At 39.8% G+C, this 122,293-nt stretch overlaps 2 protein-coding genes across 3 annotated transcripts; both read right to left on the minus strand.

Moving 5' to 3' along the window:
- Positions 1 to 22,440: 22,440 nt before the first annotated feature.
- LOC101719021 (cytochrome P450 2J2-like) lies at positions 22,441 to 79,292 on the minus strand. Of its 2 annotated transcripts, none has more exons than XM_004869600.4 (9): positions 78,836 to 79,292; positions 66,214 to 66,376; positions 63,496 to 63,645; positions 62,966 to 63,126; positions 60,306 to 60,482; positions 45,163 to 45,304; positions 41,953 to 42,140; positions 38,514 to 38,652; positions 22,441 to 22,937 (listed from the first exon to the last, which is right to left on the minus strand). In XM_004869600.4, exons 1-9 carry the CDS (start codon positions 79,232 to 79,234, stop codon positions 22,759 to 22,761), a joined length of 1,698 nt encoding a protein of 565 aa, XP_004869657.2. In that variant the 5' UTR covers positions 79,235 to 79,292; the 3' UTR covers positions 22,441 to 22,758. The 2 variants fall into 2 exon arrangements, with proteins under 2 accessions (XP_004869657.2, XP_087070784.1); XM_087214658.1 differs by lacking the exon at positions 22,441 to 22,937 and adding an exon at positions 31,363 to 35,045 and having other exon boundaries at positions 78,836 to 79,159.
- Positions 79,293 to 81,902: 2,610 nt separating this feature from the next.
- Positions 81,903 to 121,374, minus strand: LOC101719368 (cytochrome P450 2J2). Its single transcript, XM_004869601.4, has 9 exons — positions 121,079 to 121,374; positions 111,576 to 111,738; positions 108,881 to 109,030; positions 108,348 to 108,508; positions 107,171 to 107,347; positions 98,444 to 98,585; positions 94,997 to 95,184; positions 91,720 to 91,858; positions 81,903 to 82,553 (listed from the first exon to the last, which is right to left on the minus strand). The coding sequence occupies exons 1-9, from the start codon at positions 121,286 to 121,288 to the stop codon at positions 82,375 to 82,377; spliced, it is 1,509 nt and encodes a 502-aa protein (XP_004869658.2). The 5' UTR covers positions 121,289 to 121,374; the 3' UTR covers positions 81,903 to 82,374.
- Positions 121,375 to 122,293: the final 919 nt, after the last annotated feature.

A 122,293-nucleotide genomic window follows, 5' to 3' on the forward strand; every position in this document is an offset into this window, starting at 1 on the left:
CATTTTTCCTTTCCCCACTTTCCTTTCCCCTGCCCCTCCCACTACCCCTACCCCTTTGGACCTTTTCTTCTTTTTTTGCATTATCAATTATTCATTCTAATCATTGGTACATTTTAGGTAGACAATATAATGACATTCATCATTGGAAATTTGCACCTTTACATAATCTCTCTTGGTTCTTATTTTTCACCCTTGCCCAGCCCTCCCTTCAACCTCTCCAGTCCTCCCTATTTACAAAGATTATGTTCCTACTTTTCCATTTTCTCATATTAATCCCATTCCCTTCTATCCTTTTCCCTAGCCCACCCACTTCCTTCCCCTTTGCCCCTTCTCTTCCAATTTCACATTACCTATTGTACGTTTTAGTCCTTATTTACACTTTCAGCTTCTCACACCAGAGAAACTATTCAGTATTTACACATGTGTGTCCTATTTATTTCACTTAAGAGTATCGCCTCAATGTGCATCCACCTAGCTATAAATGTCTCTTAATTTCTCATTTTTTATGGCTGAGTAGTACTCCATTTTATAAAAAACCCACATTTTCTTTATCCAGTCTCCAGTTGATGGGCATTTGGGCTGTTTCCAAGTTTTAGCTATCACAAACTGTGCTGCTATGAACACGGGGCCACATATATCACTGTGGTATGATTCTTTTAATTCTTTGGGGAAGATCCCCAGCAGTGGAATAGCGGGGTCAAATGGGACTTCCAGTCCTAGTTCTTTGAGGTATCTCCATACTGATTTCCACAGTGGTTGCACCAGTCTACACTCCCAGCAGCAGTGGAGCAGGGTTCCTCTTTCCCCACAGCCCCGCCAGCATTTGTTATTGGTTGATTTCATGATAGCAGCCATTCTTTCTGGAGTGAGGTGGAATCTCAGCATTGTTTTCATTTGCATCTCTCAAATGACCAGTGATGTTGAACATTTTTTCATGTATTTATTTGCTATTTCTACTTCTTTGTCTGAGAAATGTCTGTTCATTTCAGATGCCCATTTTTGGATGGGGTCTTTAAATTTGGGAAGTCTGATCTTTTTAAGTTCTTTTTTTTTTTAATTAAATTCTTTCATTGGTACATTGTAGGTATACAACACAATTACATTTCTCATTGGGAATTGTACTTTTACATAATGCATCTTGGTTCTTATTTTTTCCCGATTCCTAGCCCTCCCTTCACCCCCTCCACCCTTCCCTATTTACAAAGACTTTATTTCCATTTTTTCCATTTCTCATCATTTTTCCTTTCCCTTCTTTCCTTTCCCCTGCCCCTCCCACTACCCCTACCCCTTTGAACCTTTTCTTCCTATTTTGCATTATCAATTATTCATTCTAATCAATGATAGATTTTAGGTATACAATATAATGACACTCATCATTGGAAATTTGCACCTTTACAAAGTCTCTCTTGGTTCTTATTTTTCACCCTTGCCCAGCCCTCCCTTCAACCCCTCCTTTCCAACCCTATTTACAAAGGTTTTGTTCCTATTTTTCCATTTTCTCGTATTAATTCCATTCCCTTCTATCCTTTCCCCTAGCCCTCCCACTTCCTTCCCCTTTGCCCATTTTCTTCCTATTTCACATTACCCATTATACATTTAGTCCTTATTTACACTTTCAGTTTCTCACACTAGAGAAACTATTCGGTATTTATTCATGTGTGTCCTATTTATTTCACTTAAGAGTATCGCCTCAATGTGCATCCACTTAGCTATAAATGTCTCTAATTTCTCATTTTTTATGGCTGAGTAGTACTCCATTTTATAAAAAAACCCACATTTTCTTTATCCAGTCTCCAGTTGATGGGCATTTGGGCTGTTTCCAAGTTTTAGCTATCACAAACTGTGCTGCTATGAACACGGGCACACATATATCACTGTGGTATGATTCTTTTAATTCTTTGGGGAAGATCCCCAGCAGTGGAATAGTGGGGTCAAGTGGGACTTCCAGTCCTAGTTCTTTGAGCTTTCTCCATGCTGATTTCCACAGTGGTTGCACCAGTCTACACTCCAACCAGCAGTGGAGCAGGGTTCCTCTTTCCGCACAGCCCCGCCAGCATTTGTTATTGGTGGATTTCATGATAGCAGCCATTCTTTCTGGAGTGAAGTGGAATCTCAGCCTTGTTTTCATTTGCATCTCTCGAATGACCAGTGATGTTGAACATTTTTTCATGTATTTATTTGCTATTTCTACTTCTTTGTCTGAGAAATGTCTGTTCCTTTCAGATGCCCATTTTTGGATTGGGTCTTTAAATTTGGGAAGTCTGATCTTTTTAAGTTCTGCAGTTGAAGTTTTTTCCCACATTGTGGGTTGTCTCTTCACACTGCTGGTGGTTTCACTTGCTGTGCAGAAGCTTTTTAATAAGAAGAGATCCCACTTGTTGATTGTTTGTGCTAGTTCATGGGCAACTGAGGTTTTGTTCATAAAATCTTTTCCTACACCAATGTCTTCAAGAGTTCTACCTAACCTCTGTTCCAACTGGTTCAGAGTTTCTATTTTAATATTTAGATCTTTAATCCATTTTGATTTTAGTTTAGTGCATGGTGAGAGACATAGGTCTAGTTTTAACCTTTGGCAAGTTGAAGCCCAATTTTTCCAGCACCATTTATTAAAGAGGCTATCTTTCCTCCAGTGAGGGTGTGTGGCTCCTTTGTCAAAGACAAGTTGGCTGAGTGTGTCTGGTGTTGTTTCTGCATCTTCTAATCTGTTCTACTGGTCCTCAGGTCTGTTTCTTTGCCAGTACCACACTGTTTTTATCACAGTAGCTTTGTAGTAGAGTTGCAGGTTGGGGATTGTAATACTCCCTCCCATGTCTCTGTTACCTAGAATTACTTTTGATATTCTGGGTCTCTTCTTGTTCCAAATGAATTTTTGGATTGTTTTCTCAAGGTCCATGAAGTATGCTGCTGCTATCTCAATTGGAATTACACTAAATCTATATAGCAGCTTTGGAAATATGGCCATTTTCACTATATTACTCCTTCCTACCCAGGAGCAGGGGATGTCTGTCCATTTTCTGGAATCACCTTCAATCTCTCTTTTCAGAGTGCCATAGTTTTCAGAGAAGAGGTCTTTGATTTCTTTCATTAGGTTGATTCCAGGTATTTCAGTTTTTTTGGATGCTATTGTGAAAGGAATTATTTGCCCTATTTCTCTCTCAGTGAGTCTGTCATTCGTATAGAGGAAAGCTATTGATTTTTGTGTGTTGACCTTGTAACCAGCTACTTGACTGAATTTGGTTATTAAGTCTAGAAGACTTTTGGTGGAGTTGTTGGGGTCTTCTATATAGAGTATCATGTCATCTGCAAATAATGACAATTTGACTTTTTCATTTCCTATCTTTATTCTTTTTTTTCTTTCTCTTGTCTAATTGCCATGGCTAATGTTTCTAGAACTATATTGAACAAGAGTGGTGATAGTGGACATCCTTGTCTTGTTCCTGATTTTAGTGTGAAGGATTTCAATTTTTGACCATTTAGTATGATATTGGCTGTTGGTTTTTCATAGATGGCTTTTATCAGTTTGAGGTAGAGACCATGTATTCCAATTTTTGTACAGTTTTATCATAAATGCATGTTGGATTTTGTCAAATGCTTTTTCTGCATCTATGGAGATAATCATATGGTTTTTGTTTTTGGCTCTATTGATATAGTGTATTACATTGATTGATTTGCGTATATTGAATCATCCCTGCATTCCTGGGATGAATCGCAATTGATCAGGGTGTATGATCTTCTTGATGATCTTCTGCATTCTATTTGCCAGTATCTTATTAAGGATTTTTGCATCTATGTTCATTAGTGAGATTGGCCTATAGTTCTCCTTTTCAGTTGGGTCTTTCTCTGCTTTGGGGATCAAGGTGATATTTGCTTCCAGGAATGAATTTGGGAGTATTGCTTCCCTTTCAATTTCATTGAAGAGTTTAAACAGTAGTGGCAGCAGTTCCTCTCTAAATGTCTTGTAGAATTCAGCAGTGAAGCCATCAGGGCCCGGGCTTTTCTTAGTTGATAAGTTTTTAATTACGTTTTCAATTTCATTGGTTGATATTGGGTTGTTCAGAATTTTTATGTCTTCATCGTTCAACTTTGTTAATTCATATGTATCTAGGAATCTGTCCATTTCTGCTGTGTTGTCCATCTTATTGGTGTATAGGTTCTGGAAGTAGGTATTGATGATCCTCTGGATTTCTGCTGGGTCTGTTGTCATTTCACCCTTTTCATTCTTAATTGCATGGATTTGGGCCTTTTCTTTCCTTTTTCTGATAAGGTTGGCTAAGGGTTTGTTAATTTTGTTGATTCTTTGGAAGAACCAACTCTTGGCTTCATTGATATTTTGTATCATTCTCTTAGTCTCCATTGCATTGATTTCTCCTCTGATCTTTATAATTTCCTCCCTTGTATGAACTCTGGGGTTGTCCTGCTCTTCTTTCTCTATAAGCTTGAGGTGCAGCATCAGGTTGTTTAATTGGGATCATTCTGTTTTCCTACTATGCGTATTCACTGCTATGAATTTCCCTTCTAAGACTGCTTTCATTGTGTCCCATAGATTCAGATATGTTGTATTGTCATTGTCATTTAATTGAAGGAACTGTCTGATTTCTTCTTGAATTTCCTCTGTGACCCATTGGTTATTCAGAAGTGTGTTGTTCAATTTCCATGTGTTTATGAAATTTTTCAAGTTTCTTTTGCTATGGATCTCCAATTTCATCGCACTATGGTCTGATAATATACAGGGGATAACTTCAATTCCTTTGCACTTACTTAAACATGTTCTGTGTGTGAGTATGTGGTCTATTTTGGAGAATGACCCATGTGCAGCTGAGAAGAATGTGTATTCTGATTTTGTGGGGTGGAAGACTCTGTAAACATCTGTTAAGTTCATTTGTTCAAGAGTTTGATTGAGTTCTAGTATTTCATTACTTATTTTTAGTCTAGTTGATCTATCTATTTGTGACAGTGGGGTGTTGAGGTCCCCCACTACAATTGTATTAGTGCATATATGACTTTTCATGTCCGTTAGTATTTGTTTTATATATTTGGGTGCACTAGTGTTTGGTGCATAGATATTTATGATTGTCATCTCTTCCTCTTGGATTGTTCCCTTTACGTGGATGTAGTGTCCTTCTTCATCTCTCTTAATCAGTGTTGGTTTGAAATCTACTTGATCTGCAAAGAGGATAGCTATTCCTCCTTTTTTTCAGGTTCCCGTCACATGGAGTATTGTTTTCCACCCTTTAACTTTCAGTCTGTGAGTTTCCTTTTGAAATAAGTGTGTTTCTTGTATGCAGCATATTGTTGGATTTTGCTTCTTGACCCATTCTGCCAGTCTATTTCTTTTGATTGGTGAATTGAGACCATTAACATTGATAGTTATAGCTGAAACATATTGACTTGTCATTGCCATGACTTTTTCTTTTTGTTGGGTTCTCCCCCTTTACATTTAATTTCTGGTCATGCCAGATGGGTTCATTCTGCTTTGCTTCCTGGGGTTGTGATCCTCAATGTCAGTTCCTCGTATATTGTGTAAAATTCTATGGAGTTCTGGTTTGGTATTCACAAAGTTCCTAAGGTGCTCTTTGTCATGAAAGTATCTTATTTCTCCATCAATTTTGAAAGATAGTTTTGTAGAGTACCTCAATCTGAGTTGGATGGTGTTTTCTTTTAAGGCTTGGAATATGTCACTCCAAGCTCTTCTTGCCTTGATGGTTTGTGTTGAGAAATCTGCTGTGATTCTGATGGGCTTACCTTTGTATGTGATTTGTTTCTTTTCTCTAACTGCTTGTAGAACTGTATTCTTCTGTTGAGTTTCTGGAATCTTAACAATTATATGCCTATGTGTAGAATTTTTTGATCAAGGCTATTTGGAGTCCTATATGCCTCACTTATCTGTATGTCAAGTTCTTTTCCCCTGCTTGGGAAGTTTTCTGCCATTATTTCTGTGAAGAGTTTTTTTTTTTATGTCATCTGCACTCTCTCCTGTTTCTTCCTTGACTCCAGTCGGTCTTATGTTATTCTTCTTTGCATCATCTATCAACTGCTGGATTGATTTCTCATGTTCCCTTATAATTTTGAAGAAATTTTTCTTTTCCTGTTCATTAATTGGAATCTTATCATCTATATCTGAAATTCTGTCCTCACATTGGCTCATTCTGCTGTGTAGACTTTCAGTGGAGTTTTTCATCTCCTGGAAATCTACTTGCATCTGTTTTATGGATTCCATTTGTTTCCTATGTTGAGATTCCATCATGTTCCTCAGCTCCTCTCTAGATTTATTAATCATATCTTACACTAGGCGCACAGTTTCTCCTGTTATCTGAGAAATTATTTCTGATTTCATTTTTTCCAGATCCCCTTTTGTTTCCAGTTCAGTGGGTCCAGATGGTTGAGTATCAGAGTGTTCCATCTCATTTCCCTTTGGGGTTGCTGTAGGTGATGTGGAAGTCTGGTTTTGAGACTTATTTATGTGTTTTCTCATTTTGACTGGGGGGGTGGTGGGCGGGGGCGTGCTGTGGCTCACCTCCTCTGAGCTGGGAGAGGTGGGCCAAGGGCTGGGACTGGCGGTAGGGATAGTGTCTCAGAAGCCCCTTCCTCTGGGCCAGGAGTCATGCGATGTTTGACGGCCCAGAAGCCCCTTCCTCTGGACCAGAAGCCGTGGTACGGTGGCTCAGAAGCCCCTTCCTCGGGGTCGGGCCGAGAAGCATTTATTTACAATATCATCATTTCTCCAATATATGTCCTCAAAGCCTTTGTTAATCATTATCTTGCTGTAAATGTGCTGTTAAATGAATATTTTGAAGTCAAATATTGTGGTGTCTCCACCCTCATGTTTTTTGCTTAGGATTGGTTCAGGAATTTGGGCTCTTTTGTGGTTCTATATTATAATGATTAATCTTGACTGTCAACCTGATTGACTTGAGAACCCCCTAAGGGACTAATAAAGTGCATTTCTGGATGTCTCTGGATGGGTCAAGCTGCTGCAACCTTGGGGACTTTATCTCTTCTTGGGTCCCTTCCTCTCTGGCACTCTTCTCCTGTGCTTTTCTTCCCAGCTGCTATGAAATGAGTGGTTTTGCTCCACCAGATCCTTCTACCATGATTTATCTGCTCTGAGACCCACCAGCCCTGGACAGAAACTTCTGAAAATCCAATCCAAAGTAAACTTCTCCTCTATAAGTTGCAGGTATCAGGCATTTTGTCTCAGCAAAGGAAAAGTTGACCAATACACATATGTATTGCTTTCCATATTTTTGTGAGGAATGTCATTGATATTTTGATAATAATTGTATTTAACCTGCAAATCACTTTGTGTTATATGGATATTTTAATACTTCGAGTCAATGAACATGGAAGGTCTTTTTTATGTGTCATTTTAAAATTCTTTCATCAATATTTTATAGTTTTCATCATATAATTTTCATCTCCTTTGTTAAATTTAGTGCTAGATACTTTGTGTTGCTATTATAAATGTGATTGTTTTCTTGATTTCCTTTTTAGCTACTCCACTGTTGGTGTACTGTTCATTTCTCTATGTTCACTCCTATTGCAGCTTTACTAAATTTCATTTTATGTGTCCAAACAGTTTAATAGGACTTTGAACCATTTTATATAATTTTATCTATGTTGGATAATAGATAAAAAATACTTTGATGGAGAGAAAAGATCTGAATGTCCTGTAGCACATTAGGTTGACTGTAGTGTCCAAAAATGTGCTATACATTCTATAAAGTAGAAGAGGACTTTGTAGTTTCCACCCACAAAGAAATAATAAGTGCTTCAGGATACAGAAATGCCAATGAACTTGATTTTATCATCAAACATTCCCTTGTACCCCATAAATATTTAAAATTATATGTTGATTTAAAATGTATGTCATCTGCAAATATGTCAATTTGCTTCTTCCCTCCCAATTTATATATATATATATATATATATTTTTTTTTTATTGGTACATTTTAGGTATAAAATACATTTACATTTATCATTGGGTGTTTGTACCAGAACATGATTTATCTTAGTTTTTATTTTGTCTCCCATTACCTGTGCACCCTTTACTCCCTCCACCCTTCCCTATTTACACAGAGTTTGATTCCATTTTTTTTTTCTTTCTCATAATGTTTCCTTTCCCTTCTTCCCTTTTCCCTTCCCCTCACACCGTCCCCTAACCCTTGGACCTTTTCTTATTTCAAATAATTAATTATTCATTTTAATCCTTTTCATCCTTATTTACACTTTCAATTTCTCAAACTAGAGAAACTATTTGGTATTTACACATGTGTGTCCAGTTTATTTCACTTAAGAGTATGGCCTCAATATGCATCCATTTAGCTATAAATGTCTCTAGATTCTCATTCTTTATTGCTGAGTAGTACTCCATTTGATAGAAAAACCACATCTTCTTTATCCATTTTCCAGTCAATGGGCACTTGGGCTGTTTCCAAGCTTTAGCTATTACAAACTGTGCTGCTATAAACATAGGTGCACATATATTGCTGTGCTATGATTCTTTTAATTCTTTGGGGAAGATTCCCAGTAGGGGAATAGCTGGGTCAAGTGGAACCTGTAGTCCTAGTTCTTTGAGTTATCTCCATACTGATTTCCACAGTGGTTGTACCAATCTACATTCCCACCAACAATGGAGAAGGGTTCCTTTCTCTCCACACCCCCACCAGCATTTGTTATTTGTTGATTTCTTGATAGCAGCCAATCTTTGTGGGGTGAGGTTGAATCTCAGTGTTGTTTTCATCTGCATCTCTCGAATGACCAGTGATGTTGAACATTTTTTCATGCATTTAATTGGTGTTTTTACTTCTTTGTCTGAGAAATGTCTGTTCATTTCAGATGCCCATTTTTGAATTGGGTCTTTGAATTTGGAGGTCTGGTATTTCTTTAGTTCTTTGTATATTCTCGATAGTAGACCTTTGTCTGAGGTACAGCTGCTAAATATTTCTTCCCACATTATAGGTTGTCTCTTAGCTCTGTTGGTAGTTTCTCTTGCAGTGCATAAGCTTTTCAATATGATGAGATCCCAGTTGTTGATTCTTTGCGCTAGCTCCTGTGCTACTGAAGATTTGTTCATAAAGTCTTTTCCTATGCCAGTGTCATCAAGAGTTCTACCTAACTTATCTTCCAGCAAGTTTAGTGTTTCTGGCTTAATATTTAGATCTTTATTCTGCTTCAATATTAGTTTAGTGAGTGGTGATAGGTATGGGCCTAATTTTAATCTTTGGCAGGTTGAAATCCAGTTTTTGCAACACCATTTATTAAATAGGCTATCTTTCCTCCAATGATGGTGGTTGGCTCCTTTGTCAAACATGAGGTGGCTGAGTATGTCTGGAGTTGTTTCTGCATCTTCTAATCTATTTCACTGATCTTCAGGTCTGTTTCTTTGCCAGTACCATGCTGTTTTTATCACAGCTTTGTAGTATAGTTTCAAGTTGGGGATTGTGATACCCCCAGCCATGTCTCTGTTGCCTAGAATTCCTTTTGCTATTCTAGGTTTCTTCTGGTTCCAAATGAATTTTTGGATTGTTTTCTCTAGTTCTGTGAAGTATATTATTGGAATTTCAACTGGCATTGCATTGAATCTATATAGTAGTTTTGGAAGTATGGCCATTTTCACTATATTGGTTCTTCCTACCCAGGAACAAGGGATATCTTTCCATTTTCTTATATCTTCTTTGATCCCCTTTTTCAGAGAGCTGTAGTTTTCAGTATAGAGGTCTTTTGCTTCCTTTGTTAGATTGATTCCTAGATATTTCATTTTTTTAGATGCTATTGTAAAAGGAATTATTTCCCAAATTTCTCTCTCAATGGGTCTGCTACTTGCATATAAGAAGGCTATTGTTTTTTAAGTGTAGACCTTGTATCCAGCTACTATACTGAATCTGCCAATTAGGTCTAGAAGACTTTTGACTGAGTTTTTTTGATCTTCTATGTAAAGTATCATATCAGCAAATAATGACAGTTTTACTTCTTCCTTTCCTATCTTTATTCCTTTTATTTCTTTCTCTTTTCTAATTGCTATGGCTAATGTTTCCAGAACAATATTGAACAGGAGTGGTGATATTGGGCATCCTTGTCTTGTTCCTGATTTTAGCGTGAAAGCTTTCGGTTTTTGACCATTTAGTATGATGTTGGCTGTTGGTTTTTCATAGATGGCCTTAATCAGGTTGAGATAAAGCCCTTCTATTCTAATTTTCAGTAGCACTTTTATCAAGAATGTGTGTTGGATTTTGTCAGATGCTTTTTCTGCATCTATTGAGATGATCATATGGTTTTTGTCCTTGACTCTGTTAATATAATGTATTACATTTATTGATTTACGGATGTTGAACCATCCTTGCATCTCTGGGATAAATCCGACTTGGTCAGGGTGTATGATCTTCTTGATGACCCCCTGTATTCTGTTTGCCAGTATCTTGTTGAGGAATTTTCCATCTACGTTCATTAGGGAGATTAGTCTGTAGTACTCTTTTTGAGTTGGGTCTTTCCCTAGTTTTGGGATCAAAGTAACACTTGTTTCCAGGAATGAATTTGGAAGCCTTGTTTCCCTTTCCATTTCCTTGATGAGTTTAAAGAGTAATGGCGATAGTTCATCTGTAAATGTCTTGTAGAATTCAGCAGTGAAGCCATCAGGACCTGGGCTTTTCTTTCTTGGTAAGTTTTTTATTACATTTTCAATTTCACTCATTGTTATTGGGGTGTTTAGAATTTCTATATCTTCTTCATTTAATTTTGCCAAATCATACGTATCTAGGAATCTGTCCATTTCTTCTGTGTTTTCCATTTTATTAGAGTATAGGTTCTCAAAGTAGGTATTGATGATTCTCTGAATTTCTGCTGGATTTGTTATGGCTTCACCTTTTTCATTCTTAATTGCATGGATTTGAGCCTTTTTCCCCTTTTTTTGATAAGGTTGGCTAAAGCTTTATCAATTTTATTTATTCTTTCAAAAAACCAACTCTTTGATTCATTGATTTTTTTTTGTATTGTTCTCTTAGTCTCCATTGCATTGATTTCTGCTTCAATCTTTATAATTTCCTTTCTTGTATGAGCTTTGTGTTTGTTATGCTCTTCTTTTTCTAGGAGCTTGAGGTTCTGCACTAGGTTATTTAACTGAGTTCTCTCTCTTTTTCTAATATGGGCATTCACTGCTATGAATTTCCTGCGTAGAACTGCTTTCATTGTGTCCCACAGATTCCTGTATGTTGTACTGGCATTTTCATTTACTTGTAGAAACTGTCTAATTTCTTCTTTAATTTCTTCTGTCACCCATTGGTTGTTCAGGAGGGTGTTGTTCAATTTCCATGTATTTGTGGTAGTTTTGCAGTTTCTTTTGTTATTGATCTCCAATTGTATTGCACTATGGTCTTATAATATCCAGGGGATAACTTCAGTTCTTTTACATTTACTTAGATATGCCCTATGAGCTAGCATGTGATCTGTTTTGGAGAATGACCTGTGTGCAGCTGAAAAGAATGTGTATTCTGATTTTGTGTGGTGTAACACTCTGTAAACATCTATTAAGTCAATTTGTTCAATAGCTTGGTTCAGTTCTAGAATTTCATTGCTAATTTTTTTTTCTAGTTGATCTGTCTATTTGTGATAGAGGGGTGTTGATGTCGCCCACTACAATTGTATTAGTGCTTATTTAGTTTTTCATGTCCATTAATATTTGTTTTGTATAGTTGGGGGCATTCGTATTTGTTGCATATATATTTAGGATTGTCATCTCTTCCTCTTGGATTGTTCCTTTCATGCAGATGTAGTGACCATCTTTGTCTCTCTTAATTAGTTTTGGTTTAAAATCTACTTTGTGCGCAAATAAGATTGCTGTGCCTGCTTTTTTCTGGGTTCCTGTGGTGTGGAGAACTGTTTTCCATCCTTTTACTTTCAGTCTATGGATTTCCTTTTGCGTTAGGTGTATTTCTTGTATACCGCATATTGCTGGGTTTTGCTTTTTAATCCATTCTGTCTGTTTCTTTTGATTGGTGAATTGAGGCCATTAACATTGATAGTTATAATTGAGAGATATTGACTCATCCTTGTCATGATGCTTTACTTTTGTTGGCTCTTTTATTTCTTATTTTCCCCCCTTTTGCTTTAGTGTCTTACCTTGTGTGGTGCCTTCTCTCTGCTGGGCCTCACGGAGTTGTGACTTTCATTGTCTTTTTGTAGGCTATTGCTTAAAATTGTTTGGAGTGCTGGTTTGGTGCTCATGAAGTTTCTCACGTGTTCTTTGTTGTGAAAGTATCTAATTTCTCCACTGAGTTTGAAAGATAATTATGCCAGATACAACAGTCTAGGTTGGAAGTTATTTTCTTTTAGTGCTTGAAATACTTGACTCCAGGCTCTCCTTAATTTGAGGGTTTGTGTTGAGAAATCTGCCATGATTCTGATGGGCTTTCCTTTGTAGGTGATATGTTTCTTTTCTCTAACTGCCTGTAGAATTTTGTTCTTCTGTTGGGTTTCTGGAATCTTGACTATTATATGTCTATGTGTAGATTTTTTTTGGTCATGGCTGGTTGGAGTTCTATATGCCTCACTTATCTGTACGTCCAATTCTCTACCTCTCTCTGGGAAGTTTTCTACTATTACTTCTGTGAACAGTTTTTTTGTCAATTGTACTTTCTCCTGTTTTTTCGTGGACTCCTATGAGTCTTATGTTATTCTTCTTTGCATCATCCAGCAGCTGTTGGATTGATTTCTCATGATCCCTTACTATCTTTAAGAAATATCTGTTTTCATGGTCCTTAACTGCAATCCTGTCTTCTATATCTGATATTCTGTCTTCAGATTCTCTTAGTCTGCTCTGCATGCTTTCAGTGGAGTTTTTAATCTCTTGAATATCTGTTTGGATCTGTTTCACGGATTCCATTTCTTTCTTATGTTGGGTGATCATGTTTTCCATTTCTTTCTTATACTGGGCATTCATGGCTTCCAGCATGTTTCTGAGCTCATCTGTTTTCTTATCTGTTTCTGGTCTAGAGCTTCTAATCATGTCTTTCATTCTGCTCACCATGTCTGTATTTATCTGGGAGATTATTTCTGCTTTGAATTTTTCTAGAGCCTCATGCATCTGCTTTGTTACTTCCTGTGCTATCAGTTCAGGGTGTCCAAGTGGTTGCTTGTCAGACTTTTCCACCTTATTTCCCCCAGAATTTCCTTTTTGTAGCATGGAAGCCTGCGTTTGTGACTTGCTTAAGTGTCTTCTCATTTTTGTCTTTGGTACTGTCCTTGGTTTAATTCCTGGGTTGATATTTCAAAATTGCTTAATGTAGGTATCTTTATAGCTTGTGTTTAGAGCCCGTGTGGAATGATTGCTTTTCGGAGGTGTCTTCTAGATATAGCTTGTGTTTGGCTATTTTATTTTCCTTATACCAGGAAGGAAAACTAATTAGATCAATCACAACATGTTAGCCCAAAAGACATAGTCAGCAATACCACAGCATCAAGCACAGCTTAGAAAATGACAATTTGTGGTAGTTATTCATCTATCAATTTTAACTATATGAGTTAAATTAAAACCGAGGACCAACCTAACATAAGTTTATAATGAATAAGCTCTTCAATATAGCATCTTTCCCCTTCAGGTGGGGAGTTTAAAGGATTTGGGGAGGGAGGGACTGGTAGAAAGAACAGGTAAGATTAGCGGTGAGGCCCAAAGACACAGAAAGATCACACAAACTCTAAGAAGTTGTTAAAGGCAAGAAAAAATGGCAGAATGAAAGAACAAAGATGTGAATAGAATCACCTAACAGCAACAGGGTGGCTAGATATCAAATTTACTTTCCTTTAAACCTAATGATAATCAAGAGAAGGAAAAAGAGAAGAAAAAAAACAATAAGGGAGAAATCTGAATTCAGTGCAGAAAGGAACAAATGGGGAGATGAGAAGCAATGTGGGACAGCGAGAGAATGAGTGAGAGAGAGGGAAAAAAGATAAAAGAAAGAAAAGTAAGAAAAGTAAACTTTGAAGAGTAGATAGAAAGTAAAAATTAAGAATTGAAAATAGTAGAAAATAAAATTTTTTTTTTCTTTTTTGCAAATAGCACTAGAAATTATGGGCCTCCTTCAGGGTATGTCTCTGCTGTCACAGTAGGCAACGTAGGAATCCATGTGCCTGTACGAGTGAGTGAGTCTCAGCAAGCCAGCAGCAGACCAAGTACAGTGGTCTGATGTGCCATTATTGTAGAGATTCTCTTTACTTTTCCACTGAGCTTCAGTTTTCGTAGAGGAGCCTGAGAAGCCCTCTGTTACTAACTTCTGCTCTATCTTGTGGCACTCAGGACAAGGGTCTTTATAATCTCCTGTGCCTCTGTAGTGTGGTACCAGGTAGCAGAAAAGCCAGAAGGCCAGAGGTGCACGTCGCGGGGAGGGGGGAATTGGGCCTTGAAAGGCACCCATGCGGCTAAGCAGACCTCACTGCGGCGTGGGCGGGGCCCGGGATAGCTTCAAACTGCTTCCTCTCACCTATCAGGTCCAGCTTAGAGAGCCTCCCTCCCAATTTAGATGTCCGGATTATTCTCTTTTCTACTTGGTTTGGATAGAATTTCCAGTACTGTAAAGAATAGGAGGGATTAGCACAGCATCCTCATCTTCTTCCAGATCTTAAACACTTTCAAATTTCCCTGTTCTTTATAGTGTTAGCAATGTTATGGCATTACAACTTAAGTCCATGGTACATTTACTTTTTTTTTTGGTGGTGAAAATAATGCGTATTTAGAATTAGCCAGCTGGACTCAGTTTAGATGATCCCAGTTTTGTTGGCAACATCCAAAGCATCATAATCAGGAGCCAGTTGAACATACACCTTCTCTCCATCAGGCCCGATTGACCTTGGCCACATCAATGTCCTAGAGCTTCTCCACAGCTTGTTTGGTCTGGTGCTTGTTGGCCTTGACATCCACAATCAATAGGAGTGTGTTGTTGTCCTCTATCTTCTTCATGGCTCACTCTTTTGTCAGGGGGAACTTGATGATGGCATAGTGGTCAAGCTTGTTTCTCCTGGGGGTGCTTTTCTGGAGGTATTTTGGCTGCTGCCAGAGCCACAGTGTCTTGGGATGGCGGAAGGTGGGTGACGTGCGGCTTTTCTTCTTTTTGTGGCTGTGGATGCCTTTCAGCACTGCTTTCTTGGCTTTCAAAGCTGTTGCTTTTGCTTCAGCTTTGGGAGGGGCAGGAGCTTCCTTCTTTGCCTTCGGTGCCATCTTGGTAAAAAGGGCCATGGTGCATTTAAAAATCTAAATAAATTTTTTAAAACCACTAAATATTCCATAAATGACAATTCTTAACTTCTGTTTCAATCACAAACCCACTAAGACCTTTGTATAAAAACATCATGAAGCCAAGGGTTGTAGTAACTGCCCGTTGTCTTATAACAACTGAACACAGTTGTATCCCTTGAAGAGAGAGAAGCAATTTTCTAAAGATACGAGGGCATCTATGTGTCCTGTCAAAGTCAATGCTTTGGAGTTCCAAGGATTCTAGCAAAATCAGACACTTCAGACTTTGGAAAAAATTGTAACTCAAGATTGGGCAAAAGTGCTTAGGGAGTTAAAATTCTAGAAACCAAGAGATCTCATGAAGAAGTAGTAAAGAGTCAATTCAGTTGATTTCTCATATGTTCTCTTGGGAATATATTGTGAGTAGCAAATTTTATTCTTACTGCCCAGATCAGTGTTCCATAGGGAAATCAGTTGCTCAGCAGTTGAAGTAACAATTGGAGATGTACCAAATTAGCAGACATAGGGGCTATAAATACATCCCCTGTACCTTCAGAGGATACAGTCTTAGGTTGTATAGGGAAGATTTGTTAATTTTGGAGCCCTAATCCTGGATAGGGGACTGATGTTTCACTTTCTCCTTCCACCTTCTCTAGGGCAGAGCTTCAGTCTAAACCATCCAAAGAGAAACTCATACTTTTATACATGGGCCTTCTTCCCACACACTTTACAAGGTGAACTTGAGACCCTGGGAGGGACTGCAGAAAAGCTTAAGAAGAGAAAGTGACAAAATTTAACTGTGGTTACCTGAGAACCAAACTAACTAGCCTGACCCAAAGCAGACAGATCTGTTTGCTTACTTGATTAATTTACAACTTATCTTAAAGAGAAGTATCTCTTACACTCTGCAATGCATAGATCATTAGAGACTACTATGTAAGGGAATGAAGTCCAACTTGGATAAGACTAAATGAAGTAATGGTATAGAATATTTCCCATCAAATCAGAAAATGTCCAAGGAGTTTTGTAAGAAAGTAAGAAAATCCAGTATTAGATGTTGAGGGATGTGAAATGAAATAAAGTTATTTTTTCCTTTAATGTTTAACATGGAGTATTTTTGACCCTGTTCCTGAGTTCATTATGGAAATTGGAAATCAAACTATAATTCATACAAATATTACCTTGTAAGAACAGTTCCTGAGACAAATATTTCACTGCGTCTTCTCACATGCTTACCATTCACATGAATAAAATGTTTTATTTAATAGCTAAAGAGAAAACTAACAATCTTTATGTTGCAATTCCTTCATTGTGGCTGAGTCAGAATATTTTAGGGGTTATTAGACTTTTTCTCTTTGCAATTCAAAATTTTATTTTTTCTGTTTAAGAGAACTTAGAATTCCACATGGCTGACTACAGGAGGAGTCACATCGAAGAAGCATGGAAAGGATCCACTGTCAAAGAAGGTATTAAGAAGGTGGGAGAGGGCCAAGGATTTAGCTCAGTGGTGCTGCTGCCTGCCTAGCAAGCTGAAGGTCCTGAGTTTGATCCCTGGTACAAAAAAAAAAAAAAGAAGGTACAAAAAAAAGAAGGTGGGAGAGCCTCTAACACTGAAATGGAAAATTATTGAGAAAGATGAATTGATTAAGTGAAAAACAGACAATTGATAAAGGGAAGCAGCATGGCTAGGGCTGGTCTGCCTGCCACCACTACTCCTCCAGAGACCAGCTATTCTCAACACTGACACAAAAAATTGGAGGGACCAAACAAGTGCTGCAAAGGCCAGATTCCTGAGAAAGACTGTATTTCCCACCCCCAGAAATTCCCCCACCTCCAGGCAGTGGGAAACAGTAATCCTGTGTTGCTTATTCCAGCACATATTGCAGGCAGCTGAGCCCCTCCTCCATAGACTCAGGCCAGAGATAGGATGCACTGGCAGGTACCCTAGTTGACTCTGCATAGCTCACGATCCTGCCTGCCTGGTCCATTGGTTGATTTGCCAGCTTGCACAAGCACAGCCACTAGCACTTGCCTGGGTGTTTGCCTTGCTCTGAGTGCCCACAGAGTCATGGGCAGGTGCACACAGACCAGCTAGGGCCCTCTCTGCAGGTCTGAAGGTTGGCTGAGTTGTGGCCAGTGTGTTACTGAGGAGTCTGTAGAGTAAGGTGCTGATCAGTTTCACACCAGGCACAGCCATCTTCTGCGGAACCCCCAACCAGTGCATGAAAGTAATTGAAGTCTCCTGAGGACACCCACTGGAGAGTATGCATAGGTGGAGCCCTAAGTTGACTTTTACTTGTCAGTAAATCTGCCAGCTGATTCCACAATCACACCCAGGGAGAGGAACAGGAAGTTTCTAATGGCAAAACTGGGTCAATGTCAGACTTACCTGGGCCAATGTCAGACAGTGCCTGCAACCTGGTGGAATGAAGTCCTGAAACTGGGTTAGTTTCAGTTTTGCAGTAGCAAACTCAGAGGTGATATTAGGGTATGAACACACAGGCTTTCTGGAATAGAGGTTACTGTGTCATGTTAGAGTATTGAAATTAAGCTCCCATTGGATATCTTCTAGGGGTGTGTGTGTGTGTGTGTGTGTGTGTGTGTGTGTGTGTGTGTGTGGTTATGGTTTTTTGTGTTTATTTGGTTTTTATTTTTGTTTTTTTCTATTTCTTTTGATTTATTTGATGTCAAGTTCACTTCCCTCTTCTAATCTCCCTATCTAGTTACTTCACCTCAAGCCCACATATCAATACAATTAACATTGCTTAATTCTTTTTCTCAGCATATAATCTCTTCTGATTTTTTTAATTTGCCATATTATGCTCTCCCACAGTCACTATTATCTTCTGCAATATTAATCTGCAATGCTTCCCATCCTAATCCTTTTGTTCTTCTGTATGTTACTTAGCCCACTGTCCTCTCATATCTCTTTTCCACATTAGAGTTATTGCAACCTATCAACAGATTCCAGTAGTTACATAGCTTTCCTTCATCACAAAGTAAACCTTCCTCCTCCTGTATCTCACTTCTGCCCCACAAATATATTCTTAAAACCCTCAACACCAACTCTTCAACTCAAATAAAAGTACTCTAACAGAATCTGACCTTACATTAAATTTTCTTTTTTAGAACATCATTATCACCTCTACTAACCTCCTATTTTACTGTCTTATACTCTCCTTTCATCCATCTTTCAATGTCTTCCCTCCACTTCTACCTCATGGGAGAACAAATGCTAACAATAAATGAACGTAATCTACATAGAGGATAGATAAAGGATGAAAGTGTAAATGCAAGTTATATTATATATAAGTGATATATGATTGGATCTGTTGATGCCATTACAACTAGAAGTAACTTTTTCTGGAAAACCTAGGGACAGAGTCACAATCACTTAAATTAAATATCTAAAGGGGTAAATACTATCTTTGGACATATAAAGCTGACAATACATCATGGGGAGGCAGTACATTCCTAAAAATCATTATATAAAGTACAAGCTCTTCTGATCCTACTAGACCTTTGGTAGACCAGCACTACCAAATAAAAAGGAAAAAGTGGGGGTGGGGAATAAGAAACAGATCTGCATACACACAGGATTATGCAGGAGACAGCCTTGTTGATTATACCCAAAGCAGGCTATAAGCAGTGCAGTCTGTAAAGAGTTAACTCCACAATTGGCTTAAGTGAGTCCTACTGAAGAAGTGAGTCTTACTGAAGCCTCCATAACTCATAAGAGCATTACATGTGAGTCCTACTGAAGTGAGTCACTGAAGCCTACATGACTCATAAGAGCATCACATGTGCTTAAAGCATTTCTTTCTTTCTTTTTTAAAGGGAATGGGTTTATTTGACTTACAGTTCATAGATGTTTTAGTCCATAATCATCTGGATCCAAGATAGGGATGGCACACAAGCATCATAGATGAGAATATGGCATGCACAAGTCAGTAAAGATAACGAGAGAGATTAACAGCATCTTTCTGCCTCTTTTATCTTATTCAGACTACAAGGGTATTGCCAAACTAATCATTCATGTGTAGCGGCTTAGTAATCACATGCCCTTAACCCCAGCATCACACATTCTAGATTCAACTACCTCTGAAATAGAAAGTCCCACCTCATCTGCATGAGGCTTTGGGGGGACATCTAAACACAAACCATAACATTCCACCCCTGGCCCCCCAAAGAGTCATCCATATTCCTTGATGCAAAAAAGCATTTAGTCCCTCTCTAAGAGTTGCCAAAGTCCTAATAGTTTCAGCATTGCTGAAAAAGTCCAAGTCCAAAATCTCTCGAGATTCAAAGCAAAGTTTTTGCTGCAAGCTCCTGTACAAATGAAAAGAAAGCTAAACATTTCCAACATTCAATGGCACAAGATAAACATTACCAATCCAAATGGTTCAAACAGGAGGATATAAAGGAATGAGACCAAAGTACATCCAAAATCCAGCAGGCCAAACATTACATTCTGCAGTTCCACTTCCAGCATCAGAGGCAATCTGGCAAGTTGTAAATGCCAGAGGGCTTGGTGGCTCTGCCCCTATGGCATTTCTGGTGGTTGTAGCTCCCATAGCTTCTCTTGGGCTGGCTCTGCTCCCTCTTTGCAGTTTCCCTCAGACTACCCACATTCATGGCTTCTCCAAACCACTGGGATCTCCACTGCACCTTCAGTTTCATACTCAGCTTCACACACTTCTCTCTGAGGAGCACCCTGCCTGGCCTCCCGGGCCTTCTGAAATCTGGGTGGAAGCCTTCCTGACTGCACAACTCTTGCATTCGGCATGCATCTAAAACCAAAGCTGTGTGGATGATGCTAAGGTTTGCTGCCAGCTGGAGTAGTAGTAGCAGTGGTAGCCAGTCTTTCCTCTCTCTTGGCTGTAGGAGTCCAAAGCCTATGAACCAAATCCTGAGGGATATCCCAGTAAAATGATTTAAAATGTTTTGAGTTTGGTCCAAAGAGAAGCTCCATTAAAGCAGTGGATTGCAAAAATAGAGTGGAGGAGACATTGATTGGTGAGAAGGAACAGGAGAATACAAAAAAAATGGCCTGAGGACATCACAAGAAGCAGAAAAACTTCACCCTTTGCAGCCTCAAAATTGCAAAAGTGAAGAACTTTGCTTTGAGAAGAGATCCCCAGGGTGCCATATTCCAGAATGGCAGTGGCCTAGGGAAGTTGTTGGTTCATAGGTACTGGACCACTACAGCCAAGAGAGAAGGAACCCTGGAAACTGCTCCAGCTGTCAGCAGACCTTAACACCAGACGTGGTGCTGGTTTTAGGCACATGCAGAATGTAAGAGTTGTGGGATCAGGAAGGCTTCCACACAGATTTTAGAAGAAGGCCTGGGAGGCCAGGCAGTGTGCCTCTGAGAAGGCAGTGTGTGAAGCTCTGAGTGTGCAGCAGAATGTGCAGTGGAGACCTCAGACATTTGAAGAAGCCACGAACGTGGATCATCTGAGAAAAACTGCAAGGATGAAGAAGAGCTGGCCTCAGAGAGCAGCCATGGGAGCTTCAACAAACAGTGGACATGTGGAGCCACCCAAGCCTTTTGAAATTCACAACTTGCCACAGATTGCCAGGGATGCTGGAATGGAATTGTAAGATGTAGTGTTTGCCTTGCTGGATTTTGGATTTTGGTCCCAATCCTTTGCATTCCCTTATTTGTACCTTTTGGAATGGTAATCTCTATCTTGTGCCATTGAATGTTGTAAGTGTTTAACCTCCTTTTCATTTGTACAAGGGCTTGCAGCTAAGACTTTGGACTTAGACTTTTCAGCAGTGCTGAAACTTAGAATTTTGGCTACTCTTGGAGATGGACTAAATGCCTTTTGCATAAAGGGAAGTCCATGTGACTTTGGGGGTTCAGAGGCAGAATGTTATTACTTGTGTTTAGATGTCCCCCAAAACCTCATGTAGTCTTATGTAGAGCTTTTTCAGAGGTGGCTGAATCTAGAGCATGTGATCGATTCATGGTGAAATGCTAGACCCAAGGGCACTAGGATTGAGGGTGTGAGTGCTGCCCACCCTAAGTATTCTGAATAAGCTAAAAGAGGCAGAAGGATGCTGTTAAGGTTACTAGTTGATTTTGCTGTCTTCTGCTGCCATGAACTGTTGCCCCTCTGCCATGTGCAACTCTGCCTTGGAGCCAGCTGATTATGGCCTGAAACTGCTACAACCTGTGAGCTAAAAAAACCTGTCCCTCTTTAAATTTGGGTGTTGGGCATTTTGTCTTAGCAAGGAGAAAATTAACTAAGACACTCCCCATCTACCAGCCCCAGTCTCCCACATCTGTTTTTCCGTCATACACCCTGGGAACTTGGCCGTGTGAAGCACCCAAGGGACTACTCTGGGACCCAAGTTCAAATGTCCAGTACCTCCCACCAGTGTTATCCCTGCCAGCTCTTGCTGCACGATTGTGGCTGGGGGGCTTGTACCGAGGTCACTCACCAACTGTTGGTTCTATAAGGCCACTCAGGAAGTACCGCCCCATGCTTTCCTTGCTGGTTCCAACTGCTGATGATTCTCTCAGTCCCAATGCAGTTCTCTGGTGCTCTATGACCAAAAAGTTGGCCTCCCAGATGAAGGCTAGCCAGTCACTGTCAGTGGTACTGCATGGTCCCTCCTCAGCAGTGTGATCTGTTTCTTCTGTATCTTGTAATCCTCTTTCCTTCTCCTTGTTCAGTTCTTTTGTGGTTCCCTGGCAACCTCTACTCACTTTTATTCTCTCCAAGCTATTTTCCAGACCTAGACACTTTGTCCTGGAGAAGCTGAGTTCCTGGCACTCACTGCTCTGCCATTTTGGGACTGAAAATATATTCTAAGGACCAAAAAAGTTTCCACATGTGCTCTGTAAATTTGCTTCCCTGGCTTGGTCAGCTGTGCTCACAACCTGTGTGGCCCAGGGTCCCAGGTCAAGGTGGTGTTTCTTTACATACAACGTAGAAACTGTGTCTGCACCAGGTATTTTCACTGCTGGTAAAAAGGGAAATATACCATCCCTGATGACCTCCCAGAAGTTCATTCTGAGGCAGAAACAAGATCAAGCACTGGGCAGCATTGTCAAAGGGGAGAGCATTTTTGCCATGCTCTGTGGCTGTATCCCAGTCCCACTTCTAACTCTTGTTGGCTATTTTGTAACACTTGAACCTGAGAAACTGCCACAGCTCATATGCAAGTACATATCTGCAAAAGAAGGCAAATAGCAGGAGGCACAGTGTAACTATAATTTTGTCATGTGCTTTATTGTTCACAAATCACTTAAAATCCATTATATTCTTTGATTCTTACAAAAAACTGTATTTAGAGAAGGAATACCCATTTTCTTCCTATCTCCAGGATGAAAGTACACAAAGGATTTGCCTAGGACCAATTCTGAGGAAATTAGCAGAGCTAGGATTGTGATCCAATTTCCTCTTAGTCTAATTCCTTGCATCTTTTCTCCCTCACCTTCATTCTGTCCCTTCCCACCTGTATGGGCACCAGAGGCTTCAGAGACATGCCATATCTTCTTTCTTTACTTTCACTTTCCTTCTCCACCATCATGCCCTCGGGATAGCACAGATGCGGTAGCTCTCTGGGGAAAGCGTAGCACCCGTCCTAACCTTCAGAGTCAGCTTTTCATTCTTTGGGTGCTTGAAAGTAAATTTTTTCAGAAGAGAAGTGAAGAAAATAAAAAGCTCAGACCTAGCCAGCTGTTCTCCAAGGCATCCACGTTTTCCTGTGGGACAAAACCAAACAATTTATCTTTTCAGGTGGCACTGTTGCCTCTAGAAATTGGTATTCTCAACTCCCTCCAGCAAAATCTGACCCTGTGCTTTATATCTACCATTTTAATTTTGTCTGACAACCACTTGAATTCACCAAAGGACAGAAATTGGAAATCCAGGATCACAAAGCCAAATGCTTTGACAGGTTAGCTGTGGGATAAAGAAACAGAGTACAGAATAATGGAAGTGGGAGGCCTGGGCTGACTCAGAGAGTGGGTATCTAGATTGAAACCTTTCAAAACTCATGTAATAAACAATCACAGGAGCAGTCAATGAAATAACAACAACAATTTAATCTGTCTCAATTCTTAAAAGGAAACAGCAAAGTATAAAAGACTAAATGACAGAGCAGGGCTCCTAACATCTAAGTCACTTCCCTATGCCTGTTACCCTCCTCCATCATGGGGACCCCCTAACATGCACAGCCCTCCAGATGGAACTGCCTCTTCCTTCCTCCTTGAGTTGTGTGTGTCTTGGCCAGGGCCTTTGCTTCCAATATGAGGGTTGAGCAGGGTCCTCTCCTCCATAGCTCACACTGGACACCACCCTGGCCACATCCCAATGCCTGCCATGTGAAGAACTGAAGGCAAAGGGATAGAAACTCAATTCTGAGGATATTAGAGGCCACCATGGTGAGGCAGTGATGGAAAGAAGGCTTGAATGGCAAATAAATCTTGTGTACAGCATTAGTAACCTTTGTAGCACCATATGTTTCGAAATACCCAACATGGGACTCTGATAAAACCACAGAAGCAGAGTAATTTGCGTGATATGAGATACTGTAACCAAGAAAAATATCTAAGTAAGCCTTCTCACCTCATTCATGCTTAGTCAACTCAAAAATCACTGATTTTGGAGGTCACACGGATGCACAATACCTTAGTAAATTTTCCCTAGCTTTGCTGTAGATTATACTCCTGCTATGTAGGTTATAACAGTAGCCTAGGTTACTACCTAGAGACCTGAACATCCCATTTTCTGAAAACACCCTTCATTGAGCTCACAGATGTCTGATAGGTGACTAAAATGGGATAAAAGGATTCGTGTTTTCATATTGTATCTGTCGCTTTTGCTGTCTGAGCCCTTGTGTCCAATGCTACTTACCTCTGCACATAGACATGTTGATAATTTAAAAGTGTTTAGTCCATGGGGGAAGAGTTGAGAAGTGGAGGTGATAGGGAGGTGATTAATGTATATCACGTGCATGTGCAAATCTGCTAAAATGAAACACATTAATATGTGATAATAAAAAATAGGAAAATGGTTAGTCCAATGTTTTCATGCAGTGTTAACTTGTCCTATTGCACATGAGAGCTGGTATGCATTTCCCCTCTTTATATTTTTCATCTTATTTGCTACTACCTTGTGTTTCTTGAATAACTTGAATACCTCAAGTGCCTAATGTTCTTCAGCACCATCCTAGGGATATTTGGTGTGGGATGATGGTGTCACACAGAAATTTCACAGCCTCTGGGATGAGCTGACTATGACCATTTTGTGATCTAAGTCCATCAGAAAAGAATTGCCATTTGGAACTGTGCTCCTAGCCAAGTGAATCAGGGGACTTTAGCCCACCTGAGAACATCGATACAGTCCTGCTGTCCTCTGTTCTGTGAGAGTTGGTCACTCTCTTGACCAACTGATGATTCTCTTCAGCCAAAGCCCCACGTCAGCTGAGACCCCAAACTGCCTCCAATAAAGAAATGTCCATGCAGGAGTGTGTGTGTGCTTGCAGTGTTTGGCCCAGCCTCTTTCACCATGTCTGGTTCAAAAGCTCACATCATCTAGCACCATCTCTGGTCAGTTTGTCAGGATGATGTGTGAACACTGGACAGGAACTACTGCACCTGGACTTGCAGAAGCTGTCCCAGTGTGAACAATTGTGTGGCTGCCAGGATTCTCCTTTTCACAGAGTGGCTTCAGAGGGTTAGCATAACATAAAGGTTTTCTCTGTCAGTATTTTCCCTCTCTTCTGCTTCTTCTTGTATTAAACTAATTTGCTATTCAAGGTTACTTGGAAACCTGGTATCCACTCAGCTATAGCTAAAATGTAAACATCTGTGAATTAATTCGTAGACCAAAGAAAAAAAACATACAAGAAGCATATTAAAATCCAAATGGCCAAAAATCTTTTAACAGAGAGGAAACTTAGCATCTGACCATATGAATAAGTCTCAGTTGGCTTTATTTTATCATAAATACAATTTGAAGTCAACTTTAAAAAAATAGGTAAATTCCTTTTGTTATATCATCTAAGGTGGAATTTTAATGTCAGACTGGTTTGTGCCTCTATTTTAAGTAAAACAATTTGACTTTTAAGATTTTTCTTTGACACAGCAACATCTTGAAATGATCCTGTGCTTTTCTGATCTGTTTTCACAGTAATCTAGAAATATCTATTAAAACAAATATGTAAAGTAAATACAAATTGACAAATGTATATAAGCGATATCTTCATGTAAAGTCTAAAGGTTTATATGATGAAAATTAATCATTAAGTAAATTAGATTCTGAAACATTTGTTAAATATAAATTCAGGTAGTACTGACATCTAATAATTCTATAGGAATGATAATGTATTTGGGCCTATGAAATGTGTTTTCATAAATTCTTGGTATAATTAAAAACAGCATGTGAAGATTGCTTTCTTCTGACTATTTTGTAAAAAGTAAGGTCAATACTGTTAAAATTCTAATTAATATGTACAACTCTATATACAAAATAATCCAATGAAATTAGCCTGTTTTGATAAAACTATAAAAACATAAAGTACTTACTGTATTCTGTTTCTCTAAGTTTGAAACAATGATAGATTCTTAAAAGTATTGATCTGCTTTTAGTAAAGCTTGCAAGAACTGACTGAGACAGCAAAGATTCTTGGTTTTATCAAGTAAATCTTGTGATTACTGCCTCTTTCATTAGTTTTTGACTAACGTCAGAAAACCAAGCCTTAAAAATTGAGTTTTGCTTAAATTCTATTTTTTAAAAAGTCTTTTAAATGATTACTTTATAACTCTGGTTAAATCTAGTTACTATTATGTAACTATGCCACTGATATATGCTATTGGTATTAATACTAATATTGTAAAGATCTCATAAAATTTACAAAAACTGCTTGTCCTAGTGCAAAGCTATCAGTCATGATTGTGATCATAAAAATGGCATCAAGTGATGGTGAACTTTTTAGAGAGGAGTTCCCAAACTGCAACCCAAAACCCACTTATTCATCAGAAAGTGTCAACATAGCAATTAAACCTGAATATTGATGTTTTAGTTTAGAAAACACAACTCTTACATTAACACTTTTGGTCGTACAAGAAAACAAACAACACGCATGCTCCAGTTTCACAACTGCCATACACCATAAAAATAATTTAATTGTCCTGTCAGTTGCTAAACTCACCTCAGTAATTTAAGCATGGTTATTCTTTTGTTATCTATAGTTTTACTTTGTCTCTAAAGCATTTGCAATCAGATTCAAAGAAAAGATTCTAACAAGTACTACAGACAAATTGTTTTTCCTTTAATTACTGCATGAATTTATCTTGTTCTTGTTGATTTTGTACTATGTGTTCCTTTTAAAATTTTGTAACTGTCACCTCTCAAAATTCTGGCTAAGTACCATTCATAGCAAAATGATCTTGCCCATTTTTCGAAGATACTAGCCATTAACTATACAACAGATGAGATTAAATTTAAGAATGGACTCCAGGTAAGCTTGGCCTAACTGCTGCTCCTTCCTCCTTATTGCTCCAATGTGGCTAAAAGGGTTATGACCCTGGCTTCCAACTGTCAATCACTTGCACTCCAACGGGGGACCACATCTCATCAATGATTGGAAGATCTATCCCCAAGGTGAGAGACATTGAAACAACTACAGGATGGTGGGTGAATGTCATCTTGGGTGAGATCTCACAGGCATGGTGGGAATAGCAGGAAAAGATAGAAGTTGTCAGAAACAAGATGGAATCACTTGCACTGGCCCTAACAAAATATAAATAGAGCCAAATAGTTATAAAGAAAGGGTTCTTATGCACAATTGCCTACAGATAACTATTCAAAAAGGCTCAGCAAAAATCATGGGTTTGTCCTCAGTCAATGTGAGTCTCATCTAACAGATTTGTCATTCAAATAATCTAGATCCTGGCTGGGGATTTAGCTCAGTGGTTCCACAGCCTGCCTGGCAAGTGCAAGGTCCTGAGTTCAATCCCTGGTACCAAAAACAAAAACAAAAAATCTAGATCCTAATCCAAAAATATTCATAGATAAAAGCAATTTTATGAGCAGGGATAATAAAAGAAACTACTGGTACACAATTGTCACTATGGAAAAAATAATCAAGGCTGGGACTTTTACTTCCTCTACCCTCAATTACATTTCTCATGTTTCTGCTTCTTATCTTTGGCCTATGCTTGTTTAATCTCCTTGCTAAGTTTGTGTCTTTGAGGTTCCAATGACTTCAAGCTAATGGTCACCCAGGGAATCCAAGCACTGTCACACCAAGAGCCAATGCCACTACCACTGTCCTCTTTAGATCAGGGAGTAAGAGTCCTTCCTAACCTCCAAGAACATGGTAGCAGTGTCCCTATGTCCTCTCACAACAGTTATAGGAGAAGAGACCTTTGGCTTTGATTCCTGGAGAATGAGAAGCATAAATTTCTCGGGTAAGAATAAGACAATTAGGGACAACCTCATTGAGACAATGGTGAAATAGAAGCCTGGGATGACAGAGTAAACCCCGAGTACAGTAAACTATTAGCCTTTGTAGCATAGCATATTTGTTTCAACAGGCCTGTGACAAGCCTGATAAAATCATAGAAACAGAACATTTGCCTGAAATAAGAAATTGTTACCAAGAGAAAGAAAGAAAGAAACAAAACCCAAATAAACCCTCTAGCTTCACTCAATCTTAGAGAAGTAAAAAATGTCTAATTTTGGAGGTCACAGAGCTGAGAAAGACATGATTAGCTTTCCACCAGTTTTGCCTCAGAGCATCTCTGATGTGCGGGTTGTGGTAACAGCTGCCTGATTTCCTTCCCAGGAACCGTCAGCTGCTTTAGCTGAGCGCACTGACCCAGCTTTGAACCTACAGACATCTGATGGGAGACTGAAATGGGATAAGAAGCTTGTCACCTCTGCATTCATACTGTGTCTAACCCTGGGCAGGTTCTACTCAGACATGTGCACACGGACATGTTTGTTATTTAAAAATATTTAGTCCAAGGGTGAATACGGGTTTAACTTGGCTACTGCCCATGGGAATTGGTATCCGCTTTCTTTTTCTCTCCCCTCTTTCCTATGCCTGCCCTTGGGTTCTTCAGCCGGCACAGGAGCCCAAGCATGTGAAGCACTTTATGCTGGGAACCAGACCCACAAGGCCTGGATGTTTTGCATAGAAGGATAACTCAGATAAACAAAAATTCCACAGCTGCTAGGGGAAGCTGACTACAACCATCTGTTGGTCCATGACTGTCAAAAAACAAAATCAAATCAAATCTTTTGAAAACATTACCCTAACTAATTTGTAAATTTCAGCTCATCCCAGAAAATTAATAAAAAAGCGCCACTTTCTTTGTTCCACAACTGTTGATTTACTTCTGCCAATTCATCTAAAGTGACGCCCCTCTGTCCCCATGAAGCTTTTCCTGTGCAGGTGTGTGTCTGTTTGCAATGTGTGGCCCAGTCTCATTTCCACCGTCTCTGGGTCAAAAGCTCCTGTGGTCTGGTGCCCACCTTCTATCCCTGTGACTGAAGCCAGCAACATAACCTTTAGCCTTTGCGAAAATGTGTAATGTGTATGTTTATGATAAGAACCACAGTACATAATTTGGAGGATAGAGGGGCAATTCACATAAGCCCGTGATTTAACAATTTGTACAGCAAATGAAGTCTTTCAAAGTGTCACTCAGACAGAGCCAGATGTGGTGTGGTGCTGGATCCCTGTAATCCCAGCACTGTGGGATGCTGAGGCTGAAGATTGCAAGTTCAAGCCCAACCTTGGCAGCTCACTTAGTCAGACCTTGTCTCAAAAATAGGTAAATATCAAAGGGCTGAAAATGTAGCTCAATGCAACAGCCTTGGATTCAATCCTTTGTGCTGCTTCCTCCCAAAAGTGACCCTTGGACAGTAACAAACATTCTAGGCATTTGGTAGCTCACATTAAGCTGATCATATTCATTCTAAAAACCAGTATAGTATACGATTTAAAACATGACCTTGAATTAAACATTCTGAATGGCAGCCTAACTACAACAATTTTCTGCACATTTTAATTCTTTCTTTATCCCCATTAAGTTTATTGGTACATTTTAGGTATAAAATACAGTTACATTCATCATTGGGATCTTGTACCGTTACATGAGTCTCTTGGTTCTTATTTTTTTTCCCCTTCCTTTGCCCTCCCTTCCCTATTTGCAAAGACCTTGTTTCCATTTTTTTCCTCTTCTCATATTTTTTCCTTTCCCTTTTTTCCCTTCCCCTACCACTCCCAATTCCCCTGCTCTTTTAGACCTTTTCTTCCTGTTACACAATATCAGTTATACATTTTTTAAATTACAATATTGAGATCTAGGAGACATTACCACAGATTTTACAGAATTTGAAAGGATATAGAAAGCATATTACAAAAATCTTTCTTGAAATAAATTTGACAACTTCTAAGAAGTAACTTGGAAGACAAATTAATGAAACTTACTCTGGAGGAAATATAAAATTTGAATAGCACCTATTAAAGAAAGTATATTCCTAGCTTGAAAACCTACCTATATGACAACAGCAGGCTCATAACCATTTTAACTGATAAATTATATCAAACAAAGCAGAAAAAAGAAGGAACACTTCTCCCCTCATTTTAGGAACTCAACATTGTGCTAATCCTAAAACTGGATAAAGATAATAGAAGAAAAAGTATGAACATAGATAGAAATTTGTTTAACAAAACAAAGTATTATAAGTCAGATCTGGCAGGATGTAGAATGTGGTTTTGTTATAGGGATGGCAGTGTTGGTTCAGCATCAGAAGATCCACCCCCAAAAGTCATCATTTTAACAGAGGAAAGGAAAAAGCCATATGATCCTGTCACTAGTTGGAGAAGAAGTATTGGACTAAATTCTACAGCTGTTCATGGTAAAAGCTATCAGGAGACTAGAAGTAGAACAGAAACTTCTGAACAGATTAAAGACATGTACTCCATACTTCCAGCGAGAACACCTTATATGAATGGAGAAGATACAATGCTTTCTCCTTAAGGTGGGGAACAAGGGCAGATATGCTTACTCTTTATCTGTCCACTAAACTTTGAAACCTAGTCCCCACCAAAATAGTCTGGCAAAAAAATGACACAACTAGGATAGGATTGGCAAGGCAGAAGCAAAATCTTTATATGTAGATGAAATGATCATCTACAGAGAAAATACTAAGAAATCTCTAGGAGCCCCTAGAACTTGTACTTGAATTTAGCAGGATTAGAAAACACAAGGTATACATAAAAATTCAGGTCTGTGTATACTTGCTATAAATGAAGAATTGGATATTGAAATTTAAAAGTTATGTAGGAGTACAAAGGACCTAAAAAAGTTTAAAAACAAAAACAGTGTTGGAAGATGTTTAGTACCTAATTTTAAGACTTCTTCTAAAGCTACATAATCAAGGCAGTATTGGTGTAAGGAAAGACATATAGATCATTGGAATAAAACAGAGAATCTAGAAATAGAACCACATATATATGGTCCACTGAGTTTTGAAAGATTATTTAACATTAGCATTTTATAGAATATAAACTCAATTCAAGAGCCGAGGAACAGATAGTGTTTTCAGCAAATGGCACTAGAACACCTGGTATCCGTATACAAAAAATTAACCTCAACCCTTTATTTCCATACATGAAAATAACTTGAAGGGATCTATGAACCTAAATAAGAAAGCCTAAAAGTATGAAACTTTAAGAAGAAATTATAAGGGAAAATATTTATGAATTCAGGGTAGGCAAGAACTACCTAGGATACAAAAAACATGATGTATAAAAGAAAAAAATTGATAAATGAGATTCCATCAAAATTTAGAACTTTAAATGACATCCTTAAAATGAAAAGTAGTCCTTAAACAGACCATATTTACAATGCATAGAACCTATGACCAGAATATATAAAGAACTCTTACAGCTCATTAATAGACAACCCAATTAAAAAGTAGACATAAGAAAATGATAAATAACCAGTATAGCACAAGGAAAGGTGTGCAACTCTAGAATCAGAAAAATACTAATCAGTATAATAACAAAATTGAATTATACACTCATTAGTGAGATGAAGTTAAAAGTTTTAAAAGCCTTGTCATGACTTTTTCTTTTTGTTGGATTCTCCTCCTTTGCATTTAATTTGTCACACCCAGTGGATTCATTCTGCTGGGTTTCCTGGGGTTGTGATCCACATTGTCTTTTCCTAGGGTATTTTTGAAAATTTTTTGGAGTGCCGGTTTGGTATTCATGAAGTTCCTGAGGTGCTCTTTATCATGAAAGTATCTTATTTCTCCATCAATTTTGAAAGATAGTTTTTCAGGGTACATCAATCTGGGTTGGAGGCTGTTTTCCTTTAGGGCTTGAAGTACATCACTCCAAGTTCTTCTTGCCTTGAGGGTTTGCACTGAGAAGTCTGCTGTGATTCTGATGGGCTTTCCTTTGTATGTGATTTGTTTCTTTTCTCTCACTGCTTGTAGAATTTTGTTCTTCTGTTGGATTTCTGGAATCCTAACTATTATATGCCTATGTGTAGATTTTTTTTGATTAAGGCTAGTTGGAGTCCTATAATGCCTCACTTACCTGTATGTCAAGTTCTTTGCCCCTCCTTGGGAAGTTTTCTGCCATCACTTCTGTGAACAGTTTTTTTTATGTCATCTGCACTCTCTCCTCTTTCTTCATTGACTCCAATCAGTCTTATGTTATTCTTCTGTGCATCGTCTAGCAGCTGCTGGATTGATTTCTCATGTTCCCTTACAATTTTAAAGCAATTTTTCTTTTCCTCCTCACTAATTGCAATCTTATCTTCTATATGTGAAATTCTATCCTCACATTGGTTCATTCTGCTGTGCAGACTTTCCATGGAGTTTTGAATCTCCTGGAAATCTGTTTGTATCTGTTTTATGGATTCCATTTGTTTCCTATGTTGGGATTCCATCATGTTCCTCAGATCCTCTATATTTTTATCTATGTCCTCTCTAGATTTATTAATCATGTCTTGCACCATGAGCAAAATGTTTGTTGTTATCTGAGTAATTACTTCTGATTTCATTTTTCCCAGATCCTCTTTTGTTGCCAGTTCAGAGAGTCCAGGTGGTTGAGTATCAGATTGTTCCATCTTGTTTCCCTTTGGGGTTGCTGTAGGTGATCTGGAAGTCTGTTTTTGAGGCTTGTTTATGTGTTTTCTCATTTCCACGGTGGGGGGGGGGTGATTCTGGGGCCCACACAGCTCACCTTCTCTGGCCTAGGAGCCTGGGATGGAGGCAGGGGAGGTTCCTTCCCGGTGCTGGGACTGGCTGAGCTTCTCTGCCCTAGGAACCTGGGATGGAGGCAAGGAGCTTCCTTCCAGGTGCCACATTTTAATTCTTTACTGTAATAGCTTCCATAGTATGCCTTTTATTCTGACTTCAGGAGTAGAGAAAACTTGAAGAAATCATAGAAACAATTGGATTTTCCTGAGTTATTTGGAAATAAATTACCTATATTACCCACAAACATTTTAGAATGTATTTCCTACAAAGAAGGACATTCTGTAACATTGCCACCAAAGTCAGTGAGAGTGTTGGTGTGTGACCACCACAGTAGCCCAAGATCCCATTCAGGTCTTGCCAGGTGCTCCTCTAATGCCCTTAGTATAAAGGGTCCAGGGAAATACCATGCACTGCCTTCACTGTCATGTCCCTTTAGTCTCCTAAACCTGGAAAAATCCCTTATTCTTTATGCAGCTTTCTTGGCTTTGGAATTTTTAAGCATTATAGGGCAGTTATTTTGTAAATGTCTCTCATATTTCCTCATGAATCGAGTAAGCTGTGAGGGTCTGTAATTTTTGGTACAAATATGCTGGATTCTTCTCATTTCTTCTTACCAGACAGGAATGTGGATGAGTCTTATTATTGGTGATCATTTGATTAAGGTGGTATCTACCAAGGTCTCCCTGTAAAATTATTTCTTTTTTTTTGAAATTAAAAATATTTTGAAGATATGTGAATAAATTAATCCTCATTACATTTTCATTTACTACCATCTATTGCTATTTTTTTGGCCAAATTAATTGTTAATGATTGCTACCAAACATGATTTTTAAAAATTCCATCACCCTTTCCATATTTATTGCATTCTAATGTTTATACCCATCCACATTTATTTATTCATTCATGTATTGATATCTGTATATATTCATGGATCTCTATCACCGTCCAAACTTAGTAATCATTATTTGTTCATGCTCAAAATAGTCCAGATTTGGCCATTAGATGCTCATTCAAGCTGGCATTTCCTGATTTTTGGAACAAGAACACCTTCCAGACATATGTGAGTTTCCCTTCCCTAGTCATGAAGTACACCATTATTTTTTAAATCCTTATTTCTTTTATTGGAAAATGATACATAGAAATACAGATCTGTGTAGGCATGCTCATTTTTCTCAGGATGTTGTTGGCTACATCATCTCAGTAGACAGACCCGAGATAGGCTTGTATCGTTAATATGAGTATTTGACAATATGTGTATGTTCATTCCCACATTTACATCTATATTGATTTCTGTATCTTTCTATCAAGCTATTCAAGAGTTCATATAGATGACCTCTGATTCTCATCCCAAATTTGATCTGGGCTTCTGCTGCCACCTTTCCTGAGTGAATGCCCTCTTTCCCCTCTGGGTTATGATGATCTACACCAGTAACAGTCATCAACATTCATATGTGCTGTTTAATAGCCTTCATTCATCCTAAGTAATATATATTCACTAAAAGAGAAGGAAATGAGAAAAAAGAAATGTACAAAGAATATAATGAAAGATTTTTGTAATCCTAAAATCCTGGTCAAACTATTATTAACATTTTGACATATTTCCCACTGTCCTAGTGGTGATTTCCTTGTAGATTATAACAGGCATTGTTCTCTACAGTTAATCCTATATGCTATTGTTGTTACTTTGACTTTATCCTTGTAATTAAATACTTTTGAAAATTTGTTAATATATGCATGCTTCCATTTTGTTCTCTCTATTAAGTTTGCGGAAGGAATAAAATTAGAGCATGCATGTGAAAGTGCTCAGTAAATGTAAATGTAGCTGGAAACTGTGCCACTGTTTTATTACTTTGTACCTGTTGTTTTGCATTGCTGTGTGCCTAATTCATGAGTGTTCTTATCTTTATCTTGGACCCGTCACATATAGTATGGATTACCAACTTGTTAAAATGATACCAAATCAGTGATTAGAGCAATCCATATATTATGTCAAAAGTAGACCTGCAGAGTCAAGAACTAGGTTTAATGAACTAGCTACGTCTGTGACCACTGTGTGACTTGGATTAAAACATTCCCAAAGGGAAATTTTTCTCCAGTGTCAAAGATCTCTCTCTCCAACTTGTAGGGGACAGGGGAAGGGGACGTTACCAGAACCTCTGCAGTGCGTCCTGGTCTCCTGCGAGCCACGGCAGCACACGGCGAATTACAGGAAAGGTAAAAAAATGAGACTGAGAAGAAGCTGAGCTTTGGTTTTGATCAGTGCTGCTCTGGGCAGCAAAGACAAAGCCCCCAGTTTACCACACCTTTTATTCAGTACATCAGGAGAAACAAATGTAACAAATGACTTGCAGAGCGTTCAATAGTTCACATTGGGATAAACAAAGTGTAACGGAAGGCTTGCAGAGAGTTCAGTACATCTCCGGCAAACAAGATGTTAATCAGTCCTAGAACAGTGAGGAACTGAGCAGATGTTTGTTCTCCCAGGATGTTTCTTGTCCTGGAGAATCACAGCATCACTGGATCACTGAAGTCTCAGTTGTGACCGGAGGCCAAACTGGAGTTATTCTGTAGCTGGGCTGTAGGCAAGAGAACTAGGCTAACCAAATGATTTTTCCCTAGAATTATGTAGCATTGCTCCCAACACCAACTAATGTTCTATGACTAGAAAACATCCCAATAGATGGCATGTATTCATTTGCTTTGAAAATGATGAATACAAGGACTATTCCACCTCAAAGCTTTGGCCTGGCATAACGGATACTTGCACCTTCCCTCATCATTAACCAACCAGATCAATTACGTGTTTAGTAAAGTTGTCTTCCTAACCCAGTTGTCTATAATCCAATGATTTCCTTTTGACCTGAGACTAGACTCCTGACTATCATGAAGCTGCCTATTGCTTTGATGGCTCAAAGGCAGGGACTTCAGTGAGGACAAGAACACCTGAATGCACAGAAACAGCTGTGTACATGCTGACCATGCACAAGTAACAACCCTACACCTAGGCACCTTTTCCAAGAAGAGAAACTGAAGTCTGCACCTCTTTCTTCCAGAGCGGATGTTTGTAGGGAAAGCATGAGGCACAACTATATGCCAAAGATAGCAAGTTGCTAGCAAAATTGGACATATTTTGTTAACTTACTGAATAGTTTTTGTTTTTGTCTCTCCAGTTTTACTGTGTCTCATGCTGTCAACATCTTTGGTAAGAAACCTGAGACAAATTACTTGTGCTGTCTAAACTATATTCTTCTCAGTCAGATGGAGAAACAGTGAAAACAAAACAATACAAATCTCCAATTTTCCCCTTGCCTTGGTGTACCATAGTTGTAAAGTGACTTCTTCATTATTCCATTCAACAACTGTAGTAATTAGTTCTCTTTCCTCTTCAATTGGGCCAGCCCTTATGGCTTTCATTGGCCACTGGAAAGAAGGGGCAGTCACGTGGTGTCAGATCCCAGCCTGGAACCTTCAGGGCCCTATGCGCTTTTATTTTCCCTTCAGTTGGCTTGCTGGAAGACTGAAGCTGAAAGACTGTGAAAGATCACCACTGTCTCAGCTGAAGTTGTCTTAGATCAGCCTGGAGCCAGCTGACCTCCTCACCATGCAAGAGAACCCAGTCAGGGTCAGCAGAGCCACATGGCTATCATGAACAGTGTGGGCAGAAACAAATGCTCGCTGCTTTAACTCACAGAGGTTTTGGATGGCTTGTTACACAGCAATATTCTATATGATACTTGTGATATGAACTCAATGAATTTTAATCTGAAAAGTCTTTAAAATGGAGAAATACTTCGCCTTCTATTTGTAGTGTAGAGAGTACTGGACTTGAAGTATAAAAATTTGAGTCTTAGGCACTGTTCTTCTTATTCTTTGCACACATGATTTTGGAGATGATGCAATTCTGTACTGTTTAGTTTGTTTACATTACAAATGAGGTACAATCCATTTCCTGTCTAATTTTTAGTAACTATGCATATATAAATATTGCCTGCAAATATTTGCTTGCAAAGTCTGCACTCAAGAGAATGTGATACAGTTCTTAAGTAAAAAGAACTAGTGTATCATTACATGTCCTTTTCATACTATAGCTAATTTAGATGGAAGAAATTTTTAAACATGGTGAAACATGAGGCAGCTATGCAGAAGAGGCACTTGAAATATGAGAAATGACATGCAGTTGGGCATCACATGGCTTAGAGGATCCTTTCTTCTTTTTTTTTTTTCTTTTTTCTTTTTATTTCCCATTAACATAAGCAGAGTTGCAGCAATTATTAGGTGAAACATTTTTGTGGAATGAGCAAGGGGCCATATTCCTACTCCATCAGCTTCTCATAGCTCTGAGGCCAAGAGCCATGAACAAGAATCGTTATAATCGAAGTGTGCAGCTGACACTTTGTGGCTAAGACAAAACATGAAAATACTATGAACAGGAAGCCTGGAAGGTATTTCTATATCCCAGACACGCTTTCACATTAGAAGTGACTTTTCACTGTGTGCAAAAATGACCTGAAACTATGCAAGGAAAGACAGGGGATACAATCAGAATCAGCCCAGGCATACCTAGCGCAGCACAGCAGGGAGAAAAAATATGGACTTTGGAACCCTACCACCTTGTGATCACTCCCAGCTCATTCCACTCTGAGCCTTGGTGTCAGCAGCCATAAAATGATGTTTCTTCAGAAAGTCAATCCGTTTTTTACTATAGGTTAATTATAAGTAAATTCCATGCCTTCCACAGTACGATTTGTGGGAACAGTGTTATTCTCAGAAGACAGGGTGAGGAAGGCACAAACTTTAGGTTTTGATCAAACTGATGGGCACTGACTGTATCTGAGCCACAGGAATATTATGACGATAATTCCCACATCTGGGCATGAGTCCCTTGCCATATTTCCAAAGTGATGATGGTAATTTGAACCTTATAAGGTTATAAGAGGGCAGTAGTGGGCAATGTATAGCGTGTCTGTTATGTGTTTTTCATTTAAGTCAAAAGACGTTAAGGTAAGAGTTGTTTTTTTCTAAACTAAAACCTCAATATTCAGATTTAATTGCATTGTTGGCAATTTGCAATAAATCTGTGGTTTTGGTTGGAGTTTGGGCACTTGTTTCTAAAAGGTTCACCATTAGTGCACCAGAGTATGTGTTCCATGACAGAAACTTCCTTTTGTTTTTTCTTTCATTTATATTCATATCCTCAGGGCAGAATGCTACATAATAGTGGTTTGGTAAACATGGAATTAAAGAAATTGCCGTATTATTTTAAAAATCATTCCAACATTTACAACAAAATAATTAGAATATAATGAGATAATTTTCTATTGATTTTACAATATAGAGGTTTTAAAGAGCCATTCTGGTGTGGCTTGAAAACAAAAGAGAGAGAAAGAGAGATTTCACGGAATCAGGCTTTCTACTGTTCAAATTTTATAAAATATATATTTACTAACTTAAGATTTAAAAAGTAATTAAAACTTATAAAGGCAACGAGAAGTCTTGAAGAATTTCTTACTTACACAGTACAATCCAATCTAGTTGAGTGGTGCTATTCAAGTCACACTCTAGTGCCTTTGAGGCAAGTAGGAAGCCGCTCTTCCTTGCTACCTCCCAATCTCCATATTTAAATATCATCTGTTTTCTGGTGTGAGCTGAATTTGTGAACTTGAGAAGAAATTGTGACAATTAAACTCTCTATGAAGATGACAGATGTCCAATCTTCTTTGTGGGCAAGAGTCGGTATGAGTCTCTCTCCCCTGTCCCTATTATTGTAGAGATCAGATCATAGGAAAGATGAAAACTCCATCAGAGGAAAGGGAACAAATGAGTTTTGGGCAGGATCTGAACCAATGTGGAATCCAGGGACTGCTGGGTTGCACTCAACAGCAACATGGAGTCCTGCTGGGCTGGGCCAAGTGGAAGAATCTTTTTTTTTTTTTTTTTTTTTTTTTTAAGTGGAAGAATCTTATTCAAAGACAAGGGCTAAAGAGAAGAGGAGGAAGACCGGAGGGAGAAACTCTTGTGATCTCATTCCTGTCCTCACAACTCACCCAGTGAGAAAGGTAGGAAGGATTCCCTCTTCTTAAACTGTCCATTCTCCAGAAAATGCTCTGGGTTGAATGTGTCTGGAGTTGCCCACTCTGTGGGGTCCCTGTGCAGCGCAGTCAAATTGGTCAGGATCATGGTTCCCTAGGAAAGGCAGCAGAGAGTCAGGGGAGGCTTGAGCCATGCAACACACTCAGGCACAGGGACAGGGTCCTGGGCTCCCTAGCTGGGGCCTGCTGTTGGCCTCAGCTCCCACACCCTGCCAGGTCCACAGTCCCTTGATCTTCAGGATCTTATACTTTTTCACAGGACCATTCAGGAGGGCAGACTGGCATTGCCTGCCAGGAATGTTCGAGGGAGGTTAGATTATTTTTAAGAATAGATTGTTTGTAGATTATTTGTTAGATTATTTGTAGTATAGGTCTAATCTACAGGCACATGTCAGTGACCATAGCAACAAAGTCTCTTTTGCTTTTTCATTCTTTTCCCTCCAGTATCAACTGCACTCCCCACTCACAGCAGGGTTAGTAACACTAACAGGTGTCCAGGGCCAGGAACATCTGTTCCTCCAGCCACAGGATGAGAAGTCCGGGAGGCAGGAGGGTGAGCCTTTCCCTCACGCTGCCTCATGGGACCCACCAGTGAGGCTGGTCATATAACTATTTGGTCATTCTGTCACCTCCATTCCCTGTTCACAACAGGGTCATCTTTGAGATGCTGTCTTGTGCACCCAAACTCCTGAAATGCCTCCTAACCATCCCCCTGCCACCATTTCAATCTGCTCCGTATCCAGAGAGCTGAGTGTGCTTTAAGTATGACTTAATCATGGCAGATCGCCAAGGTGCTGGCACTGAAAACTTGATACTCTTGAATGCTTTCTGACACTATCAGGTCACAAACCCACCCTCTGATTCACCCGGACCCTCCCTTCTGTGTTGCCTGTTGTCTTCCTTACTGTTTTCATTGCTAAGATAAAACACCTGACACCCAAAGTTAAAGAAGGAAGGGTTTATTGTAACTACAGATTGTAGAGGTTTCAGTCCATAACTGACTGGTTTCAAGGCAGGGTGGCATGGCAGAGTGCCCTCACAGAGTGGGCAGGCAGCAGCAGAAGACAAGCAGCACCAAGCGATGTCAGTATCCCTCTTTCTATCCCTTACATTCTGTCCAAGCTGCTGGCCCTTAGGGTGGGCAGCACTCACATTCAGGCTGGGGCAGCCTTAATCCCAGCATAACACACTTAATCCCACCATCATACACCTCGGATCCAGCTGTCTCCAAAGCATCTCACCTATGACCACATGAAGCTGTAGGGGACATATATCACAAGTTGTAACACTGGGGCTACCCCCTAAGGTGGCCTTCCTCCAGTTATTCTAACAGAAAATGTTCCCATGTTGTTTATCATGTGAAAGTTTCTTTTGTTTTCCTTTTCATAAATTAACTTATCATTGTTTAATTTTTGGTTCCAAAATCACTTTCTTCAAAAGACTCTCCTTGTCATGTCATCTGGCTCCTATTTGTCACTCTAGCTGGAGGATTCTGAGAGCATCTTTTTAGAATCAGTGAGTTCTCCTTTGTGCAGTCATCATGCTTTCTAAGAAGGTGCTTTGATCCTTATTTTGCTCTGAGTTGTTTTTCGGATGCAAATTTTTTACATACTTAATGCATATTTGTTGGGTTACTAAAGAATACTACTTGTTATTTTGAGTATGAAGCTCTGCATGTAAGATCACATTTACCTCCATGAGGAGCCTGTGATGTGAGTTTAAGTGCATTTTACATATGAAGAAACTGAAGACATGAGACGTTTCACAATGCACTTGGAGTCTCAGAGTGGGTAGACATAGAACAATTTCCAGAAGTAGGCCTATTTAATGTCAAAGCCATGGTTTCTGATCTGGGTGCAATTAGATTTCTTAGTGTCCAGGGTGGTTATTAAACCTGATACTAAAAATTAGGAAAAATTATGAGAAAAAAAAAATGGAAACAAAGTCTATGTAAATAGGGAAGGGTGGAAGGGGTGAAGGGTGCACAGGTAATTGGGAAAAAAATAAGAACCAAGATACGTCATGTACTGGTACAAGCACCCAATGATAAATGTAAATGTATTGTATACCTAAAATGTACCAATAAAAGAATTTAAGGAAAAAATGGGAGAATAGAAAAAAAATTAGTGGTAAAAGCAGTCCAGTGAGATGGCCTGGTGCTCTGGAGTTTCATGAATGGTTTGAAAAATACAAACAGCACCTGGCGTGTTCACACCTCAGCCACCGCCAGGAGATGCTCAGTTAAAAAGGAAGGACTTCCTGGCTCAGCAGTGACACTACCTGGCAGTGTTCAGTGGGACAGCTGTCTGGCTCCTCCATTGGAGAGTGTCCCTGAGGGAAGCCTATTCAGAGGGACTTAGACAAACTAGAGCAGATCCACACAGGCTGAGCACATTGGCCAGAGCACAAGGGAGACACCTAAATGTGGTTTGTGCATGGAAGATGCCAGGGACACAGGGGAGCTGACTGTGGGGATCTTAAGGCCTGGTAGCAGGAGATGTCTTCTGTTGGTGAAGATGGGAAACTTAACAGGGGCCAATGGAGAAAGACTGAGGGGAGATTATTTCCCAGTCGAATGAAAGCAAGTCCTGAGAGGGAGCATTATGTAGTGAAAATAATCAGCATAGATGCTGGTTCTGGACCCCAGCTACTGTCATTTTGTAGTTGAGAGAGATCCTGAAAAATCAGTTTTCCTGAGCCTCACCTTAATCTATAAAATGAAAATAAAATTTATCCTGAGAACTAAGACATTTTGAAACAGGGTAGTAGTTCAATCCACATAATTGTTACTTAATAAGTGTTTTCTCCTTTCTCTCCCTTATAATAATTAACATTGCACAGCTTCCTTTCTCAGTCATAATTGGATACCACAGGGTTTTAAGTAAAAGCTGAAGTAATATTAGGTGGGAAATCATGGTAGAAACAGCAGTGTTAGCGTGACCAGAGAGCTGAGTGTCCCAAACGTCCTTTCACACTTAACATTCTACAACTACGGGACTTTGTCATAGATTTTCCAACTATGTCTGGCAGGTTACAGAAGCCTGGTCAGGGCAGGTGGATGACTGGGGGCATGACCTGCACTGGTGTGTCTCCCTCTCTCCTCCCTGGATTTCTCCCTGTTCCCACCATGCCATGAGCTGTATCCCCTGTACCATGTACCTCTGCCATGCCATCCTGCCTCAGAGCCACCTAACCATGGATAGAAGCCTCTACAAATTGTGAGCCAACATAAACCTTTCTTCCCTACATTGTGGATGTCAAGCATTAAGACAATCAAGTATGATACATCACTCTGCTCAAGTAAGTGATTCCTTGGGACTGGAACACATTCCATAATTTCCTAGGATGAGGTCAAAGATGAGCTTGAAGACAAAGGTTGAGCATGTCTACTTACTTTTGGTAGGTGGTATCCACCCAAAGCGGTATCAACACTCAGTTCCCTGGGAACATTCAGAGGAATGATGTTGCCCATTCTCAGCACCTCGTGGATGACAGCGTTGGCATAGGGCATGGACTCTCGGTTGGCTAAGCTCGGCTGCCGCCCCTGGCCAACCACTGTGTCAATCTCAGCATGTACTTTTTCTGGAAGAGAATGGGGGTGCAATTATGTCTTGAAATTTTATGATTTCTTATATAGATATGGAAATGTTCTATGAGAGCTTCCCCGTTGTAGTTTAGATACAGTCAGTTTGCAAATCAAGAAAATGGACCTTTTCCTTTTCAGGGCTTATTTAGAAAACTGCCAGTGCTCTAAATTTTCTGAGTCTGGGTGGCCTAAGGAACTGAATATCCAGGATAAGCAGAGCTAAGTTCATAGTAGGGTCATGTCTTACTGAGGTTGCTATAATAAAGTTCCCTACCGTGGCTGGTTTACAAACCACAGAATTTTATTTCTCACTTCTGGATTCTGGGGAATCCAAGATCAAATCCCCAACAAACTTGACACCTGGTAGGAGCACATTCTCACTCATAGACTTCCTGTGTGCTGACAGTGGTAAGGAACAATGCAGCTCTCTGAAACCTCTTTCTTTTTTTTTTTTCTTTTTTTAAGTAACTAGTCCCATTCAGGAGAGCTAGTCACATTAAAGGCCTCCACTTCCCAATACCATCATATTGTTAATTAACTTTCAACACATGTATTTTGTGAGGAGGACACAAACTGTGAAACACAGCAGATCTATGGACTATAACTTCTCAAGGAGATCTGTGAGTCCAAGCTGGACAGGAAACTCTTGCTGTACAACATTGTTGCTGCAAGCTACTGAAGGCCTTTCAGTCTCAGTTTTCCTGTCTCACTGAAGAGGATAAATGTACCTTCATTTTAGGGATTCTTTGAGATTTACATGCATTGATTTAAGTGAGCATTCAAAAAAATGATAGAAAGTACTACCTGTCACCCAGTGTGTTCTCTTCTCTTTATGTAGTCACAGGGATTTCAGCTGAATACTGGTGGTTCACTTGAAAACTACATTTCCCATATTCTCTTTTGACTAAATGCGGCTGTGTCACTGAGTTTTGGTGATTGGAATGTAAGCAGAAGAGATGTTTCATTCTTGGAACAAGCCCTTCAGAGGAAAGTTGTGTGCTCCCTTTTCCTTTCTCACTTCTTAATGTGGAGAGGCAGTTGTCCCAGTGAGGGTATTAGAGAGTGAGAAGAAACCTCATTCTAGACACAACAGAGCGACCGTTGAAAGGTCTTCAGAATCCTAAGGGTTTTATAAATCTCACAGTTCTTTTCCTTGAGAGAGAAATAAATATGTGACATTTGTTTACTGTTTGTAAAATTTTATTCCTTTTTAAGGTCAAATAGGATTCCATTCAATGTATACTCCACATATTGTTTTCTCCTTCATGGTTGATGAACACCTAGGTTACTTCCACCTCTTAGCTATGAAACAATGTGCTGCTATAAACATAGGTGTAAACTTCTATAAATTTAATTGATTATTATTTTGGATTCTCTATTCCAGAGGCCGAGTTTCCATCTGTGATCATTATTGTGATAGATCAACTTGATTTGAGTAGGAACCACTTGGCAGATTAGCACACTTCTAGGTGTGTCCATGCATGGCTGACACATAGGTCAGCAAACTCAGCCAGCGGGGACAACCCATCCTGGATAGAATTTCAAAAAAGGGAGAGAAGAAGGCAGTGTCCCCATTTTGGAAGAGCTCAAGCCTTGGCTATTGCCTTTGGACATGGCTCTTACATTCCTTCATCCTTCAGCAGACTTACATTTGTGACTCTGGAGTGGGCTTCTAGGCCTTTGACCTTTGACTGGCTTTGGATCCTTGATCCCTCTTGTTCTAAGGCTTCCATCTTCTTGGGTGGAATAGATACTGGATCCTCTGATTTTCCAGCTTACAGAGGTTCATTGTGAGTTCTTCTGCATCTCACCCTGTACGCTCACCTAATAAATCTCTTGCATAATCATGCATATATTATCTATTGACTCTGTTCCCCTTGACAACCCTATTGCAACATCCTAACTCAGAAACTTTAAACTTTAAAAATATATATATAATCCTCATGTAGAAATGCATTTTACATCATGACCCAAGGTGATACACATAAATAAATAAACATATAAAACATAAATTTTATATCAATATATGAAAGAGATAGTATAAAGAAATTTATCAATATACATGGGATGCACTCCAACCCCATTTATACTGTGTTTATATTAGGGAAAAAAGTTGGTCTTGATCCACAAAACTTATTTTATGCCTCTTTACTACACTGTGATCCACAGCTTGGAGAAATTTGTTATGAGAGTCTTTATCCACCACCTGCTCAAACTGTTCTGAATGCTGAGAGATCAAAAATGATGGGAAAAAGGGCCAGGGATTTAGCTCAGTGGCACCGGGCTCACCTTGCAAGGACAAGGTCCTGAGTTAGATCCCTGGTACTGGAAAAAAAAAAAAGGTGGGAACATGCACTGTCCGTGGAGGGATGAGAGTCTGTGGCGTTGTTGTAAGAATAATGTGTGATAAGCATATTAGGTGAGTTGCATTAAGTCATTTCTGGCATAAGACAATGCTAATAATTGCCATGCCAGTAATATCACAGAGTAGTGGAAGATATTGAGGTCAATAATGTGGAGAAAGTGGGGAAGTAGCTTCATGGTAGAGGAAGAGCAGATGTCAGGCTGAGGGCATAAATAAGAACAGTGACCAGAGAATGAAATGTACTTTGGGGAAGCCCCCTTATGCCACAGTGGGGATGAGGTGGGGGAGGCAGAAAGGAGGCACATTGGAGGGCACTGCAATCCACATTAAGGACTGTGGACAGCATCCAATACAGAGAAAGGAAGGCTATGAGAGGATTTTCAACTGAGACAGCCACTCTTTCCTGGAATTCATCACGACATTAATGGACTTCACTGTTTCCCCTGGACTCAGAGCTCCCTGAGGGCAGGAACTTGCTGCAGTACTTGTACTACCTGGACCAGTCACAATCCTGAGAGTAGACTTGAAGCGTGTACCCATACCCAAGCAGATATCACCTCGGGACTGTGCTGCTTGCCTTTCCATGCTGCCAAGCTGTCCTGCATTCCAGGAGCACTGCTTGCCCTGGTCAAGAGCACACATTGCATGCTTACCTTGGATTTCGGGGTAGAGGGCCATGTATAGCAGACCCCAGCGCAGTGTTGTGGATGTTGTCTCTGTCCCAGCAAAAAAGAGGTCCAGGGTGCTAAGGATGAGGTTTTCTTCATCAAAACTTGAAGTGGTCTTGTCTGGGTGCTAGACAGGACAGCATTGATTAAGGTTCATTCAGAGAATCTATGGTTGATGCCATAGAATAGTAAAAGGTTTGAAGGAAAGCGAGGAGGAGAAATTATGTGCATTTGACTTTGTCAAGAAGTAGCAATACTGTTAGTGTCCACCTGTCCCTACTGCTGGAAGGGAAAATCAATTCTCCAGCACTCAGTGTTAGAACATCAAGAAAACTGAGGCCACACAGACCTGAGCATAGGCACTGTCCATGCAAGGAAACAGACCAGAGCTGACCCACAGATAGTGTGACCATCCACCAACTCCTAGATGGAGCACCACAAGATTAGACCAACTAATCTGATCTGGGATGAGGACAATGCCCAAAGAGGGAACAGAGCAACAAAACTAACAGTCCACTGGAACCCCAGCCCCTTGTCCTGCCTCCAGCAGAGAGCAGAAGGATGATCGCTTTTTGTATCAGCCAAGGTCAGGTGGACACACCGTGGCTTGAACAGTAACCACAATCTGGGGAGAACAGATAGAAGGGCCTCTGGTGGAGGGAAGGCACCTCAAAAAGCCATACGCCTAAAACTGGGTGGAGAATATTATGACTGGGTGGATTCTAAGGCTGCAGATCTTAGAAGGAAACCACTCATTCAAAAACACAGAATTGTTCTTTGACTTAACCATTTGAAACATTGTTCTGTTTTTATTCTTTAGTTGTACATCAGTTTTGTTGGGGCCATGGCTTTTTAAAAAAATGTATTATTGACTTTTTTTCCTTTAGTTTCTTTTGTCTCTATCTTACCCCATCTGATCTTTTTTTCTCTATCTTCCATTTCCTGGTTTTTTATCCTTTGTCTTGTTCATTTTTTCCATGACAGTTTTCCAATGTTATTAATTTCTTTTCACTCCTCAATAGGACCCCCGATTTCACTTTTCTCTAATCCATCTCTTATCCCACTGATTTTTCAAATTTTGCTTTTTTTCATTCTCTAGTTCCTCACATCCTCTATATATGGCTTGTAGCTAGATGTCCATAGGTAGGGTTTTTTCAGAGGTGGCTGGGTCTAGAGTATGTGATGCTGGGAGTGATTCATGGTACATTACTAGGCACAAGGGCAGTAGGATTAAGGGTGTGAGTGCTATCCAACCTAAGGAGCTTGGATAAAAGAGGCAGAAAGAACTGTAGTCTTCTCTTGCTTGTTTTGCTACTTTCTGCCCACCATGAACTGTTCCCTTCTGTGAAGCCAGTCTGCTTTGAAGCCAGCTAATTATGGACTGAAACCTTTACAAACTGTGAGCTAAATAATCCTTTCCTCACTTAACTTGTGTGCGTGGGGGTATTGTGTCTCATCAAGTAGAAAACTAAATAAGATACTCTAATTTTACTAGTACAACAATTAAGTTTTATGAATCTCTAGATAGATAGTTCACATATTTATGTAATTATTGATGAATACTGTTCTGCTGTTAGCAGAAGGAAAGTTTAGAAAATATTTACTGGGAATCCTTACTAGGTTAATATTTGGTTTGTCTTAGTGTTCAGGTGATAATTCTAGTTCTCTTTTCTAGTGTTAAGGACACTACATTATTGGTTCTTAGGGTTTGTGAATATCCAGGTTTTCTTTAATGTTATTTCTGTTGCTTATTTTAATACTATAGATAAGGTGACATAGTTGATGCTATTCTTAGGATGCCAGTACCTGGATTGCATAGAGGTCATCATTTTTTTTTATTAAATTCTTTTATTGGTACATTGTAGGTATACAACACAATTACATTTCTCATTAGGAATTTTACCTTTACATAATGCATCTTGGTTCTTATTTCTAGTCCTCCCTTCACCCCCTCCACCCTTCCCTATTTACAAAGACTTTATTTCCATTTTTTCCATTTCTCATCATTTTTCCTTTCCCCTGCGCCTCCCACTACCCCTACCCCTTTGGACCTTTTCTTCCTATTTTACATTATCGATTCTTCATTCTAATCATTGGTACATTTTAGGTATACAATATAATGACATTCATCATTGGAAATTTGCACCTTTACAGAGTCTCCCTTGGTTCTTATTTTTCACCCTTGCCCAGCCCTCCCTTCAACCCCTCCAGTCCTCCCTGTTTACAAAGATTTTGTTCCTATTTTTCCATTTTCTCATATTAATCCCATTCCCTTCTATTCTTTCCCCTAGCCCTCCCACTTCCTTCCCCTTTACCCCTTTTCTTCCTATTTCACATTACCTATTATACATTTAGTCCTTATTTACACTTTCAGTTTCTCACACCAGAGAAACTATTCGGAATTTATTCATGTGTTTCCTATTTATTTCACATAAGAGTATGGCCTCAATGTGCATCCACTTAGCTATAAATGTCTCTAATTTCTCATTTTTTAAGGATGAGTAGTACTTCATTTTATTAAAAAACCCACATTTTCTCTATCCAGTCTCCAGTTGATGGGCATTTGGGCTGTTTCCAAGTTTTAGCTATTACAAACTGTACAGCTATGAACATGGGTGCATATACATCACTGTGGTATGATTCTTTTAATTCTTTGGGGAAGATCCCCAGCAGTGGAATAGTGGGGTCAAATGGGACTTCCAGTCCTAGTTCTTTGAGGTATCTCCATACTGATTTCCACAGTGCTTGCACCAGTCTACACTCCCACCAGCAGTGGAGCAGGGTTCCTCTTTCCCCACAGCCCCACCAGCATTTGTTATTGGTTGATTTGATGATAGCAGCCATGCTTTCTGGAGTGAAGTGGAATCTCAGCAGTGTTTTCATTTGTATCTCTCGAATGACCAGTGATGCTGAACATTTTTTCATGTATTTATTTGCTATTTCTACTTCTTTGTCTGAGAAATGTCTGTTCATTTCAGATGCCCATTTTTGGATTGGGTCTTTAAATTTGGGAGGTCTGATCTTTTTAAGTTCTTTACAGATTTGAGATAGTAGACCTTTGTCTGAGGAAGAGCAGGTGAAGATTTTTTCCCACATTGTGGGTTGTCTCTTCACACTGCTGGTGGTTTCACTTGCTGTGCAGAAGCCTTTTAATAGGAAGAGATTCCACTTGTTGATTGTTTGTGCTAGTTCATGGGCAACTGAGGTTTTGTTCATAAAATCTTTTCCTACACCAATGTCTTCAAGGGTTCTACCTAACCTCTGTTACAACTGGTTCAGAGTTTCTATTTTAATATTTAGATCTTTAATCCATTTTGATTTTAGTTTAATGCATGGTGAGAGATACAGGTCTAGTTTTAATCTTTGGCAAGTTGAAGCCCAATTTTTCCAGCACCATTTATTAAAGAGGCTATCTTTCCTCCAGTGAGGGTGTTTGGCTCCTTTGTCCAAGATGATATGGCTGAGTGTGTCTGGCGTTGTTTCTTCATCTTCTAATCTGTTCCACTGGTCCTCAAGTCTGTTTCTTTGCCAGAACCATGCTGTTTTTATCACAGGAGCTTTTAGTATAGTTGCAGGTTGGGGATTGTGATACCCCCTGCCATGTCTCTGTTACCTAGAAATACTTTTGCTATTCTGGGTGTCTTCTGGTTCCATATGAATTTTTGGATTGTTTTCTTGAGGTCTATGAAGTATGCTGCTGCTATCTCAATTGGAATTGCATTAAATCTATATAGCAGTTTTGGAAGTATGGCCATTTTCACTATATTACTCCTTCCTACCCAGGAGCAGGGGATGTCTGTCCATTTTCTGATATCATCTTCAATCTCTCTTTTCAGAGTGCCATAGTTTTCAGAGAAGAGGTCTTTGATTTCTTTCGTTAGGATGATACCTAGGTATTTCAATTTTTTGGATGCTATTGTGAAAGGAATTATTTGCCCTATTTCTCTCTCAGTGAGTCTGTCATTGGTGTAGAGGAAAGCTATTGATTTTTGTGTGTTGACCTTGTAACCAGCTACTTGACTGAGTTTGGTTATTAAGTCTAGAAGACTTTTGGTGGAGTTCTTGGGGTCTTCTATATAGAGTATCATGTCATCTGCAAATAATGACAGTTTGACTTCTTCATTTCCTATCTTTATGCCTTTTATTTCTTTCTCTTGTCTAATTGCCATGGCTAATGTTTCCAGAACTATATTGAACAAGAGTGGTGATAGTGGACATGCTTGTCTTGTTCCTGATTTGAGTGTGAAGGATTTCAGTTTGTGACCATTTAGTATGATATTGGCTGTTGGTTTTTCATAGATGGCTTCTATCAGTTTGAGGTAGAGACCATCTATTCCAATTTTTTGTAGGGTTTTTATCATAAATGCATGTTGGATTTTGTCAAATGCTTTTTCTGCATCTATGGAGATAATCATATGGTTTTTGGTTTTGGCTCTACTGATATAGTGTATTACATTAATTGATTTTCGTATATTGAACCATCCCTGCGTCCCTGGGATGAATCCCACTTGATCAGGGTGTATGATCTTCTTGATGATCTTCTGCATTCTGTTTGCCAGTATCTTATTAAGGATTTTTGCATCTATGTTCATTAGTGAGATTGGCCTATAGTTCTCTTTTTCAGTTGGGCCTTTCTCTGCTTTGGGGATCCAGGTGAAGCTTGCTTCCAGGAATGAATTCGGGAGTATTGCTTCCCTTTCAATTTCATTGAAGAGTTTAAACAGTGGTGGCAGCAGTTCCTCTCTAAATGTCTTGTAGAATTCAGCAGTGAAGCCATCAGGGCCCGGGATTTTCTTAGTTGATAAGTTTTTAATTACATTTTCAATTTCATTGGTTGATATTGGGTTGTTCAGAATTTTTAGGTCTTCTTTGTTCAACTTTGGTAATTCATATGTATCTAGGAATCTGTCCATTTCTTCTGTGCTGTCCATCTTATTGGCATATAGGTTCTGGAAGTAGGTATTGATGATCCTCTGGATTTCTGCTGGGTCTGTTGTAATTTCACCCTTTTCATTCCTAATTGCATGGATTTGGGCCTTTTCTTTCCTTTTTCTGACAAAGTTGGCTAAAGGTTTGTCAATTTTGTTGATTCTTTTGAAGAACCAACTCTTGGCTTCATTGATATTTTGTATCATTCTCTTAGTCTCCACTGCATTGATTTCTCCTCTGATCTTTATAATTTCCTCCCTTGTATGAGCTTTGGGGTTGTCCTGCTCTTCTTTTTCTAGAAGCTTGAGGTTCAGCATCAGGTTGTTTAATTGGGATCGTTCTGTTTTCCTACTATGCGTATTCACTGCTATGAATTTCCCTTGTAAGACCGCTTTCATTGTGTCCCATAGATTCCGATATGTTGTACTGTCATTGTCATTTAGTTGAAAGAACGGTCTGATTTCTTCTTTAATTTCCTCTGTGACCCACTGGTTATTCAGAAGTGTGTTGTTCAATTTCCACATGTTTATGAAATTTTTTGAGTTTCTTTTGCTATGGATCTCCAATTTCATCGCACTATGGTCTGATAATGTACAGGGGACAACTTCAATTCCTTTGCACTTACTTAAACATGTTCTATGTGTGAGTATGTGGTCTATTTTGGAGAATGACCCATGTGCAGCTGAGAAGAATGTGTATTCTGATTTTGTGGGGTGGAAGACTCTGTAAACATCTGTTAAGTTTATTTGTTCAAGAGTTCGATTGAGTTCCAGTATTTCATTACTTATTTTTAGTCTAGTTGATCTATCTATTTGTGAGAGTGGGGTGTTGAGTTCCCCCACTACAATTGTATTAGTGCATATATGACTTTTCAAGTCCGTTAGTATTTGTTTTATATAGTTGGGTGCACTAGTGTTTGGTGCATAGATATTTATTATTGTCATCTCTTCTTCTTGGATTCTTCCCTTGTTTGCCATTATCTTAATAAGGATTTTTGCATCTATGTTCATGAGTGAGATTGGCCTATAGTTCTCCTTTTCAGTTGGGTCTTTCTCTGCTTTGGGGATCAAGGTGATGCTTGTTTCCAGGAATGAATTTGGGAGGATTGCTTCCCTTTCCACTACATTGAAGAGTTTAAACAGTAGTGGCAGTAGTTCCTCTTTAAATGTCTTGTCGAATTCATCAGTGAAGCCATCAGGGCCCGGGATTTTCTTAGTTGATAAGTTTTTAATTACATTTTCAATTTCATTGGTTGATATTGGGTTGTTCAGAATTTTTAGGTCTTCTTTGTTCAACTTTGGTAATTCATATGTATCTAGGAATCTGTCCATTTCTTCTGTGTTGTCCATCTTATTGGCATATAGGTTCTGGAAGTAGGTATTGATGATCCTCTGGATTTCTGCTGGGTCTGTTGTCATTTCATACTTTTCATTCCTAATTGCATGGATTTGGGCCTTTTCTTTCCTTTTTCTGATAAGGTTGGCTAAGGGTTTGTAAATTTTGTTGATCCTTTTGAAGAACCCACTCTTGGCTTCATTGATTTTTTGTATCATTCTCTTAGTCTCCATTGCATTGATTTCTCCTCTGATCTTTATAATTTCCTCCCTTGTAGGAGCTCTGGGGTTGTCCTGTTCTTCTTTTCCTAGAAGCTTGAGGTTCAGCATCAGGTTGTATAATTGGGATAGTTCTGTTTTCCTACTATGCGTATTCACTGCTATGAATTTTCCTTGTAAGACCGCTTTCATTGTGTCCCATAGATCCTGATATGTTGCACTGTCATTGTCATTTAATTGAAGGAACTGACTGATTTCTTCTTTAATTTCCTCTGTGACCCACTGGTTATTCAGAAGTGTGTTGTTCAATTTCCACATGTTTATGAAATTTTTTGAGTTTCTTTTGCTATGGATCTCCAATTTCATCACACTATGGTCTGATAATATACAGGGGATAACTTCAATTCCTTTGTACTTACTTAAATATGTTCTATGTGTGAGTATGTGGTCTATTTTGGAGAATGACCCATGTGCAGCTGAGAAGAATGTGTATTCTGATTTTGTGGGGTGGAAGGCTCTGTAAACATCTGTTAAGTTTATTTGTTCAGGAGTTTGATTGAGTTCTAGTATTTCATTCCTTATTTTTTGTCTAGTTGATCTATCTACTTGTGACAGTGGGGTGTTGAGGTCCCCCACTACAATTGTATTAGTGCATATATGACTTTTCATGTCCATTAGTATTTGTTTTATATATTTGGGCAAAGTAGTGTTTGGTGCATAGATATTTATGATTGTCATCTCTTCCTCTTGGATTCTTCCCTTTACAAGGATGTAGTGTCCTTCTTCATCTCTCTTAATCAGTGTTGGTTTGAAATCTACTTGATCTGCAAAGAGGATAGCTACTCCTGCTTTTTTTCGGGTTCCTGCCGCATGGAGTATTGTTTTACACCTTTTAACTTTCAGTCTATGAGTTTCCTTTTGAACTAAGTGTGTTTCTTGTATGCAACATATTGTTGGATTTTGCTTCTTGACCCATTCTGCCAGTCTATTTCTTTTGATTGGTGAATTGAGACCTTTAACATTGATGGTTATAACTGAACTGTATTGACTTGTCATTGCCATGGCTTTTTGTTTTTGTTGGGTTCTCCCCCTTTACATTTAATTACTTGTTGTGCTGGATGGGTTCATTCTGCTTTGCTTCCTGGGGTTGTGATCCTCAATGTCTGTACTTAGGATATTGTGTAAAATTCTTTGGAGTGCTGGTTTGCTATTCATGAAGTTCTTAAGGTGCTCTTTGTCATGAAAGTATTTTATTTCTCCATCAATTTTGAAAGATAGTTTTGCAGGGTACATGAATCTGGATTGGAGGCTGTTTTCTTTTAGGGCTTGGAATATGTCACTCCAAGCTCTTCTTGCCTTGATGGTTTGTGTTGAGAAATCTGCTGTGATTCTGATGGGCTTTCCTTTTCACATGATTTGTTTCTTTTCTCTGATTGCTTGTCAAACTTTGTTCTTCTGTTGTGTTTCTGGAATCTTAGCAATTATATGCCTATGTGTAGATTTTTTTTGATCAAGGCTATTTGGAGTCCTATATGCCTCCCTTATCTGTATGTCAAGTTCTTTTCCCCTGCTTGGGAAGTTTTCTGGCATTATTTCTCTGAAGAGTTTTTTTATGTCATCTTCACTCTCTCCTAGTTCTTCATTGACTCCAGTCAGTCTTATGTTATTCTTCTTTGCATTATCTATCAGCTGCTGGATTGATTTCTTATGTTCCCTTATAATTTTGAAGAAATTTTTCTTTTACTGGTCATTAATTGCAATCTTATCTTCTATATCTGAAATTCTGTCCTCACACTGGCTCATTCTGCTGTGTAGACTTTCAGTGGAGATTTTCATCTCCTGGAAATCTATTTGCATCTGTTTTATGGATTCCATTTGTTTCCTATGTTGGGATTCCATCATGTTCCTCAGCTCCTCTCTAGATCTATTAATCATGTCTTGCACTAGGAGCACAATTTCTCCTGTTATCTGAGAAATTATTTCTGATTTCATTTTTTCCAGATCCCCTTTTGTTGCCAGTTCAGTGGGTCCAGGTGGTTGAGTATCAAAATGTTCCATCTCATTTCCCTTTGGGGTTCCTGTAGGTGATGTGGAAGTCTGGTTTTGAGACTTATTTATGTGTTTTCTCATTTTGACTGGGGGTGGGCTGTTGGTGCCTGCACAGATTACCTCCTCTGAGCTGCGAGAGGTGAGACAGGGGCCAGGAGCAGTGGTAAGGATGGTGGCCCAAAACCCCTTTCCTGTGGGCTGGGAGCAGCAGGAGGGATGGTGGCTGGGAAGCCCCTTCCTCTGGACCAGGAGCAGTGGGATGGTGGCTCAGAAGGCCCTACCTCTGGGCCGGGAGCAGCGGGGCTCAGTACAGTGGTCTGGTGGTCCCGTGTCCTCTGCGTCTTTGTAGTGTGGAACCAGGTGGCTGTACAGAGGAGTGGGGGGGGCAGTGTCCAGTGGATTGTTCTTCTGTGCAACTCGCGACCTCGGTAGGGCGTGTGCAGACCTGCCTGTCTGCAGCGGGCTGATTCGGCATGTTCCACACGACTCGCGACCATAGAGGTTATCATTAACAATACTGTGCCCAATATCAGAAAAACTGGGTACTGCATCACATATGCTGCAAGTTTTCCTCCAAGATAAATGCAAGTGATTGTGTCAGGGGACAGAGGCTAAGGCCAATAGCCACATTAAGATGGAACCACTGAAAAGTAGACATTAACTAAAGAGGTCTCCAAAACAGCAAGAAAGTATACCACAACAATCAACTCACAAGCTTCAGTTTAAAAACAAACAAAAAATAGAAATGGGAGAAGAAAAGGCAGCAAAATCCCTCCAAAAACTCCCAATCCCCCTAAAGTTGATTCATGGGGCATCAAAGTGGAGAAAACTTAAAGTCATACACTTGAATTATTCAAAAAGCTAACAAAAGAGATTACAAAATAGATCAATAAAGCATTTAGCAAGATCACAGAAGACATAAACAATCAGATTATGGGCCCCATAAACAAGATGATCAGCATGTCTACAGAAGACGCTAATAGATAGAAAGCTAAATAAAATAATGCAAAACATAAATGACCAACATGGAAAAGAATTAGAATCCATAAAAAGGTAACAAATAGAAATTCAGGAGAGTAAAAATTTTATTGTACGTATGGGCAGTGCAACTGATCAATGTGAGGACAGTGTCAGAACTAGAAGGCAGACCTGTTATGGGTGACTAATTAATGACAGGTATTTTAAACATAATAAGAGAACATGAAAAATGGAAACAACACATCCTAGATAAGATATAAAAGACTAATCTAAGATTAATTGGAGTTAGCAAAAATCAGAAAAGAGCACAAATGGCATAAATTCATGTTTACTTAAATAATAGCAGAAAACTTAACATATAAGGGGAAATAATTGAATGTACAGAGAAGAGGTCATATAGAAACACAAATAGCCATGATCAGAAAAGAGGCCCTCGGAGACACATCATAGCCAAAATCCTGGAAGTCCAACATAACAATACAATCAAGTGGTCAGAGAAAAGCGACAAATCACTTCTAAGGTTAAACTTATTAAAATTACTGCAGACATTTCAACACACATTTTCAAGGCCAAGAAGACTTGTAGTGAAGTGTTACAAACTCTAGAAAAAAAAAACAACCAACTTTCAACCCAGGCTGATATATCCTGCAAAAAGTATCTTCCAAATTTGATGGAGAAATGTGGTATTTCCATGATAAGGACCACTGGAAGAATTCATGACCACCAATTCAGCACTCTGAAAAATTGTCAAGGGTATCCTCATAAGAGTAAAACCAACAATGCCAAAAAGTCTAATAGAATGAATGCTTACAGGGTGAGGGTTTAACAGTTAAGTAGGAGGGTGGGGGATTGCAACAGGAAAATAATGCAAGGACAAAATAAGTCAATACCTTTCAGTAACAACTTTTAATGTGAATGGTCTCAATTCCCCAATCAAAAGACAGAGATTGGCAGTATGTTTCAAGAAACAAAATCCAATGGTGTGCCATATAAAAGGAACACATTTCACCAAATAAACTCATAGGCTAAAAATCAAGATCTAGTCTATGGTTACTGGACCATTTCCCATTTGTGCAAAGCTGAACCAAAAAGATTTAAAAACTTTGAATCATCCAATGAGAGGCAATGAAATTGAAGCACTAACAAAATACCTACCAACTAAGAAAATTCCAGGTCTAAGTGAATGCATTGCTAAATTCTACAAAAACTTCAGAGAAGACACATCAGTACTGCTGAAGCTCTTTAATGAAATTGAAAGGGAAGGCATTTTCCCACTGTCATTCCTGGAACCTTAACATTACCTTCATTCCAAAACCAGACAAGGATTCAATCAACAAAAAGGACGACAGACTGTTCTCTTTCATGAATATAGATGCAAAAAGCCTTACCAAGATACTGGTAAATGGAATGCAATAAAAAATTATACATCTTGGGCTGGGGATTTAGCTCAGTGGTCTTGCTGCCTGCTGCACAAGTGCAAGGACCCGAGTTTGATCCCCGGTACCTAAAAAAAAAATTATACTTCATGACCAAGTAGGCTTTAGTGATATAAGGATGGTTCAACATACGCAAGAAAAAATGTAATACATCACATAAACAGAAGCAAAAATAAAAATCACACAATCATATCAATAGATGAAGAAAAAAGTCTGAAAAATCCAACATCTTTTCATGTTATAAACACTAAAGAAAATATGTATAGATGGACCTTATCTCAAACTAATAAATGCCATTTATGTAAAATCTACTGTTAACATCATATTAAGTAGGAAAAACATGAAAGCTTTCTTTCTAAAATCAAGAACAAAGAAGTTTTTCCACTATCACCAGTACTATTTAACATAGTATTCAAAACATTAGAAGAAGCATTTAGGCAAAAAAAAAAAAAAATGAAGGAATATGTATAGGAAAGGAAGAAGGAAAATTATCACTATTTGCAGATGACAGGATTTCCTACACAGAGACCAAAATTTTCAGGAAAAGACTTCTAAAACTAATAACCAAATTCAACAGTGTAACAGGATACAAAATTAACACAGAAAAATCAATAGCTTCCTCTACATCAATAATGAAGTCACTGAAAAAGTACTAGGATAAACAATATCATTCACAATAGCATCAAAAATAATTAAGTACTTTGGAATTAACCTAACTAAGGAAGTGAAACACCTCTACAATGAAAACTATAGTACTCTGAAAAAGTAAGTCAAAGTGGACATAAGAAAATGGATGTTCCTGGATAGGCAGAACCAATATAGTCAAAATCTCTGCATTTCCAAAATTGATAGATATAATGCCATCCCAATCAAAATACCAACAGCATTCTTCAAGGAAATGGGCGAAACAATGCTAAAATTCATATGGAAACAGAAGAGCTTAAGCAAATCTGATTCTGGGTAACAAGAGAAAAGTGGGAGGGCTCAAAATCCTGGACTTGAATTTATAATTCAAAGCTACCGTGATAAAAACAGCATGGTACTGGCACAAAAACATACATGAAAATCAACAGAACAGAACAGAGGATGGAGAAGCAACTCTAAGCACATTCAATCCTTTGGTCTTTCATGACACATCCAGTAATTACACTGGAGAGAAGGAAACCTCTTTAATAAATGGTGTCAGGAAAACTGACTAGCTAAAAGGAAAACATTGACCCTAGAACCATATCTGTCACCATGTTCTGAGCTAAAATAAAATAGATCCAGGAACTAAATGTCAAAACAGAAACACTGGAACCGCTGGAAGACAAAGTAGGTGAAATTCTTGAAATTGTGGGCAAGGATTTTCTGAACATAGCCCTGCTGAAGAGGAAATGGTACCACGAATCAACAAGTGGTACCATATCATATAACAAGGTCCTACGCAGTGAAAGAATCAACCAACACAGTGAAGAGACAACTTACAGAATGGAAAAAAAAATTTTTCCAGCTATTCCTCAGACACATTGTTAACATCTAGAATATATACAGAACTCAAAACGCTTAGATCCTTCTTAATAAAAGACTGAGGAAAAAGAAGACTTAATAAAAAATAGGCAAGTGGAATGAATAGAGACCTCAAAGAAAAACTATAATTGGCCAATAAATCCATGAAAAATGCCCAAGTTTGCTGGCCATCAGAGAAATACAAATAGAAACAACACTAAGATTTCATCTTACCCCTGAAAGAATGGTGATCATAAAAAAAAAATAATCAAGTAATAGCAAATGTTGTTGAAGCATAGGGAAAAAGAAACCCTTCCAAGGCCAGGGATGTAACTCAGTGGGACCTCGCCTGCCTGGCAAGCAGAACATCCGGAGTTCAATTCCCAGTACAAAAAAAAAAAAAAAAAAACCACAAAAAAACCCTTTCCACATTGTTGGTGGGAATATAAACTAGTATAACCATTATGGAACTAATATGGAGATATTTCAAAAAACTAAAACTACAAATTCCATTTGATCCAGCTATTCTCCTTCTATATATTTTCCCCAAAAGGGGTTAAAGACATCATATGATGTGATACATGCATACCGATGTTGGCAGCAGTACATTTCATAATAGCTAAATCTTGGAAGCAGCCTACATGTCCATAAACTGATATTTACCCACAGTGGAATACTACTTTGCCATCAAAAATCATAAACTTGATTCATTCGAAGGAAAATGAATGTACCTAAAGAATATAACATTAAGTGAAATAAGTCAAACATAAAGTTTAAATATTGCATCATTTTTCTTATATGAGAAACCCAAAATATACGTAGAGAGCAAAATCAAAGAGAAATAATAAGAAGTCTGGATGTAGATGCTTCTCAAATAGGAAGGAGATCAAGGGATGAAGGGAGGTGGGAGGGAGGTAAGAGATAGGGGATGAGAAAGGAATTAAAATGCCTTACACACATGTACCAAATCCCCACAAAGGAATAAAAACATTACACACAGGAAATATACTAATGAAAAACAAGAAATAAGAAAATCAAGATAACCATTTCCTTGTACCTGTAATTTTGCAGGTTAGGAATACAGTGGGAAAAAATGAGATACAAATGAGCCAGATGGGCTTTCTGCATGAGCTATATCACTTATTTGATGTATGACCCAGGACACATCATTGCTTAATATTTCAGTGCTTCAGTCTCCTGCTCTAAAGTGGACCTACTATTCACCCTTAAAGTGACATTATGAATTTGGTGAGATACAAAAGTCCTGTAGCAAATAAATATTTGTGTTGATGGCACAAAAAATAAGCTGGATTCTTCCATGCACACAAATGCTCCTAAATTCCTATTAGTCTGCCAGTTTAAACCTTTCATATTTCTTCAATAATTCTATGTGATTGCCTGTCATCTATCCCCCTTTCTTTGGGAGGTTCAATTTTTCAAAATTTTCTTAATGTTGACGGTCCCACAGCTGTACACATGGTAGATAAAGACTCCTCCTCTAAGAAGAAAATAAAGCTTGTCTAATTATTATGCCAGTAAGGTGCAGAAGAGGGAAAACGCAAACACATTCACATTCTACCCACTCCAGGAGGAGAAGTCCATCATCTGATGAGTGAAAGTTTAGGACACGGCTTCACTGACATCTACTACCCACAGGGTCACTGTGCTCAAGGCCATATATTCAGTTTGGCTTTTTACTGCTTCTTGCCTGTAATGTGGAAAATGTGTGACACAGGGCATAACAGCAGAGTAGCCCCATTCTAAAAACCTTTAGTTTTCAATCTAGGATCCAACTCAGCTTTACCTGTGTTCTGCAATGGGGGCTTAGAGAAGAGGCAGGGAACTAGGCTCAGTCCCAAGTAACAAGGAAATGGACTTCTGAAGCTCAACTGCTATTTCCCCTTTGTGTGCCACTCCTTCAGATGTGGGTAGGGGAAGAGAAATGCAGCGCTGGTAAACCTTTTGCAGCTTTCAATGATAACAAATAGCCAGTTGCAGCATGCATGCCATGGGTTCACCACCGCTGCAATAGGGGATGAAAAGGCAGCATATTTGGACATTCTCACGACCTTAAGCCAAATGTCATCAGACACTTATTTTTGTTTCTGATTGTCCTAGAATTCCTGGGTTAATGATAAGCTACACATATGAAATATTTCTTATATTTTTACTCCCTGTGGTGGAGTAAATAATGATCTACAGGGATGTCCTTTCCCCAGTGTTTTGTGTGTTAATTTATAGGCTAACAGGGACTTTGCAGATGTGATTAATTTAAGGATTTTGAAGTGGAAAAATTATCATGAATAATCCTTATAAGAGAGAGGCGCCAGATTGTCAGACTCAGGAGGAGGAGATGTACAGACAGAACTCCAGCTCAGAGAGGAGAGACGATGCTATACTCCTGGCACTGAAGATCGAGGAAGGGGGCACAAAACAAGGAATGCAGTAGGCCTCCAGAAGGTGGAGAGTCAAGGAAGTGGAGGCTTCAAACCTCCCAAGAAGCTGGCCTGGCCAACACCTTGAGTTTCCCAGAGGCAAAATTATCTTGGATTTCTGTCATCTCAAACTGTAAGAGAGCACTGTGCTATTTTAATCCACAGAGTTGCAGATGCTTGTCAGAGCTGCAATTTGAAACTAACATGCTGCTCTTTGTCCTTGAAAAACACAACATGGAAACCAACTTTGTTTTTCTCACCTGTGCCATTTCCTTGAGGTAAGCATCAATAAAGTCTCTTGGCTCATCGGGATTCCAGTCTCTCTTGTGATTTTCAATCACGTGAGAAACAAATGATTTCAGTTTGTCCCAGTCTCTGAAGAGAGTATTATGAGATCCAGGGAGGTATTCCACTATCCGTGGAAAGAATATGTACAGCTAATGGAGAGAAACAAAATGATCATGGAGAAAATACAGTGTTCCTTTTGCACTTTTCATGACATCTACTTCTCTTTCCATCTCTTTTATTTGCTCACACTTACACTGTGGTGTCTCTTGCACTCCTCTCTTTTCTATCATCTCTCTTACAGGAATCTCAACTCTCCATCCAACACATACTGAGCTTCACACTTCTTCTCACTGTCCCACATGTGCTTGCCACACTACTGCAAAGCACCGCCTTCCCCTACCTAGATGCTGACATTGTTTTAATGGTTTCCTGATTCCTCTCTTAACCTATTCCCAGCCTACTGCTCTATACAACTGCCAGAGAGATTCTTAAACACTTGGACCACATAGTTTTATTTCTTGTCTCTCAACTGTCCAATTGCTGTTCATTATACTTAAGATCAAGGCTATTCCTTGTGCCTATAAGCCCTACAGAACTGGCCCCTACATTTTGGCTACCTGCTTTCTATCTCTCCCTGCCATCTTTGACTGCACACTCCAGTTACAGAGGTGTCTGTGGTCTCATCAAGGATGTTCCTCATTAAGGCCTTTTGTAGTTGCTCTTCCCTCTGACTAGAAAGCTCTTTCTCTGAAATCTGTTTAACCTCAGCCCCTCAGTTCATGTAGGTGCTCCTGAAATGTCACCTTTCTGGAGTTTATACCTTAGAATCCATTAATTGCCTTTTCAGCCTTCATTCCCTCATCTTGATTTGTTTTCTTTCGTGTATATATCACTCTGTGTGTGCGCACATGTGTGCCTGTGTTTGCATGTGCACACACTCCCGAGCAGTTGCTTGTATATGGTGGTCTCAACTAGTATAATGCAATCTCCATTCAGATAAGACTTGGTATTATATACTGAAATAAACTGCTGGTAAATGGAACATACAATGAGAAGTGTGCAGAAGAACATAATGAAAATATGTGACTTCCAAATGAGACAGACATGGTTGTGACTATTCTGCTATTTTCTAATTATAATAGATTGGTAATAGGTATAATAACAGTAATGTACCTTTTGATCCTTTATTTAACTAGCTTCAAGTTAAGGGGTGCATCTCTGGGTGAGCTGCTAGGGTGACTCTGGGGACTGTATGACAGAAGGTACATACGGTACATAACACAGGAGTGGTAGACTATTGTCTTATTTGCTAGCAAATTCGGATAGCAACTTTACACACCTGTTGCTCTGTTTCATTTCTATGAGACTATTGTGAAAATTAGTAGAGATAAAGTAGGTGCCATTGCCTATCAAAATGTCTGGTATACATGACGACTCCAAGAAATGGTTATTAGACTTACCCTATGGCTCCTTTTATTTCCCTCCCAGGAATTTCTTTTTCCCTAGGCACACACTAAACCCTCCTGATATTCTAGTTCTATTAACAGGAGAAAAGGAAATGGCACTGCTGGACTGGGGATTTTCATGACTCAGAGTGACAACAAGGAACACAAAGCAACTTTGACAATAATTAAAATGGTTCACATTTCTTATGTCCTTTCAGTTTTCCAGGAGTCATCCTAATACAGCAGTCAGTTTTCTGTGATAGAATCATGAAGCTCCATGAAAAGACACTAGTCAGGAACAAGTACCAGCAGTTTTGAAATATTTGCCTTTCTTTATGTCTACACATATATGCAAGATGAGTGAGGCGTGTCCATGTGGACACTTGCACAGGAATGAGGATGGCACCTTGATTCATAACGTTCGATACCTGAAAACAATTCAAATGGCCAGCAGTGAAATATTGATTAAACACTGTGGAACATTCACACAATGAAATGTTAGTTTGTTTAAAAAAAAAAACCAATACAGATGAATATCAAAAAAACCCCCTGCAGAATATGAAACTGCACCTAAAAAATGCATCTGAGGGAGAAAAGAGAGAAATATGTAGGGTGGAATACAGACAGAGGAGACTTAAAAGCAAGGACAATATTGTTATTCTACTAAAAAGACAAACATAGATGCAGGTTATTTAAAATTCTGTAGTTTCTGTGAATGACAGAATTATTTTGTATATAGTAAACATTCACACCTGTAATCCCAGGCTGAGGAAGGAGGATCACTGAAAGTTCAAAGTCAGATGGGGCTACCTACCAAGCTATTGTCTTAAGAAAATAAAAAGAAAGAAAGAGAAAGAAAGAAAGAAAGAAAGAAAGAAAGAAAGAAAGAAAGAAAGAAAGAAAGAAAAAATTAAGTACTAGAGTTGGGTTGGAAAATGTAGCTTAGTGGTAAGTTGTTTGCCTACCGTGCCTGAGACCCTGGTTTCAATGACCAGTGCCAAAAGAAAAAGAAGACAAGGAAAGGAATAACTAAATCCAACAGATTGATTATAAGTAGTTTTTGTTAAATTCAATATTAAATCACTATACTTTTGGTTTAAGCAGTAAGAAAACCTAAAGGAAGAAACTACTTGAGTCTGACAGCAGCCCAATATTCCTGAGCAAGATGCAGGAGGAGAAGTGCTTACTTGGCACATAGGAGATGCTTCCAAATGGGTAACCTCATCCAGTAACCTCAGCAGCTCCTGAAACTCAGCATTCTGGTAGTCAAAGCGTTCCCCAAAGATGATAGAGCAAATTATATTGGAAACTGCATTGTTGATCTTGAAGTGAGGGTTGAAAGGCTGTCCTGGAGGTGGAGGAAGAGATGAGTCCATCAAAAATCCACTGGTCTGTCTCTATATTTTTACAGAAAGTCTGCTTTATATATGTAGGAGAGAACCATATTTGAAGCTCTACCCACAACATCTAAGATATGGTAAGGATCGTTCAGTGTTGTGATAAGTAAATTTATGATCAGTGTTTAAATTTGGTAACATGTTTAATGCATGTCTAACTGTGTCCTCCTTGAGGATAGTGTCATTAGAAGGTGTTCACTATTCTGTCTCAGGGCCTAGCACAATGATGGGCACAGGGATTGCATTTAGGCTCTTAAAAAGTATCTGATCAATGACTGGATGGGTCCCAATTTCCCACACCTAAACTATGAAATGCTCACCCTTCTCCTCTGCTATGACCTCAGCAAGGTGGTAGGCTTCTTCCTGGATGCGTTCCTCTAGGCTCTTCTTTCCTAAACCAAAGTTCCTTAGTGTGGTCAGGGTGAACCTTCTTTGTTCCTTCCATATTTGGCCATTGGACATGATCAGTCCTGGGGAAATGGAAGTCAACACGATGCTATTCTGATACCATTATGCAAATACCTGGCAACTGTATGGACATGTGCATCAGATACAAAGGAGGAGGGGCATTGATATACTCCAAATTTATTCATAGCCATACTCCCAGAGCAATGAACATAATTCTAACATTTGCTGGCTAGCATTTACTAACTGTTCCCACTTTAGTATTTTTATGTATTTTATCATTTGGTGCTCAGAGAAACAATACAAGGTACTTTTACATAACATCACTTCCTGTCCATTTTACTGATGATAAATTGAAGAAACTGGGAATAAAGGGTGAAGTGAACTTTGCAAGGTAAAACAGTTCACAACCAGATGCTCAAATTCTAGTCCACCTGTAGCCAAGCTCCATGCTTTGATTAGAAGTCATATAAGTTTAGATAAGTATTAGTGTTAAGCTAAAGATTAGTAATGCAGACATGGATAAGCCAAAGCCCACAGGTATAAGAATAAATAATAAATAAGTAATAATAAGGCTTTACAGGGGATGTCCTTCCTAAACTTGGTCTTAAAAAATGAGGAATGATTCGAGAAAGCAAAAAGGAATGAATATTCTGCACAGAAAGAGCAACACAGGCAAAGATGCAGAATGCCATCCTGTGTTCCATGAACCCTTGTTTCCTAACACAGGCAATGCCAAGCTCTTTTCCATGTTTTCAGTTCTAGACCATTCTTCAACTTTTTATGTTCCTGAGTCGGCCCTTTACCATAACATTGAAATGGCCCTCTTTGCTGTGAATCCAGTGGAATCTCCAACCTCATCTCATGTGGTCTTTCCTCAGCTCTACACACTTCTTTTTTGAATGACTCCTTTCAAGTAGTTGTCAAGAGAGCACACAAACAGATTTTTTCCTTCAATCTCTGTGAAGAACTTATCATTTTGTGTTTTGTTTTCTTCTATGAAATCTTGCAATGGTGGAGGCCTTCATGATTAGGCTCCCAGTCTCTTTTCTTCTCATCCCACATCCCATTTTTGGAAATCCTATCGATTCCCATATTTTTAAATAATAACTACTGCTGGTCACCATCTATTTCTTTCCCAGAACTCTGTACACATTACTATTGACTGCTTGATTTTGGCAACTAAAAGTCATGCAAACTTGGCCCATCCATGCTTAAATTCTTAACTTTATCCATACTACTTGCAACAAAAGCTAAACCTCACCAAATATTTTCTACTCTTCTGAAGTGTTCCTCTTTCTATCAGGTACCTGTGTGGGAAGCACCTCAATAGCTCATTGTCTCTACATTGAAGTCATTGTGTCTTATTCTGTTGATCTAATGATTGATTACCTGGAATCCATGTAATGTCACCATTACCATCCTTTACTAACACAGTGCCGTTTTTTCTCTCCTGCCTGGTCTAAACTGTCACTTTCTGTAAGCTAAAATCTACAAAAGTCTCTTACTATCTCAATTGCATTCTTGTCGCGCCATCCTAATGAGTCTTAATGATGTACTGTGTATGCTTTTTTTTTCTCCACTTAAAATCATTCAAGAGCTTATACTGTCCTTAGGATAAAAACTAATATACTTAACAAGAACTTGCACGAGGTATTCTTAGCCAGGTAGTTTCAACTCCATTTAATTATCTCCTTTACAATCCTGAGCTCGCATCATTGGACATCTTTTATTTCCTCAAGTATCCTGTCCTGACTCTAACGTCAGGGACTCTTCATATTATATTCTCCTTGACTGAGTGCTGTTTTTCACTTTATTTAATGAATTGTCTTTAGTCATATCAACTTTCTCTGAATTCCAGGATTACCTCAGAGTCTCCCAACAAATGTCTCATAGACTTGTTTTTGTTCTTGCAGCTATTGGATGCTGTGCTTCTCTCTTGACAGAATGACAGTTACACAGGACATGTATATGCACCATTCTTCTCAGTCTTCTCTCATTTATTCCTAGCACTGGGCTTCCCATGGCAGTAGATGCATGTAGAATTAATTCATAGACTATTTCAAAGAGGAGTTTTAAGCATCTGGAAAAGATCCTTTGATAATTTAATAGACTGAGGTTTTGATTTCAAATTTTAAATGTTTAAGTTTACTTAATGTTAATGCTAATTGTCCCTGCCATTCTGTTCTAATGTGGCTTGGAAGGTGTTAGATACACTGTGTGATAAGGGCTTAAAGCCAAAGCATAAAAACTAGAAGCAAGTAGAAGCAGCAGCAGAATGAAACAGAATCGCATCAGTTTTCCTAAGGGAAGAGGTTTAGAATACGGAACAGAAAGATAGAACGCATTGCCTCCTCCTCTGCTGTGAATACATGACACGGTCACTTTATTATCCAAGCATGCAGAGTGAGTCCTGTAGGATATGTGGATTGTCCCAGATCTCCATCAAGGTCAATGATTTGAAGTCCTCTGAGGAGGTGCTCTAATCAGGGAATGTAAGCACCCAGCTTCCTCTGATAGGTAAAATTTCATATTGTGGTTGGCTCGGGGGAGTTTACAAAAATTATAGACACAGAGGCACTTTTACCATACCATGCACATTTCAAACACACTTACCATGATCAAGAACTTACCCTTTTTACCAAATACACGTTTTCGAATAGAGGTCAAGGGACGATTCATATAATTCTGGTCCGTGTGGGTAAGGACTTCTTTGATTAAGGGCAGTCCAGTTACAAGCACTGAAGGTATGTCAGCAAAGTCTATACTAACAAGGTTACCGTATTTCTCCACATTCTGAAAAATAGTGAAATAGTCACAGTTGAATATACACATCGACATATGTCCACTGACAGAGGCTAAGTGTATCAAAAGAGCTTGTCTTGAAGGGACTCTGGGTTTGTGTGAGGAGCTGGCTGCCCCTTGGCCCTGAGGGACATGTTTCTGAACCATTTTCCATCTCACAATCAAGTCAAATTTAATACACTTCAGGATGGAAGTTCCATTAAAAATGTATTCTTATCTTCCACCACTGAATTGAATGAGCATCTACCCGAGAGGAGGCATCAGGATACAACTGTCATAAAATGAACAGTGTGTCTAACCTGACACATCCTAGAATCTAGTGATGACAGAGAATTCAGCACACCTGGCCTGCTGAAGAAGGATGAGACGTGTTTATTCGAAGTCTGGTGTAGCAAGGGCGGACTTCTTTGTGAAGCAACATAACTATTCAGCCTGAGAAGAAGGTCCCTTTCCCGTGACATGCCATGGGACAGCACGCATGGTCATAGCCACATTCCCAGGTGCCATGTCACCCATCTCTCCTGACTTCTCTCATTATCTTGTCAGTGTCCTGTGGATGTCCGTATTTCAGGAAAACAGTTGCAGCTGAAGTAATATGCACACAGTGACAAAACTATTCAGTGAGGCGATTTCCAGGCATTAGGTCAGACTGGGGGACAAAGACGTGAACTTGAGATGGAAAGCTTTAAGTTTTACCCCAGCACCCTGTGCTCACAGCAATGCAGAAGCTGAACTCAAACCTTGCACTGCTCTTTTCAGCTGGAGCCCTGTGTGAATCTACTGTCATCTCTACACAGTCTGTCCTGGCTTGCTATAAGGGCAGAGGCCAGGAGTACATTTCTTCGGAGAAATGCCAAGAAAAAATTTACTTCATCTTCATGAAAGCCTAGAACAATTTGTTTCAAAATTACGACAAGGATTCCTTGAATAATTTGGAATATTCAATACTGATATTTTGGGAACAACTCAAAATCTCACATTATTGTTAAATTATGGATAACTGGTGATATACAAAGTAGAATCTCAGCTTGTATGTGTGAGGGATCAGCACTCCAATTCCACTCACTGCAGTCAACTGTAGCATTCCATCTCCATGCATTATCTGCCCATGTAGTTTTATAGTTTGACAGATGGGCCAAAAATTTCTATGATGTTATCAACAATGCAAAAGTGCTGAGATCAAATGGCCTCTTGGATTCCCTAGCATTGAATCTAACAGCTCTCAAATTCACTCAAGTTTTTTGTTGTTCCTGGTGTTGATTTTTGTTTTTAGTTTTTCTTTTTCCGCCAATTCCTCCACATGGATTAAATGCCTCAGAGGGCATCTGAGAAAACTTCTTAAAGCAGGACATAATTTTTAAAGTACATGATTAAATAGATCATTAACAAAGTAGAAAGGATTAAAAATAATACAACTCAGAATATGAAAACAGGCTTATAAACAGGCATGAACATTAAAATAGAAAAATAATTGATAAGGTGTTATAAAAGGCAAACAAAAGTAACACAAAATGTTTCATAGTAGAAAGGAAAATTCTAAATGTAGCACCAAGTGTTTAAAAATAAAGTTCACTAAAATGAAGGATTAAATTGATGAGAAATGAGAGGTGAAGGGTTACTGAGACAAGAAATTGAACCAGGATGACAGAGGAGGAAACAGGAGAGAGATTTCACTCAGTCTAAGTTCTAAAACAAAAGGACCAGCTAAACAAAGAAGCGAAGAGAGAAAAAAGAGGAGTGCACTGTACCAATTCACATTTGCACATTTGCACTGAGGGATTGTTGCTCTGTATTTTCCCAATAAGTGAGTGTGTGTGTGTGCGTGCATGTGATCCTAATGAGCACACTATTTCTGCATATCTCCTAGGTTTAACATCTTCAATTTCTATGATTTATTTTTAAAAATCTACTTAATATGTTTCAAACCTATTTGTATGAGGTGTTCATGTTTTTCTTTTGGATTATAGAATTTTTAATAAAAAAACTATAATTTAACATTGGTTCTTTGCAAACGTGGAAAGATATTTACCAAAGTCCTACAGAAGTATTGGTGAGTGTGTGTGGTGGTGCTCAAGAAGAGATAATATTCTATATCCCTTGCTAAACTGTAAATTATATTTTAAAATGTTATCTAAATGTGTATTACTTGTATAGTTAAAATTATTTTTATACAGTAAAAGTCATTTCTATGTAAAGACAAAGAGGAAGCAAATAAAAATAAAGTTGTGTGTTTCTTAACTATTTTAGTTGTGAAATCCTTTAAAAATTGAGTCTACGTCATGGACCACAGAACCATGTGCACACAAACAGCGGTGCGCCAGTCTGTGTGGATCTCCTGTGGCCTATCCTCCTGGTAAGTAAAGTGATCTCAAATGTACTCTGTGTACAGAGGCTTCCCATGACGAAAAGTGCACACAGGGCAGAAGACAACATATGCCAGAATGCTGGTGTGAGGGGACATGAGGCTCTCACAAGAGATGTATTTCCACTGACAATATAAGAGAAAACTTTAAGGGAAATGGGACTTTGCCAGATCCTAAATGAAATCGGGATGCTAGCAAAAGACATGTCCAATGAAGGCAAAGGCACTGTAGACTGTGAGAACAGCATATGCAGATGCTAATGCAGGAAATCGAGGGTGTTTGGGAACAGAAGAGTCACTGTTTCCCTGGGGAAAAGCATTCCTTAAAGAGCACTGCCCATGTCTCAGGTTGAAGTCAGCACTGGGGGTGCCATAAATGCCTAACTTCCAGAGCTCACAATCTACTGGGTCATTACTATAAATTAACAAGTATTATTAATTTTCTGTGCCATACTTTATTTGATGGAGAGAAGGCAGGAAGCTTAGAAGAGGACCAATGGTCAGGGTGGATGTCTGGAAAAAGTCTCCGCTCATTAGGAAAGAGAGATGAGGATCAAGATTATCCGAGCAATATTGAGACTGAAGACCCTCATCATCAAAGGGAATATATTTATTTTGTTTGTTTTCCAATGAGAAGCCTGAAGATGTGTGGGTAGGAGAGGTGGTGTAAGGTGAGCAGAACTGATGGAATTTTGGAGTCCTAGGACAGGTCAGAATCCAGGTTCTGCCTCTTCCTTTCTGAATGATTTGGGAACAAATTATTTAACTTCTCTGTATTGTAGTTTACAATCAATAGAATGGAAGTTACTATTCCTTTCTATATTTCAGATAAGATTAATAAACATAATATTCATAAAACTGTTATTATTGATATTTTAGAGAATGCTCTTTACAAAGAAGGTTCTGGTAGTGATAGCAATAAAGGAATAAAGACGGAGAGAATAGTGTGGCCCGATAGAGCTCATGCAGAAAGCAGTCAGATAACTGATGCCTGGCATTCAACCAGCAACTGGGTTTTTTGCAGTACATTTTGATAAGGTTTTGAAGAAAGGAGCAGGGTGAAAAACACAGAAGTAAGCATCAACTATGTACTAGGCATCCTGGAAGTGACTTCATATTCAGTAACTTTTGTTATCTTTATAATGAGCCTATACAGCAGTGGTGGCGAACCATTTAGAGACCTAGTGGCCAAGCTCAACCCAAACCCACTTATTTATCTCAAAGTGACAACACTGCATTAAATCTGCATGTTCGGCTGCTGGGGTGATGCTGGCCTTGGCTTACGTGCTGCCAGAGAGTGTTCTGCATACCCAATGCAGCATGTGTACCCTAGGTTCAGTGCCACTGCTATACATTATTTCTTTCTAGGTTTTAGAAAAAGAAGCACAGAGAGGTAGCACACAGCTAGTGATTGAAGTTGGGGTTCTAACATACTCTGGAGTTCTCATTCTTCAGTGAAACTATAAATACATTTCCCTGTGTTCTTTGCAGTGATGGAGCTGCCTGCATACTAGCTGGCCATATGACTTCCTCATCAAAAACCCCATTTCCCAGTATCTTCTGGTGTGGACAAAAAGACCTGAGAAGTGGTTGTGTGTGCATCTTGGGACTCACAGCTTCAATCACAGCTGCTTTCTCACCACCACCTGAGATAGGAGACAGGGTGTGGCTTAGGCTGCCTGGGAAGAGAGGCTTGGTGGGATCCCAGGATCTACACAGCAGTGCCTCTCAAGAACCCATACCTCCAGGCTTCTCTTGGGTTCCCAGGAGATGTGGACAGCATAAAAGAGATGGGAAACCACAAGGAGCCCACTATCATGACTCTTCATGGTAGCCCACTCTGTCTCACAGACTCGAAAGGTGTACTTTTATTTTTGCTTTTCCCTTTTCCTCTTTTATTTAGCCAAAGTTTGCTCAGCAGAGCTGGTTTCTCAGGATTTTTAAAAATTTTTATTGAGTTTGTTGGTACATTTAGGTATACCTTATGATCACATTCATCATTGAGAATTTGTACATGATGTATCTTGATTCTTATTTTTCCCCATTCCCATGACCTCCCTTCAACACCTCCATCCCCCCATATACATAAGCTTTGTTTCCATTTTTTCCTTCTTACTTTCAATATTTTTATCCATCCAGTCTCGACCTGCATCTTTACATGACGTTCTCCTTGTGTCTTTGCATCATTTTCTTCCTAGCCTATCTGTCCTTGTACCCAAATTTCCCTTTTTATAAGGACAGAAGTCATATTAGTTTAGGGCCTACTCTGATGACTTATTTTAATTTTAATTTGATTGCCTTTGAAAAACTGTACTTCCAGTACTTTCTGAGGTATTGGGGGGTATGATTTAAGCATATTGTTTTACAGGGACACAATTCAACTAGTAATAGAAGATATCATAAATTACTAATATCCTCTCAAAAGAATTCACAGGAATCACCATGAAGAGAGAGGTTCCTGTTAGCCAAATTGAGACAATTTGAGAATCAACAGGATAGTACTTGGAGTGAGTTGAACTGTATCAAATATTTATTTATTTTTTCCCCATTAAGTTTTTTTTTTTTGTATTAAATTCTTTTATTGGTACATTGTAGGTATACAACACAATTCCATTTCTCATTGGGAACTGTACCTTTATATAATGCATCTTGGTTCTTATTTTTTCCCCATTCCTAGTCCTCCCTTCATGCCCTCCACCCTTCCCTATTTACAAAGACTTTATTTCCATTTTTTCCATTTCTCATCATTTTTCCTTTCCCTTCTTTCCTTTCCCCTGCGCCTCCCACTACCCTTACCCCTTTGGACCTTTTCTTCCTATTTTATATTATCGATTATTCATTCTAATCATTGGTACACTTTAGGTATACAATATAATGACATTCATCATTGGAAATTTGCACCTTTACATAGTCTCTCTTGGTTCTTATTTTTCACCCTTGCCCAGCCCTCCCTTCAACCCCTCCAGTCCTCCCTATTTACAAAGATTTTGTTCCTATTTTTCCATTTTCTCATATGAATCCCATTCCCTTCTATCCTTTCCCCTAGCCCTCCCACTTCCTTCCCCTTTGCCCCTTTTCTTCCTATTTCACATGACCTATTATACATTTAGTCCTTATGTACACTTTCAGTTTCTCACACCAGAGAAACTATTCGGTATTTACACATGTGTGTCCTATTTATTTCACTTCAGAGTATGGCCTCAGTGTGCATCCACTTAGCTATAAATGTCTCTAATTTCTCATTTTTTATGGCTGAGTAGTACTCCATTTTATAAAAAAACCCCACACTTTCTTTATCCAGTCTCCAGTTGATGGGCATTTGGGCTGTTTCCAAGTTTTAGCTATTACAAACTGCACTGCTATGAACATGGGGACACATATATCACTGTGGTATGATTCTTTTAATTCTTTGGGGAAGATCCCCAGCTGTGGAATAGCAGGGTCAAATGGGACTTCCAGTCCTAGTTCTTTGAGGTATCTCCATACTGATTTCCACAGTGCTTGCACCAGTCTACACTCCTACCCGCAGTGCAGCAGGGTTCCTCTCTCCCACAGCCCCACCAGCATTTGTTATTGGTTGATTTCATGACAGCAGCCATTCTTTCTGGAGTGAAGTGGAATCTCAGCCTTGTTTTCATTTGCATCTCTCGAATGACCAGTGATGTTGAACATTTACTCATGTATTTATTTGCTATTTCTACTTCTTTGTCTGAGAAATGTCTGTTCATTTCAGATGCCTATTTTTGGATTGGGTCTTTAAATTTGGGAGGTCTGATCTTTTTAAGTTCTTTATAGATTCGAGATAGTAGACCTTTGTCTGAGGAAGAGCAGGTGAAGATTTTTTCCCACATTGTGGGTTGTCTCTTCACACTGCTGGTGGTTTCTCTTGCTGTGGAGAAGCCTTTTAATAAGAAGAGATCCCACTTGTTGATTATTTGTGCTAGTTCACAGGCAACTGTGGCTTTGTTCATAAAATCTTTTCCTACACCAATGTCTTCAAGGGTTCTACCTAACCTCTTTTCCAACTGCTTCAGAGCTTCTATTTTAATATTTAGATCTTTAATCCATTTTGATTTTAGTTTAGTGCATGGTGAGAGATATAGGTCTAGTTTTAATCTTTGGCAAGTTGAAGCCCAATTTTTCCAGCACCATTTATTAAAGAGGCTATCTTTCCTCCAGTGAGGGTGTTTGGCTCCTTTGTTGAAGATGAGATGGCTGAGTGTGTCTGGCGATGTTTCTGTATCTTCTAATCTGTTCCACTGGTCCTCAAGTCTGTTTCTTTGCCAGAACCATGCTGTTTTTATCACAGTAGCTTTGTAGTATAGTTGTAGGTTGGGGATTGTGATACCCCCTGCCATGTCTCTGTTACTTAGAATTGCTTTTGCTATTCTGGGTCTCCTCTTGTTCCAAATGAATTTTTGGATTGTTTTCTCGAGGTCTATGAAGTATGCTGCTGGGATCTCAATTGGAATTGCATTAAATCTATATAGCAGCTTTGGAAGTATAGCCATTTTCACTATATTAATCCTTCCTGCCCAGGAGCAGAGGATGTCTGTCCGTTTTCTGATATCATCTTCAATCTCTCTTTTCAGAGTGCCTCTTCAGAGAAGCGGTCTTTGATTTCTTTCATTAGGATGATTCCTAGGTATTTCATTCCCCATTAAGTTTATTGGTACATTTTAGATATAAAATACAATTACATTCATCATTGGGATCTTGTACCATTACATGAGTCTCTTGGTTCTTATTTTTTTTTCCCCTTCCCCTGCTCTCCCTTCATCCCCTCCACCCTTCCCTATTTGCAAAGACCTTGTTTCCATTTTTTTCCTCTTCTCATATTTTTTCCTTTCCCTTTTTTCCCTTCCCCTACCCCTCCCAATTCCCCTGCTCTTTTAGACCTTTTCTTCCTGTTACACAATATCAGTTATACATTTTTTAAATTACAATATTAAGATCTAGGAGACATTACCACAGATTTTACAGAATATGAAAGGATATAGGAAGCATATAACAAAAATCTTTTTTGAAATAAATTTGACAACTTCTAAGAAGTAACTTGGAAGACAAACTAATGAAACTAACTCTGGAGGAAATATAAAATTTGAATAGCACCTATTAAAGAAAGTATATTCCTAGCTTGAAAACCTACCTATATGAAAACAGCAGGCTCATAACCATTTTAACTGATAAGTTATATCAAACAATTAAAGCAGAAAAAAGAAGAAACACTTCTCCCCTCATTTTAGGAAATCAACATTGTGCTAATCCTAAAACTGGATAAAGATAATAGAAGAAAAAAGTATCAACATAGATAGAAATTTGTTTAACAAAACAAACTGTTAGAAGTCAGATCTGGCAGGATGTAGAAGGTGGATTTTTTAATAGGAATGGCAGTGTTGGATCAGCATTGGAAGATCCACCCCCAAAAGTCATCATTTTAACAGAGGAAAGGAAAAAGCCATACGATCCTGTCACTAGTTGGAGGAGAAGTATTGGACTAAATTCTACAGCTGTTAATGGTAAAAGCTATCAGGAGACTAGAAGTAGAACAGAAACTTCTCAACAGATTAAAGACATGTACTCCATACTTCCAGCGAGAACACCTTATATGAATGGAGAAGATACAATGCTTTCTCCTTAAGGTGGGGAACAAGGGCAGATATGCTTACTCTTTATCTGTCCATTAAACTTTGAAACCTAGTCCCCACCAAAATAGTCTGGCAAAAAAATGACACAACTAGGATAGGATTGGCAAGCCAGAAGCAAAATCTTTATATGTAGATGAAATGATTATCTACAGAGAAAATACTAAGAAATCTCTAGGAGCCCCTAGAACTTGTACTTGAATTTAGCAGGATTAGAAAACACAAGGTATATATAAAAATTCAGGTCTGTGTATACTTGCTATAAATGAAGAATTGGATATTGAAATTTAAAAGTTATGTAGGAGTACAAAGGACCTAGAAAAGTTAAAAACAAAAACAAAAACAGTGTTGGAGGACGTTTAATACCTAATTGTAAGACTTCTTCTAAAGCTACAGTAATCAAGGCAGTGTTGGTGTAAGAAAAGACATATAGATCATTTGAATAAAACAGAGAATCTAGAAATAGAACCACACATATATGGTCCACTGAGTTTTGAAAGATTATTTAACATTAGCATTTTATAGAATATAAACTCAATTCAAGAGCCGAGGAAGAGATAGTGTTTTCAGCAAACAACACTAGAGCACCTGGTATCCGTATATAAAAAATTAACCTTAACCCTTTTTTTCCATACATGAAAATAACTTGAAGGGATCTATGAACCTAAATAAGAAAGCCTAAAATTATAAAACTTTAAGAAGAAATTATAAGGGAAAATATTTTTGAATTCAGGGTAGGCAGTAACTACCTAGGATACAAAAAACATGATGTATAAAAGAAAAAAATTGATAAGTGAGATTCCATCAAAATTTAGAACTTTAAATGACATCATTAAAATGAAAAGTAGTCCTTAAACAGACCATATTTACAATGCATATAACCTATGACCAGAATATATAAAGAATTCTTACAGCTCATTAAGAGACAACCCAATCAAAATGTAGACATAAGAAGATGATAAATAGCCAGTATAGCACAAGGAATGGTGTGCAACTCTAGAATCAGAAAAATACTAATCAGTACAATAATAAGATTGAATTATACACTCATTAGGGAGATGAAGTTAAAAGTTTTAAAAGCCTTGTCATGACTTTTTCTTTTTGTTGGATTCTCTCTCTTTGCGTTTAATTTGTCACGCCCAATGGATTCATTCTGCTGGGCTTCTTGAGGTTGTGATCCTCATTGTCTTTTCCTAGGGTATTGTCTAAAATTTTTTGGAGTGCCGGTTTGGTATTCATGAAGTTCCTGAGGTGCTCTTTATCATGAAAGTATCTTATTTCTCCATCAATTTTAAAAGACAGTACATCAATCTGGGTTGGAGGCTGTTTTCCTTTAGGGCTTGAAGTACATCACTCCAAGTTCTTCTTGCCTTGAGGGTTTGCACTGAGAAGTCTGCTGTGATTCTGATGGGCTTTCCTTTGTATGTGATTTGTTTCTTTTCTCTCACTGCTTGTAGAATTTTGTTCTTCTGTTGGATTTCTGGAATCCTAACTATTATATGCCTATGTGTAGATTTTTTTTGATTAAGGCTAGTTGGAGTCCTATAATGCCTCACTTATCTGTATGTCAAGTTCTTTTCCCCTCCTTGGGAAGTTTTCTGCCATCACTTCTGTGAACAGTTTTTTTATGTCATCTGCACTCCTCTTTCTTCATTGACTCCAATCAGTCTTATGTTATTCTTTGCATCGTCTAGCAGCTGCTGGATTGATTTCTCATGTTCCCTTACAATTTTAAAGCAATTTTTCTTTTCCTCCTCACTAATTGCAATCTTATCTTCTATATGTGAAATTCTATCCTCACAGTGGTTCATTCTGCTGTGCAGACTTTCCATGGAGTTTTGAATCTCTTGGAAATCTGTTTGTATCTGTTTTATGGATTCCATTTGTTTCCCATGTTGGGATTCCATCATGTTCCTCAGATCCTCTATTTTTTTATCTGTGTCCTCTCTAGATTTATTAATCATGTCTTGCACCATGAGCAAAATCTTTGCTGTTATCTGAGTAATTATTTCTGATTTCATTTTTCCCAGATCCTCTTTTGTTGCCAGTTCGGAGAGTCCAGGTGGTTGAGTATCAGATTATTCCATCTCGTTTCTGTTTGGGGTTGCTGTAGGTGATCTGGAAGTCTGTTTTTGAGGCTTGTTTATGTGTCTTCTCATTTCCACGGTGTGTGTGGGGGTGCTTCTGGTGCCCACGCGGCTCACCTTTTCTGCCCTAGGAGCTTGAGATGGCAGTGGGGGAGCTTTCTTCAGGGTGCTGCAACCGGCTGAGCTTCTCTGCCCTAGGAGCCTGGGATGGAGGCAGGGACCTTCCTTCCGGGTGCTCTGCCTGAAACCCCAGGTTGTTCGTCAAGACAAATGTTGCTTTCGAGATAGTGTTCCAAGAGAAACTGCAAAATGTACTGTTCCCATGAAAGCCGATCTGCTTCTGTCAGAGCTGGTTTCTCTCTTAATCCCATTTTTCACATAAGTGTTGTCAGTATTTTGTGTTTGTCTTGTTCAGTTCTTTGTGCAAGGCAAGGACCTACAGCACCTTTAATTGATGAGGCATTTCTAATGGGAACTACCGAGTAACATATCCATTTCCATTTCCTCTTTGCATGGGACACAACTCACAGGTGATGATGTTGGTGTAAGACAGAAGCAATAACACAGAAGGACCTGGAGCCTGGATGATGTTGTGGGACAAAGCCACCCTATCCTGCACTGCAAGCTTAAGTCTGAGCACTCTGTTAGTGAGAATTAACTTTCACTCCTGTTTACATCATTGTATTTAGGGGTTTCTTTGTTTGTTTTGTTTTTTGGTACTGGGGATCGAACTTGGACCTTGTGCTTGCTAAATCTCCACTGCACTAGATCTCTGGCCCTAGGGGTTTCTTTGTTACAAGGAGCTTGATGAACAAGGTACTTATTAATTTATACAACTTATATACCATGTATCTACCTTATTCTGATGAGATTCTTTTTGTTTTGTTCAAATAAACATTCTTAGCATCAGCCACATGGCTATGGTAGGAAATGTTTAGAAAGTGGGAGAGGGAGAGTAGTGAAGTTGCCCACCTGCCATACAAACTGCCTGGTTTCCTCCCCTTTCTCTCATCATGCTTTAGCACATGACTCTCACTCATTTAAAATTTCCTATTTTTTTTTCTCCATTTAGCAAATTGCCAAACATTCCTTTAAAATCCACTCAATTTCTAAAAGATTATCCCCAGGGTGGCCCATGGACAGTGATAACATCTCTTGCCACCCGCTTGGTTTCAGAGTTTCCACCACCCATGTTATCACACTCTGTCCTGTACTGTGCCTGACACTGTTAGCACTCAAGATATCTTTGAAGACACAAATCTGTGAATACTATCCTGTAACCATGCCACCCAAAGTTAATCATTCTCTAGTTACATCATCAAATGTCAGGTTGCATGTGGGGAAAAGGTTCACAAGTCATATAATGTTGAGTTCAAGGTTCTGTTTTCCAGTATCTACTGGAATCATCTGGGCCAATCACATTACTCTTTCTCCTTAGCAAGGTTCCTCCATGGTACAATGGAAATGCCACCAGCTGATACCTAATATATATGCTTACTGTGAAGACTGAATGGACATGAACCCAAAATCCTGATCTAAGAATTAACACACTGTTGGTGTTAGTGTTTCCCCACTACAAGAACGCTAATGTAGCAGGCGCAAGGTCCATAGTTAGATCCAAAAAGAAAAAAGAATGCTAATGTAATTGTAACCTAAGTATACCATTTATCTCAGATTTACAAACAGATACATAAAAATCAGGCTTATATATAATAATAAACTGTTTCATAAAAAAAATCAGTCGGGGATAAGATTCAAGACTCAGTTTCATCTCTCTCCTGCTTTGTGACATTAGGCACCCTCTCTAGTCACATCTGTCCTAGTAGCAAAACAAGGACCCAGATGGAACTGATCCACAGTGACTCCTGAAGGAATCTGCACCCAGGGGCATGGAAGGAGAATTGAAGGATGACTTTGGTGAGTGCCCTGCAGGGGAAGGGACTGAGGCCAGCACTCTGCAAGTGTGGCAGGGGGCTGTTCCTGGAGCAGGGTGAGGAGTTAGGAGGCCCTATCACTGTTTTGCATGCCTGGAATGGAGCCTCTGAGAAGGAAAGTTCCATATTTTTTAAAGGACAGGAAAACAAAAGAGGACAAAGAGCAGTTTCAGTTTCAGTATTTAACAAACTAAGACAGGATGAAATGGCCTAAGGGGACATAACACACTGAAGCAGGAAACATTTAGCTGTACTGCAGCCCGAGAAAGGACAAATGGCTGAGGCCAGCAAGGCAGAAGGAAGAAGAGGTGGGAAGCAGGGTTCCCCAGGTTCCCAGCTGCAGCCTCTGTGGCACCCCTTTGTCCCCTGTCCCTGAGGCCAGGATGGGCGTGAGGACGCAGCCAGCCTCTCCTCACTCTTACCTGCTTAAGCGCCAGATGAGTCTTTTCAAGATCCAGGTGGAAGAAGTTTCCCAGGAAAGGCAGGCGCCAGGGCCCGGGAGGGTAGTTCTTTGGGCGCCTTCTTTTGAGGAAGTCTGCAAAGAACAGGAAGGCAACAGCGGCCAGGAGAAGAGTGCGGAGGTGGAGCACATCCCAGAGGGAGGCCGCCAGGGATCCCACTGCCGCCAGCATGTAGAGGACCTGCTCTGGGGCTTCTGAGAACCGCACAGTGAACTGTCCTCGCAGGTCACCACCGCAGTGCCCCAGGATGGCCTGTCTGCTTGGCCCTCCTTCTGCTGTTGCTTCCTGCCCCGCCCCCAGAGCAGACGCGCCCCCCCTTCTGCTCTGCCCCCCCCCCCCGCAGAGCCGGCCCCTCCCCATTCTGCCTCTGCAGCTCCTCCCTCCCAGGCCTGGCTGTTCCCTCACCTTAGCCAGGCCTCTGCTGCACCCCTGGACAGGGGATAGACACTCTGCACCCTTGGGACTGCCCACACCCTTCCTGGAAGAGGCTGGCTAGGAGTGCTTTTGTTTTTAGTCTTAAAATCCATTTTCTTGCACACACCTGAGGCTCAGATGCTGGACTTAGCATTTCAGGGCCATCTCAGCATGAGAGATCCACAGTCAGTGGAGCTGGAATTTCCCCTCACCCTGTCACCCAGGCCTGTAAGGTCTCTGGTAACAGCAGTGCTGGACCTGTCTTAGGAACTTACGGTCAGGCAGCAGTGTGACATGCAGGGCTTCATTTTCACAGAGTCATCATTTCAGCCCTGACTTCCAATTAAACACCCACTTTACATGAATAAGGGAATTCCCAAGCCAGAGGAAGCCTTCTCTTTGAGAGGGCTCTGAAGGAGAAAATGAATTACATCAAACCTCCTAGCACTGAGCTGGCTCCATCCCAGGTGGTTAGTTCCAGCTACTATGAAAGAAATGTCTTGGTCCTCGGCTTTTATTTATTTATTTATTTATTTATTTATTTATTTATTTATTCTCCTGATTGCAAAGTTCTTCCCTGTTCAACCTCCAAACTCGATGCCTTCCTGTCTTGTCTACCTGTTATTCCTCATTTGAGAGACACTGAAAACATAAAGAACAGTTGTGGAAGACTGCAGCACTCAACATCTGTATTCAAAGTAGACTTACAAAGTCAGCTTAAAATTTTTTAAATAAAAATACGAGAGAATTAGTTTTATTTTTTCCAAGCAAGACATAGGAGTAGTCAGGATTTAGCATGTGTCCTTCCAGTCCACGTATTCCCATTTTAATACAGTTGTTATGTGATCATACACTATTTTTAAAGCTTATGTAGCAATTTTTTTTCTACAACTGCTTTTTAATATTCTTGCTCCTGATTCCATGTTATTATCCTGAGTTACACACGTGGCAGTATTTCATTTGATTTGACAGTTAGGTAATCTTGTAATTACTATATCACAAATCATTTGGTTTTTCCTATATCAACAGGGATTTAGATTACTTATTCCCCTCCTTTGATTTTTGTTTTTAAAAGACTTTACTTATTAAACTTTTTTTTTTTTTGGTACTGGGAATCGAACTTAGGTCCTTGCACTTGAGCAGCAGGCAGCGAAACCACTGAGCTAAATCCCCGGGCCCCTTCTTTGATTTTTAACTGCTTTGCCTTAAAAATAATGCTAGAGATGATTAACTTTATAATGGTATAAGTAGAGTCTCTTCTCATTGATTTCTTGGGGAAACAATTAAATTTTATAAAACTTTATTTACCAAACACAAAATTCTTTTAAAATTGTTCTATGGCATACAGAAAATGAAGAAACCTTTATTCAAGAGAAATCTAGTAAATCTTGGTAAAAGGAGTGACAGTCTAAGCTGTACCTTTTTCCCTTCCACAACCTGCTGTTAAGGTCCCTTATTGCTTTTGCTGTCTTCTGTTGTCACGAACTGCTGCTTCTCAGCCATGTGTCATCCTGCCTTGGAGCCAGCTGATTATGGACTGAAACCTCTACAAACTGAGCTAAATAAACCTTTCCCTCCTTTAACTTTGGAAGTCAAGTACTTTGTCTCAGCAATGAGAAAAGTAACTAAGACACATCCCATCTATTCTACAATGGCCAGCGGTCTCCTGTGCATTTCTTTCCCTCAGCCACCCTGGGAACTTGGCAGTGTGAGGCAGTCAAGGAGCTGCTCTGGGACCCAGGATCAAACACTAAGTCCTTCCCTACAGTGCCGTCCCTGTGAACTTTCGCTCCACGACTGGGGCTGTGGGCACTTGTACCGAGGTCACTCACCAACGGTTGGCTGTATAAGGCCGCTCTGGAAGCAGTGCCCCGAGTTTGCCTTGCGATCCAACTGCTGAGGTTTCCTTCAGTTGCGAGGCATTTCTCTGGTTCTGAATGACAGCAGAGTTGTTAGCTTCACTTTGCCTCCCAGGTAGAGATTACCCAATTACTGTCAGTGGGACTGCATGGTCTCTCCTCCGCAGTGTGATCTATTTTCTGTATCATTTAATCCTATTTCTTCTCCTCTATCAGTTCTTTTGAGGTTCCCTGTTAACTTTGACTCACTTTGAATCCTGTCTGAGCTATTGTTTTCCAGACCTGGACAATTTGTCCTGGAGAAGCTGAGTTCCTGGCACTCACTGCTCTGCCATTTTGGGACCGAGAATTTATTCTGAAAACAAAAAATTTTCCTAATTTGCTCTGTAAACATAGTTCTCAGGCTTGGTCAGCTGCACTCACACCCTATGTGGCCCAGGGTCCCAGGACAAGGTGGTGTTTCTTTATATACAACATAGAAACTGTGTCTGCACCAGGTGTTTTCACTGCTGGTAAAAAGGGAAATATACCTTCCCTGATGACCTCCCAGAAGTGCATTCTGAGGCAGAAACAAGATCAAGCACTGGGCAGCATTCCCAAAGGGGAGAGCACTTCTGCCATGCTCTGTGGCTGTATCCCAGGTTCCACTTCTAACTCTTGTTGGCTATTTTGTAACACTTGAACCTGAGAAACTGCCACAGCTCATAAGCAAATACATGACTGCTAAAGAAGGCAAGAAGGAGGCACAGTGCAACTATAATTTTATGATGTGCTTTATTGATTACAAATCACCTAGAGTCCATTATTCCATTATTTCCTTTGCTTCTGCTTTTCATTATGTTTATTGGTACAATTTAGGTATACAACAGTTACATTCATCATTTGGGAACCTACACCTTTACATGATATATCTTGATTCTTAGTTTTCTCCATTTCCCTCCCCTCCCTTCACCTTTATTCCTTTTGATTCTTACAAAGACCTGTATTTAGAGAAAAACATCCACATTCCTTCCCATCTCCAGGATGTAAAGGTCAATCACTTCATCCATACATGATTTGCCCTGTATCAATTCTGAACGAAATAGCAGAGCTAGGATTGTGATCCAATTTCCTCTTAGCTTAATTCCTCACATCTTTCCTCCCCCACCTTCATTCTGTCCCCTCACATCTGTATAACCACCAGAGGCGTCAGAGACATGCCATTTCTTCTCTCTTTCTCCTTCACCATCATGCCCTGGGGACAGCACAGATGCGGTAGCTCTCTGGGGAAAGTGTAAGGCCCACCCTAATCTTCAGACTCAGCTTTTCGTTCTTTGGTGGCTTGAAGGTAAATTTTTGCAGAAGGGAAGTGAAGAAAATAAACAGCTCAGACCTAGCCAGCTGTTCTCCAAGGCATCCACGTTTTCCTGTGGGACAAAACAAACAATTTATCTTTTCAAGTGGCATTGTTGCCTCTACAAACTGGTATTCTCAACTTCTTCCAGCAAACCTGACCTTATATTTTATATCCAACGTTTTATTTTTGTCTGACAACCACTTAAATTCACCAAAGGATAGAAACTGGAAATCCAGGACCACAAGGTCAAATGCATTTAGAACTTAGCTGTGGGGTGAAGAAACAGAGTATAGAATAATGGAAGTGGGAGGCCTGGGCTGACTCAGAGAGTGGATATCTAGTCTGAAACCTTTCAAAACTCATTTAATAAACAATCACAGGAACAGTCAATGAAACAAGAACAAAACTATGTAATCTGTGTCAATCCTTAAAAGGAAATAGCAAAGTATAAATGAGTAAATGATAGAGCAGGGCTCCTGACATCTAAGTCACTTCCCTGTGCCTCCTCCATCATGGGGACCCCTGACATGCACAGCTCTCCAGATGGAACTGCCTGTTCCTTGCTCTTTGAGCTGTCCATCTTGGCCGGGGCCTTTGCTTCCAATGTGAAGGCTGAGCAGTGTCCTGGCCTCTATAGCTCACACTGGACACCATCCTGGCCGCATTCCAATCAATACCTGGCACGTGGAGAACTGGGGGTAAGGGGACAGAAGCTCAGTGCTGAGGGTATTAGAGGCCACCATGGTGGGACAGTGATGGAAAGAAGGCTGGACTGACAAGTAAACCTTGTGTACAGTGAAATAAAAAATGTAGTACCACATTCTTCAAAATACCTGTCATGGGACTCTGATAAAAACACAGAAGCAGAGTAACTTGCATGAAATGAGATATTATAACCAAGAAAAACCTAAGAAAGCCCCCTCACCTCATTCACTCTTAGTCAACTCAAAATTCGCTGACTTTGGAGGTCACACAGATGCACGACACACGTTCTCCCTAGCTTTGCTGCAGATGATACTTCTGCTGTGTGGGTTATAATAGTGGCCTAGGTTACTTCCCAGGAGCCTGAAGGTCACTCTTCCTGAAGACACTTACCCTTCACTTTGCTCACAGATGTCTTATGGGTCACTAAAATGGGATAAAAGGATCTCTGTGTTCATATGGTATCTGTCCCCTTTGCTGTCACAACCCTTGTATCAAATGCTACTTACTTCTATATATAGACACATCGATCATTTAAAAGTGTTTAGTCCATGGGGGGAGAGTTGAGAAGTGGGGGTAATAGGGGGAATGATTAAAGTATATTTTGTGCATGCACAAATCTGCTAAAGAGAAACACATTAATCTGTATAAAAATATGTACTCATAAAATAATAGGAAAAAGTTTAATCCAAGGCTAGTGTTAAGTTGTGCTATTGTATGTGAGAGCTGGTATGCGTTTTCCTTTGCTTTCTAGTTTTCATTTTATCTGCCCCTGCCTTGTCCTTCTTCAGCAACCTGAGCAGCACAAGGCCCTAATGTCCTTCAGGGCCATCCTAGGGCCCAGACCCACAAAGCCGGGATGTTTGGTGTGGGATGATGGTGTCACAAAAAATTTATATTATTCCTGTAAAACTGCTCAGTAAATGTAAATGTAACTGGCAACTATGCCACTGCTTTACTTTGTGCCTGATGTTTTGCACTGCCCTGTGCCTAACTCATGAGTGTTTTTATCTTTATCTTGTACTCATCACAGATATCAGGATTATCCACTTGTTAAAATGATAGCAAATCAGTTGTTAGAACAATCCATATATTATGCAAAAATAGACCTGAGGAGTCTTGAATCAGGCTTCAAGAACTAACTACATCAGTGACCACTGTGTGACTGGGATAAAACCATTCCCAAAGAGAAATCTTTTCCTGTGTCAAAGATCTTTCTCTCCGACTAGTGTGCTATGACTAGGGAAACATCCCAATAGATCACATGTATTTATTTGCTTTAAAACTGATGAATACAAGGACTATTCCACCTCAAAGCTCTGGCCTGAGACAGCATATACTTGTATTGTTCCCCATCATTAACCAAGTAGGTCAATTACTTGTTTAGTAAAATTGTCTGCCCGACCCAATCATCTATGATCCAATGATTTCCTTTAGATATGAGAAACTACTCTCTCTTTTTTTGTATTAAATTCTTTCATTGGTACATTGTAGGTATACAACACAATTACATTTCTCATTGGGAATTGTCCCTTTACATAATGCATCTTGGTTCTTATTTTTTTCCCCATTCCTAGCCCTCCCTTCACGCCCTCCACCTCTCCCTATTTACAAAGACTTTATTTCCATTTTTTCCATTTCTCATCATTTTTCCTTTCCCTTCTTTCCTTTCCCCTGCCCCTCCCACTACCCCTACCCCTTTGGACCTTTTCTTCCTATTTTACATTATCGATTATTCATTCTAATCATTGGTACATTTTAGGTATACAATATAATGACATTCATCATTGGAAATTTGTACCTTTACATATTCTCTCTTGGTTCTTATTTTTTCTCCCTTGCCCAGCCTTCTCTTCAACCCCTCCAGTCCTCCCTATTTACAAAGGTTTCGTTCCTATTTTTCCATTTTCTCATATTAATCCCATTCCCTTCTAACCTTTCCCCTAGCCCTCCCACTTCCTTCCCCTTTGCCCCTTTTCTTCCTACTTCACATTACCTATTATACATTTAGTCCTTATGTACACTTTCAGTTTCTCACACCAGAGAAACTATTCGGTATTTACACATGTGTGTCCTATTTATTTCACTTAAGAGTATCCCCTCAATGTGCATCCACTTAGCTATAAATGTCTCTAATTTCTCATTTTTTATGGCTGAGTAGTACTCCATTTTATAAAAAATCACATTTTCTTTATCCAGTCTCCAGTTGATGGGCATTTGGGCTGTTTCCAATTCTTAGCTATTACAAACTGTGCTGCTATGAACATGGGCACACATATGTCACTGTGGTATGATTCTTCTAATTCTTTGGGGAAGATCCCCAGCAGTGGAATAGTGGGGTCAAATGGGACTTCCAGTCCTAGTTCTTTGAGGTATCTCCATACTGATTTCCACAGTGGTTGCACCAGTCTACACTCCCACCAGCAGTGGAACAGGGTTCCTCTTTCCCCACAGCCCCGCCAGGATTGGTTATTGGTTGATTTCATGATAGCAGCCATTCTTTCTGGAGTGAAGTGGAATCTCAGCAGTGTTTTCATTTGCATCTCTCGAATGACCAGTGATGTTGAACATTTTTTCATGTATTTATTTGCTATTTCTACTTCTTTGTCTGAGAAATGTCTGTTCATTTCAGATGCCCATTTTTGGATTGGGTCTTTAAATTTGGGAGGTCTGATCTTTTTAAGTTCCTTATAGATTCGAGATAGTAGACCTTTGTCTGAGGAAGAGCAGGTGAAGATTTTTTCCCACATTGTGGGTTGTCTCTTCACACTGCTGGTGGTTTCTCTTGCTGTGCAGATGGTTTTTAATAAGAAGAGATCCCACTTGTTGATTGTTTGTGCTAGTTCATGGGCAACTGAGGTTTTGTTCATAAAATCTTTTCCTACACCAATGTCTTCAAGGGTTCTACCTAACCTCTGTTCCAACTGGTTCAGAGTTTCTATTTTAATATTTAGATCTTTAATCCATTTTGATTTTAGTTTAGTGCATGGTGAGAGATATAGGTCTAGTTTTAATCTTTGGCAAGTTGAAGCCCAATTTTTCCAGCACCATTTATTAAAGAGGCTATCTTTCCTCCAGTGAGGGTGTTTGGCTTCTTTGTCGAAGATGAGATGGCTGAGTGTGTCTGGCGTTGTTTCTGCATCTTCTAATCTGTTCCACTGGTCCTCAAGTCTGTTTCTTTGCCAGTACCATGCTGTCTTTATCACAGTAGCTTTGTAGTAGAGTTGCAGGTTGGAGATTGTGATACCCCCTGCCATGTCTCTGTTACCTAGAATTGTTTTTGCTATTCTGGGTCTCTTCTTGTTCCAAACGAATTTTTGGATTGTTTTCTCGAGGTCTATGAAGTATGCTGCTGGGATCTCAATTGGAATTGCATTAAATCTATATAGCAGTTTTGGAAATATGGCCATTTTCACTATATTACTCCTTCCTACCCAGGAGCAGGGGATGTCTGTCCATTTTCTGATATCATCTTCAATCTCTCTTTTCAGAGTGCCATAGTTCTCAGAGAAGAGGTCTTTGATTCCTTTCATTAGGATGATACCTAGGTATTTCAGTCTTTTGGATGCTATTGTGAAAGGAATTATTTGCCCTATTTCTCTCTCAGTGAGTCTGTCATTGGTGTAGAGGAAAGCTATTGATTTTTGTGTGTTAACCTTGTAACCAGGTACTTGACTGAATTTGGTTATTAAGTTTAGAAGACTTTTGGTGGAGTTGTTGGGGTCTTCTATATAGAGTATCATGACATCTGCAAATAATGACAATTTGACTTCTTCATTTCCTATCTTTATTCCTTTTATTTCTTTCTCTTGTCTAATTGCCATGGTTAATGTTTCCAGAACTATACTGAACAAGAGTGGTTTTCTTTTAAATTTGAGGCTGTTTTCTTTTAGGGCTTGGAATATGTCACTCCAAGCTCTTCTTGCCTTGATGGTTTGTGTTGAGAAGTCTGCTGCGATTCTGATGGGCTTTCCTTTGTATGAGATTTGTTTCTTTTCTCTGACTGCTTGGAGAACTTTGTTCTTCTGTTGAGTTTCTGGAATCTTAACAATTATATGCCTATGTGTAGTTTTTTTTGATCAAGGCTATTTGGAATCCTATATGCCTCACTTATCTGTATGTCAAGCTCTTTCCCCCTGCTTGGGAAGTTTTCTGCCATTATTTCTGTGAAGAGATTTTTTTATGTCATCTGCACTCTCTCCTGTTTCTTCATTGAGCCCAATCAGTCTTATGTCATTCTTTTTTGCATCATCTAGCAGCTGCTAGATTGATTTCTCATGTTCCCTTGTAATTTTGAAGCAATTTTTCCTTTTCTGGTCACTAATTGCAATCTTCTATATCTGAAATTCTGTCCTCACATTGGCTCATTCTGCTGTGTAGACTTTCAATGGAGTTTTTCATCTCCTGGAAATCTGTTTGAATCTGTTTTATGGATTCCATTTGTTTCTTATGTTGGGATTCCATCATGTTCCTGAGCTCCTGTCTAGATTTATTAATCATGTCTTGCACTAGGGGCACAATTTCTCCTGTTATCTGAGAAATTATTTCTGATTTCATTTTTTCCAGATCCCCTTTTGTTGCCAGTTCAGTGGGTCCAGGTGGTCAAGTATCAGAGTGTTCCATCTCATTTCCCCTTGGGGTTGCTGTAGGTGATCTGGAAGTCTGGTTTTGAGACTTATTTACATGTTTTCTCATTTTGACTGGGGCGGGGTCTGTTAGCGCCTGCACGGATTACCTCCTCTGAGCTGGGTGAGGTGGGACAGGGGCCGCGAGCAGCAGTAGGGATTGTGACCCAAAAGCCCTTTCCTGTGGGCTGGGAGCAGCTGGAGTGATGGTGGCCCGGAAACCCCTTCCTCTGGACCAGGAGCAGTGGGATGGTGGCTCAGAAGCCCCTTCCTCTGTGCCAGGAGCAGTGGGACAGAAGGTGGCCCAAAAGCCCTTTCCTCTGGGCTGGGAGCAATGGGAGGGATGGTGACCGGGAGGCCCCTTCCTCTCGACCAGGAGCAGTGGGACGACGGCTCAGAAGCCCCTAACTCTGGTCCGGGAACAGTGGGCCTCAGTACCTTGGTCTGATGGTCTGGTGTCCTCTGCGTCTTTGTATTGTGGAATCAGGTGGCTGCCTGTCTGCATCAGGGTTATTCAGTGTCTTGTGCGCGACTCAGGACCTCGGTAGGGCATGCACAGACCTGCCTGTCTGCAGTGGGCTGATTCGGCGTGTGTTCTGCACGACTGGGGACCTCGGTGAGGTGTGGGCAGACCTGCCTGTCTGCAGTGGGCTGATTCGGCGGGTGTCGAGAAACTACTCTCTTGACTATCATGAAGTTGCCTGTTGCTTGGATGGCTCAAATGAAGGGACTTCAATGAGGACAAGAACATCTGAATATTCAGTAACACCTTTGCACCTGCACACCACACAAAAGGACCAACCCTACACTAAGAACCTTTCCCAAGAAGAGAAACTCATGTCTGCACCTCTTTCATCCAGAGTGGGTATTTGTAGGGGATTCTAGAAAAGGCATGAGGCAAAGGAACTACATGCCAAAAAAACCAGATATGTTTTGTTAACCAACTGAATGTTTTTATGTTTTTGTCTCTGCAATTTTACTGTGTCTCTTGCTGTCAACATCTTTGGTGAGAACCCAAGGCAAATTGCTTGTGCTGTCTAAATTATATTTTTCTCAATCAGAATGAAAAAGTGTTAACAAAACAGAACAAATCTCTAATTTACCCCTTGCCTTGGTGCACCATAGTTGCAAAATGACTTATTCATTATTCTATTTAAAAATTGTAGTAATTAATTCCCTTCCCTCTTGAATTGGGCCTGGCCTCATGGCTTGCATTGGTCATCTGAAAGAAGGGGAAGGCATGTGGTGCCACATCCCAGCCTGGACTTTCAGGGCCCTATGTGCTTCTGTTTTTCCTTCAGTTGGCCTACTGGAGGATGAGAAAGACTGTGAAAAGAGCCCCACTGTCTCAGCTGAGGTTGTCTTAGATCAATCTGAAGCCAGCTGACCTCCTCACCATGCTAAAGAACCCAGTCAGGGTCAGCAGAGCCACACAGCTGACATGCACGGTGTAGGCAACAACAGAGTTTTTGGATGGTGTATTACACAGCAATATTCTAAATCATGTATATGGTACAAAATTTAAACTGAAAAGTCTTTAAAATGGAGAAATACATGGCCTTGTATTTGTAGTGTAGAGAGCACTAGACTCGAAGTATAAAAATTTTAGTCTTACATCCTGTTCCGCTTATTCTTTGGGCACATGATGTTGGAGAGGACACTATTCTGTATTTTTCAGTTTGATTACATTACAAAAGCAGATACAATCTATTTCCTGTCTAATTATTAGTAACTGTGCATCTATACAGATTGCCTGAGATAATTTGTTTGCAAAGTCTGTCTCAAGAGAGTGTAATACAATTCTCAATTACAAAGCACCAGTTTGTCCCTATATATCCTTTTCATACTATAGCCAATCTAGATGGAAGACATTTTTAAACATGGTGAAACATGAGGCAGTTATGCAGAAGAGGCACTTGAAACATGAAGAAAGGACATGCAGGTGTGCATCACATGGCTTAGAGGATCTTTTCTTCTTTTAAAGGCATGGACATCAATGAAGATTCCTGTCAGCAGAGTTGCAGAAATTATTAGGTGAAGCACTTTTGTGTAATGAGCAAGGGGCCATATTTCTATCACTTCAGCTTCTCATAGATCTGATGCTAGAGCCATGAACAAGAATAGTTATAATAGTTATGTAGTACATCTTAAACTTCATGTGGAAAGACAAACCATGAAAATACTATGAACAGGAAGCCTGGGAGGTATTCCTACATCCCAGACAAGCTTTCACATTAGAAGTGACTTTTCACTTGAGCAAAGGTGACCTGGAACTATGTGTGGAAAAACAGGGGATAGAATCAGAATCAGCTCAGACACACCCAGGGCAGCACAGCAGGGAGAAAAAACCCGGACATTGGAATCCCACCACCTTGCTGGAAAATTCCACCTGATCCCATTGTGAGCCTCAGTGTCACCAGCAGTAAAACAGTGCTGCTTCAAAAGTCCAATCTGGATTTTTCTGTAAGTTATTTATATACAAACTCCATGCCTTCCACAGTACTGTTTGTTGGAAACACAGTTATTTTCAGAAGACAGGGTGACGAAGGCACAAACTTTAGGTTTTGATCAAACTGAATGACACTGTCTCAACTCAGCCACAGGAATATTAAGACTGTAATTCCCACATTTCATCACACCTCACTTTTCCTATATCCAAAATGATGACGGTATTTTGAACCTGGTAAGGTTTTACCAGGGCAGTGGCGCATAATCATGCACAAACATGCATGCACAAACATGTACCTTATTTGTATTCCTTTTAAGACAAAGGATGTTAAGGTATGAGTTGCTTTTTCTAAACTAAAATCTCAATATTCAAGTTTGATTGCAGTGTTGGCACTTTGCAGTAAATAAGTGGGTTTTGAGTTGCAGTTTGGGCACTTGTCTCTAAAAGGTTCACTATCCCTGCACAAGGGCATATGTTCTATGACAGAAATGTTATTTTGTTTTCTATTTAATTCATCCTTATATCTTCAGGGTTGAATGACACAAAATGCAGGTTTGCTAAATACGTAATTTTATTTATTTATTTATTTATTTATTTATTTATTTATTTATTTTGGTACCGGGGATTGAACTTGGGTCCTTCTGCTTGCGCAGCAGGTGGCGAAACCACTGGGCTAAATCCCCAGCTCCTATATATGTAATTTATAAATGTGCAACATTTTTTTGAAAATTCATGCAACATATATAACAAAATGTTTGGAATACAATAAGATAATTTGCTATAGATTTTATGATGTTAGGTGTTTCAAAAAGCCATTTGGAAATGGATCGAAAATAAAAGAGAAAGAGATTTCACTGAATCAGCCTTTCTACTGTTCATGTTGCATAAAATACATATTTACTAGCTTGACTTTTAAAAAGTAATGAAAATTTATAGAGGCAAAAAGAAGTCTCTAAGAATGTCTTATAAAGCATAACCCAATGTAGTTGAGTGGTGGTATTCAAGTCACACTCTGGTGCCCGTGAGGTAATTAGGGAGCTGCTCTCCCTTGCTGCCTCCCAATCTCTGTATTTAAATATCGTCTCTAATTTGGTGTGAGCTGAATTTGTGAACTTGAGAAGAAATTGTGACAATTAAACTCTCTATGAAGCTGGCAGATGTCCAACCTTCTTTGTGGGCAAGAGTCAGGGTGTGAGTCTCTCTCACCGTCTCTATTACTGTGGAGAACTGATCTTAGGAAACATGAAAACTCCATCAGAGGAAAGGGAATGACTGAGTATCAGGGAGGATCTGAACCAATGTGGAATCCAGGGACTGCTGGGCTGCAGCCAACAGCAACATGGAGTCCTGCTGGGCTGGGCCAAGTGGAGGAATTTTATTCAAAGGCAAGGACTACAGAGAAGAGGAGGAAGACTGGAGGGAGGAACACTTGTGATCTCACTCCTGTCCTCACAACTCACCTAGTGAGAAAGGTAGGAAGGATTCCCTCTTCTTAAACTGTCCATTTTCCAGAAAATGCTCTGGGTTGAATGTGTCTGGAGTTGCCCACTCTGTGGGGTCCCTGTGCAGTGCAGTCAAATTAGTCACGATCATGGTTCCCTAGAAAAGGCAGCAGAGAGTCAGGGGAGGCTTGAGCCATGCAACACACTCAGGCACAGGGACAGGGTCCTGGGCTCCCTGGACTCAGCTCCCGCACCCTGCCTAGTCCTGAGACCCTTGAGCTCAGTCTCCAGGATCCTATATTTGTTCACAGGACCACTCAGGAGGACACACTGGCATTGCCTGCCGGGAATGTTCCAGAGAGGTTAGACTATTTCTGAGTGTCAAATGGGTTTAATCTACAGACAGATGTCAGTGTCGGGTTAGGAAGGGACATGTAGGTACTGAGGACAGAGCAATGTGACAGCCAGGCAGCATACACTGTGACCAAACCACCCAGCTCCTCAGTGATCTGATGACCACAGCAACTCTGCAGAGGGAAAGACATCACCTTCTCTTGTGAGCCTTCATTCTCTAACCTCCAGTATCAACTGCTCTCCCCACTCACAGCAGGGTTAGTAACACTAACAGGTGGCCAAGGCCAGGAACCTCCATTCCTCCACCACAGGACCAGAAATCCTGGAGGGAAGAGAGTGAGCCTTTCCCTCATGCTTCCTCATAGGACCCATCGGTGAGGCTGGTCAATTTACCTATCAGTTCATTCTGTCACCTCCATTCCCTGTCCACAACAGGCTCCATTTTGAGGCTGCTGCCTGTGCACCTAGGTTTCTGTAACGCCTCCTAACTCTGCCCCTTCCTAGCCCTTTGAAACTACTCCACATCCGGGGAGCTGAGTGTGCTTTGAACATGACTTAATCATGTCACATTGCCCATGTACTCAGAACTCACACTTGAATATTCTTGAATGCTTACTGACATTCTCAAGTCACAAACCCATCCTCTGATTCACCAGGACCCTCCTTCCTGTGTTGTCTGGTGTCTTACTTACTATTCTTATTGCTGGGACAAAACACCTGACACCCAAAGTTAAAACAGGAAAGGTTTATTGTAGCTACAGTTTATAGAGGTTTCAGTCCATACTTGCTGGATACAATGCAGGGTGGCATGACAAAATGGCTTCTCAGAGTTGGCGGAAGACAGCAGAAGACAAGCAGCAGCAAGCAATGGCAGCATCCCTCTTTCTGTCCCTTATATTCCATCCAGGCTCCTTGTCCTTAGGGTGAGTAGCACTCACATTCAGGCTGAGGTAGCTTTAATCCCAGCATCACACACCCTGGATCGAGCTGCCTCCAAAATACCACACCTATGCCTGCATGAGCGTTTTGGGGGAACATCTAGACACAAGCCATAACACTGGGGCTCCCACTAAGGTGGCCTTCCTCTGGTTGTTCTAACAGACCATGTTTCCATGTTGTTTATTTTGTTGAAAAGGTTCTTCTATTTACCTTTTCATAAACTAACTTCTTGCCCTTCTTTAATTGTTGGTTCCAAACTCACTTTCTTCAAAAGCCTCTCCTCCTCATGTCTTCTGGCTCCTGGCTCCTATCTGTCACTCTACCTGGAGGATTCTGAGAGCATCTTTGCAGAGCCAGTGAGTTTTCCTTTGGCCACTCATCATGATTTCTAAGAAGGTGCTTCCTTCCTTATATTGCTCAGGGTTGTTTTTCAGACCCAAATGTTTCACATAGTCAATGTGCATTTGTTGGGTTAATGCCAAGTAATCATTGTTATAAAGCTCTGCATATAAGATCACATCTACCTCCATGGGGAGCCTGTGAGGTGAGTTTAAGTGCACTTTATAGATGAAGGAATTGAAGACCTGAGGTTTAATAATGTACTTCGAGTCACAGAGTGGGCAGACATGGAGCTATTTCTTAAACTAGGACTGTCTTAAGTCAAAGACACAGCTCCTACCTAGGTGCAATTAGATTTCTTAGTGTTGAGTATGGTTATGCAATCTGAACCTAAAAATTAATGGTAAAAGCAGTTTAGCGAGAAGGCCTGGTGCTCTGGAGGTTGATGAATGGTTTGAAAAATACAAAGAGCACCTGGTGTGTTCACACCTCAGCCACACCCAGGAGATGCTCAGTTAAAAAGGAAGGACTTCCTGGCTCTGCAGTGACGCTACCTGGCAGTGTTCAGTGGGACAGGTTTCGGGCTCCTCCACTGGAGAGTGTTACTGAGTGAAGCCCATTCAGAGGGACTTAGACAAACTAGCACAGATCCACACAGGTGAGCAGGTGGGCCAGAGCACAAGGGAGACGCCTAAATGTGGTTTGTGCACGGAAGATGACAGGGACACAGAGAAGCTGACCGTGGGGGATCTTAAGACCTGGTAGCAGGAGATGTCTTCTGTTGGTGAAGATGGGAAACTTAACAGGGGCCAATGCAGAAAGACTGAGGGGAGATTATTTCCCAGTCAAATGAAAGCAAGTCCTGAGAGGAGCATTATATTGTGAAAATAATCAGCATAGATGCTGGTTCTGGATTTCAACTATCGTCATTTTGTAGTTGAGAGATCTCTTGCAAAACTATTTTTCCTGAGCCTCACCTTAATCTATAAAATAAAAGAAAATTTATCCTGAGAACTAAGACATTTTGAAACAGCCTAGTACTGTAATGCACATAATTGTTGCTTAATAAGTGCTTTGTCCTTCTTATAATAATTAATATTTCACAGCTTCTTTTCTCAGACATAACTGACTAGCCCCTTGCTGTAGGTCGATGTTGTTGAAGTGATACTATCGGGGAAATCATGGTAGAAACAGCAGTGTTAGCGTGACTGGAGAGCTGAGTGTCTCAAACGTCCTTTCACACTTAACATTCTACAACTACGGGACTTTGTCACCGATTTCCCAAATGACGTCTGGCAGGTTACAGAAGCCTGGTCAGGGCAAGTGGGTGACTGGGGGCATGACCTGCACTGGTGTGTCTCCCTCTCTCCTCCCTGGATTTCTCCCTTTTCCCACCATGCCATGCACTGCATCCCCTGCACCATACACCTCTGCCATATCATCCTGCCTCAGAGCCACCTAACCATGGATTGACACCTCTACAAATTGTGAGCCAACATAAACCTTTCTTCCCTAAGTTGGGGATGTCAGGCATTAAGACAAACAAGGATGATATATCATTGCTCATGTAAGTGATTCCTTAGGACTGGAACACGTTTCACAATTTTCTAGCATGAGGTCTAAGACAGGCTCAAAGACAAAGGCTCAGAGAGTGTCTGCTTACCTTTGGCAGGTGGTATCCACCCAAAGCGGTATCAACACTCACTTCTCTGGGAACATTCAGAGGAATGATGTTGCCCATTCTCAGCACCTCGTGGATGACAGCATTGGTATAGGGCATGGACTCTCGGTTGGCCAAGCTCGGCTGCTGCCCCTGGCCAACCACTCTGTCAATCTCAGCATGTACTTTTTCTGGAAGACAATGGGGGTTCAATTATTTCTTAAAATTTTATGATTTTTATATAGATATGGTAATGTTCTATTAGAGATTACCTATTTGATTTCAGCTATGGTCAATCTGCAAATCAACAAAATGGTCCTTTCTAGGGCTTATTTAGAAAACTGCCAATGCTCTAAATTTCCTGAGCCTGGGTGTCCTAAGGAACTGAATATCTAAGATGAGCACAGCTAAGTTCATGGAATGGTCATGTCTTATTGAGGCTGCTCTAATAAAGTTCCCTACAGTGACTGCCTTACAAACTACAGAATTTTATTTCTCAGTTCTGGATCCTTGGAAGTACAAGATCCAATCCCCAACAAACTTGATGCCTGCAGGACCTCATTCTCACTCATAGACTGCACTTCCTTGCTGTGTGCTGACAAGTGCTAAGGAGCGATGCAGCTCTCTGAAACTTTTTTTTTTCCAAATAGTCCCACTCAGGAGCACTAATCACATCAAAGGCTCCCAATTCGCAGTACCATCACATTGCTAATTAGGTGTCAACATATGGATTTCGTGGAGAGGACACAAACTGTCAGACACAGCAGATCTATGGACTCTAACTTCTCAAGGAGACATGTGAGTCCAAACTGGACAGGAAACTCTTGCTCTACAACATCATTGCTGCAAGTTACTGAAGGCCTTTCAGTCTCAAAGTTCCTGTATCATTAATCATAACTTTTCCTTCATTTTGGGGATTCTTTGAGATTTACATGAATTGACTTAGGCGAGGGTCAAAAACAAGGATAGAAACTGCTACCTGTCACCCAATATGTTTTCTTCTTTTTATACACTAATAGGGATTTCAGATGAATATTTGGTTTTCCAGGTGGAAACTACATTTCCCAGATTCTCTTTTGACTCAATGTGGCCAAGTCACTAAGTTCTGGTGAATGGAATGTAAGCACAACACACGTTTCATCCTTGCACAAACCCTAAGGAGGAAAGTTGTGTGCTGCCTTTTCCTTCCTCACTTCTTAATGTGGAGAGGCAGTCGTCCTGCTCAGGGTATTAGAGAGTGAGAAGAAAGACCTCATTCTAGACACAACAGAGCAACAGTTAAAAGGTCTTTAGAATCCTAAGGGCTTTACAAAGCCTATAGTTCTTTTACAGAGAGAGAGAAATAAACAAGTAACATTCATTTACTGCCTACTTTTAAGAAGGAAAATTAATTGAAGTACCATACTTTTAATTGGGTAAATATGTACAACATAAAATGTACCATCTAAATCATTTTAACTTATGGCTAATTGATTTGAAATATATTCTCATTGTTGTGCAGTCTCTGAAATTTTTCACCTTGCAAAACCGAAACTCTGTATTCATAAAGGGAGCTTCATTTCCTCCTTTCCCAACGCATGGGTTCCACCATTCTCCATTTGTTTGCAATGAATCTGACAGCTCTACCTACCTCATATAAGTGTAATCATGCAGCACTTCTGCTATTGTGCCTGGTTTACTAACAATATTCTTGCTATAGCATACCTCAGAATTTTATTCCTTTCTAAGATTGAATAGTATTGCATTTCATGAGTATTCCACATTTTGTTTCCTCCTTCATGGTGGATAAACACTTAGGTTGCTTCCACGTCTTGGCTATTGAAAATTGTGCTGCTCTGAACATAGGTGCAAACTTCTATAAATTTAAATGATTCTTATTTTGGATCCTCTATTCCAGAGCCCAGTTTCCATCTGTGAACATTATTGTGATAGATTAACTTGACTTGAGTAGGAACCACCTGCCAGATTAGCACACTTCTAGGTGTGTCTGTGCATGGCTGACACATAGGTCAGCAAATTCAGCCAGCGGGGACAACCCATCCTGGATAGAATAAAAAAAAGGAGAGAAGAAGGCAGTGCCCCCATTTTGGGAGAGCTCAAGCCTTGGCTATTGCCTTTGGACATGGCTGTCCAGTGCCTTCAGCCTTCCAATGCAGACTTACATTGGTGAGTCTGCAGGGGGCTTCTAGGCCTTTGAACTTTGACTGGTTTTACACCCTTGATCCCTCATGTTCTGAAGCTTCCATCTTCTTAGTTGGAACAGATACTAGATCCTCTGATTTTCCATCTTACAGAGGGTCACTGTGAATGCTTCTGCATCTCACGCTGTATGCTCACTTAATAAATCCCTTGCATAATCATGCATATATTTTCTATTGATTCTATTCCCCTTGAGAACCCTAATGCAACATCCTAAGTGAGAAGTTTAACCTTCTTTTTTAAAAAATAAACTACTCAGTGACAATTGCATTTTATAGCATGAATGAAGATGCATATACCTAAATAAACACACATATAAAGCATCAATTTTATATCAATATATGGCACTGATAGTATAAAGAAAGTTATCAATATACATGGGAAGCAATCCAATCTCATCTATTTATCTTATGAGAAAGAGTTGGTCTTGATCCACAAAACTTGTTTTATGCCCCTTTATGAAATTGTGATCCACAGTTTGGAAAATTGTGTTGTAGAGTCTCCATCCACCACCTGCTCAAACTGTTCTGAGAGCTGTGTGAATAACAGGAATAGGAACAGCCAAAGTCCACGGAGGGATGAGAGTCTGGGGGTTGTTATAAGAATACTGTGTGATAAGCCCATTAGTTGAGTTGCTTTACGTCATTTCTTGCATAAGAAAATGCAAATAATTGCCAAGCCAGTAATAAATAGCAATGGAGTACACTGAGGTCAATAATTACATTCTGTGGAGAAAGTGAAGAAGTAGCTTCATGGTAAAGGGAACAGCAGATGTCAGGTTGAAGGCATAAATAACAACAGTGATAAGAGAATGAAATGCAATTTAGGGAAGTCCCCATATACCAATTTGGGGATTGCCAGGGCAGGTAGAAATGGGGCACACTGGAGGGCACTGCATTTCACACTAAGGACTTTGGACAGTGTCCAGTCCACAGAAAGAAAGAGAAGGCATCAGTAAAGAGAAATTCTATGAGAGGATTTCCAACTGAGACTGCCACTCTTTCCTGGAATTTATCACAATATTATGGACTTCACTGTTGCCCCTGGACTCAGAGCTCCCTGAGGGCAGGAACTTGCTGCAGCACTTGTACTACCTGGACCAGTCATAACCTGAGAGTAGACTTGCAGCATGTACCCATACCCAAGTAGATATCATCTCAGTGCTGTGCTGCCTGCCTTTCCATGCTGCCAAGCTGTCCTGCATTCAGGAGCACCGCTTGCCCTGGTCAGGAGCACACACTGCATGCTTACCTTGGACTTCTGGGTAGAGGGCCATGTATAGCAGACCCCAGCGCAGTGTTGTGGATGTCGTCTCTGTCCCAGCGAAAAAGAGGTCCAGGGTGCTAAGGATGAGGTTTTCTTCATCAAAACTTGAAATGGTCTTGTCTGGGTGCTAGACAGGACAGCATTGATTAAGAGTCATTCAGAGAATCTGTGGTTGACTCCATGCAATACCAAAGGCTTGATGGAAAGGGGAGAAGGAGAAACTATATGCTTTTGACCTTGTCAAGAAGCAGCAATACTTTTAGTGACCACCTGCCCCTACTGCTGGAAGGGAAAATCAATTCTCCAGCACTCAGTGTGTGAAGCCAACTGAGGCCTCAGAGATCTTTCAATAGGCACCGCCCAGGAGAGAAGCAGACCACAACAAGCCCAGGCATGGTGTGACCATCCAACAACTCCTAGCCAGAAAGCAGAAGAACGGACTAACTGACCACTCTGATCTGGAATGAGGACAATCCCAAAGAGAAAAGGGAGTGACAAGATGAACAGTCCACTGGAACCCCAGCCCCTCATCCTACCTCCCACAGAGACCAAAGGTATGTTCTCTTTTTGCATCTACCAAGGGAAGCAAGGACACACCAGGCTTGAAGAGTAACCACGGTCTGGGGTGAAGAGACAGAGGGGTCTCTGGTGTGGGAAAGGCACTTCAAAATCCCATAGGCCTAAAATTGGGTGGAGCAAATTGTGACTGGCTGGATTCTAAGACTGTAGATCTTGGAAGGAAACCACTCATTGAGAAACACGGAAGAATTTGTTCTTCAACTTAAACATTAACAAATTTAACTATCTTTAGTTATTCTCTTTCTTTCATCTGTTTTTTTGGGGTACATGATTTTCAGAAAAACAAAAAGCCATTTTAGTCTTTTTTTCTTTTAGTTTCTTTTCTAGCTTATAGCCTCCAAACCTTTTTTTCTCTCACTTCTATTTTTTCTGTTTTTCTTTTACTATTTTCTTCTTAATTCTCTCCTGTAACTGTTTCCTAACATTATTAACTTCCTTTTACTCCATAGTATGGCCCCTATCTCACTTTTCTCTTGTCCATCTCATATTCCACAGATTTTTAAATTTTATCCTTCTTCATTCTCCAGTTCCTTACACCCTTTACGGTGTGGCTTGTGTCTAGATGGCCCCCCAAAGGATCATGCAGTCATAGGCGGGGCTTTTTCAGAGGTTCCTGGGTCTAGACTGTGTGATGCTGGGAGTGATTCATGGTGCAGTGTTAGGCTCAAGGGCACTAGGAATAAGAGTGTTAGAGCTACGTGGCCTAAGTTGACCGGATAATATAAAGGAGCAGAAAGAGCTGTGATTATCCCTTGCTTGTTTTGCTATCTCCTGCCCACCAGGAACTGTTTACCTCTGTGAAGCCAGTGTACCCTGGAGTCAGCTGATTATGAACTGAAACCTTTACAAACTGTGAGCTAAATAAACCTATGCCTCCTTAACTTGTGGGTGGGGGGTATTTTGTCTCAGCAATGAGAGAAGTAACTAAAACTCTCCAATTGTATTACTATCACGATTAAGCTTTATGAGTCTCTTGTAGATAGTTTACTTTTTGTTATTATTCATGAATACTTTTGTTAGTAGAAGAAAATTCAGTAGATATTTATGGTGAATCAATACTAGATTAACATTTGGTTTGTCTTAGTTTCCATGTGATAATTATAGTTCTATTTTCTAGGGTTAAGGCCAGTATATTATTGATCCTTAGCTTTTGTGAATATCCAGTTTGTCTTTAATGCTATTATTATTGTTGATTTTAATACTGTAGAAAAGTTGACATAGTTGATGCTATTATTCTCAGGATGCCAGTATCTGGATTGCCTAGAGGTCGACATGAACAATACTGTGCCGATACCAGAAGAACTGGCTACTGGAGCAAATATGCTGCAACCTTTCCTCCAAGAGAAATAAAGGTGAATGAATCCTGAGACAGAGGACCAGGCCAACAGTCACATTAAGATGGAACCACTGAAAAGTAAATATTAACTAATGAGGCCTCCAAAACAACAACAAAACTTACCACTATAATAAACTCACAAGCTTCCATATAAAAAGCCAACAATATATAAACAAATAAAAAGTACGAACAGGAGAAGACAAGGCCAAAAATGCCTAAAAACACAACTCCCCTAAAGCCGATCCATGGGCCATTAAAGGGGAGAAAACCTAAATCCATACACTTGAATTATTCAAAAAGGTAACTGAGGAGATAACAAAATAAATCAATAAGGCATTTAGCAAGATCACAGAAGACATAAGCAATCAGATAACAGACCACGAAAACAAGATGATCAGCATGTGTACAGAAAACACTAATAGACAGCAAGCTAAACAAAATGATGCAAAGCATGACTATCCAACATGGAAAAGAATTAGAAATTATAAAAAAGTTACAGATACAAGTTCAGGAGATTAAAAATTTTATTGTAGGGGCTGGGGATTTAGCTCAGTGGTGCTGCTGCCTACCTCACAAGTATAAGGTCCTGAGTTCGATCCCCAGTACAAAAAAAAAAAAACTATTGTAATTATGGGCAGTGTAATTGATCAATGTGAGGACAGTGTCAGAACTAGAAGACAAGGCTGTCATGAGTGACTAATTAATGACAGATATTTTAAACACAATAAGAGAACATGAAAAATGGATCCAACACATTCTATATAATATAAAAAAGACTAATCTAACATGAATTAGAGCTAGCAAAAAATCAGAAGAGCACAAATGGCATATATGCATGTTTAATTAAATAACAGAAAACTTTACCCAAAAGGAAAATAATTGAACATACAGAGAAGAGAGGACATATAGAGCCACAAATAGCCATGATCAGAAAAGAACTCCTCTGAGACACATCATAGACAAAAATCCTGCAAGTCTAACATAAGAACAGAATCAAGTGGTCAGAGATAAGCAACAAATTCTTTCTAAGGATAAAGCCATTAAAATTACTCCAGACTTTTCAACACATATTCTCAAGGCCAGGAGAGCTTGGAGTGAAATGTTGCAAGCTCTAAAAGCAAACAACTTTCAACCCAGGCTGGTATATCCTGCAAAAACTATCTTTCAAAATGCATGGAGAAATGTGATATTTCCATGAAAAAGACGACTCGAAGAATTCATAACCACCAATACGGCACTGTAAAAAATTCTCAAGGATATCCTTGTATGAGACAGACAAAGCAAGCCCCCCCCCAAAAAAAATCCAATAGAATGAATACACTGGGGCAGGTTGTTAACATTTAAGTACTAGCGTGTGGGATTGCAACAGGAAAACTACGCAAGGAAAAAATAAGTCAATACCATTCAGCAACAATTTTCAATGTGAATAGTCCTGATGCCCCAATCAAAAGACAGAGATTGTCAGTATGGATTAAGAAACAAAATCCACTGGCTGCCATACAAAAGGAACACATTTAACCAAAATGAACTCATACACTAAAAATCAAAGATAAGTTCATCGTCACTAGACTGTTTCATGTTTGTGCAAGATTCCCTATTGTTCTAAAGCTGACATGCTCTTGTTCTGAATGGTCTGTTCTATAAACAGGAATTAACTCAGTTTTATAGAGGTATTCAGAGAGTTATGAGGCTTGGGGATTTTGGGGAAAGGACAGAAATATGTGGAAGATGTCTTTCAGAATTCTTCCTTTCATAAAAAGATAACATTTGCACATATATGCACAAAACATCAGCATACCCAACTTTAGAAAACAAACATCAGGGGATACAAAACATCAGATAAATGCAAACACAATTTTAGCAGGGGATGTCATCACTTCACTACCACAAGTAGATCAAATACTCTCTTAAATACTCACTTAAATCATCTATGGATCACAGCAGAAATCAAGGAAAAACTAAGATATTCTCTCGAACAAAAATATACCACCAGTGCAACATATCAGAATGTATGGCACAGGATGGAAGCAGTCCTAAGAAGAAAGTTCTAGGCTTTGAATGCCCATGTCACAAAAACTGAGTGAGCCAAATAACCAACCTAACTATGCACCTTAAAGCCCTAGGAAAACAAGAACAATCCATACACAAAATGAGGAAAAGGAAGGAAATTATAAAGGTCATCATAAAAAACAATGAAGTTCAGACTAAAAAAAATATAAATTAATGAATTGAAGAGTTGGTTCTTCAAAACAATAAAAAATGAAATAGACAAGCTCTTGGCCAATCTCAACAAAAAAGGAGGGAAAAATCCACAATTAGAAATGAAGAAGCTCAAATCCCAATGAGCACTGCCTAAATCAAGATTATCAAGGACTACTTTGCAAAACTATGTACCAGTAAATTGGAAAATTCAGAAGAAATGGATAGATTCTTAGATACATATGAATTTTAAAAATTGAACCAAAAAGATTGAAAACCCTTGAATAATCCAATAATAGGCAATGAAATTGAAGCACTAAAACCTACCAAGTAAGAAAAATCAAAGTCCAAGTGGATGCATTGCTGAATTCTACAAAAACTTCAGAGATCACAGACTAATACTGCTGAAGTTCTTTAATGAAATCAAAAGCAAAAGATTACTCCCACAGTCATTTCTGGAAGCTTAGCATTACCCTGATTCCAAAATCAGACAAGGATTCAATCAATAAAGAATATAGATGCAAAAAACCTTAACAAGATACTGGCAAACTGAATGCCACAAATCATCCAAAAGATTATACATCATGAGCAAGTAGGCTTTAGGGATGCAAAGTTGGTTCAACATATGCAGTACAAAATGTAATACATCACATAAGCAGAAAGAAAAAAAAATCACATGATCGTATCAATACATGCAGGAAAAGGCCTGTGAAAAAATCCAACATCTTTTCATGTTATAAACACTAAAGCAAATATGTATACATGGACCTTATCTCAATCTGATAAATGCCATTTATAACAAACCTACTGTTACCATCATATTAAATAGGAGAAAACTGTAAGGTTTCCCTCTAGAGTCAATGACAAAAGAAGGATTTCCACTGTCACCAGTCTGGTTTCACACATTATTCAAAACATTAGAAAAGTAACCAGGCAAAAAGAAAAAAAAACAATATGTATAGGAAATGAACAAGGCAAATTTTCATTATTTGCAGATGATATGATTCTCTACATAAAGACCCAAAAATTCCATCAAAAACTTCCTAGAATTAATAACAAAATTAAAAATGTAGCAGGACACAAAATTAAACACAGCAAAATCAATAGCTTTCCTGTACATCTGTAAGCAAGCCACTGAAAAAGATACTATGTTAAATAATACCATTCAAAACAGCACTGAAAAAATTAAGTACTTTGAAATTAACCTAAGTAAGAAAATGAAACACATCTTCAGTGAAAACTACAGTACTTCAAAAAAGGAAGTCAAAGAAGACATCAGAAAACAGTTGTCCTAAACAGGCAGAATCAATATACTCAAAATGCATATATTTCAAATATTGATAGATTTCTTTCAATGACAATCAAAATTCCAACAGCATTCTTCACAGAAATAGAAAAAAAATGCTAAAATTCATATGGACATAGAATAGCTTGAGAATAGCAAAACCAATTCTGGATAACAAGGATGAAGTGGGAGGGTGCAAAATCCTGCACTTGAAGTTATATTTCAAAGCTACCATGATAAAAACAGCATGGTACTAGCACAAAAGCATACATGAGGACCAATGGAACAGAACAGAGGATGCAGAAAAAACTTCAAGCACATTCAACCATTTGATCTTCAATGGTACTTCCAATATGGACACTGGAGAAAAGAAAACTGCTTTAATAAATGGTGTCAGGACAACTGGCTATCCACAAGCAGACCATAGACTATAGACACATATCTGAAACCATGTTCTAAGATACAGTAAAAATAGATCCAGGAACTAAATGTCAAAAAAGAAATGCTTAAACTGCTGGAAGAGAAAACAGGTGAAATTCTTGAAGTCATGAGAAGGACTTTCTTAACACAGTCATCGTGCAGAGGAAATGGGACCAAGAATCAACAAGTGGTACCATATCATACAAAAAGGTTCTACACAGTGAAAGAATCAACCAACAGAGTGAAGACACAACCTACAGAATGGAAAAAATATTTTTGCCAGCTGTTCCTCAGACAGAGGCTTAATATCTAGAATATATACAGAACTCAAAACACTTAGATCATTCATAATAAAAGAATCAAGAAAAAAGAAGACCTAATAAAAAATGGGCAAGTGAAATGAATAGAGACCTTATGGAAGAACTGTAAATGGTCAATAGATACATGCAAATGCCCAATTTTGCTGGCCATCAGGGGAATGAAAATAAAAACAACACTAAGATTCTACTTTAACCCTGAAAGAATGGCAATCATCAAAAAATTCAAATAATAACAAATATTGGTGAGGCTGTAGGGGAAAACAAACACTTCCATATTGTTGGTGGGAATATAAACTAGTATAACCATTATTGACATAAGTATGGAGAATCCTCAAAAATCTTAAACTAGAAATTCCCTTTGACCCAGCTATTTTCTTTCTGATAAAGAAGACATGATATTACGTGATATTACAGTAGTAAAGACAAGATATTACAGTGGTAGGTGCATACCCATGTTGGTAGCAGCACAATTCATAATCACTAAATCATGGAAGCAGCCTATATTCCCATTAACAGATGAATGGATAAAGAAAAGGTGGTATTTACCCACAGTGGAATAGCATTTTGCCATCAAGAAAGATAAAATTGATTAATTCAAAGGAAAATGGATGCACCTAAAGACTATAATGTTAAGTAAAATAAATCACACATAAAGTTTAATACTGCATGGGTTTTCTGATATAAGAAACCCAAAAGATACATAAAGAGAAAAACCAAAGGGAAATAAGAAGTCTGGAGGTAGATGATTCTCAAATAGGAGGGAGATCAAGAAATGAAGGGAGGTTGGAGAGAGGGCAGGGATAGGGGATGAGAAAGGAAGTAAGATGCCTTACACATATGTACCAAATGCCCACAAAGGAATGCAAACATTATATACCAGAAACATATTAATAAAAAAAAGGAAATAAGAAAATCAAGATAACCACTTCCTTGTACCTGTAATTTTTCAGGTTAGGAATACACTGGGGGAAAATGAGATGTGAATGAGCAAGACAGGCTTTCCACATGAGCTATATAACATGTTTGATGTATGACCTAGGACACATCGCTTAACATTTCAGTGCTTCAGTCTCCTGCTTAAAGTGGACCTACTGTGCAGCCTCTAAAATGACATTATGAACCTTGTGATATACGAAAGTTCTTAGCAAATAAATATTTGTGTTTGTAGCACAAAAATTAAGGTGGATTCTTCTACTTACAAATATGCTCCTAACTCCCTATTAGTCTGCCAGTTTAAACCTTTCATATTTCTTCAATAATTCTATGTGATTGCCTGTCATTTTTCCCCTTTCTTTGGGTGGTTCAATTTTTCAAAATTTTCTTAATGTTGACGGTTCCACAGCTGTACACTACATGGTAGGTAAAGACTCCTCCTCTAAGAAGAAAATAAAGCTTACCCAAATATTATGCCAGTAAGGTGAAGGAAGAGGGAAAATGCAAACGCATTCACATTCTGCCCACTCCAGGAGCAGAAGTCCATCATCTGATGAGTCAAAGTTTATGATACTGCTTCACTGACATCTACTAGTCACAGGGTCACTGTGCTCAAGGCCATATATTCAGTTTGGCTTTTTACTGCTTCTTGCCTGTAATGTGGAAAATGTGTGACACGGGGCATGACAGCAGAGTAGCCCCATTCTAAAGACCTTTAATTTTCAATCTAGGATCCAACTCAGCTTTACCTGTGTTCTGCAATGGGGACTTAGAGAAGAGGCAGGGAACTAGGCTCAGTCCCAAGTAACAAGGAAATGGACTTCTGAAGCTCAACTGCTATTTCCCCTTTGTGTGCCACTCCTTCAGATGTGGGTAGGGGAAGAGAAATGCAGCGCTGGTAAACCTTTTAGAGCTTTCAATGATAACAAATAGCCAGTTGCAGCATGCATGCCATGGATTCACCACCACTGCAATAGGGGATGAAAAGGCAGCATATCTGGACATTCTCAGGACCTTAAGCCAAATGTCATCAGACACTTATTTTTATTTCTGATTGTCCTAGAATTCCTGAGTTAATGATAACCTACACATATGAAATATTTCTTATATTTTTACTCCCCGTGGTGGAGTAAATAATGATCTACAGGGATGTCCTTTCCCCAGTGTTTTGTGTGTTAATTTACAGGCTAACAGGGACTTTGCAGATGTGATTAATTTAAGGATTTTGAAGTGGAAAAATTATCATGAATAATCCTTATAAGAGAGAGGCACCAGATTGTCAGACTCAGGGGGAGAAGATGTACAGACAGAACTCCAGCTCAGGGAGGAGAGAGGATGCTATTCTCCTGATACTGAAGATTGAGGAAGGGGCCATAAAACAAGGAATGCAGTTGGCCTCCAGAAGGAGGAGAGTAATGGAAGTGGAGTCTTCAAAACTCCCAAGAAGCTGGCCTGGCCAACACCTTGAGTTTCCCAGAGGCAAAATTATCTTGGATTTCTGTCATCTCAAACTGTAAGAGAGCACTGTGCTATTTTAATCCACAGAGTTGCAGATGCTTGTCAGAGCTGCAATTTGAAACCAACATGCTGCTCTTTGTCCTTGAAAAACACAACATGGAAACCAACTTTGTTTTTCTCACCTGTGCCATTTCCTTGAGGTAAGCATCAATAAAGTCTCTTGGCTCATTGGGATTCCAGTCTCTCTTGTGATTTTCAATCACACGAGAAACAAATGATTTCAGTTTGTCCCAGTCTCTGAAGAGAGTATGATGAGGTCCAGGGAGGAATTCCATTATCCGTGGAAAGAAATTGTACAGCTAATGGAGAGAAACAAAGTGATCGTGGAGACAACACACAACTGCTTTTGCACTTTTTGTGACCATGTTCTCCTTCCATCTCTTTATTTGCTCACACTAAGCCTGTGGTGTCACATGGAGTCCTCTCTCCTCTCATCTCTCTTACAGGAATCTCAACTCTCCATCCAACATATACTGAGCTTCAGACTCCATCTCACTGCCCCCCGCCATGCTTTCCACATTACTGTGAACCACCACCTTCCCCTACCTGGATGCTAACATTATTTTAGTGGTTTCCTGATTTCGCTCTTAAACAATTCCCAGCCTACTGCTCTATACAACTCCCACAGGGATCCTTAAACACTTGGGCCATATAGTTTCATTCCTTGGCTCTCAACTGTCCAATTGCTGTTCATTATACTTAAGATCAAGGTCACTCCTTGTGCCTATAATCCCTACAATTGTCCCTATAGATTGGCTTCTTGCTATCTCTCCCTGCCATCTTTGACTGCAAACTCCACAGAGGCCTTTGTGGTCAAATCAATGATGTTCCTCATTAAGATCTTTTGCCTTTGTTATTCCCTCTGACTAGAAAGCTCTTCCTCTGAAACCTCTATAACACCAGCTCTTTAGTGCATGTAGATGTTAGCAAATTGTCACCTCTGTGCATACCTGAGGATCCAGTAAGAAAGAAAGAAAGAAGGAAAGAAAGAAAGAAAGAAAGAAAAAAAGAAAGAAAGGAAGGAAGGAAATATTAGAATTGGGTTAGAGAATGTAGCTTAGAGTTAAATAGACTGCCAATCATGACTGAGACCCTCAGTTCAGTGAAAAATCTCAAACGAAATGAAGAGAGAAAAGAATAATTAAATGCAACAAAATGATTTTAAGTAGTTTCTGTTAACTTCAATATTAAATTGTCATACTTTTGCTTCAAAGAGCTAGAAAAACAAACAGAAGAGCCCATTTGAATCTGACATCAGCCCAATTTTCCTGAGCAAGGTACAGGAGGAGAAGTGCTTACTTGGCCCACAGGAGATCCTTCCAAATGGGTAACTTCATCCAGTAACCTCAGCAGCTCCTGAAACTCAGCATCCTGGTAGTCAAAGCGTTCCCCAAAGATGATAGAGCAAATTATATTGGAAACTGCATTGTTGATCTTGAAGTGAGGGTTGAAAGGCTGTCCTGGAGGTTGAAGAAGCAAGAAATAAGTCCTTCAAAAACCACTGGTTTGTCTCTATATTTTTACAGAAAGTCTGCTCTATATAACTAGTAGAGAACTGCATTTGAAGCTCTTCCCTCAGCATCTAAGATATGGTAAGGACTCTTCAATGTTGTGCTCAATAAATTTATGATCAGTGTTTAAATTTGGTAATATGTTTAATGCATGTCTAACTGTGTCCTCCTTGAGGATAGTGTCATTAGAAGGTGTTCACTATTCTATCTCAGGGCCTAGCACAGTGATGGGCACAGGGATTGCATTTAGCCTCTTAAAAAGTATCTGAACAATGACTGGATGGGTCTCAACTTCCCATACCTAAACTATGAAATGCTCACCTTTCTCCTCTGCTATGACCTCAGCAAGGTGGTAGGCTTCTTCCTGGATGCGTTCCTCTAGGCTCTTCTTTCCTAAACCAAAGTTCCTTAGTGTGGTCAGGGTGAACCTTCTTTGTTCCTTCCATATTTGGCCATTGGACATGATCAGTCCTGGGGAAATGGAAGTCGACACGATGCTATTCTGATACCATTATGCAAATACCTGGCAACTGTATGGACATGTGCATCAGATACAAAGGAGGAGGGACATTAATATACTCCGAATTTATTCATAGCCATACTCCCAGAGCAATGAACATAATTCTCACATTTGCTGGCTAACATTTACTAACTGCTCCCACATTAGTATTTTTATGTATTTTATTATTTTGTGCTCACAGAAACAACAAGGTAGTATTACATAGCATCACTTCCAGTCTATTCTACTATTGAGAAATCAAGGACACTAGGAATAAAGGATGAAGTGAACTTTGCAAGGTAATACAATTCATAAGCAGATGTGGAAATTCTAGTCCACCCGTATCCCTGACCCATGCTTTGATTAGAAGTCACATAAATTTAGTTAAGTGTTAGTGTTAAGCTAAAGATCAGTAATGCAGATGTGCATAAGCCAAAGCCCACAGGCACAAGAGTCACAAAAAGTCTTTACAGTCTTTATAGGTGTCCTATCTGAGTTGGGCATTAAAAGATGAGGAATGATTCAAGAAAGCAAGAAGGAATGAATATTCCTCACAGAAAAAACATCACAGGCAAAGATGCAGAGTGTCATGTTGTGCTCCATAAACTGCCATTTGTTTCATAACACAGCCAAAGCCAAGCTCTTTTCCATGTCTTCATTTCTAGAGGTCTCTTCAACTTCCCTATGTATCTGTGTGTGTCCTTTTCCATGACATTGAAATGGCCCCTTTTGCCGTGAATCCAGTGAAATCTCCAACGTCATCTCATGTGGTCTTTCCTTAGCTCTCTACAATTCTTCTTTGAATGACTTCTTTCCAGTAGCGGTGTGGATAGCACACATACAGATTTTCCCCTAAATGTCTGTGAGCAACTTGTACTATTTTGTGGTTATTTTCTTCTGTAAAATCTTGAAATGATGGTAGCCTTCACGATTATGTCCCTAGCATCCTCTCGTCTCTTCCCACATACCATTTTTGGAAATCCTATCAGATCCCATAATTTTAAATAACCACTGCTAGTCATCATCTGTTTCTGTCCCTGAACTCTGTACTCATTATTACAATGACCCCTTGACTTAGCCAATTTGAAGCACTGCAAACTTGGCCCATCCAGGCTTAAATTCTTGACTTTATCCATAGGACTCCCAACAAAAGCCAATCCTACCCAAATACATTCTCCTCCTCTAGGTGTTCCTCTTTCCATCAGGTACCTGTGTGGGAAGCACCTCAACACATCATTATCGCTACATTGAAGTCATTGTGTCTTATTAGGTTTCCCTAATGATTACCTGGAATCCATGTAATGTCATCATAACCATCCTTTCCTAACACACTATCATTTCTTTCCTCTCACCTGGTCTAAGCAGTCACTTTCTGTAAGCTAAAATCTACAAAAGTCTCTTGCTATCTCAACTGCATTTTTGTCTTGTCATCCTTGTGAGTCTTAGTAATGTACTCTGCATGATTTTTTTCTCCACTGAAAATCTTTCAAGAGCTTACATTGTCTCTAGGATAAAAACCAATGTCCTTAACAAGAACTTGCATAAGCTATTCTTAGCCAGGCAGCTTTAACTCCATTTAATTATATCCTTTACAATAATTGGACATCTTTTATTTCATTAAGTTCCTTGTCCTTTTTCTCAGGTCAGGGATTTTTCGTATTATATTCTCCTTGATTGAATGGTGTTGTTTTTCACTTCATTAAATAAATTGGCTTTACTACATCAACTTTTCCTGCATTCCAAGATTACATTAGATTCTCAGAACAAGTGTCTCATTGATGTGGTCTTTTTTTTATTGCAGTTAATGTGCTCCTCTCAGGACAGCATTACTATTACACAAAACAAATATATGTAGCATTCTTCTCAGTCTTCTATCATTTATTCCTAGCACTCACATTTTCATGGCAGTAGATGCATGTAGAATTAATTCATGGACTATTTCAAAGAGGGATTTGAAGCTTCTGAAAAGGATGCTTTGATAGTTTAAGAGATTGAGGTTTTGATTTCAAATTTTAAATGTTTAAGTTTACTTAATGATGATTTTAATTTTCCATCCCTACTTGTTCTAATGTGGATTAGAAGGTGTTAGATACACCGTGTGATAGGGCCCTAAAGAGACAGAAGAAAAGCTAGAAGCAGATAGAGGCCGCAGGAGAATGATGCAGAATCGCATCCATTTTCCTAAGGGAAGAGGTTCAGAATGGAGAAACAGAAAGACACAATGCATGGCCTCCTACTCTGCTGTGAATGCATGATATGGTCACTTTAGTATCCAAGCATGCAGAGTGACTCCTGCAGGATATGTGGATTCTTCTAGATCTTCATCAAGGTCAATGCTCTGAAGTCCTCTGAGGAGGTGCTCTAATCAGGGAATATAAGCACCCAGCTTCCTCTAATAGGTAAAATTTCATAACGTGATGGTTGTGGGGCATTTAGGAACATGATAAGACACAGAGGCACTTTTACCATACATACCATGCACATTTTGAACACATTTATCATGGTCAAAACACTTACCCTTTTTACCAAAGACATGGTCTCGAGTAGGAGTCATGGGCCGGTTCATAAAGTTCTGGTCCGTGTGGGTAAGGACTTCTTTGATTAAGGGCAGTCCAGTTACAAGCACTGCAGATATGTCAGCTACTTCCAAACTAACAAGGTTACCGTATTTCTTCACATGCTAAAAAACAGTGATATAGTCAAAGTTAAACATGGATGTGTATATGTGTCCAGGGATTGAGGATGAGTGTATCAAAAGAGCTTGTTCTGAAGGGATTCTGGGTTTGTGTGAGGAACTGGATGCACCTTGGTTCTGTGAGATATGTTTCTGAATTATTTCTCTTCTCTCAATACAGTCATATTCAATTCACTTCAGGATGGAAGTTCCTTTAAAAATGTATTCTTATCTTCCACCTCTAAACTGAGTGAGCATCTACCCTAGAGGAGGCATCCAGACACAACTGTCATACAATGAACAGTGTCTCTAACCTGACATATCCTAGAATCTGGTGAAGACACAGAATTCAGCACTACTGGCCTGCTGAAGAAGGATAAGATGTGTTTATTCCAAGTCTGGTGCAGCAAGGGCAGACTTCTTAGTGAAGCCACAAAACTATCCAGCCTGAGAAGCGTGCCCCCTGTCGCACGACATGCCATGTAATGGGAAGTGCACCACAGGGTGGAGGCAGGAACCAAGTCATCCCTCTAGCTCTAGCGCTATGCAAGGCCTTGGCTCTGTGGATTCCTCGAGGTGGGCTCTCAGAGACGGTACCTCACTTTCTGAGCCTCAGTTCCTCAGGTGTGAAAGACAAAATTATTTTTCTCTCAAAGAATTCTGTGGAGAAGAATGACAGCAGCAATGTGAAAGTCACTTTCACTTCTGGTTCCATGTATACAGCCTCTCAGCCAGGCTCTGAGGCAGGAATGAGCTCTGTGGGAAAGGAAGGCAGATGTTGGCTCCTGACAAGGAGAAGAGCACACTGGGATGCAGAAGGAGCCCTGACTGTCACACACAGCCACATTCCCCGGGTGCCATGTCACCCATCTCTCCTGACTTCTCTCATTATCTTGTCAGTGTCCTGTGGTACTAAGGATGTCCGTATTTCAGGAAAAAAGTGAGCTGCAGCTGAAGTAATATGCACACAGTGACAAAACTATTCAGTGAGGCGATTTCCAGGCATTAGGTCAGACTGGGGGACAAAGATGTGAACTTGAGATGGAAAGCTTTAAGTTTTACCCCAGCATCCTGTGCTCACAGCAATGCAGAAGCTGAACTCAAACCTTGCACTACTCTTTTCAGCTGGAGCCCTGTGTGAATCTACTGTCATCTCTTCACAGTCTGTCCTGGCTTGCTATACGGGCAGAGGCCAGAAGTACATTTCTTCAGAGAAATGCCAAGAAAAAATTTACTTCATCTTCATGAATGCCTGGATTATCTTTCTCAATCTTACATAATGGCTTTCTTCATTAAGTTGGAATATTAAACACTGATATTTTTGGAACAATTCACATCTCACATTATTGTTAAACAATGCCTAACATGGTATACACAAACTAGAATCTCAGCTTGTACATGTGAGGGATCAGCACTCCAATTCCACTCATTGAAATCAACAGCAGCATTCCATCTCCATGCGTTATCTGCCCATGTAGTTTTGTAGTTTGACAGATGGGCCAACACTTTTATATTTTCAACAGTGTAACAGTGCTGATGTTAAATGGCCACTTTGATCCCCACCATTGATTCTAATAGTTCTTAAATTCACTCAAGTTTTTGTTGTTGTTGTTGTTGGAGGTGGTTGGGGTAGTTTTTTTGTTTTGTTTTTTGTCAATTACTTCACATGGATTAAATGACCCAGAGGGCATCTGAGAAAACTTCTTAAGGTAGAACATAATTTTCAAAGCACATGATTAAACAGATCATTAGAAATCAGAAAGGATTAAAAATAATACAACTCAGAATAAAAACAGGCTTATAAACAGACATAAACATTGAAATAGAAAAATAACTGATAAGGTGTTATAAAAGGCAAACAAAAGCAATAGGAAACATTTCATAGTAAAAAGGAAAATTCTAAATGTAGCACCAAGTGTTTAAAAATAAAGTTCACCAAAATGAAGAATGAGAATGATGAAAAATGAGAGGCGAAGGGTTACTGAGAAAAGAGATTGAACCAGGATGACAGAGGAAGAAACAAGAGAGAGATTTCACTGAGTCTAAGTTCGAAAACCAAAGATCCAGCTAAACAAAGAAGTGAAGAGAAAAAGAAAAGAGGGTACCAATCCACATTTCCACTACCACTAGCCGAGAGGGCTTATTGCCCTGAATTTTCCAGAGAACTGAGTGTATGTGCATTCGTGTGTGTGTGTGTGTGTGTGTACCTAATGGACATGCTATTTCTACATATTCCTTAGGTTTAACATCTTCATGTTGCATGTAGTATTTTAAAAAATCAACAATATGTTTCTAATCTGTTTGTATAAGGAGTTCGGATTTTTCTTTTGGATCATAGACTTTTTAATAAAAACAAAACTATAATTTAATGTTGATTCTACACAAATACAGAAAGATATTTACCAACGTCCTACAGAAGTATTGCTGAGTGTGTGTGGTGGTGCACAAGAAGCGATAATATTTTATATCCTTTGCTAAATTGCAAATTTTTTTTAAATGTTGTCTAAATAGGCATGTATTACTTTTATGGTTAAAATAATTTTATGTAGTGAAAATAATTTTTATCTACTTAAAAACAAAGGAAAAATAAACTTTAGGAAATAAAAATAAAGTTGTGTGTTTCTTAGCTATTTTAGTCATGAAATCCTTTGAAAATGTAGTCTACATCATGGACCACAGACCCGTGTGCATATGAATAGAGGTGCGCATGTCTGTGCAGATCTCCTGTGGTCTACACTCCTGCTAAGTACTGAGATCTCAAATGCACTCTGTGTACAGAGGCTTCCCATGAGGAAAAGTGCACACAGAGCAGAAGACAACACATGCCAGAATGCTGGTGTGAAGGGACATGAGGCTCTCACAAGAGATGAATATCCACGTAAGATGTAACAGAACACTTTAAGTGGGACTTGGGCCAAATTCTATGGGAAACTCAGGATGATAGCAAAAGCACATGTCATGTGAAAGCAAAGGCACTGTAGGTTGTGAGAACAGCATGTGGAGGTGCTAAGGCAGGAAATTGAAGGTGTTTGGAAACAACATGATGCCTGGCATTCAAGGAACAATTGGGTTTTCTGCAGTATATTGCGATAAGGTTCTGAAGAAAGGAGCAGTGTCAAAACCATAGAAATAAGCATCATCTATGTGCGAGGGATCCTGGCAGTATCTTCATATTCAGTAACTTATTTTATCTCTATAATAAGCCTATACAGAAGTGGTGGCTAACCATTTAGAGACTGAGTGACCAAGCTCAACCCAAAATCCACTTATTCACCTCAAAGTGACAACACTGCAATTAAATCTGCATGTTTGGCTACTGGGGTGATGCTGGCCTTGGCTCAAGTGCTGCCAGAGGGTGTTCTGCATGCCCAATGCATCATGTGTACCCTAGGTTCACTGCCACTGCTACACACAATATCTTTCTGTTTTAGAAAAAGAAGCAGAGAGAAGTAGCACACAGCTAGTGGTGGAATTTGTGGTGGTTTCTAATACATTCTGTAGTTCTCATTCTTCAGTGAAACTATAAATACATTTCCCTGTGTTCTTTGCAGTGATGGAGCTGCCTACATACTAGCTGGCCATATGACTTCCTCATCAAAAATCTCATTTCCCAGTCTCTCCAGTTTTGGGCGAAAGAACCTGAAAAGTGGTTGTGTGTGTATCTTGCAAGTCACAGCTTTATAAAAGCTGCTTTCTCAACACCGCCTGAGATAGGAGACAGGGCGTGGCTTAGGCTGCATGGGAAGAGAGGCTTGGTAGGATCCCAGGATCTACACAGCACTGCCTCTCTAAACTCCATATGGAGAGCTTCTCTTGGGTTCCCAGGAGATGTGGACAGCATAAAAGAGATGGGAAATCACAAGGAGTTCACTATCACAACTCTTCATGGGACCCCATTCTGTCTCCCAGACTCCCAAGGTGTACTTTTATTTTTCTCCTTTCTCTTTTCCTTCTTGATGTAGCCAAAATTTTCTCTGCAGAGCTAGTTTCTCCTTCACCCCTAGTTTTCACATAAGCATTGTCACCATTTTGGGCTTTTTTGTTCAATTCTTCGTTCAAGGCGAGGAGCTGGAGCATGTTTAATTGATGAGCCATTTCTAAAGGGAACTACTGGATAACACAGCCATTTCCATTTCCTCTTTCCATGGGCCACAACTCACAGGTGATGATGTTGGTATAAGACAGAAGGAATAACACAGAAGGAACTGAAGTCTGGATGATGCTGTGAGACAAAGCCTCTCTATCCTGCACTGCATGCTTATGTCTGATCCGTTTGTGAGTAAGAATTAACGTTCACTGTTTACTTCATTGTATATTGAGGCCTCTGTTACAGTCATCTTGATGAGCAAACTATTTATTAATTTATACAACTTATGTACCATGCACATTGTTTATATTCTGATGAGATTTTTTTTCCTTTAAATAAACATTCCTTTCATCAGCCATATGGGTATGACAGGAAATGTTTAGAAAATGGTTGAGGGAGAGTAGTGCACTTGCCCACATGCCATACAAACAGCCTGGTTCCCTCCCTTTACTGTCACCATGCTGTAGCACAAGACATCTCACTCATTTAAAATTTCCTGTTTTTTTCTCCACTCAGCCAATTGCCAAGCATTCCTTTAAAATCCTGTCAGTTTCTTCCAATGTTGTACAAAGGTCATCCTTAGGGAGGCCCATGGACAGTGATAACATCTCTTGCTACCTGCTTGGTTTCCGAATTTCCAGACCCATCTTGTCACAGGCTGTCCAGTACTGTGCCTGGCACTGTTAGCACTTACAATGTCTTCCAAGAGACACAAGTCTATGAATAATATCTGGTGACCATGCTACCCAAACTTAATTATCCTCCAATGACATCTTAAATGGCAGATTGCACGTGTGGAAAAGATTTACACGTCAAATAATGTTGAGTCCAAGGTTCTGTTTTCCAGTATCTACTGAATAATGTGGGCAAATCACATTACTCTTTCTCCTTAGCAAGGTTCCTCCGGGGTACAATGGAAATGCCACCAGCTAATACCTAACGTATATGCTTACTGTGAAGACTGAATGGACATGAACCCAAAATCCTAGTCCAAGAGTTAACACACTGTTGGTGTTAGTGTTTTCCCACTGCAAGAATGCTAATGTAATTGAAACCTAACTATCCCATTTATTTCAGGTTGTTTTACATACACATACTTAAAAAATCCCGGCATATATAAGAAAAATAAACTGTTTCATGAAAAGAAATCACTGGGTCAGGGATAGGATCCTAGACTCAGTTTCACCACTCGCCTGTTTTGTGGCATTAGGCACCCTCTCCTGCCACATGTGTTTGAGTACCAAAAGAAGGACACAGAATGAACTTTTTAATCCAGACAAGATGGAATAGGCAGTCTACTTTATTCCTAGTCAGCATTATATTACTTGACTGAACCAAAACTCCAAAGAAACCCTGTGTTCTTTAGCCAAAAGTCTAGGAAAAGTGCAGCCCAACAGGACAGAAACCTCTTAGCATTTTTACCTCTCCATCCTGAGCACAAGCATTGTGAAAGTGAAGTGCCCATCTCCAAGACCAAACAGTACCATGGCGCCCCTGGACACGAGATAGTCTTTCGCCCACGTACAGGTACCTGCTCTGCAGACTGTGTGCCATGAGCTGCTACTCCAGCCCTGAACTTCTCCAAAGCCTCCTGGAGATTCTGGAACTGAATTCAGATTCGCATCCTTGTCCTATAGTAACAAGGAGGGGCCCTTCTCTGTGAAGTAGATCTGGGCAGAATCTGACTTCTATCCACTTGTAATAAGGAAGGGCCCCTCTCTTATGCCTGCATCTCTTTTCTCCCTAGACTAAATGAGTATAAGGCAGACTCCTGTGGGAGTAAGAAACACAGTAATGTGGGCCAGAATAGCACTGAAGTGCTTTCTAATCTACAATTGAACTGGAGCTCATAGAAGGGAACACTCAGAAACTAAAAGGCTACCTGCTAATTTTAAAGATATTGTCCAGAATAAGGCTTATAAAAACATGCACAAAATATCAAGGGCATCATTTAAAATTACTCACCTCATCCAGAACAAGGAGACTCTCAACTTAAATGAGATGAGAAAGTGGTTGCAATTATAAAAGAATTAGATTTTAAAGCAGCTGCTATTAAAGTGTTGAAATGAATAATGACAAACACCAGGGAATCATAAAATAGTAGGAATTCTTACAAAAAACTAGAAGAATTACAGAAGAACTAAAGCGAATTTTTAGAATGAAAATTGTAATACTCTCAATAAAAGGCTGAAAAGAACTCTTCAGTGGCAGAGTGGTAATGTCAGGAATTCAGTGAAACTGAGGAGAGATCAGGAGAATGTACCAAGGTAAAAAGCACAGAGCAAGTCAATTGGAAATAACAAAGGCTGAGTCTCAGGACCTGTGGTTCAAAGCCAAGAGATCTAACATTTGTGCCATCACTCCGCAAAGGTCCAAGAAAGGTGAACAATTGAAGTTGAAAACCTACATTTGAAGAAAACTGGCTGAGATGACTTGCTGTAGTTTAGATTTAGCTGTGCCCCTGAAGTCTCATGTGATCGTGCCTGGGACCTGTGGGCGGTGATCTGCACACAGACACATTATAGTGGACTTGCTATTAGCAGGTGGGGCTTGGGCTGAAGAGGTGGGTCACTGTCTGCAGGACACAGGAGGTAATGTCACCCTTCCTGGCTCCTCCCTCCACTTTCCCTGCTTCCTGGACACCATGCCCTGAGCCACTTCCCTCCCATGCCCCTCTGCCATGCTGCCCTAACCTGGAGCCAGCTGGTTATTTTCTGAAAACTCTACAAACTGCGAGCCAAAATAAACCTCTCCTGTAAGTTTTGTGTGTCAGGCATTGTGTGCAGGGACAAGAAAAGTCTCTAAGACATGCCCCATTCTGACAAAAGACAAACCTTCACATTCAAGAACCTCAATAGAATAAAATCCCAAAGAAGCACCCAAGTTCTCCTGATCAAATCTCTGGAAACTAAAACAATGAACATGTCTTGAAAGTTGGCAGACAGAAGGAATTCATTGTCTACAGGGACTAACAATTCGATTTACAGTTGAGTTCTCATCCAATCCTGGTGGCCAAAAATTAGCAAAGCATTAAAATATAGGGAAGGAATGAAATAGTCACGCTACACTTTTACGTCCAGTGCAGACACATTTGAGAAATAAAGGTGAGATAAAGGTACTTTTCAATAAAATAAAAGTAAGAGAATTCAGTCCTCCTATAAAGGAAAGACTGCAAGATGTTATCAAGACCAGAAAGGAAATTACAAACTCGGAGCATCAGAAATGAAGAAAGAGTAATAGATAGGTAAATAACTCATAAATACAATAAATTATTATTCACCCCTTGAGCTTTCAAATTACATTTGACATTTTTAACCAAAATTATAATATTGTCTTGTGTGGCTCTCAGTGTATATAGATATAATATTGAAGTCATATATAAGGCGGCCAGGGTAAAAGGACCTCCTAAATGGTTATAACATATCTCTACAGCACTTCCAGTGAAAATGCTGGCACCAGCAAAGTTCGCTAAGCTATGTTTGGATCTTTAGAACAACCACTGAAAAATCAATATGAAAAGGCAGACTGCAAAACAGTGGAGGTGGATGAAAAGGTAATTGTTTGCAAAATGTCCAAGTAGCCCACCTGAAGACAGAAAAGGAGGAATGAACACTTGAGCACAAAACAGGACGGAAATTATAAAATGGAAGGCTTAAACCAAGTATATCTGTATTAAATAAAAAGTGAACCCATCAAGTATAAAGGGTATAGTTAGGAATAATTGAAAAAACAATCCAAGCATATCCTGTCTACAAGAATTCATTTCAAATATGAAGATGTAGGTAGGCTAAAATGTAAAAGAATGGAGAAGCACATATCCCTCAAGTGCTGATTAAAAGACAGCTGCAGTGGCTTATCGTATCAGATCAAGTTCAGGCAAAGAAAATTACTAAGGGCATAGAGGCATAATGAAGTAAAAGTATCAACTCACCAAACAGCCATGGCATTCTAAAATCAGTCTTATGGACAAAAGGACACAACTTGCAAAGACATAAAGGAAAAACTCCCAGAACTGACTGCAGAATAGGCAAACTCACCATGGAGTGTGGGATTTCAACATGCTATTCACGGGAGATGATGGAATCAGTACATAAGAAGGCAGTAAGGGTATTGAAAAACTAAACAACATTGGGATCTTGTAAGATCTCATTGAAATATGGAACACTCTGCTCACCAGAGTAGGATACTCAGTCTGCAAAGCATACGTGGCACATGCATTAGGGCACACTACATCTTAGGTCCTCAAATCAACCTTCATATATTTAAGAGAACTGAAAATGTGTGAAATATATTTTCTCACTATAATGTAATCACAGTGCAAATAAACAAAAGGGCAAAGGAAAAAATCTCTAAATATTTGGAAAATTAACAACACATTTCTGCACTGAGGGCGCAGCTGCAGGGTTATATTTACAACTCTGTGACTGATCTTGTCACTAGCTAGCAGAGTCACTGGGACGTCTCCTATCAGTTGACAGCACCTGCCCATCTCCGTGGGACAGCACAGACAGGGTTTACAACACTCCAGGAACCTGCGGGAAAAGGAGCAGTGATTCCTTGTGCTCCAACCCTGAACCACACTCAGGCTGCCCAGGCTCTGTTTAATATTCCTGATCAGCTCATGGTGCTGTAAGCCAGATACCAGGGAAGCCTGCTTGAGAGGGAGATTTCGAGGAAACTTCCAAGGTTGCTGAGTCCTGGGAGGCAGAGCCCTGGCTGGAGAGGATGACAGAAGTGGGCAGAGCCTGATCTCCAGTGGCTCCTGAAGGAATCAGAACCCAGGGGCATGGGAGGCACTGAGAGGAAGGGGAGATGAAGGATGACTTTGGTGAGTGCCCTGCAGGGGAGGGGACTGAGGCCAGCACTCAGGAAGTGTGGGAGGGGGGTGTCCCTGGCGCAGGGTGAGGAGTTAGAGGACATAGCACTGCTTTACACACCTGGAATGGAGCCTCTGAGAAAAAAGTTCCACATGTTTTTAAAAGGCTAAGAATACAAAAGCAGGCAAGCGGTTTCGGTTTCAATTTCTAACAACAAGGAACAATATGACCTAAGAGTCATACCACACTGAAACAGGAAACATTTATCTGTATTGCAGCACTGGAAAGGCAGATGGGTGAGGCCAGCAAGGCAGAAGGAAGGGGAAGCTGAAAGCAGGGTTCCAGCAGGTTCCCAGCCCCACCCTGGGAGCCACCCCACAGTCCCCTGTCCTGGAGGCCAGGCTGGGGTGAGGACGCGGGCAGCCTCGGTCCTCGCACCTACCCGCTTAACCGCCATTTGGGATTTTTCAACGTCCAGGTAGAAGAAGTTTCCCAGAAAAGGCAGGCGCCAGGGCCCCGGAGGGTAGTTCTTTGGGCGCCTCCTTTTGAGGAAGTCTGCAAAGAACAGGAAGGCAACAGCGCCCAGGAGAACAGTGCGGAGGTGGAGCGCGCCCCAGAGGGCGGCCACCAGGGATCCCACCGCCGCCAGCATGTGGAGGACCTGCGCTGGGCCTTCGGAGGACTGCACAGAGGACTGTCCTAGCTCATCAACACCTTGGTCCCCAGGCTGGCTTGCCTGTCCCGCCCCGCAACGCCCCGCCCAGTCCCGCCCCCTCCAGCTGTGCTGGCTCCTTCTGTCTCTGCCTCTGCAGCTCCTCCCTCCCAGGCCTGGCAGTTCCCTCACCTCAGCCAGGCCTCTACTGCATCCCCGGACAGGGCATAGACACTCTGCCCCCATGGGACTGCCCACACCCCTTCTGGAAGAGGTTGGCTAGGAGTGCTTTCTTTTTTAGTCATAAAATCCATTTTTCTGCACTCACCTGAGGCTCAGATGCTGGACTTAGCAGTTCAGGACCTTCTCAGCCTGAGAGTTCCACAGTCAGTGGAGCTGAAGTTTCCCCTCACCCTGTCACCCAGGCCTGTAAGCTCTCTGGTAATAGCAGCTCTAGGCATGTCTTGGGCTCTTACTAGCAGGCAGGCAGCACACTGGGCTCTTTACATGAAGGGCTTTGTTTTCACAGAGTTATGCAAAAGATGATCCTTTCTGACCTAATTTCCAGTTGAACTTCCACTATGCATGAATAAGAGGATTCCTGAGTTTGAAAGATTCCCAGAGGAAGCCTCTTTGAGAGGGCTCTGCAGACAAAAAAGAATTACATCACACCTCCTAGCACTGAGCTGGCTCCATAGTAGGTGGTTACTTCCAGCTACTATGAAAGAAATGTCTTGGTCCTTGGCTTTTTTTCTTCTTCCTGATTGTGAAGCTCTTCCCTATTCAGGTTCCAAACTCTTTCTGTGGTGCCTACCTGTTTGTCCTCATTGGAGAGATACTCAAAGCAAGAAGCATAATTCTGGAGGACTACGCATGTGTATTCAAAATAGACATACACAGTCTGCTTAAAAATGTTTTAAATAAAAATCTAAAATGAGAATTAGAGTTACATTTTTTTCTAAGCAAGGACTTGAGGAGTAGTCAGGATTTAGCATGTGTCCTTTC

The sequence above is a fragment of the Heterocephalus glaber genome, unplaced genomic scaffold, assembly GCF_053883595.1.
Source record: "Heterocephalus glaber isolate CG9 unplaced genomic scaffold, H.glaber_assembly_v1.0 deba00001447, whole genome shotgun sequence".
Taxonomy (NCBI): domain Eukaryota; kingdom Metazoa; phylum Chordata; class Mammalia; order Rodentia; family Bathyergidae; genus Heterocephalus; species Heterocephalus glaber.

What these genes read in the sequence shown, in the direction of transcription:
- LOC101719021 (XM_004869600.4), bottom strand. Translation starts at nt 79,234, where the DNA reads ATGGGGAGGGGCCGGCTCTGCGGGGGGGGGGGGCAGAGCAGAAGGGGG. An exon ending in CTCATCTGGCGCTTAAGCAG is followed by an intron (nt 66,377 to 78,835) that starts GTAAGAGTGAGG and finishes ACTATTTTTCAG; the next exon opens with AATGTGGAGAAATACGGTAA. An exon ending in AAGCATCTCCTATGTGCCAA is followed by an intron (nt 60,483 to 62,965) that starts GTAAGCACTTCT and finishes TCTCTCCATTAG; the next exon opens with CTGTACATATTCTTTCCACG.
- LOC101719368 (XM_004869601.4), bottom strand. Translation starts at nt 121,288, where the DNA reads ATGCTGGCGGCGGTGGGATCCCTGGTGGCCGCCCTCTGGGGCGCGCTC. An exon ending in ACCTCAAGGAAATGGCACAG is followed by an intron (nt 98,586 to 107,170) that starts GTGAGAAAAACA and finishes TGTCCTGTCTAG; the next exon opens with CACCCAGACAAGACCATTTC. An exon ending in CCTCTACCCAGAAGTCCAAG is followed by an intron (nt 95,185 to 98,443) that starts GTAAGCATGCAG and finishes ATTGTCTTCCAG; the next exon opens with AAAAAGTACATGCTGAGATT.